The sequence below is a fragment of the Triturus cristatus genome, chromosome 1_2, assembly GCF_964204655.1.
Source record: "Triturus cristatus chromosome 1_2, aTriCri1.1, whole genome shotgun sequence".
Taxonomy (NCBI): Eukaryota; Metazoa; Chordata; class Amphibia; order Caudata; family Salamandridae; genus Triturus; species Triturus cristatus.
In genome coordinates this window covers 103,855,554-103,999,732 of record NC_140580.1, presented here as the reverse complement: position 1 = coordinate 103,999,732, position 144,179 = coordinate 103,855,554, and the positions used below count along the sequence as shown (strand labels likewise).

Here is a 144,179-nt window from a genome sequence, read left to right as displayed (position 1 = left end):
ACATAGGGCTGATGTTGCCCATCACTCCTGCCACCCCCACCCATATAGCTGATGTTGCCCATCACTCCTGGCACCCCCACTCACAGGGGACCTGTTGCCCATCACTACTGCCACCCCCCACACATAGGGCTGATTTGCCCATCACTCCTGACACCCCCACTCACAGGGGACCTGTTGCCCATCACCCCTGCCACCCCCACCCATAGGGCTGATGTTGCCCATCACCCCTGCCCCCCCACTCACAGGGGACCTATTGCCCATCACCTCTGCCACCCCCACCCATAGGGCTTATGTTGTCCATCACTATTGCCACCCCCACCCATATGGCTGATGTTGGCCATCACCCCTGCCACCCCCACTCACAGGGGACCTATTGCCCATCACTACAGCCACCCCCACACATAGGGATAATGTTGCCCATCACTCCTGCCACCCCCACCCATATGGCTGATGTTGGCCATCACCCCTGCCACCCCCACTCACAGGGGACCTGTTGCCCATCACCTCTGCCACCCCCACCCATAGGGCTTATGTTGCCCATCACGACTGCCACCCCCACACATAGGGCTGATGTTGCCCATCACGCCTAACACCCCCACCCATAGGGACTATGTTGCCCATCATCCCTGCCACCCACACCCATAGGGCTTATGTTGCCCATCACTACAGCCACCCCCAGGCATGGGGCTTATGTTGCCCATCACTACAGCCACCCCCACCCATAGGGCTGATGTTGCCCATCACTCCTGACACCCCCACTCATAGGGACTATGTTGCCCATCACTCCTGCTACCCCCACCCATAGGGCTGATGTTGCCCATCACTCCTGACACCCCCACCCATGGGGCTTATGTTGCCCATCACTACTGCCACCCCCCCCCAGGCATGGGGCATATGTTGCCCATCACTACAGCCATCCCCACCCATAAGGCTGATGTTGACCATCACTCCTGACACCCCCACCCATAGAGACTATGTTGCCTATCACCCCTGCCACCCACACCCATAGGGCTTATGTTGCCCATCACTACTGCCACCCCCACCCATATGGCTGATGTTGGCCATCACCCCTGCCACCCCCACTCACAGGGGACCTGTTGCCCATCACTCCTGCCACCCCCACCCATAGGATGATGCGCAACACATCCAGCATACTCCAACATCAGGTATGTCTGAAAATGTATCCCCCCTAACATCATGTCAACAGTGTGTAGTCTGTGACAAATGCCCACAACAGTGATTATGGCTACGAGCATACAATGTAAGTAACAGCACATGTATGACCAACACATGAGTGTGACATACACAAGGCAAGCATCACCACAGCACTGTGGCAATGTAAAAAGAACACTCCCTCACTGTGTAGAACAGAAGTTAAGTGGGGGCTTCTAAAATGCAGCAGATGTTGAGCATTGTGGTGATGGGGACTAAACCCCCCTCATCACAGTGACCAAAAGGTAAGTGTCATCATGGTCAAAGCTGCAAATAACAAACAGCATGTATGATCCCTGCTCCCAACACATCAAACACTTCTGGGGCAAACTAGTGTTTGTGTCCCATACACACAGAGCTGTGGTGAGGCTAACAGTGCTGTGAAAACATAACACACTCTCGGCCATGTGCAGACAAGCACCACCCACGGGGGCTGACAATACATACAGCGTACAATGACACAACAGCAGAAGTGACCATCACCAAGCATGCACACATCTCGAAAATAGACACACCAATCAAAACAACATGTGTAGACTGTAGGTGTCAGATCCCAAACTATCATTCCGTGCCAGCAATGGCACCTAACAACCAGGATGAATGTGCACAATGATGTGATATGACTCACAGGGACAGCATGCAAAATCACAGAAACAGCATCCAGACAAAGGCCCACAACAGCAATACCAATGCACTGGTGCAGATGCACAAACACAAACAGGCAAACTCACATTGCACATCTGACACAGCACGTGTGTGTGTGTGTCACAGTATCCCCAGGCAACTACACAACACATGAGGGGGGGCTGAACCACAGTGACACAGATGTGGACACAGTGCCATACAAAAGTAAACCATCATTGGGACACCCTCAGTGGGCAATCAGGCATCGGCAGATGAGAGGGAGCACAACAGACACATGTGACACAAGCTGGAATGAACACCAACTAAAACAGCAAGAGACTGACACACAACACCACTACCCCAGGGAACAGACATTGGGGTGAAACAAGCATGCATGACACCTCCACTGTGATGACAAAGGCAGATATCGTACAAACTGGGAAACCCAGACATGTGTCCTGTGCCACAAACGTACATCATCCATGGACAAACGGGAGCTAGGGGACCACCCATGCAAACATTCACATCAGTCCACCCTCAACACCACACACCCTGAACTGCAACAATGTGTATCTGTGAAGCTCACATGGACAGGTGACATTGCACATGCACCAATGACAAACACAGGAATGTTGTGAGGAACTAAGGTGCACAAACACATCACACAAGGACAGTTCACAACCCTGGGGAATGACAGACATCCTGCATAGTATGCGGTACATGGCCATGACCTCAAAGCTCACGTAACCTTCAGAATATCTGCCACAGTCCCAGGACAATGCAGATTCCAAGGAGAACCACAAGGCACACATGCTGACACATGCCAGCATCGCAGCCATGAACCCGACAAGTGGGAGCAGTCATACACACATACAAATGTCTCAATCACTGAAAACTACCACCTAGGGACAACTACATGATTTAGCAAATAAACAGGTGCCTTGAGGAACCCTGACCGTGTCCCATCTGTGTCTGACAACATCATCACCACTCAGAACTGACAAATCCCAATGATGATACACCAATTAACAGTAGTGTGTCATGCACCCACACATCTGGTAGCCCATTGGAAAAGTAGTGGGATGAACCCAGTACCACTCAGCGAGCATAAACTACAGGAACATATCAAGGGAACACTGTCTGTGTATGAACAGGGATGTGGACACACACACATGCCCATACAACACACACCATGGGACCAGGCCATGTCACTGGACAATACACTTTCTTGAGGGGACCCAACTCCTGTGGAAGCCTAGCTGTGCCAAACATATTCACCGCAAGTCCCACTCATGTTTGCAGAACACTTGGTCAGTCAGCCATCAGTTACAACACAATGAAGGCTCTGGTCACAACAGCCTGGGTACGTGAGTCTCCCCTAAGTCATCTGCACATACCCAAAACATATGTCTAGCAAGTTGCAGAGAGGACCCAGTTGCTCCTATGACAATGATGCCCACACCTGTAGGTCCAGTGTTGATGAGCACAAAGTATGTGGAAGTGACAAATTGGACAATGGGAAGCAGATCATATGTGCAGGGGTGCCAGCCACAGATGTGACCCTGCAAATGAAATGCTCACAGAGAGATGTCCACAAATAGTTGATCCTGACACACCCAGGTAGCTGCAAAGGATGACATGGATACCCACCAGAATAGGATACATATCTCATGGACCACAGGGAGTACCACACAGCAACACAATCAGAATTCAACATTGTAAAAAAAGCATCACAGGTGCAAGGGCATGTTAAACATCAGCAACATAATGTACAGCGAAATCTAGTTCCCAGGGAGAAAGAAAAAACCTTTATTCAGCATTTTAAAAGTTAAACGTCTGTGCAAACAAAAGGCCAATGGCCAGTCCATGTCCAAATGCCAAGGAGTGAAGTAGAGTGACAACTGTCACACCTTGCTTGCCTGCACTGCTATAGACCGGGGTCATCCCCTCGGAGGGGCATGCATGGGGGCAGGCCAGGCACCGCAGGGACAGAATCAGGGCGCAGCAGAAGGAGGCAGTGAAGAGGTGGGGGATGCAGGCGAGACACTTGCAACTGCAGTGGAGCTGACTGAAGTGGTGGGTGCTGTCACAACTGTGGGGCACAAGTCAGATGGTGGTGGTGCCGGCACAACTCCAGTGGGCAGGTCAGATGGAGTGGAGTGGCTCACCACGGCAGTGCCCAAGTCAGACGGGGTGGTCGTGGACTCCAAAGCAGTGCCTACATCCATGGGAGCGAAATGGGGAACAGGTGAGGTCGGCAGGGGGGGGGACACGGTCCCCACATCAGTGGCACTAACTGTCTGACCAGGTGTGGAGGAGCAAGTGCTGGGGGTGATGGCCTTAGCATTTTGGGGATGGTGGATCTGTGGGTGGGGGAACCCGGGGCAGGGAGTGGCGGGGGAACCTCTGGAGTGGTGGCCTGGGGGATGGAGGATGGAGACTTTGCCTTGGAGCTGCGTGGTGACGGGGGTCTTGCTCTTCTGGTGCCAGGGGGACTTGCGGGTGGGGGTCTCTGTCTGACTGCACCTGGGAGAGGGTGTCCGGGTGTGAGGGGCACTCCCTTCTGTGTGTGGGGACTTCCTCTTCCCCTTGTAATCAGGATCGGTGGGGAAGATGCCAAGGTCACAGAGGAAGAGTTTCTGGGGGGATGGGGTTGCAGGTGATTCAAGGGAAGGGGGCTGGAAGGGAGAGGTCTCGGAGGACTGCGGAGTGGTTGTGGATGACTGTGTGTGTGTCTGCAAACCAGCCCCTGTGAGTGTGGAATCAGTCCCCTGCGCTTGCTTGTGTGCACATCTAGACCTTGGTTTGGGGGTTTCTGTGCTTGGGACAGGTAGGGTGCTAGGAATCGTGGGTGATGCAGGGGTAGGAGGGGTGCGGGACTGTTGGAGGAGGGACACTGCTGCCGTCAGGGAGGAGGCCACGGACTGATTGGTCCTCTGTAGGGCAGACATGCCTGAGGAAATGCCCTCCGTGAATGACACCAGTTGCGTCAACAGACCTGTGTGTGCATGGAGGACCTTCAGCATCGACGTCTGCCCTACATGGATCTGTCTAAGTAAGTCCACAGACGCCTCACTCAGGGCAGCAGGGGACACAGGGGCAGGGGGTGCGGTGCCTGGTACATGGAGACATGCTCACGAACATGGAGCCCACAGGGACCTCTGGGATGGGAGCCGATGGGAGGGGGGGGGTGGTGGTGGTGGTGGCGGTGGCGGGGCGGGGACAGCCTCACTAGCTGGAGTTTGGTTTGCTGCTGACACTCGCCTCCACAAGGGAGTCATCCTCAGAGCTGTTGTGGCCCTCTGCTGGGGGTGATGGTGCTGATGATTCCTTTGTGTGGCTCCACTCGCCCTCTGTGCCACTGGGTCTACCCGACTCCTCTCCTTCTGTCCCTCTAAGGCTCTGTGGCTCCTCCTGGTCCATGGGGCTGTCCCCTCCTGTGGCCGTGGATGTATCTGGATAGGAATAGGAAGTAAGAGAACAACATCAGTCACCTGCACCGACTGCACGCACCACAATGAGTACATCACATCACAGGGCAAGCCCTGGCATCATCAGCTGAACACAGCTCAAAGTGCCAACACTGTTTAGGATAAGACAATTGTCATTCTCAACATCAACCATGGCACACATATCCCTCCTTGACTTTCACACATATGTCTGTTGCATGTTTGATGCCAACACCCCAATGTGCCAACATGCACCACCCACACATTAGTTGTACATGCAAGTGAACATGTAGGAGTATGTCACTATACACACAGCACATCTCTTGCTACTGACTCAGTACAGGTGTCCGGATGAAGGGATGGGCAGAGACTCATTTCTCATGCTTTTGATGCATGCCAGCAACACACACTATGATGTACTCATGTCCTGATGGGCAATGCCACAATGGGGTGCATGGTGCACACTTGAACACAATGCAGGCTCACTCATAGCAAGTTAAATGCCATGGCACTAGGATGCCCTGAAAGTCAGTCAACACTGTCTCCTGTCACAGGGACAGGGCATCCAGACAACAACAATATGCACTGACTCACAATCCTAGCTCAGGGGTAAAGCGAACCCTGCAGATGACCGGCACACTTGACTTACGTAACAACAAGCCACACCCTAATGACACAGAGGCAGACACCTGAGGGCACATGTCACTAAGCACAACCTGCAATTTCATACACAGGAGTGGGATTACAGAGTGTTTCTAAATCCCCATGGTGAAACAGTGTTTGGCCATGGACAGTAGTCAGGGGGCTAAGCAAGTGTGACATACTTGATATACATACTCCTGAGGCCCGAAAATTGGAGTCCCCTGCTGCATGGATTTGTTTGGAATACCCCAGCCACATGTTGTGAGTCAGACCAACAATTGGTACACATCTCAAGGGCACACACAGATCACATGTCAGATCTCAGGCATTGTGTAAACAATTGACCCACCCATGAAACTCTCAACAGATTCACGGGAACTGATGCTGACCGGTACCTGAAGCATAGCTGACTGCAGGGACACAGTGCCCTAGTGACACAAGCAACAAACTGGAGGGGCCACACCTGTGGAACAGATGAGGGGGGTGCATCACACAATTGAGGTACCTTAGTTTTGGACTACAAGACCTACGTAATGTGGAAGTGTGACCAGGACAAAAGACTGCTATTTGCATGTCAGACATAGTACACAGATCAGACATGGACTCACCCCCTTCCTGCTGCTATCTGGTCTTCAGCTGCCTATCCAGGTCCGGGAAGACCACCGCCAGGATACGGAGCATGTGGGGAGTCAGGGTCCAGTGTCCACCCCTCCTGCGTGGAGGTGACAGCTTCAGCTGTACTCTAGCTATCCTCCGGGTCAAGCCCCGAAGGTCCTGCCACCTCTTCTGGCAGTTGCGGATCTGGCGCTTGTAGACCCCCACAGAACGAACAGCCCGGGTGATGGTAAGCCAGATCTCCTGCTTCTGGTGGGCCTCAACCTGTGAGGAGGACAAAGTGAAAAGTACATTAACACACATACCCCAGATTTGTGCAGCACACACATTTGGATATACATGTCATCATCACAAAGGGAAAACAATTACACAGGTAGTGCAACCATGGAGGGAAGGAAAAATCACCTGCATGTCTGACATATTAACAATGCCTGGAAAGTTTAAGCTTGCAATAATGCACTTTAGCAGCAGGAAAACTATTCATTACATGTACCTACACACTTTGGGGGATGAAAGTAGTCAGTGAGAATGCTTGCCACTGGTGTACACACTGCTAGTCAGACAACATGCATAATTAGGAAGTCAGTGGACTGCACACTCACCTGCTCCCCTGATTTCCCATAGAGCTTTCTGTACTCTGGAAGGACCCCGTCCAGCAGGGCCTGGTTCTCCTCCTCGGTGAAGGCTAGGGCCCTCTCCAGAGGATGCATAGACAGCAGCAGTGGTAGCAGGGATGTGGTACAGTAGCATGTAGTGCAGGTAAGTGAGCTCCCTGGGGGCCAGCCAGCCTTATATCTGTGCTGCAGAGGCAGACTTTGTGCCATGTGTCCCAAGTGATAGGTCCAACACGGTTGCATTCTATGAATCTGGCCAATCCATTTAAAAGTACGACTCGTACACGCCTTCCGCATCGTTCAAATCTTCACCTTCATGGAACACTTGAAATTGCAACATTGTTGTAGGCATCCAACTGAATTTTCAGTGCACAACTTGTACAAGTTTTGAATCCGCATCCGTCTCCATGTCAGTCCTGAGCCAATGGGTGCGGCCGGCTCGTTCAACTGACTGTACAACGCGTATTTTGAATATACACATGCACCCGTCTCCATACGATTCAATGGCCAAGGCATACGCCTGTCTCGGACCATGCCTGTCCGATGCGTATGCATGATAGTCACCCACGTTGGACCTCAATGCATTCAATGACAAAGCGTACGCACGGCTCGGACATGACTTGTGCAATGCGTACGCAGTGTCACCCGCGTCGGACCTCATTAGTGTGACTATTATATGGATGCAACACACATGTACTGGCCAGGGACACCTGTGCACACCTGCCACACTACAGCATTGGCCACACAGTGTCCCATGGCATGTAAGGCTGCATTCCCTGGGTGTTTGGGGGGGGCCACATCTGTTTTTTTGGCTGGCACTTTGTGCAGCCACTCCCAGGCTGTGCACGTGTACATGGGGGCAGAATCCTTTGTGTGTTGTGAACATTACCACTGTGATGTGCAATTGGACAGTAATGGGCATGAGTCACGGCCACAGTGTCAGGTTGGATATGTGTAGGACAGGTCACATACTCCCTGAGTCCTGGGGGTGATGGCATTTACGTCACAGTGAGACCTGTAGCCACAATACTGATGTGCACCCACAGTCTGTGTGCATGTTGTGTCTCAGATGTGTCTGATCAAATGTTCCTAATGGGTGACAGTCTCCATATCCATGTGGTATATGCATCAACCTTGATGGGGTGTGTGTCTAAGAGACGTACATGTAGGGCCGGCAGGAACAACAGTGGCCACCACCTGTGGGACTTACGCTTGCCTTGTGGTGTGTACGTGCTATGCCATGTCCATTGCTGTGTTGATGTGGCAATACAGGGAGCCTGGGTTTCTGCATGGCAAAGATCTGTGATGCCTGGGAGACATGAGGCCTTAATTGTCACTGTGGTGTGTTCTTGGAACGTTGCAGCAGCACATAGGTTGGGTGACACAGCCAGATGATTGACCATTGCACTACATGGGACATGTGGAATTGAGATGTGAGGTGGTGGTCTTGTAGGTGACATATGTGTCCATGACCAACAGCACACACCTCAGTACATTGTGTAAAGTCATAAACTAGCATGTGATAGTGATCGTGGTCATGGCCACATGGGTGGATGAAATGTCAATCTTCCTTTGTGCATCTCTGTACTGCAGGGCACCAGCTGTCCATCGTCCGTTCCCAGACCTTGCAACCATGCAGGAACGCGACTGCATCAGACGGTACCGCTTCACGAGGCCACTGATTGCGGAATTGGTGGAGCAGTTGCCTTCACATCTGCTACCTGGCCGGACATACCCTACAGCACTGACCACAGAGGTAAAGGTGATGGCAGCCCTGCACTTCTTTGCTACTGGTACCTTCCAGTACACTGTGGCTACTGCTGGTGGGATGTCGCAAACGATGTTTAGTCGTGTGCTACGCGATGCCTTGGAGGGGATGTTGCAATTCCTCGACCTGTATATCAAGTTCCCGAGCCCAGCTGAACTCCCTGAAATAAAGGATGCCTCTTATACACTGGGGAGGATGCCGAACGTCATCGGATCTATTGATGGGACACATGTTGCCCTGATACCACCACAGGCACATGAGCAGGCATACCGGAACAGGAAGCACTACCATTCGATCAATGCTCTGGTGGTCTGTCTTGCTGACATGTTGATCACACATGTGTGTGCACGGTTCCCTGGTTCTGTGCACGATGCCTACATTATGAGGAGTAGTTGCATTGCTACGCTGATGTCACAGATGCCAGCTCAGCATGCCTGGCTTGTCGGTGTGTACTGACTGTTTCTCATTGTGTGTGTTTGTCAATGTTGTATTCCGCACTCCTACAAAACTCAGCTACTTGTTCATTTTTGTGTGTGTAGGTGACTCCGGATACCCCAACATGCCGTGGTTGCTGACACCCCTCAGGAACCCTGTGACACCAGCCGTGCTGCGCTACAATAAGGCACATGGTCGGAGCAGGAGGGTGATTGAGCGGACATTCGGCCTCCTGAAAAGCCGCTTTCGCTGCCTGGACAAGACAGGAGGGGCCCTTTCATATGAGCCTGCAAAGATGTGCAAAATAATCCTTGTCTGCTGCATGCTACACAACATGGCGGTGCGGAAGGAGGTGCCTCTCATCCAGGATGACGATGACGACGATCAACGTCCGGCACCTGTGGAGGATCCCGGCCTGGGCCAAGATGCCAGTGATGATGAAGATGATGGTGACGTCCGCTCCCAGCTCATCAACAACTTCTTCACCTGAATGTGAGTTTCCAGGGTTGTTATGTGAATGTATGGAGGTAGCCTGGAATGTGTTGTGCCAGCTCTGTTGCTGTCTGAGTGTGTCTGTGTGCCACTTGACTGGATGCGTGCTGTGATGTGTCCATTTAGGTGGTGTGTACTCCACAATAGGGTAGTACTGCTAACTAGTGTTTGTTTAGGTGTCTTGCAACATGTTTTGTGCATGTGTATTGTATTTCTCTCCTGTTCTTCTGTGCTTTTGACTGTATCTTGTCTGTCCTTCCCAGGGTACTTTGCCTGTTGTGTGGTCAACACTGACCCCCAACACCCAAAAGCCAACACAAGTGTGGAAGTTGACAATTCCCATCAACTGATGTACCACACATCCCTGGACTTCCATTCTCCAACACATTGGGAGCGTGTGTCCACTGTTACGTAGAATTACCGTGCAACTAGTGTGGAATAAACGTGTTGTCTGTCTTCCCACATCTGAGTGACATCTGCTTACCTCACCTGTGGACTTGTTACCACTGACTGGGCTTGGTGTTGTGTCTGTGCATGCCAATGTGTTTCAGTTCAACATCATTGTGTGGGATGAGTAACATGGCCATGGTGAGTATGTTTTGTGTTGCCATAGTGGTGTGTCTCCCTCACATGTGTCACATCCCCATGACTCACCTTACGTTGGTCACATTGTTGCAGTATTTGGCATGCACTGTGTTGTGTAGCAGATCGACATCTCCCTGAACATGACAAGTAGGAATCACAACAGAGGCAAGTATGGTGTACTGGTGAGTTTATTTACAAACATGTACGAGGGAAGTGCACAGGATGGTGGGTGCTGTACAGTGGTTTGGGAATCCAAAGTTCACATTGGAGTTGGAAGTGCTGGAAGATGAAATGTCCAGAGTAAAATCCACAGTCATCTGATAGATACATTGGCCCAACATGAACCCTCCATGTCATGTGGGCGAGTTGTGTGCGATTGGACAAGGTGAAAGGGTTGCGCACAGAAGAACATTGTCCAGAACAGGTTTAGAGGCCCTGGGGGATGTGCTGGGACATCTGCCTCCCACATGTCCTTCTTCGGACGACCCCTCTTCTTCCGGGGGGGGATCCTCATGTGCAGGCCTCTGCGGTGCAGGGGACTCTCCGCCAGAGTCCTCCTCCCTCCCTGTGGCGATGGCAGATGGTGTTGCGACAGATGTTGTGGGCACACAGGGGGGTGTGGACAGGTTGGTGTTGATCTGGCGGAGGCATTGTAGTATGTCCCGATGCACTGCAGTGATGTCATCCCACTTGGCCTCCATGCGGGCATGGTGGGCGACCTGCTCGTGTTGCATGTCCTTGAGGATCCCCACTACCTGGCCAAATCCTCCGGTGCTATCCTGGTACGCATCTAAGATGCGTGCCAGGTGGGGTCATCATGCAGTCCAGACCCCTCTGCAAGGCGCGCCCTGTACCTCCTACCCCTCCCAGCACCCCTCTCCACACGGGCAGGACCAGTGGCGGCTCACACAGGTGACACTGGGACCCCTTGGTGGTGTTGCTGGTGGTGTTGGCTGTAGCTTCCGGGGGGGTCCTGTGTCCCTGTGCTGTGGGTGTTGATTGTCCTTGGTCTGTCCGTGTTGGCGGGGGTTCCCTGTCGCTGTCCAGATGCTGGAGGCGTGGGTACAGGGGGGGCAGATGTTGATGCTGCTGGTGCTGCATGATGGCTCACACCGGAGGGGCCAGGTTGGTCGTCGTCATCCGAAGAGGACACTGAGAGAGTCAGACCAGAGAGCTCAGTGTCCACCAGAGTCTGGGACTGGGTTTCCTCATCATTTGGTGCTGGGTGCCCAGCACCACCTGTGTTTGGAAGAGACACACAATGTGATCTATTGCTCTACATGCATCGTTGGTTCACAAACATGACATTTTCTACTTTTCAAACAGATGCCTGCCTGTACACTGCTTTTTCCCAGCTTGTCACGGACAGAGTTTGATATTGTTGTTGGCCATTTCCCAGCATGGCCTTGTGCTCCCCACAACAGAGCCCAGTGTCAGACATCTTGTCAGTCCCTTCTCACTCCCTGTGAGGCGAGTATGGTTCAGTTTGGTCTTTCTGGGCCATGTGGGTGGGTGTAGGTTGTCTGTGACTGCGACTCCCATCATACTCTTGGCTACACCACCCTTCCCAGCATGCCCAGACTTCCTCCCTCTTGACTCTGCTTCCCTGTGAGGGGGTGTGACAGCAATGGCAAGATGACTGACTGTGAAGTCCTGATGTTTGTTGTTTGCCATTTCCCAGCATGGCCTTGTGCTCCCCACAACAGTGCCCAGTGTCAGACATCTTGTCAGTCCCTTCCCACTCCCTGTGAGGCAAGTATGGTTCAGTTTGGTCTTTCTGGGCCATGTGGGTGGGTGTAGGTTGTCTGTGACTGTGACTCCCATCATACTCTTGGCTACACCCCCCTTCCCAGCATGCCCATACTTCCTCACTCTTGACTCTGCTTCCCTGTGAGGGGGTGTGACGGCAATGGCTAGATGGCTGACTGTGAAGTCCTGATGTTTGTTGTTTGCCATTTCCCAGCATGGCCTTGTGCTCCCCACAACAGAGCCCAGTGTCAGACATCTTGTCAGTCCCTTCCCACTCCCTGTGAGGCGAGTATGGTTCAGTTTGGTCTTTCTGGGCCATGTGGGTGGGTGTAGGTTGTCTGTGACTGCGACTCCCATCATACTCTTGGCTACATCCCCCTTCCCAGCATGCCATACTTCCTCCCTCTTGACTCTGCTTCCCTGTGAGGGGGTGTGACAGCAATGGCAAGATGGCTGACTGTGAAATCCTGGTGTTTGTTTGGCTACAAGTCCCAAGTGAGCCCCTGGGCTTCACAAAGCTACACCCAGTACGGGGTATCTTTTGATGATATTTCAATGAGGTGTGTGTCAATGCATTGTACCCGGTGAGTTGTGTGGAGTTTGTGTTGAGGGGGGGGGTGTCTCCCCATGCTGATAAGTATGGTCAGGGCTGTCAGTCCTCCTTCCCATCATGAAACGTGCTTCCATTGCAGGGCGTGCAAGTTGTCTTTCAGGATGTCAGCCAGTGGTGTCCTGCTTCTGATTTGCACACAACCCCGAGCAGGGCCTTGTGCTCCCCACAGCAGGACCCAGTGTCAGCCATCTTGTCAGTCATTTTCCAATCCCTGTGATGTGGGCATGTTTCTGAGAGGTCTTGATGGGCCAATGAGGAGGAGGAGCATTATCTGTGACTACAGGCCCCATCATGCTTTTGGCTACACTCACTTCACCTGCATCCCACTATTCCTTCCTGACAGTCAGCTGCACTGTGAGGTGGTGTGTTTGTGGTGTCAAACTGTCTGGCAGTGTGTATTTGGCTTAGTGCCACTGGCTTGCTCTATTTGTTTGTAGGTTGGTGCATGTCATGACACAGTTCCCAGTCACCCTGAGATGGCAGGTATTGTGTTTGTGTGACTGGCATACACATCTTGGGCTGATTATCTATTGGTTAGTGTAGCTTTGCTTGCGGTGCATGGTTTCACTGTCCCCTTGCCACACAATCTTGGGTATGTTGTTTGTGTACTCACCAGGCTCTGGGATGTCTGTTAGGCCATGGACACTCTCTGGTGGTAGGATGTCCCGCACCTTCTCCTCCCAGGTCCTGAAGTAGACTGGTTTGGCAGGGGGCCACCACTGGTGCACTGACTCAGGCCATGATCTTTTTCTATGAGTTTCTTGACCCTCCTGCGCACGTCATACCACCTGTTCTGGATGTCGTCCTTTGCGCGCCTTGCTGGTGCTTGGGCGTTCACCTTGTCCACAATCCTCGCCCACATCTTGGTTATCTGTGAGATGGGCGTCCTTTGGACCAATGTACCAAACAAATGTGGCTCTACTCTGATGATCTCGTCTACCAGCACTTCTAACTCACTATCTGTGAACTTTGGATTCTTCTTTGGAGGCATGGTGATGGGTGGTTGTGGTGTGGGATGTGTGTGTGAGGGTGCAAGTGATGGTGGGTTGGTGTTGGTTTTGCTGGGTGTGTGTGTGTGTGCTTTAGTATGAGGTGCTGATGGTGTGTGAGTTGTGTGATGGGTGAGTTGTGAGTGTGTCTGTGATTGCTGTGTACTGGTGTTTGCTGCTGGCTGTGTCTCCTGTTTGCAGTGGTGGGTGTGTCTTTGTCACATGTTTTTTAGTTGGTATTTATTGGCTTTGTCGTTGCTTGTTTGCTCCTTTCTTTGTCTTTTTTCCTTTGTGTTTTTTGGGCATGAAGGAGACGTTCATGTGACGGAAACGGATGCTGCTGTTGTCTCGTGCGGGCTTCTCCACCTCATTCACGCTGCCTGTCTTCTGTGTTTGGTACACGTCGTTTGCGGCGGTCTCTATTAAGGGTGGGCGTAGTGGGGCTACGTGAAGCAGCGCGTAGTGTGCCCAAATCTACGCACACTCGCGCGCTACGCGTAGCCCCACTATGCGCCACCCGCCTCCCACCCGCCCTCCTTTTAAATCAAACCCCGCATTTAAAATAAATAAAAAGTAAAGAAACTTACCTGAAGCGCTGCATCTCCGGGGCTCCCTCTTCCATTTCCAACTTCTTCTGACAAATGCACATGCGCGGACGCCCGCGCATGCGCATTTCTTGCAAGAAATGCGCATGTGCGGGCATCCGCGCATGCGCATTTGTTAGAAGAAGTTGGAAATGAGGAAGAGGGAGCCCGGAGACGCCGCGCTTCAGGTAAGTTTCTTTACTTGTTATTTATTTTAAATGCGGGGTTTGATTTAAAAGGAGGGCAGGCGGGAGGCGGGTGGCGGCGGCAGGCAGCTACGCTTCGCCCTGGGTGTGCGTAGTGCTAGCCTGCTTCGCCTACTTCGAAAACTGCGAAGCAGGCAGCGCTACGTACACTACGTGGGCGAAGCGTAGTGTCACGCCCAGGGTTAGTCTCTATTGCTTGTGTGCCGGGTTGTCTGTGCGTGTCAGTCGTGCGGCTTGTTCTCCGTGCGAGTCGGTCTGGTTTTGCACGCATTGCATCGTACTGCGCAAATCATACGTCGCAGGTACGGGTCAGTCGGCTTCATTCCGGGTTCGTGTCGGTCGGTGATATTTGCTTCAGTTTTTCGGCCGGATCACTATTTTCCCTACCGCTCGGTCGTACGGCTTGTATTCCGTACCTGTCGGTTGTAATTCACACGCGTTGCATCGTACTGCACAGGTCGTACGGCGCTGGTCCGTGTCGGTCGGTGTTCGGTCCGGATCCGTGTCGGTCGGTTCGTTTTGCGGCTGGAATCGGAATCGGCCCCTTTGTTGTTCCTTCCCATTTACTCACTACATTGACTAACTCCAAATGTATAGCTTCAATTTGTTGCATCTCCCTGATGCATCAGTCTGCTTCCTCTTCAATTTTTGCAATTCCAATGGCTTCTTGGAAAGTTGGGTTTCTCGCAGCCCACAACCTCTCCTGCATCTTTTATTTTTGCACTGCACAATCAACTGGTCTCTGACCATCTGATCAGTTATTTTACCAAAATCACATTTTAAGGCCAACTCCCTCAATCTTGTTACAAATTGATCTACCGATTATGACATTTCTGAAGTTGAGTATAACACTTATGCATTTGCATGACTATGTTGACTTGTTTTTTAAAGTAAATCTCTTGTCTTTTTTCAGCTAAAACATAAGGATCTTCAATGTTTTCACTTTCTGATCCTGTTACTGCAGGCAAAAACTTAAAAACATGTTGACCCTCCTTTCCTAACGCATTGGAAATCCATTGTTGCTGCTGTAGTATACAAACAAAGCAATACTCAGACACTCACGCTAGTCCTCTTTATATTGCCTGGAAAAGAAGTGGTTGAAATCAGCGTAGTGCTTTTTCAATGTCTTTGAAATATTGTAGTCCTTTTTGGCTGCTTACTACTGCCTGAAACGTGAATACCCATTAAGACATTTTTTTTGTTTGTTTTCTGACTGAAACGGAGGAACACCAATGATATGAGACCTCAAACCGCCCTCTCTGCTATGAGTTTTGCTGCGCACCTGTGAGCGCCGGCATGCGCCAGTTGCTGCGAGCTGCTCACAATCACTGCTGAATTGCGTGCACTGACAATCGTGTGTCTCTGCTCTCACTCTTCCTGGTGTGTTTGCGTTGGCAGTTGGGCACCGATCTTCTCGCCGACATTTAGGGCTGACACGCGCCGACAGCTGCGCACTGCTCTTTCCTGTCCCTGTTGGCCTGTCTGCGCTGGTATTCAAGCACCTCTTGATGGCTCGCTTTGACGGGGCAACACTGCTTACTGCCACAAAGGCTCTCTCTGTCACCTTTGAAGAGTAGGTTAGAGTGTGTATACCCTTCTTAAATACCCCCGAGTAAATTATCAACAGTACTTACAGCTCAGTTCAGCTATTCAGTGTGTTACATGTGGTGAGTCTCTCTTAGCTACTATACAACTCACCATCACTGTTTAATATCCAACTTCCTTGCTCGGTTCGACTTCATATTAGCTGGTCTTCAGGTGGAACAGGCGCTCCTGGCCAGACTGAAATAAACTCCAGAGACAGCATTCAAAGAGAGATCCAATTAATTTCCGAACCCGCTACATAGATGAATCTCCCACACTTGTTTAACTGTAAGTGTCAGCAGAGCTGATCCTAGGATCCCAATACCTGATCAGAAACCTGGACACCATGACAACAATCATTAAGTAGCATAATAGCTCACATTATAACAATTACTATTACCCAGTGTAGCGGTATTCAACTTACCAACTTTGAAAAGATGGAATATTGAGTCTTTGTTGCATTGATTTCAACGCATGACCTGACAATCATTGCATGTTTCAATGGCATCCTGTATGGTTGAGCATGTACTTCACTGTGACTTCAAGTGGATACAGAGGACCATTAAGGTTAGGTGCAGGCCTCCAGTGGACATCTCTGAAGTGGTCCTTTATGCAGAGGCACATTTGTTCCTACAAGCAGCTACAGGGATCATTATAATGCTCAAGACACTGCAGGCAAGAATTAGAAGAAAATCCTCGATAGAATAACATTCATGTAAGTAAGATAAGGAGGAGGGGAAAGTGGTGCCTTAAGACAGTAACGAAGGGTCCAAGCACAGACCAGCCATGTTCAACAGCTTCATCAAAAACCTTGCAGCACTGGTAGAGCAAAGCCAAGTCTGATGCTGAATGTCTCAGGATTAAAATGGCTGCTCAACGCAGATGGCTTGGCCATATTAGCACCCTCTCATATTGTTTCCAGTATAGTCGAAGAGTGCTGCAGGGACTGGACCCAGGAGCTGAATTAAAACAAGCACTGACAATGCCAGTAGTTTGGCTTGATGTTTAAAGCTTCAGGATTTTAATTGAATGTTAAATCCAGGGAATGGCATTTGTCAACTGCTTTTCTGAAGCCTTTGAGGCAAGCAATTATTTTCCCTTTGATTGTTGTTTACATATTTGCTGACCAGTGCCTGTGATGTGAAGATATGGTCTGAGGTTTATTGACTGGGAACAAATCCTATTTTAGCTGTTGTACATATTGTTGCCAAGGGAAAAATTTATTATAAAAACTGCAAAATGTATAATATGATTCAGATTCAGAAAATGCTTTATTCGATTTTAAGTACTAGATAAAATCATAAAAGCTGAAAATACCAGAAACAATTCATATGTACATTATATCTTTTAAAAGTGCATTACAAAACCAGCTGCCCCCATGAATCACAAATTGTTACAATTATTAAAACAGTTACAAATGTATACTTTTCCTTTTTCTTAATATACATTTTAAAGAACCAGTCATGATTCCAATAACATACACATTTTCCAGTATTTGTAAGAATAAAAAGGCCGAACGGCACTGCCGCCATGCTCCTTGCTTTAAAAAAGGGATAATCCATCTTGCACGTTCATTAGTATAAAATTTACAAAAAATAATCACATGCATTGTATTTTGAGGAGATAGGTTATCACACGGACATGGGCAGAGCTGCCTAGACCAATCATTTGTGGCTGGGAAAGATACTAGACGATGAAAACAGTCAAACCTGAACCTGGTCAGGACATATCTATCGTAACCACCTAGGCACCATACTAAGTATGGTTGAATAGAGCTACAAGCCAGTGTCATTTGATGCCGAAGCACTGTGCATGTATTAATTTCCTGCTCAATTCTTAGAGACTCAAAGTGATTTAAACAAAAAGCTTTGAGCTCTTTTCTAGATATTGTGCACATTGAATCCGGGTTAGTATAAAAATCTGATCGCCCTAGATGATTAGACAACTTTCTTATATAATTCAACCAGGGAATTTTTCCAGATTGTTCTAATCCCAAGGAGTCTTTTATGATGTCTCTATTTAACACTCAGGTGCCGATTCCGATCCTGGAAAACCCGGGTACGAATGGTCGTACGGAGTGTATTCCCCGTACGACTCGTACCCGGGAAATCCACCTTACAAAGCCGCAAGTACGAATCGTACAGAAATACCATTTCCGTACGATTCGTACAAAAGTACGTGCGGCGAAAAAATACCCACAATTCCGATCCGGGACATCGCGTACGTGATGTCCGGACGGAGTCAGGCAGCGTTTTACAGACCAGCAAGTACGATTCGTGCCTACGTCACTCCGCACGGACCATTTTTTACGGCAGCCAAAAACTGCCGGGAAATTGAGGACGAAGCGAACAAGGAGCACCGGTACGCGACGGACAGCCATGGACCCTATCCTACGTGTCATCCCGGCCCTCCTAGCCTACGACCTGGTACACAGAAACCGACGCAGACGCCGCAGAAGGTTAGAACAACACCCAGGGGCAAAGGGGGGGGGCGAGGGGCAGGAAACATAACCCCCACCCAAGTTAAATTGTAAATATGTCCTGTACATACATGACCTCCTGGCTCTGGTCACTTCGGGGGGCATGTCCACCACTCCCTACGTACCGTCACAACGGAAGTGGATGTGGACGCGTAGCCGTCACCACTCCAATGGTGGTACGGGGCGTACCCACGCTGTGGGGGCGTGGGTACGGCCCGTACCACCATTGTTGTGGTGATGGAGGGGTACGCGCCGTACCCACGCCCTCAGAGCATGGGTACGGCGCGTACCCCTCCATCACCATTCCAATGGTGGTACGGCCCGTACCCACGCTGTGGGGGCGTGGGTACGGCCCGTACCACCATTGTTGTGGTGATGGAGGGGTATGCGCCGTACCCTCACTCTGAGGGCGTGGGTACGGCGCGTACCACCATTGTTGTGGTGATGGAGGTGTACGCGCTGTACCCACGCCCTCAGAGCGTGGGTACGGCCCTTACCACCATTGTGGTGGTGATGGAGGGGTACACGCCGTACCCACGCCCTCAGAGCGTGGGTACGGCCCGTACACCCTATGAATGCGGGGTTAGGGTCCGTCCCACCCGTACCCCTACGGCACCAGTACAGAATGGATACAAGGCGTACACACGCCACGAATGTTAGCATAGGGCCTGGTGCAGCATATAAGCAGTATAATGGTGTGTGTGTATGCACAGGACAGCAGTGTACTGCACCAAGGGTGCGGGTGGGTGGGTGGGTGGGTGGCTGCAGTGGTCTCCCAGCAGTGGACAGAGACATGGGGGTGGGTGCCCAGGACCCCCAGCAGTGGACAGAGACATGGGGGAGGGTGCAGAGGCCTCCCAGCAATGCTCAGACATATGAGGGGTGGGTGTATATCACTCCCAGCAGTGCCCAGACATATGAGGGGTGGGTGCATATCACTCCCAGCAGTGCCCAGACACATGAGGGGTGGGTGCAGAGGCCTCCCAGCAGTGCCCAGACATATGAGGGGTGGGTGCATATCACTCCCAGCAGTGCCCAGACATATGAGGGGTGGGTGCAGAGGCCTCCCAGCAGTGCCCAGACATATGAGGGGTGGGTGCATATCACTCCCAGCAGTGCCCAGACATATGAGGGGTGGGTGCAGAGGCCTCCCAGCAGTGCCCAGACATATGAGGGGTGGGTGCAGAGGCCTCCCAGCAGTGCCCAGACATATGAGGGGTGGGTGCATATCACTCCCAGCAGTGCCCAGACCTATGAGGGGCGGGTGCAAAGGCCTCCCAGCAGTGCCCAGACATATGAGGGGTGGGTTCAGAGGCCTCCCAGCAGTGCTCAGACATATGAGGGGTGGGTGAAGAGGCCTCCCAGCAGTGCCCAGACATATGAGGAGTGGGTGCAGAGGACTCCCAGCAGTGCCCAGACATATGAGGGGTGGGTGCAGAGGCCTCCCAGCAGTGCCCAGATATATGAGGGGTGGGTGCATATCACTCCCAGCAGTGCCCAGACATATGAGGGGTGGGTGCATATCACTCCCAGCAGTGCCCAGACATATGAGGGGTGGGCGCAGAGGACTCCCAGCAGTGGACAGAGACATGGGGGAGGGTGCAGAGGATTCCCAGCAGTGGCCTGACATATGAGGGGTGGGTGCATCATCCTCAGATGACCACAACTTCATGGGTCCATGAACGCATCCCCAATGTGCGACTATGTTGAGAGTGCCATGTCAACACATCACTGACAGCAGTGTCCCACTCCCATGAGGATGGATGTCATTCCCCCACTGCATAACACACCACATGTGGGTGCGATGACAAATGACACATGCATACCCACCCCTGGCGGATGCAGCACAATACACACACTGAGATCATGTCACAAGACTGTATAGTTATGTGAAAGCCTACTAAACTAAGAGAGCCAAAGGGAACACACACTGTCACGCACATTCAAGGACTGATAGGAATGTACAGGTGCTGGCACAGCCACCAAGTTGTTGTCTCTCATGGAAGGAATAGGGTGGACTTCCCACAGATACAATGCCCACAATTGTCAGTCAGGTGACCAAATACCCTGCAGAACAAGTACCATATGTGTGCTAGGCTGGGAGTACACACATGCATAGTGCGGAAAAGGGACCATTTACCCATGGAGGCATGGCAACATACTCTATACACAAGTACAGTGACTACCAAGGATGGCACAGACGATGCAGCCGGACACATTACTGAGCAGGCATGGACATAGTTGAAGGGATCCATCAGCCACCAAGGGAATGTAGACACAGGTCAGCACAACAATGGTGCAACTCCCTGCAGGGAAGTTGTCAGGTGCCACAGAGGAAGGAACATTCCTTGGGACAATGTCTCCAAACACAAAGAGCATACACGACCAAAGAATCATTGCAGAGACCTTGTGATGCCACGCAGATACCAGGGTCCACCCCATGAGCAGCAGACTACTACATTTCCCAGATACCCAACACATGATCACCACCCCAAACCCATGGAGCATCAGCACCAACATCAATACCTGAAAAGCAATCGTGTGCAAAGGAAAAACAAAATGCTTTATTCAGCATGAAAACAAAAAGTAGAAAAGGACACTATTTACAAAGGCCATAGGCCAATCCAGATACGAAGTCCTGGGGGGGACACATGGCCACGCGTCTCCCCTAGCTTGCCTGCACATTTGATACCTCTGGTTGATCGACTGGGATGGGGGCATCATGTGGGGAAGGACCAGGCACCGCAGGGACAGGAGGGGGTAGGGCAGGTGTTGGGGTGCAGGGACGGACGACTCCACCACAGGGGGTGGGGCAGCGCCAAAGGTGGAGGTCAGTATTGCGCTGCACACGTCCGCAAGGTCTTCCAGCGTGTCCCCTGCACCCGAAGGAACCACAGGCCCCAAGGAGGGGGGGGGGTCAGAGGGATGGGTTGCAGCGCTACTGGGGGAGGTGGTGGACGGGGGGGGACTCAACTCCCCTACCCGTGGAGTGCTTTGCCCGTTTGCGCGCAGGTGAAACAGTGGGGCTGAGGCCCAGCACAGCCAAGTAGATCTCCTTCTCAGACTGTGGGGCAGGGGAGCCGAGGGGAGTGACATTGGAGGGACTGGGGAGTGAGGCATGCGGACTCCGACTGTGGCTGCGTGTCTGCCTGTGTGCCCTAGACCCAGTGGGTGTGCCTTCTTCCCCCTGAGTGTGCGTGACAGGAGGTGTGTGCTTGCCCTTCCCTGTTGGTGTGCTGCCTGTGTCTGGTGTGGTGCCTGCCTGGGAAGGTGTGGGTGTGCTTGGGACAGGAATGGGAGTGGGAAGTGTGGATGGCGCAGGGGTAGGTGGGGGGAGTAAGCGCTGCAGGACACTCACTGCTGCCGTCAGTGACGAGTCCATGGACCTCAGCAACATCCGTTGGTCAGACATCACTGATGACATGCCCTCCATGTACGACACCATCTGTGTCAGCAGTCTGGTGTGGCCATGGAGGACAGTCAGGATCGATGTCTACCCAACCTGCAACTGCCGCTGAATGTCCACAGACTCGGCAGTGAGGGCAGCAGGGGAGACAGGGGCAGGGGGTGTGGTGCCTGGCACGAAGGAGACACCTTGTTGCCCTACACGGACAGAAGGGACAACTGGGAGGGCGGTGATGGAAATGAAGGGGGCGGTGACAGTTGTAGTGCTGCTGCCAGCTGTTGGAGCAGCCTCCGCCCCCTCAGGGAGTTCAGCCTCGGACCCGTCTGCGTCGTAGTCGGTGGTGGTACTACCCAGGTCCTCCGCCGCACTCCCCTCGCCCTCCGTGCCACTTGATGCTGCCGACTCGCCAGGAGTGGTGGCACTGGTGCTGGATCCCTCCTCCACGTCCGTGCAGGTATCTCCCTCGGTGACCCCGATGATGCTGTGGGCAAGGTGAAGAGACAGAAAATAATCAGTCACCTGTGTACATCTGACACATGAGTCCAAACTAAATAGGTCACAGTGCATATCATGAAAAGCATCATGAGGAACATCTAGAATACCCAGCACATATGTAAGCCCTGCACTCCCCAGTTGGTTCACCCAACATGCTCCCTGAAATAATGAAAATCAGGACACCACAGCAAATAACTGGAGATCCAATTATACTGAGAAGCTAGTGTCTGTGAACAGTGGAGCACAGGCAGACCATGACGGCATGCCACCTCCTGGTCACTGTGAACGAAATAGTATTGGTGCACCCAATGCCAAATAACAGACGCCAATGCTGAAGGGGTCCCCACACTCATAGACCTGTGAGTACTGTAGAAAAGCAAAAGTAATACTATCTGATCCATTGGGAAGCACAAAACTTTACACAATTGACATATTTGGAATGTGTGAATGTCCCACTTGTGGAACAGAACACACATGTGCATGAATATCAGAAGTCACACAAGGAAGTGCACACAAAACTACATTCACACAGTCATTGTATGACCTGCCTGCCTAATGTCAAGAAGCCAATGTTAAGAAGAAATGTGGTATCAGGAAGTACATATACATGGCACCACGGTGGTAGGGATGACTTGACACCGGTAAGTTGGCATCAGCAACAACCAAGGACTAACCCAAATGCTAACACACTGTGGGAACATGGATATGTATAATTCCTAAACAAAATTTGGACAGAAATGTGCCCATGTTCTAATTGTGCCAGCGTGTTCCCCAAAAGTGTAAAAGTGGTACTTGTGCACTCCCTTGGGAGACCTCTGTCATGCAGGCACATCATTGTCCTTCACAAAAATCAAAGTGAAGCATATAAACTATTGGGACATGTTGACCAGTGTAGTGAGTGCCAGGGCACATAACTTCTTGAATAACAACTTAAAACATGCCACCTGTAACATGGCCATCCATGCCATGATGACACAGTTGGCAACTCATCTGACACACTACCTGTTATGTGGATTGGCACACATGCCCAGACACAGGACAATGCATTAGCAAATGGCCCTGAAATTGTGTTGAATAAGGAGCACCTGCACTGAGGAGACACCCTGATGTGAACGAAGAATGTCCACACAAATGTCAGCACACACAGACCAAACCACATAGCATCTGGAGCACACTGGAGCCAATAATGGATGAGCAGGAAACATGTTTTTTAACTTGTGACACATGCTGCAAAGCACAAACATTACCCCCTGCACAACATGCCTGGGTCACTGCACGTTGAGTGCCTGTCCAGACAATCATCACACACTGGTCAGACCTGGCAAGGAGACATAAGGTTTGGACATGTAGTCCTTGCCCGCATAAACACCCCATACCTGAGACAATGTGATTGAGACAGTTCAAGAAGTGACACCTCTCAATCTGGGTTTACTAAAAAGTGCATCAGGAAATCCTAAATGTACTCCACATCACCTCGTGAGGCTGCCAACACATATTTGTGACAAAAAACCTCAACAGATTGTTGTACATAGACACACAGGCACTAGCCAGTGTGAGGATGCACAGGCAAAATGGGGTCAGCCTGTACAATGGGCACATGTAGCACACTTTAGATAAATACAAATGAGGCCAGGGAACAATGCCACAGAGGCAAAACTATGTTGACCACATTGAGAATGGGCACAGTGTTGGATGACACACATGATACCGAGGCAAGGGTGTCTTAGGGTACTGTAGTGGGCACACTGCTCCATGGTCCTGGAATTATCTGACTGTAACATGTGCTACCGTCCCGGCACTATGCATATCTCCCACTCATGCACATCATGTCTGAGGCCACAACATCGGTCATGCATGCAGCAAGTCTGTTCATTTGAAAACTCACACTCCTATGTTGAGACACAGCATCAGTGCCAACTGATATGGACCCCCAAATGACTGAACAGGACAGGGCACAGGCAAGGTAACAACACATGTCTCCGACCCCACCCCCACATGATGCAGACAGCAATGTGCACTTGGATTAACTGCCAGCCTAGATGACCATGTGCAATAGTGATTACACACAGACCAGGGAACACATGTCAAGGAGGGGAAAGGAGGAAGAACAGCAGCGGATGACTTTGGGGAACAGAAAATGCAATGCACATATTAACCCTGGCAGTGTATCCATGCGACTGAGCACTTCCCAAAGCTGGTGACACACAACAAACACGCATGTACCTACCCCCTTGCTGCTGCTGCTTCGCCTGTTACCACCTATCCATGTCGGGGAAGACCACTGCCAGGACACGCTTCATTTGGTGGGTCAGGCGCCGGCGCCCGCGGTTCTTGCCTTCTGGTGAGTCCCCCAGCAGGACCCAGGCGATCCTCCTTGTCCAGCACCGGATGTCCTGCCAGCGTTTCCTCACCTGTGACAGGCGCCGACTGCGACCCTCCACGGAGATCACGGCCATGACGGCCCGCTTCCATATCTTCCCCTTCTCGTAGGCGGTTACCTGTGAGGATGCCAAAGTGAGAATAGATCACTACACCTGCTCCATGTCACAGAGACACACATTAGAACATCTTTGATTTGTTGAACAGGGCATAGTATGCAGCAAAATAATAGCAACTTTGTCATAGGGACTTTGACCTCTGTGTAAGGCCCAATGCACTACATGGCATTGGAAGTACACAGGTGGCATGAGGGGTGCGACACACTCCTTGATCATGGCACACACTGTACATCACAAGCAACACAAAGCTGATGGCCAGCACCTCCAAGCAGTCACATGCCCCAGGCCACTGACCCAACATCAGCAGACTACACAGACACACACAGGCACAGATCATTCACCTGCCAGTGGCAACAGCCGATACAAACCTCACTCTGCACATGTGCCACTTGCCTGGGGGGTGTCACAGGCGTGGGGCTAGCCCAGCAAATCAGACACACAGCACGTATCACTTCTCACATCAGATGGGTAGAGCTGTTGCCTCCTCCATGCAGCTGTGGTGCAACACTCCACATAGACACTCACCCACATGACAAGGAACATTCACACACATCAATGTCCAGTTCATTTGGACACTCTCACCACAGCTCCACTCGACTCATACACATCTATGGGTACAGTCACCTGTCACACGGGGAGAACACTGAATCACCTCAGGACTATAGAACAAGAAGGGCCAAGAGGATTAGCTATGCTGAATGTGCCATGCAGCATGCAGTGAATGTCACAGTAAGCACAATGCAAGTGAGGAGTGCACACATGAACCACATCATGCTCTGCATGACAGACATGAGCCATTCCCCCCCCCCGGGACCCACTCTAAACAACATTTCATGTCTGTCACACCTGGACACAATGCCAGAAGTGCCAGTCACAAAAAGAAGGGGCACAGTCAAAAGTAGCGGAGTCAGCACTCACCTGCACCCCTGGTCTATCATACAGGCTGGGGAACTGTGGGAGGATGACGTCCAGCAACGCCTCATTCTCTTCCTGTGTGAATGGCTGGGACCTCTCCACAGTCCGTGACATGGTGCCAGAGGAATCACAAGCAGCAGCAGTGTAGTCGAATCAAAGGTTGTGCAGGCAAGTGCCCTCTCATGGGTTCTGGCTGACTTATATATGCCTTGCTGGGCTATTTCATTAACAGGAGTACAGAGTGATTGGTCAGACTCATTTGCATCCTACGTTTCCTCCAATCCCTTTAAACATACACCAGTGACAGCATGAGCATTTTTTCAAATTTGCAGCATCATGTCAAGTCAACAACCACTTTGCAACAATGTATAATGTGGCCAACTGCTTTTTCCAGGCCACATGATGGAAACATTTGATCTTTAAACTGGGTATCCATGACAACCAGCATGCATGTAGGCCCTAATACTTGTCCCTTATGTGTCCCCATTGTAATTTTCAAATCCCCACACAGTTATGGTGCGTTTCACACGTACCCCTAGGGCACCACTACTCTAGTGATACGGCCCGTACCCGCGTGTGTACGGCCCGTAGCACTATGGCGTACGCCTACGGCAACACTACCATAGTGCTACAGGCCGTACCCGCGTGTGTACGGCCCGTAGCACTATGATAGTGTTGCCGTAGGCGTACGCCATAGTGCTACGGGCTGTACCCGCGTGTGTACGGCCCGTAGTACTATAGTAGTGTTGCCGTAGGCGTACGCCATAGTTCTACGGGCCGTACACACGCGGGTACGGCCCGTAGCACTATGGTAGTGTGGAAATATGGATTTTTCTGATCAGTTATGTCCCCTATCTTGGACCCCAACGGTTTCATGTATGAATCATAAGTACATGTATGTTCCCTCCAGTTCCAGTTATGAAGACGCAAACACATGTGCGTCCACCGTCAACCTGTCCTCTTTCAGATCCGCCATGAATAGGCCGGATATTCCATTCCTAAGTATGAAAGGCCACCGGCTTTATATGGTTCACTTTTGCCATTTTACAGTCCAGGCAAGTAGGCCCTGATTCTGTCATCAAACTCTTCTTGCCTTCTGCCTCTGAAAGCTCCAGTCTGAGCCTGCATCTGCGACCATGAACTTTGTCTCATTCTCTGCGCGGCTCACGAAGCCTGACATCAGCCTGCTGTCTGCCAAAAACTGTATTTCACCTTCGAAGTTATCTGCTCCGTTCCCTGCCCGATGCATTCCTGTCTAGCAGTTTAAGTAAACATTCTTCCAGCTACCGAGCAAAGGCTCGGCTTCTCTGTCTTTACGCAAGTAATTCATAGCCCTATTACTATGGAAGATTTCCGCCCTCGCATCTAGTGTAGACACTTAGACGCTTGTACACGCACTAACAGTCAGTATAGTCAGTATAGAATAAGATTCTACTCTAAGAAACCTCTCTTTTGGATAACATGGTTCTTTAAACATAGGATGTTAGATATGATTTGGGATTAGGTTGACTTGACCCTCCAGACTTCTGTCGCCACATGTAGAGCTAAATGTCAAGTCCTCTTCACCCCCTAGTTGCACGTCAATTACACGTCATGCTGCTGCGCGCGCATTTCTGCCAAGTATTTCTGCTGACATTGCGAAATTCTTTCATGTAACCACCCTCTTATGACATCACATCTGATGACGTTCTTTCATCACTCCCAGTTACGCCTATTTTTGCTACGTACGAATATATTATCACCACTATCAATTGTTACGCCTCTTGTATTTGCTTCACTGTAATGCCTATTGTATAAAAGTAATTGATTGTCAATAATGTATGTACTTCACTTCCTGAACCTTCGTGGTGATGGAACCTGGAGCAACCGATTATAATCGACCATTGGAATAAAGCCCATTCCGAACCTCTAATACCACGGATTCTGCCTCTTATTTACTGAGCTATTTTATTATGTTTCTGTATCAAATTAAGTCCCGGTAATTAAATTATTTACCACATGAATGGCGCCCGAATAGGGACACTTTCTCATCTCACGCGCCGGCGGTGCGTTGCAGGCCCGGTCTCCTGCCACAGCTGGACGGACAATAACGCGTACCAGCAGGATTTCCTGTATCTCCCTCCGGTCAAGCGGGGGCGACTGAGGCTGCGATCAACACCCAGACGAGGCGGTGAGAAGTGCGAAGTATCCCGACCAGAGCCTAGCTGAGAGAGCAAGATCCGAGGTATACAGAGGCCCACCAGTTTCCGAAGTCCCAAGTCGAGTCCAGTGTCCGAAGTGTTCGAGTCGAGTCCAGTCCGGTTCAAGTTCAGTTCAGTTTCCGAGGCCTTCCGTTTCCGAGCTACCCGGTGAGTACCATTACTGGGGAGGCGTTCTGACGTGCACATAGGTTGTGCCGGTCAAGACGGGTTTGGGTACACAAATCCGGTCTGCACTGTTTCAGCAGTGTATCTGTACTGTTTAGCAGTATATCTAGTATATCAAGTATATAAATTCAGAATAATCCAGTTAAAGTCGAGTATTATGTTTAGTGATTAAGTTTTCCTTAGATCGTCATTATCATCGTTGCTCAGTTAAATGTTAAATGTTAAATGTTTTAATAACGTTCTGCATATTGTGGTGTGAATGACTGTTCATTATTGTGTTTAATGTATTAAGTTTGTTCAAAATCAAGTATCAGATCAGTTTTCAATATGCCGCTCTTTTCGAAATTAAGACAGATCACAACAAGAAAAGGGGTACTCGAAGAAGCCGTTCCTATTCCTCCTAGGGACACTCCAGGGTACTTCATGTATCATAAACATGGCTTAGACGCTATATTATTTCTTGATTTATGGGTAGACTACACCAAGGAATTACCAGAAAGTCAGAGGTGGCCCGCAGCGGGGACCTGGGATGCAGAGTGCATCATGAAAGTAGAAGAAGAGTTATGGAAAAGGAAAGTCAGACAGTCACAGAAGGACGCCATTGAGTTATGGCGTAAAGAATCTCATAGACGTACAGAAAAAGCACTCCGACAGGAAGAGAGAAATAGAGAGAATTCAAATAAAATCCGAGAGAATATATTGATTGAAGAAGGTACACGAGTGAAATCAGAACAAGTAGACAGACAAAGAAATGCCCTTATGAATGGTATGTATCCCCTTCTGGCAGAAGGATTACCTAAGGCTACTCCAGAGATACCAAAAGACTTGCCAACCCCATTATTTCCAATAAAGGTACATCCTAAGGGGCATCCTAGAACCGCAGAAGATGTTTTTCTTTCCTCATATTTAGATGACGCAGCTCCCGAGTATGCTAATCCCGCCCCACATAGACCGCCTGCCAGGGAGGTTCAACGCCAAGATCCAGTACCCGTATCCCTACAGCAACAAGTTCTGACACAAGTTCCGGCAAGCACATCTGTTTCTGCATCTGTTCCTACAGCTACTTCTATAGCCGTATCCACACCTATAGTTGCTGTATCACGTTCAACGAATCCTTTCACACCCGATACCCCAGACGGGGCTACCGGAGGTGCTACCAATATTTTTTCTACGCCACCCAGAATAAATAAACTTACTTTTCAAGAATCTGCACATTCACGTACCCCCAAACTCATAAATGCCCGTACGCTTAAGGAACTTCTTATAGATTGTAGATATGACCCTGTGCCCGGAAAAGAGGACGAAATGACCCTGGCATCATTACGTATCAGACGAGCCGCGGTGTATTTAGGGAAGTTACCAGGAATGACTATGCATCTAGATAATATATACCATTTTGTCCAAACAGGGCGAGATTCTGAATGTATTAACAGAGCTATGGAATACCAGAAAGTGGAAATACAGGGGGAACTGTTACGTTTCCTCATAAATTGTGTGATCAGAAATCAAGACCGACCGGGGGTAGACCCGGAAGCAATGCAAATTCTTACCAGATGGAGCCAGAATATATCAGAAGGGAGACATGATAAGCAAAATTGTATAATAGCCATGTGCCGAAAGATCCGTAAAGAAATAGAACGCCTACACGAAGAAAGATTAGCGGTAGACCAGTTCGAACAAAGCGAGGAAGAAGGATTAGGACTGCCCACAGGACAGTCAGACACCATAGCATATGTAGGTAGAGGAAGATCTTGTAATAGTACTAGATGTCTTATTGACCAGATACGTCCGATATGTCCAGATAATAACAGGAATTTCCAAACACCAATAATAAATATAAGGTCTAACGAGCATTCATTCCAAGCAGCTGACAAATTACTCCGAGAACTAAGGGGTTATCATTTTCTCGATTCTATGGATGAACAAGAATTAGCCAGGTCAGCTGTCCATTGGGTTGACAGTCCCGGGAAGTATAGTGATGATACAGTAGCACGCACATTTTTGAATCTCACCCCAGATGAACAGCGTTTAGCTGGGATTTATATGATTCAACAACTCCTTATACTATATCAGAGTCAGCATTCGGATCCTGGTCCCTTACCTGACATATTGACTGAATTACTCATGAATAGATGGAGAGGTTCAGGTACTAAATTAATTAAAGAAATACTAGAATCAAGAAAGCAGTACATTCTTTTTATATGCCCAGAACATGTCTCACTGCCCATTAAGGAAAGAACCGCGTATTACATGGACAGACAGAATCCCTTACGAGAAGTACACCCAATAAAAGGCGAGGACAATGAGTTTAAACGCGTATTTGTATATACGCCCATATCAAAAATAGAATTATTGGAAATGAAGAAAGTGGTACCCAGTCATGACAAAGACCCAGCGGGTTTCCACCGAGAAATTAAAGACATGTTACTCATGGGAGAGTATACCTATCCCGACATTATGACAATATTAAAGGTATTAATGCCCGCTGGCATTTATGAAAAACTCAGGGAAAAAGAGTGGGAGGTAGGCGACCAAAAGATAGAATGGTCAGCATTAGAAGCAGAAGAAAAGGCCCGAACTGCAGGAGCAGGACTTGGGGATAAAACTAAAGCACTACCAGGTTTACTAGTACAGGTACTGCCACGTTTATTGACTACGAAAAAGGAAGATTGGGGTACAATTTCAGCCTGTAAACAGAAGCAAGATGAAGACACTAGTGATTTCTATGCACGATTTGAAAAATGTTTTGGTATAAATAGTGGCATAAAAGCAAGTAGTGAATCATACCCACATCTGTTTGTGACAAAATTAGTAGAAAATGCCTTGCCTCAAGTAAAGAACAGAGTATTAAAATTCGAGAGTACCTGGCAAGGTAACACTCCATCACAAATGTTACAAATGTTACAGTACCATCACAATAGAATTAGAGAGGAACAAGAACATGAACAAAGACGCATGAAAGACACGAAAATGAAAATGCTAGTCTCCCAGACAGTTCCAGCTGAAGGACATAAAAAGGGTACGACACATTCCAGTGATTCAACAGGACCTATAAAAGGGATATGCAACTATTGTAAAAAGCCAGGTCATTATGTACACGATTGTCCAGTCCTGAAACATAATATCGCCATAGGTAATACAAAAGAAAGACCACGGCCACCTAGACAGGATCAGAATGAACAAGGAGCCCCACAGCATGCACAGTCCATGCCAGCTCCACCACAGTCTATACAGTTTGTGCCTGCTGCACCAGCGCTGCCTGTTGCTGCCACACAAACGACGACAAGACAACTGTACCAGACCGCACAGTATGACTATCCTGATTATCAACGATACGCATGAACAAGCCTAGAGAGGGAAGTTGACTTACCCCTTATCGAGGTCCCTGTAGATCAAGAAGGACCTTATGTACATAGTGAATTATTAGGCCAAGACAGAAAATTTTTACTCGATACAGGGGCAAGTCGAACAACTATAAAACGTAGTGAAGTTCCAGGGGCACCCCTCTCAGGCTCACAGAATATTTCCCTTGGTTTTTCAGGAAAACCTATTGTTAATGAAGTGTCACAGCCTCTTCCACTTACGATAGGACCTTTGACCCGAACTACAGATTTATTGCTCACTAAATCCTGTCCAGAAAACTTGTTAGGTATAAAAACACTGAAAGCTCTAGGAGCTATAATATGTTGTTCTCCGGAAGGAGTAAGATTGTTTTTACGTGATTTCAAAGGTCACTATGTGTCTAGAGACATGGATCCCCGACTGCAGACTTTACCTACACATCTATGGGCACAAGGCCCTACTGATGTTGGTTGCATGAATATTACACCATATCGAGTCACACTAAAGGCAGGAGTGGTACTACCACGAATGCGACAATACAAGTTACCACCAGATGCTGTAGTGGCTTTACTGCAAATCATTGACGAACTCATTGCCCAAGGAGTGGTTGTGGAAACAGACTCCAATGTATGTAATTCACCGATAATTCCGATTCTCAAACGAACAGATCCGAAGGCCCCGCCAGTATATCGATTGGTTATTGATCTGCGCGAATTAAACAAGTGCATTGTGCCACAATTCCCTGTGGTCCCAGATATCTCGTCATTACTGACAGCTATTGATTCCGAAGCAACATTCTTTACTGTAATTGATCTCAAAAATGCCTTTTTCAGCGTCCCAATAGATCCGGAAAGCCAATATTTGTTCGGATTTAGTTTAAATGGACGTAGCTTCAAATTCTCACGCGCACCTCAAGGATTTACAGAAAGCCCCAGCATCTATAGCCAAGCACTGAAACGAGAACTCGACAGTATCCACATGCCAGTTAACACTGCCTTGCTTCAGTATGTCGATGATCTGCTGATCACCGCTAGAAGCGAACCCGAATGTGAGAAAGCATCACTGACAGTTTTACGATTTCTAGCCGAAAAGGGGCACAAGGTGTCCCCTTCTAAGCTGCAATTCTGTGTCCAGCGAGTTGTTTATCTTGGACACTCGCTGTCCAAGGAGGGAAGGCAGCTTACACCCGACCGCATTCAGTTAATAGCTAACATGCCAATACCCAAGACACAAAAGGAGGTACGGGCTTTCATAGGCCTCACTTCATATTGTAGGCAGTGGATCCCTCAGTATGCATTTCTAGCAAAACCACTCATTCAGTTGACAACACAGGAGGCAGCCACATCGACTGTTCTCCCTTGGACTCAGGAACATACACAAGCTTTTGAAAGCTTAAAGAAAGCTTTATGTCAAGCACCTGTCTTAGCAACGCCATGTTACAGTAAACAGTTTACACTCTTTGTTACAGAACGCGAAGGTACTGCCTTGTCAGTACTCACACAGGAACAAGCAGGAGCACACAAACCATGTGCTTATTTTTCTAGTACATTAGATCCCGTAGCTCAGGCTCTGCCTGCGTGCCTGAAATCAGTGGCAGCGACAGCTTTAGCAATCAGACAAAGCGATGCCATAGTGTTAGGACATCCATTGACAGTACAAGTACCACATGCAGTGGAGGTTCTTGTGAATCGAACGCAAACACAACATTTGACTATAGCAAGACTTACAGGGTACGAGTTAACCTTGTTTCAGCCACATATAGAAATAAGACGCTGTAACACATTGAATCCTGCCACACTTTTACCTGTAATCGGAACAGACCCACTAGCTCATGACTGTATTGATGTTATTACAATCACGACGAAACCCAGACAAGACTTGACAGATGTCCCATTGTCAGACCCAGACCTGACGTTGTATGTAGATGGTTCATGTATGAGAAAAGGTACAGGAGAACTAGTGGCCGCTTACGCAGTCACAACAGACACTGAAATCATTGAAACAAATTGCATAAATACCTTGTCCGCTCAAGCAGCAGAGCTCATCGCTCTGACACAAGCCTGTATTCAAGCCACAAATAAAAAAGTCAACATATACACTGATTCACGTTATGCATTCGGAGTCGTACATGACTTCGGCGTGCTGTGGCGAGAGAGAGGTTATTTAACTTCTCACGGTACCCACATTCAGCACGGACCCCTCATTCATGCCTTATTAGAGGCAATACATCTACCCACTGCAATATCAATTATGAAATGTAAAGCTCATACGAAAGTTACTGATATCATTTCTCAAGGTAATGATCTAGCCGACAGAACAGCTAAACAGACTGCTCAAACTCAAACATCCGACATAACAAAGACAATAGTCCCGACGCCAACACATTGTATGACGGTTAAAGATCCTACTCTTGACGTAATTGATATACAGACACATGCTACACCAGAAGAAATAAAGAAATGGACTGAATTAGGAGGGATCCAAACGGATCAAGGATGGTTGATGAAGGAAAAGTCTGTGTGGTTCCTTCCTGATTCAATGGTCCAGGTTATAATTAACACTGTACATAGTCCAGCACATCTAGGAGAAAAAGCTATGCTAGACAGCATTCAACACATTTGGTTCAATAAACATTTACGAGCTGCAGCCAAACAAAAAGTTCGTACCTGTATGATCTGTTGTCAGTTCAACCCAGGAAAAAGCGTTCCCGTAGAACAGGGTGGATTTCAGCCTCCTGATCACCCTTTTGAAGTCCTCCAGATGGATTATATCCAGATGGAACGATGTAGAGGATTCAAATATGTTCTCGTAGTTGTTTGCGCTCTTTCCCGTTGGACGGAGGCATACCCGGTTTCAGATTACACTGCCCCGACTACTGCCAAACAGTTGGTTCGAGAATTCTTCCCACGATACGGTTTACCACGTGTTGTTCACTCAGATAACGGCCAGCCGTTCTCATCCGAATTAATGAAACACGTTTCACTTTTGTTAGGCTATCAGTGGAAATTCCACTGTGTCCGACACCCCGAGGCAGCAGGTCTCGTAGAAAGACATAATCAGATCCTGAAAATAAGATTGTCCAAAATATGCAGAGAGAAAGGTGTCGACTGGGTAGTAGCATTACCAGTTGCACTCTTTTACATGAGAATGGTAGCACACTCTCGAACAGGGCTATCCCCGTATGAAGTGATCTTCGGCAGACCACCAAATATGTGGGGGACGCCCATACCACGCAAAATAACTGATATTGACTGTAATATGCTGACAGATTACTTGGCTTCCTTGATGTCTGCACTACAATCTTGTCGTTCACAGGTAGCTGCAGCTTTTCCTGACAACACTGAGGTGAAACCCCATGACGTAGTTCCGGGAGACTTGGTCCTCGTGAGGAACTTTGATCGAAAGACTCAGCTGGAACCTAGGTGGAAGTTGCCTCAGCTGGTGTTGCTCACCACAAGGACAGCCGTGAAGATCGAGGGCAGAAAAGGCTGGATTCATTCAAGTCATATCAAGAAATTTCATGGACTACCAGCAGATGTGAATACCACACCTCGTGTGTCTTCACCCATTGACTCAAAACTCCCTCTTGTTGAAAAGAGTAATTCTGAACATTATAAACTGAAACTCAGGTCCAATCAGTCGAGCAATTTGATTGTTTAAGTCCTCTCCAAGGTGAAGCGGTTGAATTGTCTCTGACATGTATCCCTTGGACCTGAATAGAGAAAACACCCGAAAAATGTTGAAACGACAGGCGTACTGTAAATCACTGCGCAGTCATTGCATAGTGACATTAATAATTTTGTTTTTCTTAAATCTTTTAATAATTACTGCAAGTATATTGTTGCACATATATTATCCTATTTCTAGACATGTTTACAATGTTACTGCCGAACATTCTTTTAGTGAATTACCTCCGCTTGAGTTGTCTTATAGATTTGCGCTGCGCAATAACACGTTTATTAATATGTTACATCATTCCCATCAGGTTAGCAATGCTACAAATTGTTGGATATGTGGCCGACTCCCTCCCTATCAGAATTATAAAGGAATTCTACCTCTCTTTCCATACCCGTTCACACACAACGGCTCCTGTGGAGCATGGTTTAGCTTAATCAATTCCCTAGATTCGAATTCTGCAGTTTATCAAGATAACTGGGTATGGGGAAATTTGAACTTAGTTTTGCTTAAAGTCTGCCACCCTAACAAGGAGGGACTTCCCCAGAGAACAGGAACTGATCTAGAAAATGAAGTGTATGGATTAGGTAATTTTACGCTTAATCTTATGATCCTAAATGTCGAATCAGAAGCTACTCCAATTTTGCTCGCTATGTCAATATTTCCAGTAAAGGGTGAACTATGTGTAAGAAAAAATGGTTCCATACATATGGGCCATAGTAGATGCACCACTGTAGTAGAATTTAGTGATCAAGGCAAGTCTACATTTAGAGCTTCCCGCCATTCCTATTTCATATGTGGTCAGACGGCATATGTACGTTTGCCTCTAGATTGGGATGGTACCTGCTACATTGGATTTCTTTTGCCGCCTGTTTTTCTAGCTCCTCCTGATTATCACAGAAATACTCATTTAGTATATAATAGAGTAAGGAGAGATCTCCCGATAGTCGATTACACTGAAACAGCATGGGAAAAATACACAGATTTCAATAAAGGTCTCTTTCCCTATATAGGTACCGTTACTAATAGTAAGCTGATACGTAGATTAACTAGAACCCTTGAAGCAGTAGTGAACGAAACTATTTCCGCCTTAGGCAATTTAACAGAAGAACAGTCTGCTATGCGGATTGTTGTGCTTCAAAATCGTCTTGTCCTTGACGTCATCCTGGCCGATAGGGGCGGAGCTTGTAGGGTCATCGGATCAAGTTGTTGCATTTTCATACCAGAAAATTCGCCATCTGTATATAAAGCCATAACTCGCCTTCATAAGATTGTAAGCCAGATACACCAGAATCCAGGCACCTGGACTTGGTCCGGTTGGTTTTGGAGTGTATTATCTACCTTTGGATGGAAGGTCCTATCTTTCCTAGGTATTGGCCTTCTCATACTATTCAGTTGCTGTCTATGTCTACAATGTGGACCAGCGATCTGTGGTCTGTGTGCCACATCGTGTATTCCACCGCCAGGATTTCATCCATCACGGAAGAAGAAAGGAGAACAAATGATGCTATATGAACAGATCAATGGATTGATGAAGATTGATATCTCTTAACGGGCAAGTAGGGGACAAGGAGGGAATGTGGAAATATGGATTTTTCTGATCAGTTATGTCCCCTATCTTGGACCCCAACGGTTTCATGTATGAATCATAAGTACATGTATGTTCCCTCCAGTTCCAGTTATGAAGACGCAAACACATGTGCGTCCACCGTCAACCTGTCCTCTTTCAGATCCGCCATGAATAGGCCGGATATTCCATTCCTAAGTATGAAAGGCCACCGGCTTTATATGGTTCACTTATGCCATTTTACAGTCCAGGCAAGTAGGCCCTGATTCTGTCATCAAACTCTTCTTGCCTTCTGCCTCTGAAAGCTCCAGTCTGAGCCTGCATCTGCGACCATGAACTTTGTCTCATTCTCTGCGCGGCTCACGAAGCCTGACATCAGCCTGCTGTCTGCCAAAAACTGTATTTCACCTTCGAAGTTATCTGCTCCGTTCCCTGCCCGATGCATTCCTGTCTAGCAGTTTAAGTAAACATTCTTCCAGCTACCGAGCAAAGGCTCGGCTTCTCTGTCTTTACGCAAGTAATTCATAGCCCTATTACTATGGAAGATTTCCGCCCTCGCATCTAGTGTAGACACTTAGACGCTTGTACACGCACTATCAGTCAGTATAGTCAGTATAGAATAAGATTCTACTCTAAGAAACCTCTCTTTTGGATAACATGGTTCTTTAAACATAGGATGTTAGATATGATTTGGGATTAGGTTGACTTGACCCTCCAGACTTCTGTCGCCACATGTAGAGCTAAATGTCAAGTCCTCTTCACCCCCTAGTTGCACGTCAATTACACGTCATGCTGCTGCGCGCGCATTTCTGCCAAGTATTTCTGCTGACATTGCGAAATTCTTTCATGTAACCACCCTCTTATGACATCACATCTGATGACGTTCTTTCATCACTCCCAGTTACGCCTATTTTTGCTACGTACGAATATATTATCACCACTATCAATTGTTACGCCTCTTGTATTTGCTTCACTGTAATGCCTATTGTATAAAAGTAATTGATTGTCAATAATGTATGTACTTCACTTCCTGAACCTTCGTGGTGATGGAACCTGGAGCAACCGATTATAATCGACCATTGGAATAAAGCCCATTCCGAACCTCTAATACCACGGATTCTGCCTCTTATTTACTGAGCTATTTTATTATGTTTCTGTATCAAATTAAGTCCCGGTAATTAAATTATTTACCACAGTAGTGTTGCCGTAGGCGTACGCCATAGTACTACGGGCTGTACCCGCGTGTGTATGGCCCGTAGCACTATGGCGTACGCCTACGCCAACACTACCATAGTGCTACGGGCCGTACACACGCGGGTACAGCTCGTAGCACTATGGCGTACGCCTACGGCAACACTACCATAGTGCTACAGGCCCTACACATGCGTGTACGGGCCGTATCTCTATGGCGTACGCCTACGGCAACACTCCCATAGGGATAGGACCAGTGTGTACACGTACGTGTGTACGGTCCGTACACACACGCGTACTCCTACCCAAACCCCATATAGTGATACGACCGTACACACGCCCTCAGAGCGTGTGTACGGTGCGTTTCACAGCTTACACTGGTGATAGGAGGCGCACAGGAAAGGAATGGAGGTGTCTGACTCGCAGAAGGATGGACATCAAGTCATTGTCAGTGCAGTCCTTCATGTGTAGGGCCTAGGTGTGTCAGGCAGTGATGTGGCACATGTCTCCTCATGTTTTAACCCAATAGTTGTGTGATGACCTGTGTACACATGTCATGTGTGATGGGGCACTATGTGGCACCTTGCCCTTCACACCTTTTACATGTGTGCATGTAGTTCTAACTTGTCAAGCACTGCATCACTGGCATGGCACAGTCACCAACACCCGCAACTGTCCCCTGATACCAGGTACACGGATGATGACACCTGACATCTCACTACCAGCGTGCCCCGATGTGACTATGTCATGTGTGTGTCATGTGTTCCCATGATCTTGCTGTTGGTGTTCTGTCAACGGCATCTGCTGTAGCTGCATCCAACATGTGTCTGTGTGTAGATGCCCATGTTACACTATTACGCACACCAGGACACGTGTGGAATAACACGTAACGTGTGACTGTATGCATCGAACAGGGACTTGCGAGCTTAGGACATATCTGCGTAGTCTCAATGTCTGTGTGATCATTTTTGACATATACCTCTTCATGGCAAGGTGTGTGGTCTGTCCTTTTTCCATTACATGTGACCTGTGCGTCTAGCTTGCCGGCAGCTGTCTGTATGAGATGACATCCTTCAAATGCACATATGTGGATGTATGTCACTCCTGTAATTTGTCTGGCTGTTCACTCACACTGGCCCACAGCTACTTTCATGGCATGTCATGTAGACCTTGACAATCCACGTTTGTAGCTGGCTCTTGGTAGGAGTATCACCTTGCTGGCATACGTGTGCAGGTTGTATTGCACAGTACAGACTCTGTATGTAGCATATATGTATTAGCTGTTGAACATGTGCTCAGTGCATTGACATTGGTGTAGTAATGTACTCAATCTTTGTTATTCCTTCCAAATTTCTGCAGGACACCGCCTCTCCCCCGACCAATGCCAGACTTGGGTGCCATGAGGGAACGTGACTGCATACGCCGCTACAGATTCCCCCAACAGTTAATTGAGGACCTGACAAACAGGCTGGCACCACACCTCCAACCGCGACACAGTTATCCGACTGCGCTGACTCCCAAGATGAAGGTGATGGCAGCCCTACATTTCTTTGCCACCGGTACGTTTCAATTCACCATAGCTGATGTGGGTGGCATGTCCCAGACCATGTTCAGCCGTGTCCTGCATGATGTTTTAGAAGCCATGTTGGAGCACCTGGATGAATTCATCCATTTTCCAACTCTTGAGCAGTTGACAGGTATCAAGGGTGAGTTCTATGCCCTGGGAGGGATGCCCCATGTAATTGCGTCCATTGATGGGACACATGTGGCTTTGGTAGCAGCACAGGCACAGGAGGTAGCCTATCGAAACCGTAAACATTATCACTCCATTAATGCCCTTGTGGTGTGTCTTGCTAACATGCTGATTTCCCATGTCTATGCACGTTTTCCAGGGTCAGCACACGATGCCTACATCATGAGGCGTAGCAGGGTGCCAGAAATGATGCTGCAGCTGCACAACGAACAAGCATGTCTTGTTGGTGGGTGGACTCTGTTTGTCCAGTATTTAGAGGTGTCTTAGTATGTGACGGCATCTCCTGACCCACTTCTTTACATGATGATTCCATGCAGGGGACTCTGGCTATCCCAACATGCCATGGCTGGTGACGCCTCTCCGCAACCCCAGAACAGCTGCAGATCACCATTACAACAACGCCCATGGGCAGACCAGGCGAGTGATTGAGAGGACGTTTGGCCTCCTGAAGAGCCGCTTCCGTTGTCTCCACAAGACAGGCGGGTCCCTCCCATATGCACCGGTGAAGGTCTGCAAAATCTTCCTCGTGTGCTGCATGCTGCACAACATGGCAGTGGAGAAAGCTGTGCCACTCATCCTGGATCCCGATGAGCAGGAACATCCACCCGTGGAGGATGACGGCCTTGGTCACGAGGTAAGTGAGGAGGAGGAGGAGGAGGACATCCAGAGTCAGCTCATACGCAACTTCTTCTCATAATGGTGATTCCCTGTGTCTGAGTGTGCATGCTTGGAGCCTTGTGTGGCATGTGTTGCAATGTGTGTGTCCAGCTGACTATATGCTAAGTGACTTTGAGGTGTGTTCTGATGTGTCACTCGAGTGCTGATGTCATTCCACACATTTCAGCTGACACACTCATTTGACAACTAGCATGGTGTCAACCTTAGTCATGTAGAGTACATGACCATGCATGCGGATGACTATGTTTTTCCTGACTTCTTGTGTGTCTCTCATCCCCAGGTAGTTGCGCATGCTGTCTGCTTGTGGCATCGTTGTGCTCCTGCTATTCCTCATGAGTATTGCAACGTGTGCTGAATCAGCGTTACATGCACGGACATGGTGAAAAGTCTCCTTTGGGTAAAGAATGCAGCAAGGCATTTTGGGTGTGGTAGTTGTTTGGAATGTGTGGGCACTACTCCTGTGCAGGTTTTGTTACTATGCATGCATGTGGACTCAACATGGAGCACATGACATGTAGCATGACTCACATGAATTGATAGTCACACTTCGTGACAGTCATCTGTAATGGGATTGTGGATTTTGATGAAGGCATCAATGTGTGTACAACTTCCCTCGGAAAACATACGGGAGGCTACGGGTGGACATATTGCGGGACATCCCCATAAGAGGCTCAATGGGAAATTGCAGCCTCTCCGTGTGCAGCAGGGGATGTTTGGCTCACCCCCTTCACTTGTGTGCCAGTACAATGGATTTACAGCATCTGTGGTGCCAAGGGGGTGTCCAGTGTAGGTCCCACATGTTAATCCAATAGACCTGTGAGTCTGTTAATACTGATGCTTTTGCATAGGTGTGAGCCGGAGTAATAAAGGTGTTCCTCAGCCTCCAAGGTGCCTCATCTCTGTCAATGCAGGTCTCTTGCCACTGTGCATGCGGCATCTCTGGCATGGTTGTCAAGGATTGTGCATATGAGTCTATGTGTAGATTAGCAACCTGCATGCTGTTCTTCATGTATTTGATTCTCTATTGTGCATGATGTCCATGGCTGTGTATGTGTTTTGGCATGTTGGTCCCCACAACGGGCCGTCAACACCTTCTGGGGTGTGTTTCCTGTGCGCAGCTCGGCCTTCAGTTTCATGATCCGGTGTCAGTGATCTTTGGTGATTGTGCATCCTTTGTCTCTGGGTGTGCCATTGAAAACCGGTAACTCCTTCCTTGACATACACCTGTTGCAGAAATCCTTTCTGACATCCTAGACTTTGTGTGGATATTGTGGCATAGTTCCCAGGACATGCCGCCTGCTGTTGCAGCCACTGCAGCAAGAGCACACATAGTTTCCAGATTTGGCAACACACACACATCAAAGATGCTCCTCCCTTCCTCCCTCAACCCATTCATTTGGCTGTCATCAGCTTGTCTGTGCCACAGTTGCGGCCACGCGGTGCCAAAGGCTGGACTGTCTGCACATGCAACGTGCACATTGCACGACACTCAGGTCCTTGCATGACCCACATCACACTACAGTCTGATGTTGCAGCCACTCTCCAAGCAAGGTCCATCCACACATCTCCCGCTGCTCTCAGGCATACACTAAGCGCACACACAACACCTTTGCATGATGAGTGTGCAACTCCGACTGCCTACACAGCGCTGCCACCACTTCCAGGCCCTGTCACACCCACCAGGTCATGTCCCTCCTACTCCCCACCGGCTCTGTACCCCTGCAAGGCCATGGGAGTGGGACTCAAGGCTTCTGCATGTAGTATGCTGTCGTTGTGAGGCACATGGCACAGGTATCATCTCTCAGCGTGTCAATCTACAATGTGTCCAGGACCCCCCTCTCCACCATCACATGCACACACAACCTCATCATCAACTCGTATGCCATTGACAGCCAGGCGCTCCTCACCCTCACCAAGGATGCAGACATTTCCTGTTCCAATATTCAAGATTGCATGGGACCCATAGATGAATTGCAGAACAGCAGCCACCTGAGGCTGGACTTGTACAGGACTGAGGTCAACATATGAGGATTGTCCCCTTACAGCTGGGTCAACTGCTTGTGTCCCACCCGCAGAAGCCCCGCACAAGCCCCCAGTGTCCACGCACACAAGATGTTGTGCATCATGGATTGCTTGTTCACATTTGCCATGGTAATCACCAGCATCTGTTCCTCACACTGCAACACCCTCTGCATTATGCACATGATCCCCAGATAGATCCACTCCAAGGAAAGACGGACCATCCCCCAGGTCCACAACAACATCCGTGTCAAATACTGCCCTGCCCTCTACGGAGCAGCCACGTCCAAACTCCAGGGACACTTGTCCACATCCAGGCTGCATCTGCACACCTCAGCTGCAACATCCCGCGCCCCAGCCACATCACCGTTCAGCAGAGATAGCTGCAATGGATCACTGTGTGCTGCAGGATGACCTTCAGACTCCCCACCCACACTCAGGGGGCAGGCCACAACCCTGACCCTAAACCAACCTTGTACCACTGTCATCCGAGACCCCGTAGTGCCATCTCCCTGCATCCAACCTTGACCTGGTCACCATTCTTCAGATCCACCATACTCCAGAATGCAGGACATAGTTCTCCCACCTGGAAACACATACCTGGGACTCCCTCCCCGGGAACCTCCAAATGAGGCATGACCTCTACGCCTTAATGTTACTCTTCCAAATAGGTGTGACCGCACAGTTTAGCAAGCACCCCCTCAGCAGCTTGAGGCCATCACAGGTGAGTATTGTGCTCCATGTCTGCATTGAATGATAACTTGTGACCCATGTGTGTCCTGTACCAGACTCAGATGCCAGGGTATGGATGGGTGGAGTTAGATCAACACTCAGGCATAGTTAGACATTTACACACACATATGTTGTGGACTAATGCCAAATGACAGCAACATCTCATGACAAGAAAAATAATTAATTTTTGGTGGGTAAGTCTTTTGGTAGATGTACTAAGGTGCTCTACCGGGTGCATAGAATCCAAAGTGCACAGGGGGAGATGGCATCCTTGTCAGTTGGAGTCATCAGAGTCCAGACCACAGTGTTGGTCATCATTGGTCAGACTGTGACCAGCATGTCCATGTGGCAGAGAATGTCATTGGATGAGGTGCTGCTATTGCGCCAGAGGGCCAGGTGCCAAGCCAGGTGACCTGGGAGATGTGGATGGTCCGCTGACTCTCACGGTTTTTTCCGTGGACGACCCACCTTCCTGGGGGGACCCTCAGATGCAGGCCTTGACGATGTCTGTGATGCTCCATCAGACGAATCCTCCTCCTCCTCCCTCCCTGTGGCTGGTGGTGGTCTTCGCCTGGTGGCACAGGGAGGGTTGCCCATGTTGTCAGCGATCCGACGGAGTGAACAGCTCACGTCCGTTTGCACCGCCAGGAGTTCAGCCAGTCTTGCCTCCATCCGTCCTTGGTGTTGTTGTTGACTGGCATGTTGCTCGGCCTGCAGGTTCTTCATCTCGTCGAGGGTCCCCTTGATGTCTGTGAGGCTCAACACTACCTGGCTGATGCCCCTGGTGTCACGCCGGTATGTGTCCAGGATGTGGCGTATGTGTGACATACCGGTTCCCTCAGCTGGCTGGTCAGGTTCTCACCTCCGCCTGCCTCCACTCCCACCACCCCTGCCCACACGAGCCTGGCCTGCCGTTGTGGGCACATCAGGTCTACGGGACCCCTGAGGGATGGCATTAGCAGGGTCGTCTGCCTCCTCCTGGGTGCCCGGAGAACCTTGTCCCTCCTGGTCAGACTGGCTGTGTTGTTCAGTGCGAGCAGGGCTCCTGGGTGTCTCCTGGGATGTGGCAGGAATGGGGGTGGTGGTTGGCACAGATGTACCTGACGCAGGTGCTGCAGGGGCTTGGGCACCAGAGGGGCCAGGTTGGTCGGGGTCATCCACGGAGTGGTGAGATTCGTCGCTGCTGGTGGGATCATCTTCACGCTGAGCCTGGGACTGTGATTGTTCCCCCCATTGTTGGGGGGAGGGCGATGACGTTGCCCTGTGTGTGAGAGAGAGAGACAATGTTAATGCTGTTTCATGCCACATCCATGTTTCATACATATTCAAGTAGTCACAGTTCCTCCAGGTGGTTGGACGTGCCTAGCATTCCTCTCAATGTTCACTTGTGGATGGGTATGTTGCGGGGGACAGATTGATATGTTCTCATGAGTGTTTGACCAGTAGATTTTTGGCTCGGATGCTTATTTGGCTATGGATTGGTCTTGTTGTGTCACATGTCCATTGTGAGAGTGGGTAAATCCGTTGCCTGCCCCGGGGTGTGTGCTTGTGTGAGGGGGGTGTGTGACCGGGCCTGCTGTTGGGTGTAGTGTGATTTGTCATTGGGTCTCCCAGGTAATGTGTCTGTCCCCTCATGGTGCATGCTGGCATGACAGTGTGTGTGAGTTCCTGTGCTAGGTACGTGATCTTGTGGAGTTGTTGTTTGAGTGTACAGTGGTCACAGGAGGGCCTTGTGCTGCCTATAGCAGGGCCAAGTGTCAGCTACCTTGTCAGTACTTTGCCAGTCCCTGTGCATTGTGCATGGTGCATGGGTATGTACCTAGGCCATATGGGCTGTGGGCATTGGTGTCTGCTTCTGAGTTGCACAATGTGTTGTGTGAGCCCCACCCTCCCAGCATCCCAGACATCCAGTCTTGGGTTTGTGGTTGGTGTGGCCTGGGACATGGCATTGCCTTTATTTGTGAATGGGGCATGGAGACGTTAGTGGCATGTGCGTGGTTTTTGAGTGTGGTTGTGTGCGGTGAGGGCTTGGGGTAAGTTGCGTGCATTTGGTGTATTTGTGGTGTGGATGCCATTCCCCCCATGTTACGTGAGTTGTTTGTGTACTCACCAGGCTCTGCGACTCCTTCGACTCCGTGTACTCCCACCGGCGGAAGCGTGGCCATCACCTTCTCCTCCCAGGGATGGTAATGTACGGGTCTGCGGGGCAGCCCACCTCCAGTGATGTTACTCTGGGCGCATTCCTCGTTCATTTTCCTCTTGACTGCCCTGCGCAGATCGTACCACCTGGCTTGGCATTCATGCCTGGTCCTTCGGATGGGCGCAACTGCATTCACCCTATCGACAATCCTCTGCCACAGGCTGGTTTTTTGGGCTATGCTGGTCTGTCTGACCAATGTTCCAAACAGCTGTGGTTCGACTCTGATGACTTCGTTGACAAGGAGGTCCAGCTCCGCCGTTGTGAACTTTGGATTCTGGTCTGTGGGCATGGTGTGGGGTGTGGGTGTGGATGGTTGTGGGTGTGTGGGTGTGAATGTGACGGTGTGTGTGTGAATGTGAAGAGGGGGTGCTTGTGAAGGAGGTTGTGTGAAGGTGTGTGAGTTAAGGTGTAGTTGAGGTGTAAGTAAGGTGCAGTTGTTTGTCTGTGGGGTCTGTCATCAGTGGGTCTGTTGCAAAGGCTCATGGGTTGTGTGTGTGGGCCCTTTTTATTGGTCCTTTTGTGGGTGTTGGGGTACGGTGCGTACAGGTGCGGGGCTGAGCTACGGTGTTGGGGCACGGTGCGTACAGGTGCGGGGCTGGGCTACGGTGTTGGGGTACGGTGCGTGCAGGTGCGGGGCTGGGGTACGGTGTGGAGGGGGGGGTACGGTGCTGACATACGGGGGTACGGTGCTGACATATGCGGGGTGAGGGGGGGCTGTACGACTCGTTTCCGGGCACAAGTTTACCCGTGTACATGTGTGCTACAGCGTTCGCTCCGTACGGGGCCTTTTACATGCGGTTGTGTATTCGGACGGGCGGTACGGATCGTACTTGCGTGCTCGGACTTGTGTTTTACGATTTGCACGTAAAAATTTCCGCCTCCCTATCGTACACTTTTCCCAACGCTATTCGGACGTAAAAATTTCCAGCTCCCTCTCGTACCCTTTCCCCGACGCTATTCGTACGTATTTTTCAAGTACGAATCGTGCTTCGCTGTTTGTAAGGTACTTGTACGATTCGTACGTGAAAATATACGGATACGAGTCGTACGCAATTTTTTTTACCGGATCGGAATCGGCACCTAAATAGGGCGACGTCCAGACTCTGTGCCAAAGTAACATGGGCTGCATTTTAATCACATCGGCAATATGGGATATCCCCAGTTCACTGTGACAGTTAAAAACCGACGAACTTTGATGGACAGCTAATATAAATCTTAAAAAAGCATTTTCTATTACCTGAATAGAGGAAACATCATAAAACCCCCAGATTCCTGCCCCATACGTAGCTATACTTAAACATTTAGCTTGATATATTTTTAATAGGATCCTCGGGGGCCTTCTACCCATTTTATTCGCGAAAAGTATCACAGCCGCAGTTGCTCTTTTAAAAAAAAGGAGGGTCCTATTCTTAATCGCAGATCTCCAAGATCCTGTATCCTCTAACAGGATACCTAGATAAGAAAACTTTTTAGTAGATTCAATTTTACCATTTTCAACTATTAGGCTACACTGTTTATTCCTTCCCTTACCACAAGACATTACAAAGGTTTTCTTAGCATTAAGTTTCAATCCCCTGTTAGCCATAAAGTTAAAGGAGGTGGTAAGGGCCCTTTGTAAGCCAAGTTGGGTTCTGGACATCAAGACCGCGTCGTCCGCGTAGAGAAGGGAGACAATCTGTTTGTTATTAACCTGTGGAGAATTTCTCACCCTAGCCACCAGTTGCTCTTCCACGGCGTTAGTATATAATGAGAAGAGAAACGGGGCCAGTACACAACCTTGTCTGACACCCCTCTCCTCGCGGAACGGCTTAGTACATTCACCCTTTAGGCCGTACCTCACCCTGGCTGTGGCTCCTGTGTATAATTGCCTCAAAAATAACACCAGGGAGGACTCGACCTTCAGGCCCTCCAAAATTTGCCATAGCCTGCTATGGACAATACAGTCGAAAGCTGCGGTAAGATCAACAAATACCACAAACAATTTCCCCTCTTTTGCATGAGTATATTTGCCCTGTAATATAGAAAAATGTAAAACTTGTTCAACGGTTCCCCTACCCTCCCTAAATCCACATTGGACTGAACTTAAGATATTATTGTCCTCGGCCCACTGTTGGAGTCTATTAAGAATGACCCTTCCAGCAACTTTCATAAATGAGTCTAGGAGGGATCTAGGCCAGTAACAAGCGGGGTTTTACCTATCCCCCTTTTTAAAAATTGGTATAATAACGGACTCCGACCACGTTTTAATGAAGCACTCGGCACAACAGGCTGCAAGCTCTTGGGTTAGCAATGGAGACCAAACTTCCGCTGTAAATTTATACAGATCAATCGGAGTCCCATCAGGGCCCGGGGCCTTTCTACCTTTGCTCTCATTTATGACCATCAAAACTTCACAGTGAGTGAAGTAAATATTAAGGGTGGGCGTAGTTCGCGAAGTAGCACTTCGCGAAGCTACGCAAAGTGAAGTTCGCACTACGCGAGCTACGCGTAGCACTTCGCGAACTGCGAAGTAACATGTTCGCACTGTGCAAGATGTTGTTTTCAATGATTGCACAGTGCGGACAAGCAACCGGCACTGTGCAATCATTGAAAATGGCATCTTGCACAGTGCGAGCTGTAGTTTTCTGCTGCTCGAGTAGATTTTTACTCGAGCTGCAGCTTTCTCAACGCGAACTGGTAGTTTCTCATCGCGAGCGGTCGCGAGCATACGCGACCCCTCGCAATGAGAAACCTGACCTTCCCGCGTTGGGAATCTCGCCGGGGGGTTTATTTTCCATGCTCGCGATCGCGAACAAGGAAAAAGTCTCGCCAGGATGTCATTTTGCTTGCTCGCGGTCGCCAACTTGACGTTGAGGACCGCGAGCAAGCAAAAAATGACCGCAGCACTACGCAACACTACGCTACGCGTGTTCGCACTGTGCTACGTGCAGTTCGCGTAGTGCGAAGTAGCGCGAACTTCGCAAACTACGCGAGCGTAGCGTAGTGCTTCGCCCAGGCCTAGTAAATATCAATCGGTAGAAAGGGGGTAACAATATCCGATGTTAATGGGTCTTGTGAAATTATAGCGTTTTTACCCTCTTTACCGTAAACCTGGGAGAAAAAGTCTACCCAGGAGTTCTCACTAATTGCAACCTCTACTCTAGCTCCCTCATTGTTAGCAAAGAACGGTGCCTTTACTGCCTGCCAAAAATAAGAGCAATCCCTGCGAAGAGGAGCTTCATAGAGATTCTGCCGAGCCTGATCTTTAATTTCCTTCTTTCGTTTGTTCCTGGCACAATTATATGCCTTCCTATACTCCCTGATTTCCTCATAATCCCTGTCTGTTTTATTTAAAGCAGCCTTTAGTGCAGAATAAGCCTTGGTACATGCTGTATCAAACCAGCCATTCTTATTATTGGGTAATGCCTTATAGGGACGACTCAGCGTTTCTGGAATCACCAATACAATGTGCGAATGCGCAGTCAGTATATCCTTGTACGCGATCCTTTCGCGTAGGCACTCAAAAATTTGGTCTCTAGCCTTGGACATAATCTTTAGATTCAGGACCTCGGGATCTTTTCCACCCCATCTCAGAGAGTATCCGTTTTGGCGATCCACTACAGTATCTTGTGTCCATGTCAAACTTTCAACCACCGAAACAGTGCTCTTAATAGGGAGCATGATCTTAATGCTTAGCGGGAGGTGATCGCTCAACCCGTTAGGGTGAATAATAAATTCATTAATCCAAGTTGCATACCGATTTGGAATAATGATGAAATCTATCGCCTCTGCCAATAAACGTGGGACCAAACTCTGCTGGGGGGATCAAAACTTATTGGCAAAACCAAGGTCATGAGCGGCCATTACCTCATTATAACTTTCACCCCTATCGGAATGAACAAAGTGGGGTGTATAGGTGACATAATCTACATCATTGTCCCATAACCCACAATGCGCCTGGGAACAAATACCAGTATTAAAGTCCCCTCCTCAGATTGTAATTAAATCCTTCCCTATAGGTGCAGATAGATTACACATGTCGTCATTAGGATTTTTTAGGACATTAGTAAAATTTCCTTTGTCTATATTATTGTAGAAATTAATAACCACTACCACAATTTGTTTAGAGAAATGAATATTAACAATTTGGTAATAGGTAGATGACTTAAATATTTTAATCTTAATGACCCTTAACATATTTGAAATACAGACACAAATCCCCCCTTTATTCCTGCCATGAGCTGATCGCAGCGCTGGTGTATGGAAGGTCTTAAAGCCATCTATATGTAGTTCATTCAACAGCCACGTTTCCTGCAGGCAAAGAATGTCGAAGTTCCTTATAAAGTCTACCCATATCTGGTTACTAACCTTGGATAGGAGCCCAGATATGTTCCAGGAAATTACTCTCACCATCCTTTGAGATGAATCTGTTTGTGGTTTTAGTGCCTGTTCCCACTCTGCCTGTCTTAAGCTCATCCCTAACTGTGTTTCTGCAACAGGGGAACCTTCAACGGTTACAGCCATCGGTGCAACAAAGGGTACTACCTCTCTTAACACAGCATTAAAAACTTCATTTTCAGTTTCAATGGGGGGGTAGTTCCGTTCTTGGTAAGCCCTTGCAGACGTCGTGATTTACATAATTACAAAGTGTTGGGGACAGAGCCACAATTTCCCCACCCCCCCACAAGTATCGGTGTACACGTTAACAGCTAATTCTTCCAACAATCCCAAAGAATTTCCCATCCCAGAAAGTATGGAAGCCCGGTCAACTACAGTAGCTTGATGTCCATCACTATCCTGGAGTCAATCGAACTCCTCCAGTGAATGTAGAGGCCCATACCTGTTTGTTACTTCTAAATTGTAACTCCAGTTGTTATTCGGGTGGGGGCTCCTATGAAAACCAGTGTTTCTCGCCAACATACTCGGTCGATAGAAATATCCCAGGGGAAAAACTTTTATGCCCTCAGCCGTAAATTCATTTGCGCCTGCTCGAGTTAATATTTCTTGAACTAATGCAGGTGATCCTAGGGACAAAACAACACAATCCCCTTTGAAAGTTTTTCTATGGGGGCCCACCCACGAAACGCGTCTCACCATTTTAAACGCTACAAACATCTCCCTTGTCAATCCTTTTTTAACACCTAAACAGTGAATAGTTCTATTCCTCAAGGAGACCCAGGATTCCTTAACGCCCCCAGGGGACGAGGGAACATTCGTCAAGACTAGGGTGTAAGGAACCGCGGCTGGTGGAAGATTCAGACTAGAGAGGTTGGACGAAGTTTCCTGGACATGAGCCACGATGTTTCTTAACTTAGGACCATTATCCGATGGAGGTAAACCACCCTTTTTTCATATCACTCGCCACCTTTACTCCCCCATTCACCTGGATGCCCTTAAAAGAGGCTGCAGTAGAGGCGGTTGGTGTCATTGACATGGGATCTTGCAGTCTTATTAGGGAAAACGTGAAGGACTGCGAAAGCGCCCTATTTAAAATTACGCTGAACACTAACCTCACCATTTCAGGCATTCTTATCTATCGCCCGCCTGGGCCATCTGGAGCTTTCAGGGAAGACCTAGTGAACAAAGCCTTGCTGTTCGCTAGTCAAGCTGCGAATTTCAGCATTATAGGAGATTTGAATCTCCATTGCGAAAACATCGGGAAGACAGAGATTGCAAGCTTCTTGGCTGACCTAGAGGCTCTTCAATTGATCCAGTGGGTACGTGAGCACACGCATGCCGCTGGGCATCTACTAGATCCTTTATTCGCAAATCTTGCCCTGCTGAAGGTCTATCCTCCAGTCCCACAATGTTGGACAGATCATTTTCTGGTGATCTTTACACTACGGTGGCGGGGTCAGCCGAGAGAGTATTGCTCGACCTCTGCTCTAAAACGACCGTGGCATAAGTTAGACAGTAGTGGTTTGTCTGCATATTGGTCTAGCCATAGGCCACAACTGCCACAGGATATAGAGGCGGCCGATACGCGAGTCCACGATTGGGTAATATCAGGCCTGGATAGTTGCATCCCGGCTAAGCTGACTAGGATAAATCGTGGCCAGTCTAAACCTTGGTTTAACGAGTCTCTATCTAAAGCTAAAAGACACTGCAAACAGCTTGAGAGAGTGTGGAGGCGCACGTATGATGTAGCAGAGAAAACCAACTATCGGATGGCTATTAAACACTATCATAAGTTAACTCGGAGAGCAAGGGCTGAGTATGTCGGTAATAATATCTTAGTTAGTTCTAATCCATCCAAGACAATCTTCTCCCTGCTCAAGAATATGAAGAATGGTGGTGTGTCCGAGATCTCTCCTATTTCATCCAATAGTCAGTGCAATGACCTGGCCAAGTATTTTGTCAACAAGGTTGAAAAAATATATCAAAGTCTTCCCCCGGTGGCTAGTTCTAGCAGGAAGATCGGGTTTGATGGCCCGGTCTCCCAAAGAACAAACAGCCTGCTATCGTATCTCTCACAGATCTGGAGTTCTTTTGCAGGAAAATTAAATCAGGCTCACCAATTGACCCATTGACACCGAACCTTTTTTGTCAATTTCTTTCTACGATCATGCCAGTATGCTTGGAACTGGTTAACCTTTCCCTGGCCTCAGCTACAGTACCAGCATCATGGAAACATGCGAAAGTTACTCCCCTGCTGAAGAAACTGTCTCTGGATTCGGGTGAGCCAGGAAATTATCGCCCTATCTCACAACTTCCTTTTTTGGCAAAGTGGCTGGAATTGCATGTGTATATTACTCTTACTGAGTTTATTGAGCAGAATGCAATTCTTGACCCTTCACAGAATGGTTTTAGAGCCCGCCACGCCAGAGAGTCTGCTCTCTTGGCTGTGACGGAGGAAATCCGAGGGATTCTGGATGTAGGTGACTCTGCGGCCTTGGTTCTCTTAGATCTAAGTGCCGCTTTTGACACTGTCTCCCACGAAATTCTGTTGAAGCGTTTGCATGACATTGGAGTGAGGGATCGGGCTTTGGATTGGTGTCGAGCCTTTCTGACGGGAAGATCTTTCCAGATTTGGGTGCCACCATTTCAATCTCAGAGGTGTGCTCTGCAACAGGGGGTGCCCCCTTCTTTTTAATATCTATATGCAACCTCTCGCACAGGTGGCTAGGGAGAGAGGGCTGTCATTGGTGTCATACGCCGATGACACCAAATTGGTGATTGCTTTTTCTAAGAAAAATAACACCAACTTAGGAAGGTTTAAGGAGGACTTGGTAGAGGTTGCAGGCTGGATGGCAAATAATTGCCTACAGCTGAATGCCAGTAAATCCGAGGTGCTGTTATTTGGGAAAGACCGAGACCTGTGGTCCGAGCAGTGTTGGCCAGACAGCCTTAAACCGACCCCTGTGCCTAAAGAGTTACAACAAACAAATGATGGACGGAATGCTGACAATGCAGACATTCTCCCCCAGTCAAGAGATCTGGGTTAAATCCATCGTTCTTTTGCCCACTACGCCACCCCAGTTCAGACATGGCCATATGCAAATCAGTCTTGACCCTGTGCCTCATGGGAATAGTCCAGCCCGAACTGCCAAGCCATGTCTTCCCTGGACCGGAATCAAGCATCCTAGGACCGGTTTCTGGCTATCAGCCGTCATCAGCCAGGATAGCTTGACTCCAGTGGCGTAGTGAGCACGGGTCAGTTCGGGCTGGACTGTTCCCATGGGGCACAGGGTCAAGACTGATTTGCATATGGCTGGGTTCAAACTGGAATGGCATGGTGAGCAAAAAAACGATGGATTTGGGCCCAGATCTCTGTACTGGGGTGAATGTATGACATTGTTCTGCATTCTGTCCATCAATTGTTGTTTTTGCATTTGTCACCCCGAGTGGGAAGGGTATGCTCAGACGTGAGTCCCTTGCTCTCCATGCCACTGGAATCAAGCTATCCTGGCTGACGAGGGCTGAAAGCCCGAAACCGGTCCTAGGATGCTTGTTTCCAGTCCAGGGAGGACCTGGCTTGGCAGTTCGGGCTGGACTGTTCCCATGGGGCACAGGGTCAAGACTGATTTGCATATGGCTGGGTTCAAACTGGAATGGCATGGTGAGCAAAAAAACGATGGATTTGGGCCCAGATCTCTGTACTGGGGTGAATGTATGACATTGTTCTGCATTCTGTCCATCAATTGTTGTTTTTGCCTGTGCCTAAAGAGGCAGTTAAGAACTTGGGGGTCTGGATCGACAGCAGACTTACGTTTGATACACAAGCTAAAGCCGTGGCAGGAACATGTTTTGGCCTACTGCGAAGCCTGAAGCCTATACTCGTTTTATTTCCCCCTAGGGTACGCCAGACCATTATCCAGGTGACAATTTTGTCCAGACTGGATTATGGCAACTCATTGTATCTTGGGGCCAATAAGTCTTGTGTTCAGCGCTTGCAGAGGATCCAGAATGCTGCGGCACGCATTCTGGTGGCACTACCAAGATCTGCTTCTGTCTCCCATGTCCTGCCCAAATTACATTGGCTGCCTGTTGAGAAACGAATCCAATTTAAAAGTCTTTGTGTTTCTCATAAGATCCTTACTCAACAGGCTCCCCTGGGTTTGTCTAAGTTGCTTCAGCTTTATGTGCCTCGGCGGTCTCTTATATCGGCCAATCAGGCGTTAGTGAGTGTCCCCCGTGTTGTGAGAGCGAGAGCTGGGGGCCGCTCATTCCGTTGTCTTGCGGCGCAACTCTGGAATCTGCTTCCTGTTTCGATCAGAGAGATCCAGAGTCATTTGGTTTTCCGAAAAGCTATCAAGACCTGGCTTTTCCCGACTCTCGCATAACTGCCTTCCTGCCAGCCACCCTCATTGTCTTTGGTCGCGCTGGGACGCCCCATCGCTGGGGCAGCTATGCGCTATACAAATCCGACAAATAAATAAATGAGCTGACTCTCTCTCTGTCAGTAATCTGCACTCTGCGTGAAGTGATACCTGTGCACGTTTTCTGACTATAGTTATTATCTAAACCCTACATAAGGGACTTCGAGATTGATGCCAAATCTGACTCAATTTTTTCTAGTCTCGAAACCAGGGAGCCAATGGACTCTTTAACAAAAGAAGTTAACTGGGTAAGCATAATATGATAATAATGTTACTGTGTACATAACTTAATCTGTGGTTTGGTTCAGAGAGTCTTCATTTCTGCATTGGGATGATTGGTATAGTTGTTATGCAAACTTCTTTAAGTTGCATATTCGTCAAATTAACCTAAGGGTGAAATTTCATTGAGAAAATCATTTTCTGGGGTTTCTTTTCCTGGAGATTTCTCTCGCAAAAAAGTTGCGTTTCGAAGTAATTTTCGGTCAAAGTCTAATGGCCTGTTTTTTTTAAATTAAAACAGCATTAGCAACTTCTTCATTGTCAAAGTTTGCAAACTGTTTGTCAAAAAACTGAAAGGTCTACTTCACACTCACCTAGTGCTAGTTGGGCTTTTAGACAGGCTTTGAACTATGTTTTGGCGCCTCATCCAAACTATTACATCACTGAGATTTCTTTGTTTTGAGGTTTTACTGACAGATTTTAGCTGTTTGTCATTGAAGATCTGTTGTGACAATACCACTACTTAGACCAGCATTACGAGTTGGTGTAATTCACCCGCAGCAATATCACTGGAAGAAATACTACAGTGCAAAGACTAATAAACAACCTCTCCAAGTGCACTTCAGACAACCTCTTTGAAACCAATCTTTACAAGACGAAAGTGATGTCGCTCTGGAAGCGTATCATTAGACAGGGCAAGTGGTGGCTTAATGGACAGCCCATAGAAGAAGAAACCTCCTGTAAATATCTGGGAGTCAAACTAGACTCACAGGCTTCCTTTGCCCAGCAGAAAGAAGTGATCAAGGAAAAAGCCAATGATGCCGTGAACTTTGCATTTATAGCCCTTACTAGAAATCTATGGGTCTACTCTTTGAAGCAATTTTTAGCAATGATTAAAGCAAAACTTTGCCAACAATAGTATATGGCATTGAGTTGATGCTTGGGTGTCATGCAAAACTCCTGGAGAAACTCATGATCAAAATGCACAAGTTTGTTTTACACCTGCAGAGAGCAGGCACTGAGGCACAAATAAGTCTCGAGTTTGCCCTGGAAAAACAAACCTAGGTCAGGAGACTCGCCTTCCTAAAATTCTGCCACAAAGCTCGGACAGCCACAAATGAATCCTTGGATCACTACATTTGGGTGGAAATAACTATGCAGACAGGAAAGGCAAGTTTTATGAGCTATCTAGATAAATCTATTGAAATCCTGGGGCTTGGGGCGCTATGGCGAATGTCAACAACCAAGGCTGTATTTAAAAAAAACTGTGAACAAATGTATTCAGAAGTTAAGTCGACTTGAGGACAAAAGCAATCTTGCAAAACGGTTGCATGGGTGGTTGGTGCTGAATTCTTACACAAATATACTGGAGAAACCGTATATGGGTGCCTGTTATTCAACTCACATCAAAAGAAAGCTCACAGGTTTGTGGCTAGGGTCACTCCCGACCCTGGACTACACTTCCATGTGGATGGAAGCAGGGAATACTCTGAGCAATAATTGGCCACTGTTCAAGCTTGCTGATGGAACCTTGATACACATACATTGCATTTGCCTGTGCCTGTTGATCCATTGAAGGCCCTGCTACACAAAGAACTGATGGCTTTGGGAATTTGGCGCTGCATTCAAGCTTTCATTGAATCGCTATGCCTGCGTAACTTCATGTTGAACATTCGAACAGTGCAATTCCTCAACATCATTAGGAAGGAGATAGCAGTCACTTCAGAGGACCACAAGGAGAGGTTTCAGGGAGTGTTGCAAGCTTGATTTTGCATGCATGTGTTCCACCACCACTTCCATTCTTTATTCTTTACTCCCTGTACTGTGTACACCACTGATATTATTTATGCTCCTCTGTTCAAATATTACAGGTAATCTTATAACGGGCACCTCCCTTATGCCATTTGGTTATGTCCGCACTTTTATAATTTGGATTCCTATTTATCATTACGATTAGGACCTGTTGCCAGGGGTTTGTCTTTTAGTCAGGTCAATACTGTTGTCTTTCCTGGCTCAATAATGCTTTTGTTACTCTTGTGTGTTGTTTTACTTTCCCAGTGGTCATGCGAGGTAACTCGTCTCTTGGGCGAAAAGGGCAGTTGTCCACCATTTTATATTTTTACTCAGTTCCTTTAGTACTTTGCTCTATTTCCCCCAATGCGACTCTCTATGCTATGCAGTTCAAGTCAAGATTTGTATTTTAAGCTCAAATTCCATATACATTGACCCCCCGGATTGTTTTTTATGCATTTTTATAAGGCAGCACTCAAAGTTTTGTTTATGCTATGTCACCCATGTCTAGACCTGCACCCTGGGTTTGATTTTTATATGCACTGATTCCCCTGATTGTTACTTTTATGGATTTTCATAAAACAGCTCTTGAACTTGTACAGTGCCCCCTCCCACTGGAAAAAGTAGGGTGCAGTCTCGCTGTGTAGTTTGGTACAAGTTGCTAGGGGGCTGTCTTTATGCCAGGTTAATGCCACCCCCTACTCGCCCCACCTAGGGTCGGTTCACTGATAAAATAATTATGTAAAATATATCGATGACAAAAATATCAAAGTAAAAATATTGAATGCATAAATATCGACTCCCTATACTTAAACAAGTAATTACAAAAATATCGATGTAAAAACTATAGATGTAAAAAATATCGATTTTTAAATATGTATAAAATAAAATACAATGTATTAAATATATTAAATATTATTTTTACCAAAACAAATTAAATTTAATATACATTTTAACAAAATATTACAAATAAGCTTAATTTAAAAAAATATAAACACACAAACATAATAAATTATACATATACCTATATTTACTTAAAAATAATGTATTAACATTTATCTTTATTTAAAAATAACCATTTTATAAGTAATTCAAACATTTAACTATTATAAAAAAAATTACAACGTTCATTTCACAGTACAATAAATACAACAGTAGGGAAAATGTTGGATAGCGGAGGGGTAAAAATCACTATTCCCACTCCAGTGAGTGCAACAGTAGGGAAAGTATTGGATAGCGGAGGGGTAAAAATTACTATTCCCACTCCAGTGAGTGCAACAGTAGGGAAAGAATTGGATAGCGGAGGGGTAAAAATTGCTATTCCTACTCCAGTGAGTGCAACAGTAGAGAAAGTATTGGAGTGCGGAGGGGTAAAAATTACTATTCCAACTCCAAAGAGTGCAACAGTAGGGAAAGTGTTGGATAGCCGAGGGGTAAAAGTTACTATTCCCACTCCAGTCTGTGAAACAGTAGAGAAAGTGCTGGATAGCGAAAGGGTAAAAATTACTATTCCCACTCCAGTAAGTGCAACAGTAGGGAAAATTTTGGATAGCGGATGGGTAAAAATTACTATTCCCACTCCAGTGAGTGCAACAGTAGGTAAAATAATGGATGGTGGAGGGGTAAAAATTAAGATTCCCACTCCAGTGAGAGCAACAGTAAGGAAAGTGTTGGATAGCGGAGGGGTAAAAATTATTATTCCCATTCCAGTGAGTGCAACCGTAGGGAAAGTGCTGGATAGAGAGGGGTAAAAATTACTATTCCCACTCCAGTGAGTGCAACAGTGAGGAAGGTATTGGATAGCAGAGGGGTCAAAATTACTATTCCCATTCCAGTGAGTGCAACAGTAGGGAAAGTGCTGGATAGCGGAGGGGTAAAAATGACTATTCCCATTCCAGTGAGCGCAACAGTAGAAAGTGTGTTGGATAGCGGATTATTAAAAATTGATAATAACATTTAAACAATTGAACATTTGTAATTAATATTAAAAATAAATAAACAATATTTTAAAAATATAAGATTAAATACATTAAATATCAACATTAAATATATTAATTACATATAACAAAAAGGTACAACTATTATGTAAAATAAATTATTATATACATTTATAAACAATATATATTTGAAATATGCAAATATTAACAAACAAAAATACATTCAAAACATAAATGTATTTATTTTAATTCCTACCCTATAACACCACACCATCAAAAAAAAGCAACATTTTTATTTACATTTATTTCCGTAATTAACATAATTATTAATGATGAGTTGCTAATTAATATTATAAATAAAGATTAATAAACATTCATTGAATATGCATTCTTTAACACTATAATATGCACAACACACACCTAAAATAAACTACACAATTACCATAATTAATTACTAATTAATTATTTTTTATTAATTAACAACTAATTAATAATTCATCAATTAAAAATAAATTACTTCCCACCCTTCCTACCATTTTCATCTATAAACACCACAACACACACCTAAAAATAATTACACAATTAACATACTTAATTGTCAATTAATTAACAACTCATTATTAAATAATTAATAAAAAACTTAATTTACACAGTTAACCCATCTCAATTCAACAAATATTATTAAATTACTTCCCACCCTATTCCCCTATAAACCCACAACCCGCTACAGTACTAAAAATGCAAAATTCAAATAAAAAAAAAATATTAACTTCTAAAAATAATCAATAAATCTTATATAATTAAATTACTTCCTACTCTATTCCCCTATAAACCCACAAACCCACAACCCGCTAAGGAACTAAAAATGCAAAATTCAAACAAAAATAATTAAATAACTACTAAAATGTTAACACATATCATAAAAATACAAACAATTCTTATACAACCTGTACATGTATCACACACATATAAAATATATACTAAAATACATGACATTAATAAAAAAATCGATATTTTTAACATCCATATTTTTGCAAACGATATTAAACACTTCGATATTTTTTACATCGATATTAAACACTTCGATATTTTTTACTTCGATATTACTTACCCAAAATCGATATTCTACACCACGATATTTTTCTTTCGATATTCGTGAACAACGATATTTTTACCACGATATTTGTGCACATCGATATTTTTACATCGATATTCCAGCTCTACACCCTAGGGTTATCGCTATTCTTTGCATGAATTGACTGTATTTCTGCCATGTTTTATTCTGGATTTTGTAACATCGGGAGGGGTTACATGAGGGAGTGAATTTTCTTCCTCCTGAGTGAAATAGGCAGAATACAATAGTGTGCTTAATTCTATTGCATAATCTCTTGTTATGGTTGTTTATGATTTTAATTAACTAATAACCAATGTTTTGACTGAACTCACAATTACAAATATGTCTAGGCCCAGAATTGTCAGGTGAGATAATCCTACCCAATAATGATGGGTCCGGAGACACCAGGCCTGTAAAAGTTGCTGCAGAATGGAACTTGCACGCAACAGCATTACCTAACTCCCTCCCATCTCCTGCAGCAGCCAATGCTTCCCCTGCACCTATGCCCCATCATCTTGTCCCACTCCCAACTGACACTTCCGATTACACTTTCCGCCTGCTGTAGGAAAATCATTACAAACGAATGGGGTAACCCAAAATGCCGTAGGACCTGGGTACAATTTGGTACAAAAAACTAAAATGTCCAAACGGGAATCACAGAAATTGTTTGAAAATGAAAAACACATTTTTCAAACCCGACAATACAGTACCTCTTGAATTGAAAACTGTGAAGTAATCAAAAAGAAGAAAGCAGAAAAAAATCTAACACCTCTTAGAAATTGGGTCTCTAGTTGGCAAAAGTAGGGACCACATTCCTAGTCAGGGTAAGTCAGATACACAAACTAAATTAACCAGTGCTAACCCTCTGGTAGCTTGGCACAAAGCTGTCAGGTTTATCTTAAGAGATGTGTAAAATATTTGTGCAACACAGTAACAATGTTAAAAAAGACTTATCTTAGTAAAACAAGACTAAAATAACAAAAATCCAAAAAGTAAAAGTTGAGATATTAATTTTTAAAGATTAAATCCAAAAACAGTGCTTAGAAGTCAATAGCGCTAAGAGGTTGCTTGAAGTCACAATAGACTGGGGTAAATCTAAAGTTCCGGCCAACCACGATGTAGGGCATGCCAGCTACAGGACCCACACAGGGCCCACTAAAAAAGTACCTTGGACGGAGCAAGCGTCGGCGTCATAGATTCGATGCATCGGTTCCGATTCCATAGCCGGAGCGATGTGACGAAGTCGAGCCTCTCAGCCTCGAAGGATCGGCACTTCATCAAAGTCAAGCCTTGCAGTGGCATCTCCGGATTAGAGCTGTGTCATGGTCAACCCTCGTAGTCAGGACCCGCGTCGTCATCGAATCGGCACTGCGTTGGTTCTGATTGGCACAAAGGCAATATTACATCTATTTTTGCAGAAAACAGCTGCAGAACCCACTTCTGAGGCCCAGGACGGGAAGGGGCACCTCAGGCAAGGGTAGGACTCACAGATGGCAGAGTCCAGCAGCACAAGCAGAATTGCAAGAAATCTTTTATGACCCTGAGACTTCAGAAAACAGGAGGCAAGCCAGCAAGCCCGTGGAGAAACTTAGGTTCAAGGATGTAGAGAACAGGTCCAGTCCTTCTCACTCCCAGGCATGAAGCAGCAGGCAGTAGGCCAACACAACAGAGCAGGTAGCAAAGTGGCAGTCCCTCCTACGACCTTGCAATCAGAAGGCAGCAGGCCAACACAGCAATGCAGTTAGCAAAGTGTCAGTCCCTCCATCTTCCAGGCAGAATGTCCTTGGTTCAAGCAAAGTTCTACTTTGGTGGTGTCAGGGGTCCTGTACTTATACCCAAATGTGCCTTTGACGTGGGGGAGACATCAAAGAGGCCTTTGAAGATCACAAGGTTCCTGCCTTTCCTGCACTGGGTCCAGTGGCGGCTCTTCCGCTAAGGCGGAGGAGCATCGCCCCACTGCTTTTCAGCAGTGTAAAAAAAGAAAAAGAAAATTATAATAACACAATTTTATTATCATTTTATTTTTCCCTGCTGAGGCAGTTTTGCAGGGCGGGGCTGCGCTGCCCTCCACACAGAGCAGGAGGAGGAATGGTAGGAACTCTGTAAGTGCACATGAAAGTTTGGTTGGCCGTCTTGGGCCGGCCAAACAATCATGCATAATTAGCATGTTCTCCACCAGGTTGTTTTACAGCCTGGTTGGAGAACATGCACAGGCTCATAGTCCCCGTCTGAGCACCGAACCACGGCGCTCAGACCAATCACTATCGTGATTGGCTTAGGGCATTGTGTGTGCTTCCTGCTTCCGGTTCACCGGACACAGAGAGACAACGGAGGAGAGATGAGGTAAGTTTATTTTTATTTTTCCACACTCCCCATCCCCTGGTCTGTGCCAGCCGCCACTGCCTGACTCCAGACTCACTACATGGGGGTATGCAGCTCTATGTGTGGGAAGAAGCACAGCCCAATTCATAGGCAAGTGTCAGCTCCTCCCTCCCAATCTACCTCATGTAGGCCCATCAGCCTGGTGATGGGCCAACAGAATACAAATGTCACACCCAGGCTTCCTTTGTGTGTGACTGTCTAGATGGAATGCATAAAGCGCAACTGTCACCTAATTCAGACATGTATTCAGAGACAGTCAGAGACATAGAATGGAGCCAATGGTGCTAACTTTCTAAAAGTGACATTTTCATATTTACAATTTAAAATCCAACTTAACCATAAGCTGTGATTTTAAATTGTGAGTCCATAACCAAGCACAATCTCTATCTTATCCCACTTGGAATTACACTTAAAAGATGTTTTAAGGCAATCCCAATGTAAACCTATAGGAGAGATAGACCTTGCAGTAGTGAAAACGAATTTAGCAGTTTTTCACTACCAGGACATGTAAAACTCAAAAGTACATGTCCTTCCTTTTAATTACATTGCACTCTGTCCATAGGGCTGCCATAGAACTACCTTAGGGGTGACTTATAAGTAATCAAAACTAAGTTTTGGGCCTGGCATGTAGGTTAACTTGCCAAGTTGATATGACAGTTTAAAACTGCACCCACAGGCTCTGCAGTGGCCGGCCTGAGCTGTGTTTAAAGGGCTACTAAGTGGGCGGCACAATCAGTGCTGCGGGCCCTCCAGTAGCATTTAATTTGTTGCAGGGATTCTGCTCAGGAACAGAACTACGCTTGGGACCACAGAACTTTAGTAGATAGGGATTGAGTCACCATACCACCTCAGTACCATGAGCCTGAGTCTGACTAGCTATAGTGTCTCACTTGCTCTCCTACCCATATCCAGGGAGACAAGTGAATAGACACCCCAGAACACAATGCTCCCAACCCTCTCAGGGATCACGGTAACAGAACACCCCCTTCGCTCACACACTCATACTCGTCCACAATAAGATTTGACAGAGGCACGAAGGAAGTTTGAAATGTTTATTTAAACTATTGTGCTCAAGAATGCAGTATACGTGCCACGATAAAAAAAAAACTGCCTAGCAAAAATACCATCAGTATAGTCAATTAACCATATATTATGAAAAGTTCTATCATATTATAAGAATAGATTAGCCCAATCCCCCTCCCCTTCTGCAGAAGCAAACTGATTACAAGCAAAGATCTCTGGGATTTGTAATGGGATCCGTACCTTAGCATACACAAATGGATGTTCTACATCTCAGACACAGCCGTGATCTTCTCTCAGAAAAATCTTTCTATCTCTCTGTTATATTGCTGTGCATACCTATATGACAAGGTTTACATGTTCATAAAGAACAGCTGCATTTCTGTGTTGTGTCTAGGTGTGAGTGCCAGACCAGAACAAAATAACAAGGGACATTGTTTTTTGACCTTGTCTGCTGTTCAGACTAAATCCCAGGAAAGAACAGAACTAGAAAACAACTGCAGGATCTGTGTGAAAATAGAATGTGGCACAGAAGCAAACGGGTTTATAATGCTGCCTGTGCCATGCACAGTTAGGCTAATATAGGGAAAACTATAATGGGCCCTGTACAGAACACATGACAATTTTACCGGCCCTGGGTACATATAGTACACTCTTCTAGGCACTTATAATTAAATTAAATATGCCAATTGTTGGTAAGCCAATGTTACCACATTTTGAGTTCAGAGCATATGCACTTTAGCACTGGTTAGCAGTGGTAAAGTGCCCTGAATACTAAAGCAAACATAAACGAGGTCAGAAAAAGGGAGGAGGAAGGCAAAACGTTTGTGGGCGACCCTTAGAAAGGGCCATTTCCAACAACATCAGAGCCACAGGTTCTACAAACATCACATAGTTTGAAGTTAAGTGTTAAATACAGAATTCACAATGTTGCTCCATCATGTGAAAAAGGTGATTGAAAATGTGCTCATGCAAAATGGCAAGTGGTTATACATATACACTCAATATACTGAAAATATGCACACAGGCTGTCTGTAATTGAGATCAGTGACCTATTCTATTTCCTTATAGTAGAAGTGGTGAGCTTTAATCAATTAGTTTCCTCCTCAAGGATATTGATTCAGTCCTGGCATATATTAAAAGGTGTTTAACGTTTCGACCCAGAGAATACACACGCTTGTTCAAGACCTTACAAAGTGGTCTTCATATGGACAGAAATAAGGGGGACCCTAAGGCAGCAATATTAATCTCCCCTTTAATGGGTGAACAATAATATTCGGAGAAGGCACAGAGCCTCGTCTCCTGAGGGTCTTGCTTCTCATAGTTTCCAAAATGTCATCACTAATTAAATGGGTGCAGCAGCCAAACAATGAAAATAGTGAGTTCTCTTTGCTCAAATCAAAAGATAAAGGGTGGGCGAGCCCTTCTTTGTATATCCAGAAACGGGCACTTCCAGTGCATCTGAGAGGAAGAAGAAAATACATTGTATCAGTAGCGCCCATTCTGAATATGCCAAAAAGGTCTATCCCACCCTTTCTCTTTTGAGTTGACAAAGAGAACTTTCCCTAGTGATCCCTTGCCGCCTGATTCCCTATCATAGTTAGCCCCATGTGCTGTTCTTGTGTCTGTGTGACAGCAGATTCTGGAAATATTTGTCAGAGCCCTAGAGTGAAGGATGAAGTTTGGTCCTGGCCTTGTGCATTTGTGCCTCCTACTCCTTAGCAAACCAAATCTCACCTCCCTCAAATCACCCAAATTCCCTTGTTATTCGATGTCAAACCCTGAAACCTTGTAAACATTAAAGTGTATGAAATTTGGCATATAGGCTTGTTAGTTATTACAGCCTTGTCTTCATTTGTAACCTCCCATGGCTGCTGGCCACTTTACTTCGGTTGTTACACAGGACCTGTAATTTAGTCTGTAAGCACTATTTACTCTAATGACTTTCTCTTACTGCAGGCCGACCATGCACTGCTTCAGCTGAAAAAGCTTGTGTTTTTTAAGCAGCACGTCTTCCCCATAACACGGGTACCTGCTTTCAATCACTTTAACCCGGACTTGTCTCGTGTCTGTTTCTACCCCCCAAGTAAAATGGATTTAGAAATGATTAGCAAATTAAGTCATGTGAATTCCAGGTAGAACATAATCCTGTGCTAATGGGCTGAAGCTGACAACAACACATCCGTGTTACATGTCATCTGTACTAAAGCCACTTGACGGGTTGTTTTCAAAAGCATGTTTTATTAACAACAACACCACCACCACCAATACCACCACCACCAATACCACCATCAGCAATACCACCACCACCACCACTAATAACACCACCACCAATACCACCACCAACACCAATATCCCCCCACCACCAATACCACCACCACCAATACCACCACCACCTCAATACCACCACCAATACCAACACCAACACCAATACCAATACCACCACCACCATTACCACCACCAATACCACCACCACCAATACCCCCACCACCACCAATACTGCCACCACCAATACCACCACCACCAATACCATTAATTCCAATTCCACCACCACCAATACCAATACCACCAACACGGAAACCAATACCACCTCAATGCCACCACCAGCGCCAATACCACCACCACTACTAATACCACCAATACCACCACCAATACTACCTCCACCAATACCACCGCCACCACCAATACCACCACCATCACCAATACCACCACCACCACCAATACCACCACCACCTCCACCGATACCACCACCAATACCATCACCACCCATACCACCACCACAATACCACCACCAATACCAACACCACCACTAATAACAATACCACCATCATTACCACCAGCAATACCACCACCACCAATACCTCCACCACCAATACCATCACCACCAATACCAATACCACCAACACCAATACGAATACCACCTCAATGCCACCACTAATACCACCAATACCACCACCACCAATATCACCACCAATACCACCACCACCAATACCACCACCAATACCACCAATACTACCACCACCACCAATACCACCACTACCAATACCATCACCACCGCCAATACTACCTCCACCAATACCACCGCCACCAATACCACCACCAATACCACCAATACCACCTCCACCGATACCACCACCAATACCAACACCACCACTAATAACAATACCACCACCACCATTACCACCAGCAATACCACCACCACAAATACCTCCACCACCAATACCACCACCACCACCAATACTACCACCACCAATACCACCACCACCAATACCATTAATTCCAATACCACCAATACCAATACCACCTCAATGCCATCACCAGCACCAATACCACCACCACCACCAATACCACCAATACCATCACAATACCATCACCACCAAAACCACCACCAATACCACCACCAATACCACCACCACCAAGACCACCAATACTACCACCAATACCACCACCACCAATACCACCACTACCAATACCACCACCACCGCCAATACCACCTCCACCAATACCACCGCCACCCACAATACCACCACCATCACCACCAATACCGCCACCAATACCACCACCAATACCACCAATATCACTAATACCACCACCAATAAAACCACTACCAATACCACCACCAATACCAATACCACCACCACCAATACCATCACCACCAATACCACCACCACCATCCCCGCCACAAATACCAATACCACCAACACCAATACCAGTATCACCACCACTAATACTACCACCAATACCGCCACCAATACCACCACCACCAATACCCCCACCACCAATACCACCACCACCACCAATACTGCCACCACCACCAATACTGCCACCACCAATACCATTAATTCCAATTCCACCACCACCAATACCAATACCACCAACACGGAAACCAATACCACCTCAATGCCACCACCAGCGCCAATACCACCACCACTACTAATACCACCAATACCACCACCACCAATATCACCACCAATACCACCACCAATACTACCTCCACCAATACCACCGCCACCACCAATACCACCACCACCACCATCACCAATACCACCACCACCAATACCACCACCACCTCCACCGATACCACCACCAATACCATCACCACCCATACCACCACCACTAATACCACCAATACCACCACCACCAATATCACCACCAATACCACCACCAATAGCACCACCACCAATACCACCACCACCACCAATACCACCAAAACTACCACCACCACCAATACCACCACTACCAATACCATCACCACCGCCAATACTACCTCCACCAATACCACCGCCACCACCAATACCACCACCAATACCAGCACCACCAATACCACCAATACCACCTCCACCGATACCACCACCAATACCAACACCACCACTAATAACAATACCACCACCACCATTACCACCAGCAATACCACCACCACAAATACCTCCACCACCAATACCACCACCACCAATACTACCACCACCAATACCACCACCACCAATACCATTAATTCCAATACCACCAATACCACCTCAATGCCATCACCAGCACCAATACCACCACCACCACCACTAATACCACCAATACCATCACAATACCATCACCACCAATACCACCACCAATACCACCACCACCAAGACCACCAATACTACCACCAATACCACCACCACCAATACCACCACTACCAATACCACCACCACCGCCAATACCACCTCCACCAATACCACCGCCACCCACAGTACCATCACCACCAATACCGCCACCAATACCAATACCACCAATATCACTAATACCACCACCAATAAAACCACTACCAATACCACCACCAATACCAATACCACCACCACCAATACCATCACCACCAATACCACCACCACCAATACCACCAACACCAATACCACCAACACCACCACCAATACTACCACCAATACCGCCACCAATACCACTAGCACCAATACCACCACTAGCACCAATACCACCAATGCCACCACCACCAATACCAGCACCACCAATACCACCACTACCACCACCACCAATACCACCGCCAATACCACCACTACCAATACCAATACCACTACCTCAGTGCCTCATGCTCGCTGGTAATAGCAGGGGTACTGTACGAGGTCAGAGCTGCAGCCAAGACCATCCCTCCCTCCCTCCGTGCCTGCCATAAAGCACAGCCTGCCCTGCACCAGGAGGTGAGGCCTGGTCCGTACTACTGGAGTGTTTTTATTAGGCCAAAGATAGAAATTACATTACGTAATGCCACACTGCAAACTGAAATCATGGAGAGGGCAGGAAATAGCCGCCCCTCCCGCTCTTCCTCCTGAGCCGTGTAATCACAAAGCGAAAGGTGTTCGAGCACTTTGTTAGTGTTTATAGCTTGGATCATATGTAACTCTCACTTCACACTTTGTGACTGTGTAATTTGCAACACTTACACATCTTCTTCATAGCACAATTTATCACTACCTCGAAGACGACGCAGGCCGGTCTCTTCTTCTGATATTTACAATCTAACAAGCGGTCGAGAAGGCCCTTTAATGCAATGCAATAGGTCTTGCATTTGCGAGAGTTTAAGCTATTAGTATTGTAAATGACAATGCCTTTTATTTATGTTATCAAACCCAAAACATAAATAAAGGCATTGTCATTTACAATGCCAATAGCTCAAACTCACGTGAATGCGAGACCCATTGTATTGCAAATGCTTGTTTTTAGATCTCACATCTGTGAAAGAAAGAGACCATCCAGAGGTCAGCCTTCCCTTTTTTAGGTCTCGCCTATAGGCAGCATTAGCTGTCTGTTGTTGAAAACCTATTGTCCATAATGTACAATGCAGAGTGGGCTTTGGGTCTGCCTCTTGCTCGTTATCGTATGGCGTTTTTGTCTGTGTCAGTTTCCTGCTCCTTATACAAAGGCATTCCTCCCTTTTCTTGTATTGATCCAACCCCTGAAACATATATTCTTTACATCAATTCTGATTGGATGACTTGTATTTTTCTAATGCTGACATGAAGGGACTAGACTTTAATTGGGTTTTCGTACTCCATGAAGCACATCACTTTCCTATCTCTCTGCAGTCTGCTCACAACCCTCCCTTGTCTATTGATCCCCCAACACACTACAAAGCTTCATTATGTGTTAATGTTTTTTCGTGCTTTTAAGATTGTTGCTATGAGGGTCCAGCAGCTGCATCCTGCTGCTGGGTCACTCGCTTTGCTGCCCATTACTCCCTACATTCCCCTTGCCGTGGCCACCACTTCTTTTACAGTTCTTTTTTTTTTTAAATTCTGTAAGGGCCCTTGCTCCATGAGCCATCTTCTTCCCGGCCCTCTACCTCAGATCAAAGCACCACATTTTTAGTTTTCCTGTTTCGGTTGAGCCTAGAGCAGCGCATGCGCTGCTTGCTTGACTTTAGTAAGGGGCTTTTGAAAGTGCTACCCGCCGGCCACCAGCTTGCGGTAACGTGCACAAGCATGCGCGCCTCGCTCCGCCTCTCCAATCATTGCTGCGCGCGCATCCCTCGTGTGCTTAGCACGTCATCGCGATCCCTTTCGTTTTCACCGCGATCGCGATGATGTGCTAAGCACGCGAGGGATGCGCGCGCAGCAATGTCCCATGAAAAGTAACATTTTTATTATTCTGATCTCAAGTTACAGCACCAAGGTGACCACGTGTGCCCCGTTTTAGTTTTTATTTTATTGTGCATATTTATATAACGCAGGTTACTTTAAAGTAAAATTATATTAAGTATTTGTAGTTTCTGATCTGCGACATTAAGAATTCTACATTTCTGATCTGCTTTCTTGCGAAACAATGTAAAACTATAATTCCGCTACTTATATTATGAAACTGAACCTTTTGGAATTCAAATGTCCATGAAGCTTGCGCTTGCATCCCCAGCTGCAGCAGCAGTGTGTCGTAAATGTGTTTAGCGCCTGCAAAATGGGCCGTCTCTGTGGTGTGAATTGTGCCAGGGAGAGATCAGAGCACTCAGACCTCACCAGGATGTGTTTGGTGCACCCACATAAGATCGTGTTACATACATCTCATCAGACGGTGGTGAGAATACAGCGACCTTTAAGCGTGAAAGGCCTCCTTCTGGTGCACACGTGGTGGTGCAAAAGCTAGAGGTGCACAAAGGCCTCTTGTTTGCACACAGCGGCGCTATACAGAGTGCAATACAAGAGGCACCTTGTCATCTGAGGGCTCAGCGGCTGTTAAAGTGAGAGACCACTGGAGTGACATACATTAGTGACCTCTCACCTATGGAGCCTGGGGAAACATGTCCGTGTGGCAGGTTCTCCTCCTCCAACATGTGTGACCTGCCGCCAGGGACCTCTGCAAGCTGACCATGCACATAACGTGTGTCCCCTCCAAACCCATGTGTGACCTACCTCCAGGGGCCGCTGCGAGCTGACCATGCACATAACGGGTGTCCCCTCCTACCACATGTGTGACCTGCTTCTGGACCTCCTGAAAGCTGCCCATACTCTGAGGCAGGGGCACCGCCCTGATCCCCAAGTACACTCCTGCGATGTTCTTTCGTGTGCAGGTTACTGGTGTCTTCACGGTGAAGAGGCCGATCCTTTCACTGTATCCAGTGACAAGCCGAATCCAGCAGTGAACATTCACATCCGATAGGAACAGAGCCTGGCAAATCCTGCCATGTAACTGACTCAGCTGCTGCCCCGCCGGCCTCCTCAAGGAAGTGACCCTATCTGCAAATGTACAATTATAGGGACAGACCTGCAGGTTCCAAGTTTCAGATTAGTGGCATATAAGGCCAGGGTTGGCTGTTTAAGTTACACCTGACTTGCGGGGCTCGTTAGCATCTAAGAAACAGATGCACGTTCTCAACAAGAAATAGCGAGAACATGTGAACAGTGCATCCATAGAGCAGGGTTGAAGACTGTGAAACACTCTTGCCCTTGAGGTTTGAGCCCAAATGCAATTTATTTCGGAAAGTCATGCAAACAGAACTATTTACACCTCCTCTTTAATCAAACCAGGTAGGGAGTAGGGGTCTAGATCGAAGAATGTTAGACTTTGGTCTCGTCATCTTTCTTCAAGGTGTCCATGTGCTGAATTCTATGGATCTCCAAGGTAATCAAAAGATAATATGTTGCACTCTATAAAGCTGTAAATCAGTATAAAATAAATAAAAGGGTCTCTAAAAAATCCTTCAGATTGCCAGTTTCAGTTATCTGTGGAAGCCCTAGGATACATGCATTAAAAGTTTGGTCTGTAGCTTCGCTGCTTACATTCCAAGTCTAGCCAACTGGGAAAAATGTCCTCAAGGAGAATATTTTTCTTTTCTACTTCAGTTATGCAGCTAAGAACTTAATCCAGTATTGATAACAATCCATTTGGGTGAGCAAGGTACTTATTCTAAAATGTGCTACCAAATGATTAGGCCAGAGCAAATATTTTTTACATAATCATATTCCTGCATAAATCCCGATTATTGGGCTTCACGTCATTTGCGTTTACGCTTTTTCTCGAGTAGAAAATGTCACTCAGTCAACCGACCCAATACATTGAGTTGGTATCTTACATGATTTTGTACCTGAGGGCACATCTCTTATACATTTAAAAGAGGGCACATCTATTATACATTTAAATATTGTCCACGGTCGCTTCCATCGTGATGGTTTAAAATGCGTCACTTTTTACGCATGACGCACGTGAAGTTGCCTTGGGCAACTCTCCAGCTTTCATCTTTTTGGCATTCAATTGGCCCTTGTGTCTTCAAAGATTCCAAATGTGAGCAACATAAATTAAAAACTTATCGCTTCAATTCCATTTACATGCTCAGCACCACACTAATATATAATTGAAATCAGAGGTTTGAAAGCCAGTGGGCAGGAATTAGGGACGGACTGGGATAGAAACTAGAACTGGGCACCAAACAAAAGTGCCCCCCATTAGTAAATTAGATAGCTAAAAAAGTGACCCACATTTGCACACCTGGGCTGTTTTGAACTTGTAATGACATGGCGCATAGACGGTTTGCCAGGTATGGGAGACTGCATACATGTGTGCTTGCTCCAGGCATGTTTGTGATGACATCAGGGAAATGAACAGTAAACTTCGCTCTACCTGACGATACAACAGGTCAACAAACAGCTAAAAAAACAACCCACACACTGACCTTTCAAAGCAGGTTGTCCAGTAGGGCATCTTTAACCTGGCAGCAACCTTTGTAGTATGTAAAAGGCAAAGATGTGGTACATGTAAGCACTAAATCAATTCTAGGGCTTAACAACCCTATAATGTTGAATATTAGGTAGAGAGATCATATACTTTTTTAGGTTACTTAAGGAACAAGCATTGGAATAGCCAATAGGTCTCGCCTTTGGGACCTTATAAGTATTTAATTATGCAGCACAATATCCTTGGTGCAACTACATAAACTGTTGCATGGCTAAACACTTATAAGGGTCCAAAGGCGAGACCTATTGGCTATGCCAATGCTTGTTTTTTACTGCTTTTGATGAGAACCCAACAGCTGCACATTGCTACTGGGCCACTCGATTCTCCACTCGCATACTTTTTCTTTAAGTTTCCACCCTGAGATGGCCATTGGCTATCTTGGAATAGAAAACAAAAAACAAAAGATGACCACTAAGTACGCACGTACATGCAATCATTTAATGATTTTTCTTTTGATTTGAGAAAAAGCATTTAAGGATGGCAGTTATGCTTGCATGTACATGCATTGTATAGCCATTCTGAGGTGATTTTACTTCAAGCAAACGAAAAATCATTCAATGATAGAGGCCATCTTTGAAAGTGTTTTTCTTTCTCTTACGAGAGATCGTCAATGCCTAGGTGGCACACAACCATCTGGGGGAAAACAACTTTGGCAAAGCTGATAGGTTTCACAGAATAGACCTAATGGCTTTGCCAAAGCTTATTTATTTCTTGAAGCCCTGCAATGATCACAGGCCTTTATAAGGCAAGATCCAATATGCTTATTTCAAGGCACCTTGCCTGTGCATAAGGGCCTCTTGTGTAAGTGACTTGCCCGTCCCTTTTTGCCGAAATGCGTGGATTGTGTCCCACATCGTCCCATATAGTAAGAACTGATGAGAAGGGGGCTCAGCTGTATCTACTAAATCCTGAAAGACTATGAGTGTGTTATTTTCAAAGAGTTCTCCCAGTGTCACCAGTATGGCTCTCTCCTAGTACCTCAACCCCCCCCCGGCCCCCTCCCCTAAGTTGTAAGCCTGACATGGCTGCTAGTGGGAGGTCTTGGGCATAGGGGCGTGCAAAGTGTGTTCTCTGAAGGGCTCTGGGCCAGCCATGTTTGAGTGTACCAACAAGGGTTTTGGATTTGTCCAGATTTGGTGTTGGAAATAGCATGATTTGTAACCAATGTCGAGTGCGTGAGGGTGCCTGCACTCAACTCTCGCGCAGGGCCACAACGCACCTCCCTCCACTTAGTCGCTCAGACCAGTTGTGCAGCCAGGTAGTACAATTCGAAATCAGGGAGCGCCAAGCCACCTGCAGTAATCAGTAGGTAGAACTTAGCCAAGAAGATTCTGCAGCGCCTCGTGCCCCAAAGCAGCATCAAAAGTGCATTGTCTATTTCAAAAAGTATAGTACTGGGTGCTCGAATACAGAATGCGAGAAGAAATACAATAGCAGAGGTAGCATTATCATTTTTGCCAATACGGCACTCCCCATGATCGACAACAGTAGTGTGTGCCAAAAATTCATGGATTGGTGTAGCGAGGCAATCACCGCTCATAGATTTTCCTCCAGTAGTTGAGGATCCGATCGATAGACCCTCACTCCCAGGTAATGGAAGTTATGGGGTTCCCAATGTAAGTTTTTCCCTATTTGCAGTGGTCTAGTGCCTGATTCATGGTTCGGATAAAGGGGAGTCCTGTGTTAGTTCATCCGGAGGACTGATATTGTTCCATACTCAGGCCACAGCTCGATGTCCGGGCGCTCCCCTTTGAGGTAGAGCGGAATATCATCTGCGTACAGTGAGATGTACACGGGATCGTTATCTATCGGAAATCCCCACTAGGATGGAACCTCCCAGAGCGTGAGCCCCAAGGGCTCCACTGCTAGTGCGAAGAGTGCCAGAGATTGGGGACAACCTTGCCCAGTGCCTCTTTTGATGCCATAGGCGTCCAATTTGAGGTGCCCAGTTTTCACTCAAGCTACTGGGTCAGTATAGAGGAGCTTCGTCCATGTGAGGAAACCCATTCTCAAGCCCATAATTGTCGTGGCAGTGTACAAGTATTCCCATCGAAGATAATCAGAAGTGTTTTCCATGTCCACTGCCATCACCAGAGCCCTATGGCAGGTCTTGGGGGAGATTAAAGGGCACGTACCAATTGCCTTATATTTGGAGCTGTGTTACGGGTTGGGACAAATCTGGACTGATCTGGGCGCAAGAGCCTGGTGATCAATCAATCAATCAATCAATGACATTTATAGAGCGCACTACATACCCGTAGGGTCTCAAGGCGCTGGGGGTGGGGGGGTGCCGCTACTGCTCGAACAGCCAGGTCTTCAGCTTCTTCCTGAAGGAGAGGTGGTCTTGGGTCAGGCGCAGGTCGGTCGGGAGGGAGTTCCAGGTCTTGGCGGCCAGGTAGGAGAAGGACCTTCCTCCTGTAGTCGCTCTTCGGATGCGGGGGACGGCGGCGAGGGCGTGGTTGGCTGATCGGAGGTGGCGTTTGGGAGCGTAGAAGTTGATTCGGCTGTTGAGGTAGCTCGGGCCTTGGTCGTGTAGGGCTTTGTGTGCGTGGGTGAGGAGGCGGAAGGTGATTCTTTTGTTGACGGGGAGCCAGTGCAGGTTTCTCAGATGTCCGGAGATGTGACTGGTTCGTGGGATGTCGAGGATGAGTCTGGCTGAGGCGTTCTGGATCCGCTGGAGTCTCTTCTGGAGCTTGGCGGTGGTACCGGCGTAGAGGGCGTTGCCGTAGTCCAGTCGGCTGGTGACGAGGGCCTGGGTGACGGTCTTCCTGGTCTCGGTGGGGATCCACCAGAAGATCTTCCGTAGCATGCGTAGGATGTTGAAGCACGCCGAGGAGACGTTGTTGACTTGCCTGGTCATGGAGAGGGAGGAGTCCAGGATGAAGCCCAGGTTGCGTGCATGGTCTGTCGGTTTGGGTGCGGTGCCCAGGGCGGGAGGCCACCAGGAGTCGTCCCAGGCGGAGGGTGAGGATCCCAGGATGAGGACCTCCGTCTTGTCCGAGTTCAGTTTCAGGCGGCTGGTCGTCATCCACTCGGCTACCTCTTTCATCCCTTCGTGCAGGTTGGCTCTGGCGGCGGCGGGGTCGTTGGTCAGGGAGAGGATCAGCTGGGTGTCGTCGGCGTAGGAGATTATGTTGAGGTTGTGTTGGCGTGCGATGGCCGCGAGGGGGCTCATGTAGACGTTGAAGAGGGTGGGGCTCAGAGAGGATCCTTGAGGGACGCCGCAGATGACTTCGGTGGCCTCTGACTTGTACGGTGGTAGACGGACTCTCTGTGTTCTTCCGTCGAGGAAGGAGATGATCCATTTCAGCGCCTTGTCCTGGATTCCGACGTTGCTGAGGCGCTGTACTAGGGTGCGGTGGCAGACGGTGTCGAATGCTGCGGAGAGGTCTAGGAGGATGAGGGCCGCTGTTTCTCCGTTGTCCATCAGGGCTCGAATGTCGTCGGTGGCGGCGATGAGGGCGGTCTCGGTGCTGTGATTGGCTCGGAAGCCGGACTGTGAGGGGTCGAGGGATCCATTCGTCTCGAGGAAGGCGGCCATCTGCTTGTTGACGGTCTTCTCGATGACTTTGGCTGGAAACGGGAGGAGCGAGTGGCGGTAGTTCTTGAGTTCGGTGGGGTCCGCTGTGGGTTTCTTGAGTAGAGCGCTGAGTTCGGCGTGCTTCCAGCTCTCAGGGAAGATGGCGGTGTCGAAGGATGTGTTGACGATGTCTCGCAGGTGGGGTGCGATGACAGCGTCCGCCTTGTTGAAGACGTGATGAGGACAGGGGTCGGTCGGTGATCCGGAGTGGATGGAGTTCATCATGCGGATGGTGTCTTCGGTGCTGATCGGGGTCCAGGCGTGGAGGGTGGTGGTGAGGGGTGGTTGTTCGGTCTTGGTGTGCGTTGGTTGGTTGTTGAAGCTGTTGTGTATGTCCGCGATCTTGTTGTGGAAGTGTGAAGCGAGGGAGTTGCAGAGGTCTTGCGATGGGGTGATGTCGTTGTTTCCTGCGCTGGGGTTGGATAGCTCTTTCACGATGTTGAAGAGTTCCTTGTAGTTGTGTGCGTTGTTGTCCAGCCGGTCCTTGAAAGCAGTTTTCTTGGCGGCGCGGATCAGCTGGTGGTGCTTCCGGGTGGCCAGCTTGAAGGTGGTCCTGTTGTCCGGTGTGGGATCCCTTCTCCAGACTTTCTCGAGGGCTCGGCAGTTCTTCTTGGAGCTCTTGAGTTCGTCGGTGAACCACGGGGCTTTCTTGCTGCCGGGTCTGCTGGGCGGGGTCCTCATCGGGGCGAGTTCGTCCGCGCAGTTGCTGATCCACTTCGTGAGGTTGTCGGCGGCCTGGCTAGGGTTTGCTGAGCTGGCAGGAGGGTGCTGGCTCAGGGAGGTGGCGAGCTGGTCTGCTGTGATCTTGTTCCAGCTTCTGCGGGCGGCCTGTTGCTGGTGGTGGTGGGTCGTCTTTCTCTTGAAGGTGAAGTGGACGCAGCTGTGGTCCGTCCATTGTAGCTCTGTGGCGTGGCTGAAGTCGATGTCTGTGCAGGACGAGAAGACTGCGTCGAGTGTGTGTCCGGCGAGGTGGGTGGGGGTGGACACCAGCTGCTTGAGTCCAAGATTGGTGAGGTTGTCGAGCAGGGTGCTGGTGTTGCGGTCGTTGTTGTTCTCCAGGTGGAAGTTGAGGTCCCCCAGGAGGATGTAGTCGGCGGAGGGGAGGGCATGCGGGCTGACGAAGTCGGCTATGTCCTCGCTGAATTGTGTGCGTGGTCCCGGGGGTCGGTAGATCAGGGTGCCTCTGAGGGTGGTGTTCGGGTCGGTGTGGATCTGGAAATGCAGGTGTTCGGCGGTGGTCAGGGTGTCGTCGGTGCTGGTCGTGATGCGGATGGTGTTCCTGTGGATGATGGCGATGCCTCCTCCTATCTGGTTGGCGTTGCGGTCCCTCCGGACGATCTTGTAGCCCTCCGGGATGGCGATGTCAGGAGCTGAAGAGGCGTTCATCCAGGTCTCTGTGAGGAAGGCAACGTCAGGGGCTGTGGCGTCTAGGAGGTTCCAGAGTTCGACGGCGTGTCTGTGGACGGAGCGGGTGTTGAGCAGGATGCACTTGAGGTGGGTGCTGCTGGTGTTCGACTTGGCGGCTGCTGGTGCGGGGCAGGTCTGGATGCAGGTGAATTTGCAGGCGTGGCAGCTGAAAGGGCCGTGAGTGCGTCGTGGTGTGGCTTGGTAGCATCCTGGGAGTCGACCGGCTTTGAGTGCGCTGAGGTTGGCGGCGGTGTACGTCAGGCGGGTCGGTCGGGGTCTTCGAGGGCCAGGGGTCCTGGCACTGGGCGCGGTCCAGGCGCGGACGGGCGTAGACGGGCTTGCCTTTGGCGCGCCTTCGGCGCACAATCGGCGCGCCCGCTGCGCGTGACCGCTGCGCGTTCGCACGGTCGCCATATAAGGCGAAGTGCGCGGGTGGGCGGAGCAGCTGGGAGGCGGGAGCGGGGAGGGAACAGAAGGAAAAAAAGGGGCGGGGTCAGCGGTGGTGGCGGGAAGCGGGGAGCGGGGAGGGAAGACGGAGGGCGGCGAGATAGGCGGGCAACCAGGAAGGAGAAACGCTGACACTGGCACAAACACAATAAAAATACAGCAGGCACAGATGGAGATCAGTACGATAACATGGGCAAAAAGAAAATAATAACAAGCACAAATGACGGCAAAAACAAAGCAAAAACAACAACAGCGGAGTCAGCCGGCAGCGAGGCAGGCAGCGAGGCAGAGGGCAGGGCAGTGGGGGCACACGCAGCAGCTGGTGGCCGTGCGGCGCGGGGGTGTCCCACAAGTGGGTCACACTCACCTGCGTCGCACGGTCGCCATATAAGGCCAAGTGCGCGGAGCAGCTGGGAGGCGGGAGCGGGGAGGGAACAGAAGGAAAAAAAGGGGCGGGGTCAGCGGTGGTGGCGGGAAGCGGGGAGCGGGGAGGGAAGACGGAGGGCGGCGAGATAGGCGGGCAACCAGGAAGGAGAAACGCTGACACTGGCACAAACACAATAAAAATACAGCAGGCACAGATGGAGATCAGTACGATAACACGGGCAAAAAGAAAATAATAACAAGCACAAATGACGGCAAAAACAAAGCAAAAACAACAACAGCGGAGTCAGCCGGCAGCGAGGCAGGCAGCGAGGCAGAGGGCAGGGCAGTGGGGGCACACGCAGCAGCTGGTGGCCGTGCGGCGCGGGGGTGTCCCACAAGTGGGTCACACTCACCTGCGTCGCACGGTCGCCATATAAGGCCAAGTGCGCGGGTGGGCGGAGCAGCTGGGAGGCGGGAGCGGGGAGGGAACAGAAGGAAAAAAAGGGGCGGGGTCAGCGGTGGTGGCGGGGAGCGGGGAGGGAAGACGGAGGGCGGCGAGATAGGCGGGCAACCAGGAAGGAGAAACGCTGACACTGGCACAAACACAATAAAAATACAGCAGGCACAGATGGAGATCAGTACGATAACACGAGCAAAAAGAAAATAATAACAAGCACAAATGACGGCAAAAACAAAGCAAAAACAACAACAGCGGAGTCAGCCGGCAGCCGGCAGCGAGGCAGGCAGCGAGGCAGAGGGCAGGGCAGTGGGGGCACACGCAGCAGCTGGTGGCCGTGCGGCGTGGGGGTGTCCCACAAGTGGGTCACACTCACCTGCGTCGCACGGTCGCCATATAAGGCCAAGTGCGCGGGTGGGCGGAGCAGCTGGGAGGCGGGAGCGGGGAGGGAACAGAAGGAAAAAAAGGGGCGGGGTCAGCGGTGGTGGCGGGAAGCGGGGAGCGGGGAGGGAAGACGGAGGGCGGCGAGATAGGCGGGCAACCAGGAAGGAGAAACGCTGACACTGGCACAAACACAATAAAAATACAGCAGGCACAGATGGAGATCAGTACGATAACACGGGCAAAAAGAAAATATTAACAAGCACAAATGACGGCAAAAACAAAGCAAAAACAACAACAGCGGAGTCAGCCGGCAGCCGGCAGCGAGGCAGGCAGCGAGGCAGAGGGCAGGGCAGTGGGGGCACACGCAGCAGCTGGTGGCCGTGCGGCGTGGGGGTGTCCCACAAGTGGGTCACCAGGATTTTACAAAGGATTTTATAATCCACATTTAGGATTGAAAGAGGTCTGTGGGAGGAAACCCGATCCTCCGCCCTTCCTGGCTTGAGAAGAGGTACCAAGAGGGCATCTAGTATTGTGGGGGGAGGGGCCCTCGCCTCGGGTGGTCTTATAGATGTTGGTCAGCCTTGGGGCAAATATATCACTCCATGTGCAATAAAACTCGATGGGCAAACCCTCTGTGCCGGGGTTCTGCCCTTGGCTAAAGACTTTATTGTACCTGGCACCTCTTGTACTTGGATATCCCCCTCCAGTGCTGTCGCTGGCTCCTTCCACACTCTCTCTTTCCAGGCATTCAGTATGGGGTGGGGGTGGGTGATATAGTCGGTCGTGATATGCCCTGAATTCAGTATTAAAGTCACCTCGGGTGTATGCCCGAGCTCCATCGGGTCTTGTTACAGACAAGATTTGGTGCCGGCTGCGGACGGGTTGGCAAGCCAGACAAGCCGATGACCTGATTGCCCCGTTGGCTATAGCCTTTGTGAATATATTTACTTGTTCTGCCTTTCCTTATGCACATCTTGCTGCCTGCTTATCTGCCATTGAAAACTGGAGGACTTTCTCTGTTTTATTTAATCTAAAGCAAGAACGTTTTTACCTGCAACAAATTCAATTTCCGTCCCTCCTTGTCGTTCTTTTCCACCACCGTCTATTGCACTACTGAGAGTACTGTGGGTACTGTGAGTACTGTGGGTACTGTGAGTACTGTGGGTACTGAATGTACCATGGCCTGGTTATAACTTTCAGAAACAAATCTCACTGTTCTCGCAGCATGCCATATTCACCGGTGCGACATGAAAACAAACACTCCCATGTTCCGGTCTCCACTGTCAGACTGCTGTACAGTCTCGTCTTGTCTCAAATAGGTCATTGCTGTTCTCTTTATGTAGGTCTTCTGCTTTAGGGCGCACTTTAATGGAAATTGAGCATTCACTCATTTGATTCTATTCTATATGGGTTTGGAATTTCATGATACACCATATTTAGCCTGACTGTGAGGGTACCTGTTGTTTTTCATTATTTAGAGATTGTTTTCTTATGTGTTACATGACCCACTCCACCTTATTTAAATGATTTATTTCACCCGCACTAGGTCCTTATGACCCTACGAGGCACCCGTGCTAGACCACTCTCAATCTCCTAGTATGCCCTGGGCCACCAGGCACTCTCTCCTTTCCATTTTTCCGTCTAGTGCTTTGTTGGGTCCAAAATTCTGGAATCACGTGCTGGCTTCTGTGAGACTCTCCCCTGCTCTGACTGTGTTTAAAACAAGTCTGAAGCGTCATCTGTTGAGCTTGCATCTCCCTGGTAGGCACTTCTTCTGTGTAGTGGTTGCCTTGCTTATGCTACTCAACGTTTCCTCTGTTTCTCTGTTCGACTTGTGCACTGTACCTTTGCTTATATTAAACAGTTTGAATTAAAGGACCTTTATGTCATTAATCCATTGGTGGTTTCATGAATTTGAGGGATCCTGCGGGCTTCCTACTTCTGCGGCAATGGCAGGTGTGAGACAGTGGCTAGGAGTCTAGGGTGCTAGTTGCAGCAAGTTCATGGGTTTGCGCTGAGGTGGCCGAGGCTCCCAAAAAGTAATGCTACAGAAAAATCTAACCAACCCCAGTGAAGAGTGGGTCCCAGCCAAGTCAGGGGGTGATGTCTGAGGACCTGGCTGCTGGTACTCAGGGATCTGAGCACTGGGCACAGTTCAGGGTGGGACAAGGTGAGGCTCCTCAATCGACGACCGAAGACAATGTTTTTCAAAGGGTGGCCAGATTGAGACACCCTCAGGTGGCCTAACAAACCATAAAAAACATAACTTGAGGTTCAGTTTGGCATTATGTGTCAGACCAAAAGGAGAGGGGCGCTGAGGCCATAATTTAAACATGATATTTAATAAAATACAATAGTGACCAAGAAAAAAGCAGCCTGGTAAAGGCAGCAGCTCCAATGCCACAAATGAATGACTTCTTCCATTTATCTTTAACACATGCTCAATTACTTTCCCCTTACACTGGCTGAAAAAAATAATACAACTAGAAATGCCAAACTGGAATGTCTCATAAGCAGGAGAACGCGGAATCAAAATCACTTTCAGACGGCCTCTGAACTGGAATTTAAAAAAAAGCAAAAAAAACTACGTTTTGAGACATTGGTGTCTTTAAATTTAAAGAGGTGGGTCGGACGGAACCAAGCAGGCGATTATGGAAGGGGAAGTGGTGTTTGCTTGGCAGCTTTACTTGAGTCCAGACCTATTTGAAAAGCGTTAGCATTCCTTGTTTTGGTATGCAGTCCTTCCTTTAAATTTTTATGTGTATTTCTTATAGGTAACACCCTCTTCCCCCCTCTGACCTGTTGCTCTTCCAATGGAGTGAGCAGAAGTGGGAATGTGGTTGTCCAGTGATTGGTTACTTTAAGGCGCGAGCCACCTGCTGGTAGGCCAGCTCGATCTCTTTGGTGTCGGGGCACGTGCTCGCGAACTCCTCGCGCTCGTACGCGTGCTTCAGATAGCGGTGCACGCCCGTGAACTGCTCCGGGATCTTAAAGTTTCGGTACTTTTCACAGATTACCTGCACAATGTGCAGCTTCGGGAGCAGGTTGCAGTCGGCCAACGTCAAGTGATCGCCATCCAGGAACTTCCTGTGGGAGACGGTCTCATCCTCTGCGCTGTTCTCATCGATCTCGTCGGGCAGCGGCATGTTCAGGTAGTCGTCGAGGATCTTTAGGGCCTTCACCAGACCCTTCTCCAGGTTGTCATTCATGGCTGGGTTGGGGTTCTTGATGTAGGCTGAGAATTTGGCGAAGACGTCGAGGCCAGCAGTGTTCGAGTGAGGGTTCTTAGCCGCAAGTTTGGGATACTTTGGTGGGCAGAGAGTCTCCTCCAGATACTCCTCAATCTTGTTGGTGTCCGTCCGCACCTCCCCTCCGAAGTCGAGAAACGGTGGCTGTGCACCAGGAGCCAGGTCTTTAAGAATCTCTGGCTTCCTCTTCATGTCCACCGTGGTGACATTGAATGTGACGCCCTTCAGCCACAGGACCATGAAGAGCCGCTGGGAGAACGGGCAGTTGCCGATGCTCTGTCCATCACTGCCGGCCTTCACGAAGAGCTCCACTCGGCACTGCTCGTCCGACATGCTGGCCGAAGTAAGGGGAGTCAGCGCTGGGTGGGAGGGGCCGTCTAGATTGTCCTCTTCTGACCGTCCTGCCCCTCTGGGGTGCCACCGAACCTCAATGTGTGCTGCTTCCGGTCCACGGCACTCAGTCTCAAACTCTTGACAATACCACAAGTAGGAGCGGAGGGATCCTGCGCCCGGCACTCACTGCAAGACTTCACCACACGCCGAGCTCCGGGATCACAGCAAAAGCCCCAGAAAAGCAGCTGGCTTCTCCCGGCGTCGCGCCCGCAAACTGCCCAAAAGTTGGCTTGAAAGGGAGCGAGTCTGTGCTGGAAGCTCTGGCCCCACCCAGGAAAGGGCTGAGCGCAAAGGCGGGTCGCACTGCTTGCAGAAGTGAGTCACAGTCTGAGGCGAGCTCGCCCCTCCCACGGAGGTCCGGTGCGGTTTGTAATTTAAACATTCTTCTGGTGATAACACAGAGAAACTGTAGAACAACCTTACTCTTCGAAATCCTACCTTTTCTGCCTTAAATGACTCTATTTTATGTTCTACTCAAGTGGATGTATGAGACAATGACTTCTGTATGTAAAGTGTCTGCTTTTCGATCAAAATCCATACATCCTATTTTCACAAACAGGCTAGCGTGGGAGTAATCTGTGCAGACTGGTGCACGGCAGAGCCATGCATTGAATGTATTCTATTTTTGTGCTCCTACACCTGCAATTTATGCAAGAACAATGGCGAAGTGGCTTGCCAGCTGCACATAATAGCAGACTATGTGAAGGAGATATTCACCTGCGTGCCTGGGTAGAAGGCACAAAAGGAAAGTCCTGAATACAGCAGGTGAAGAGAAGCCAAATGTACCCGACCACTTCACATTAAACTCCGCTTTCCACTGTATGCTTGTGGTCATTCTGCCTGTCCTAGGGATCTGTGTGACCTGCTCTTGAAGCCAAGAGTATGAATCCAGGCATGGTTCACCTTCGCTTTTTTAGGTCTCGCCTGAGCCAGTGTGCATGCACTGCTCTGCGAGGCTTTTAGTAAGGGCTTTAAACTCTAAACACACGCTTGTGTGTGTGCTTTTTTAAAAATCTCCTGCGATTGGCCTTTGCATGCGTCTTTCTAAGAAAAACAGCACGCAATTGGCTCAAGGCGGGTGCATGTCCCACCTTCTCTGTCTCCTGGCATAGGGTGCTCGGGAGCGAGCAGAGGACCCGCACTGTGCCAGCTGCATTCCTGATATTCCTTTCGCGGCCGCGTGGCTTCGCTTGTCTATACTCTCCTACCGTGCCTCCTATCTTTATCATTTCCACTTTCTCTTTACGCTCAATTCACACACTGTGCACTTTCCCTGACTTTTAAGAATAGTTCCTTACCGGCCGCTCTTCTCTACTTGTTTTTTTATGCAGAGAGCCTAACAGCTGCAGTTTACTGGCATGTCGCTCCTTGTAAGGCGCTTGCACGTGCTTTTTTTTTCTTAACCATTTCACGATGAATGTCCTCTATTCTGGAACCCAGAATTTTTAAAAAATGCAACTGTTCATTCAGTATGTGCATGCATGTGTTGACAAGCATATAGATCGTCATGCTGGTCCGCCATAGTGTTCTGATACCTATGAATGCATGCGCCATGATACATGCGCATCATTTCATTTTGTTTTGCCAGTGTTCTTCAGCATGGGCATTTTATTTTAACTTATGGCTGAAGAAGAACAGCATAGGCAAAAAAAAAATATGGCAAACCCAATAGATTTGCATTGGCTAAGCCAAATGACAAAACCTATTGGTTTTTCAAATGTTTGTTATAACCTTTTACCCAACAGATACAACCACAAATTCTCAAATAAACTGGAAGGCTCTTTTCCCATCCGAGGCTGGCTACAGCGGTTTTGAATCCTAGTAGGGAGGATTCCAGCGTTCGGCGGATACTGCACGAGGGTCACCGGGAAAGCCTGCCCCTGCTTTGTTTTTAAATCTTTAGAGGTCCTCCTTAAGTATCGTCCCTGTAAAGGCCAGAGGGCGCCCACTGGGGGGCAGGGATAGTTGGAGGTGGCAAGGACTGGAGGGACCATCAGAAAGTGGCCACGCTGCCCCTCTCTGTTTACCCTGCCCTGTCTCTGAGGCGTTGTCTTGGGTTCACACGACCCCCTCGGCGGTTTGTCTTTCGCGTTCGGTTGTTTGGTTACAGCAGGCCTCCGTTATCGGAACTCTGCGTCCACCTTTGGCCACGAGCTGTGTTTGTGCTACGTCAGTGCTAGCAATGGTCGAGGTGCTCTGTACAGGCCCATTCCTCCCTCTCCTAGGCACTACAAGCTAATCCCTGCCTGTTCTAACTGCGGAGTGGCGTTGTGCGGATCATGGCGTGGAAGCATTGCTTCGTTTTATCTATTCACGCCTGCAAACCACGACGGACCTGCTATGCTTTCTTCACCTGCTAGTTTCAAGTCAGTTAGAAGTTGTGTAAACCTAAAAGTCAATTAGGAATCTCGGCAGGACTGACACAGCCGTTCACACTTATGAGATCGATACGACGAGTGCCGTGATAATAGCAGCGCTCGTCTTCACTTTCAGTGCACTACATACGTGTACTAATTGCCTAACTTAAAGAATGTCACTTTTTTTTATTTGGCCATATCTGCCAATGTCCTCATGCGTTTAATGAGGGCATTGCCATGCGGAAATTACCGCTTTGGATGTTTTTCTTGACGAGAATCTACGGTTTCAAAGACCATTTTTTTGCAGCATGTCTGACACCCGTTTCTCTCTTGTCCTGAATGCTGAGGTCTCCAAACGTGGAACTCGTCTTTTACTTATATAATGACGCTGTGGGCTGTAATGACATTAAAAGCATTTGGTTCTTAGTGTTCAGCTGGGGTCCAGCGTGTCTTTTCTGTTGAACCAGTGGGAACTGTGCAGATGTTTTTCACTTTTTCAAGTTTTGACAACAGCTACTCAAATACTTTGGAGAAAGTCACTTTTGATTTTACTTTCATGTTCAAACAGATTCTGGTGGCATGGACCAACACCCGACCCACTTGAAACCACTTGTAACTGGTCAGCTGGTATTTCCAGCAGGTCGTTCACCGGCTAACAGTTTAAATCACATAGATTTCCTACTGTGTTCTGCAGGTGCCCTGCAATCTCTGAGTTAAAATCTCCTAGCCCGGTATGTGCCGCAGCAAGACATTTTCTTTCCAAGCACTCGCTGCCTGTCCACAGCCCCTGCTCACCCCTTGGGAGCAGGCCTGGCCAGGAATATAATATAGAAAATAATAGTGCACAATCCACAGCGTTCTTCTTTAATGATAAATACCTGAATCCAGAGAGTACAGTTTTATTAATATATATTTGCTCCTACAGCCGACACGGGTTTCGCAGAAGAGCGCTTCCTCAAGGCTTGAGACAAGTAACATGTGTATATCTCCCTTCCTACCACAAAGGTTTTATCATGCGAGTTTTAGGTCATCCCTTTAAAGGCTTCGCAGTTCAGCCCCGCGGCACGTGGACACCATAATCTTATCAAAAGGTACGACTGTGGTTTACAGGTTCAATGTTCTTAGTGGATGCCCCGGTAATGGGGCCAGCACTCCAGTGGACGGCAGCGCAGCCCTTCGTGTGTGGGTACTTTATCGATAACAGCTTGCTGATGCCATTATTGGGGTGTCCATCGAGATCATCGTACCTATAAACACTAGTCTTACCTTTCCATAGACATTAGGGCTTCCACAGGCTGCCGCCATAGGGTCATATGTAGTAACCATCCGTAGTGCGTTAATCGTGAGCTCCCTGTACGAATTTCTTTCAGTATTTGCAAATCACTCATGCGAGCCGCATGAACAAGCATTGGCATAGCCAATAGGTCTCACCTTTGGGACCTTATAAGTATTTAGTTATGCAACAGGTCCCAAAGGCGAGACCTATTGGCTATGCCAAAGCTTGTTCTTTTTTAGGTCCATGAAATGAGTATCAATAACTTGGATAACATCTGGTATTTAAATGCTTGGGATTTAAGGCCTGCAAACAACACGGGTTATTGAATGAGGGGAGGGAACGGCACACAAACAGACTTAAATAAAGGATCCCAAATAACACAAAACTGTACAGCATCTCAGATCATCAGAATACTTCTCATTGCCTATGGGTGGCTTATCTTTATACAATTATATATCGTGATGGAGAACCTTGACGAGGGAGCTCTTTATATTACCATGTATGTAAAGCAACATTTAAATACAAAAATAAAATGGTATTTCTGATATGTAAGAGAACAGTGATAGTGTGGCAAAATGTTTTGCAATGTTATTTTGTAAATAGAGAATTCATTATTAAAAAAGGATTTGCTTGAACACTGAAATGGTTAAGTGGTACTATTTAGTCCTATATGAAGCAATGTATTAAGTTTCATAATTGTTTTACATTGCCACTGCTATATGGCAGTGATTTACAAAAATTGCCACTTGCTCTGAGCAGGAGTTGTTTTTAGGCGGTATTTTCTCCCTTCCTTGAGCATATCAAGCATGTTACTGTGGCAAATGGATTTTCCGCATATGATTTAACACACAGTAAATGTGTCCTTCACACACGAAGTTTCCTAATACAATTTTACCGATCAGTATTTCAATGGCATGGAGTGAACTTAACGCATAAAAATAATAAGGTAGTTTAATTCCGCATAATTGGTGCCTAAGAGGGCTAGTGCTTCTGAAAGGCCAGGAGGATTGCTGCAGTCAGACACATTTCAGTCTCTGTCTAACATGTGACTGACTTCTTCCATTGCTACCTGTTTTTGTGTAGTTCCATGTCAAGAGCAGTCTGATGTGTGACTAACTGTCCTACCTATATTCAATTCTCCTAAAAATCTCAACCAACAACATTCTGTAACTGGAAGCCTGCCTTGAGCGAATCAGAATTGGTTGTCAATTGCAAACCTAAAGCTAGGCCCAACAGAGATTCGGTTCCTCTTGTTCGCCAACCACTCTGAACAACCACAGATTCAAAGTGGATCTCCAGCTAGAACACGAAAAGTTTCACCCCCTGTTCACCGACAATTCAAAATAACATAATAATTACATATGACCAGGACAATCAAGACAGCATGGTACAAGCTTCGCCACGCTGAAGAGAGTAAAACCATTTCTCCAAGAAGTCAATTTCAGAACAGTAGTGCACGCTGTGGACATGTAACACCTGGATGGAATTAACACTCGTGAACAGCCTTCCAGGCATTCACTTGCCATTCTTCAAACCATGGCACATCTCACTAAGGGCGTGAAGAATTTCAGCCTCTTCATCCACTGCTCAAAGAACTACACGGTGTTACACCACAAGCTCCATCATCTTCAAGACCAGCAGCTCCACCTACAAGGCCTTTAACAAATGTAATTATCCAAACTATATGGCACGTTTGTGCCAAATAGTTTTATATTTTTTGACGTGAGGAGCACTACACAAGGAGCCAGGATGTCATCAAATTGCAGATAAATGGATGCAAGAAGGTGAAAACCAGAAGCCAGACTTTTTCCTTCCACAGATATCCGATCTGGAAAAACATGCCCATCAACCTCGAAATTGCTCAAACCCCCTCATAATTCAGAAAAAAGCTGAAGGCAAATCTCATCAAGAAGCATCACCTCTCCACGCGGTACAACTTACCTGCTACCTGCATCATTGGAAATGGTTGATTATTACTTTTGAGCTTTCACCCGATGTCCAGCACTCAGTTGCTTCCCAGTAGGGTTCACAAATACAGCTACATAAACATAAGAACTAGTAGAGGCACATTTGGGAGATCCCAAAGAGGAGCAGACAGCTTCATCACCTTTGTACAGAGTCAGTAAACCTCTCAGCAGTCTTTCCACTGAGTCTAGGCCCTAGTTTCTCTGAAGCCCTGACCCAAATCAACACCTTAATGAAGGGACTGCCTCACAGTCTCAAGGAATTATCACTCTCTCGCTACACCAAGCCCACAAGACATTCCAGTTGTGGCTGTAAATCTTCACAGTTTGGGTGCACTTTTTGCCAAACAATCCTAAGGGCTACAACCATAACTTCTAAACTCATTACAGGCAGGGAATTGGGTGGAATCCACTCTCATACGATCATCAGTTGTCAGAGAAGAAGGGATCATGCCATGGGTGCCAGAAAGGAACCACTAAAATTATTGTTGCCATCTTCCAATCAAGGCTGTGCTGTCACATTATCCAACCCCAGCTTTCTTATACGACTGTTGGTAGCGGCACCAGGTATCCCTCAATGGACCAATCCAGAAAACCAAAGACAAGACAGTTCTGGATACTGGGCCTGACTTCGTGTTTACCTAAGATTTGGAGGGTAAAGGAAATGAATATCATTGCATAAATATTGCCTAAAAAGAATTCCATGTCCAAAATATCATTTACACAAGTATCACCCTCTTGGAGTTACTAATAGTAAATCTACATCCAGGGGAGCAGTAGTTTTGTAAATGATATTTAGGTATCTATAGTTATGTTAAATAATATTTTTATTAACAATATTTGGACATACACCCTGTTGGAAGTCCTGGAGAGCAATGGTCAGCCCTTCTGCAAGGAATTGAAGGTGAATAGCTGCTCAGCAATTGATGGTAATTCCTTTTAGTTTGAGGAGTGGGCCAGGTTCCGTGGAAGCAACCTGCTCTCAGTTAAGGTGTGCCAGTTGCCCCACATTTCTGACCACTGGGATCTTTTGTGACAACCATCAGGCACTCTTGTAGTCAGGTTTTGAGGCAGGAGCAGCAACTGCATCTCATTGTGAATACACTCTCTGACACTGGGATCTCTGCCTTCTAATCTCTGAAGTGGGATTTCCGTGTTGGAACAGATGATGTGCCAGGTGACCAAAGTGCAGGAGAGACGAGGGGGGAAGAAGGATAACAGAGGGCTATAAAAAGACAGAGCATACACATTTGTATAAACAGCTCTTTGCATGCAACAGAGTACTCGCAGGAAACCCCTATAGTTCTCGTTACAATGTAACCCTGCACCTGTAGCCTCTCACTAACAGGATCTGCCATCTTTTGCTTTAACCTGGAGAAACAGTCTCTGGGAATTCTCAGATTGAGAAGAAATACAACACACACCTGAAAAGGTGAAAAGAACTGAAAAGTGCCCGAGTGAAAGTCCAATTCTCTTTTGGCCTGAGGGACAATTTCGGTAGGTTCATTTCAAGATCATAAATCCAAAAATCCAATTGGTCGCACACTGCTTTACCTACCAGCGTGTTGCCCCAAAGAATTGTGGTCCCTGAAGTCAGCGTCGGCGGGTACGCCTATGCCCGAGTCATGAGTGCAAGTAAGTGTAGCGTTAGCCATCCCTGGACACGTGTTTCGAGGTAGTTGCCTCTCGTCAGCAGGGAGTAGGTGAGTGTGTAGGGTTGCTGTGTAGGCTGCTAAAATAAGTGTTCTCAGGTAAAGTACCTCTCGTAGCGCGCAGGTGCGTACCCATGAGCTCGTCAGCTCCACCGGCTCAAGGAGCCTGAATATTAACAAAAATCCAATTGGTCGCACACTGCTCTACCTACCAGCGTGTTGCCCCAAAGAATTGTGGTCCCTGAAGTCAGCGTCGGCGGGTACGCCTATGCCCGAGTCATGAGTGCAAGTAAGTGTAGCGTTAGCCATCCCTGGACACGTGTTTCGAGGTAGTTGCCTCTCGTCAGCAGGGAGTAGGTGAGTGTGTAGGGTCGCTGTGTAGGCTGCTAAAATAAGTGTTCTCAGATAAAGTACCTCTCGTAATGCGCAGGTGCGTAACCATGAGCTCGTCAGCTCCACCGGCTCAAGGAGCCTGAATATTAACAAAAAGTCAATTGGTCGCACACTGCTCTACCTACCAGCGTGTTGCCCCAAAGAATTGTGGTCCCTGAAGTCAGCGTCGGCGGGTACGCCTATGCCCGAGTCATGAGTGCAAGCAAGTGTAGCGTTAGCCATCCCTGGACACGTATTTCGAGGTAGTTGCCTCTCGTCAGCAGGGAGTAGGTGAGTGTGTAGGGTTGCTGTGTAGGCTGCTAAAATAAGTGTTCTCAGATAAAGTACCTCTCGTAGTGCGCAGGTGCGTAACCATAGCTCGTCAGCTCCACCGGCTCAAGGAGCCTGAATATTAACAAAAATCCAATTGGTCACACACTGCTCTACCTACCAGCGTGTTGCCCCAAGGAATTGTGGTCCCTGAAGTCAGCGTCGGCGGGTACGCCTATGCCCGAGTCATGAGTGCAAGTAAGTGTAGCGTTAGCCATCCCTGGACACGTGTTTCGAGGTAGTTGCCTCTCGTCAGCAGGGAGTAGGTGAGTGTGTAGGGTTGCTGTGTATGCTGCTAAAATAAGTGTTCTCAGGTAAAGTACCTCTCGTAGCGCGCAGGTGCGTAACCATGAGCTCGTCCGCTCCACCGGCTCAAGGAGCCTGAATATTAACAAAAATCCAATTGGTCGCACACTGCTCTACCTACCAGCGTGTTGCCCCAAAGAATTGTGGTCCCTGAAGTCAGCGTCAGCGGGTTCGCCTATGCCCGAGTCATGAGTGCAAGTAAGTGTAGCGTTAGCCATCCCTGGACACGTGTTTCGAGGTAGTTGCCTCTCGTCAGCAGGGAGTAGGTGAGTGTGTAGGGTTGCTGTGTAGGCTGCTAAAATAAGTGTTCTCAGATAAAGTACCTCTCGTAATGCGCAGGTGCGTAACCATGAGCTCGTCAGCTCCACCGGCTGAAGGAGCCTGAATATTAACAAAAATCCAATTGGTCGCACACTGCTCTACCTACCAGCGTGTTGCCCCAAAGAATTGTGGTCCCTGAAGTCAGCGTCGGCGGGTACGCCTATGCCCGAGTCATGAGTGCAAGCAAGTGTAGCGTTAGCCATCCCTGGACACGTATTTCGAGGTAGTTGCCTCTCGTCAGCAGGGAGTAGGTGAGTGTGTAGGGTTGCTGTGTAGGCTGCTAAAATAAGTGTTCTCAGATAAAGTACCTCTCGTAGTGCGCAGGTGCGTAACCATAGCTCGTCAGCTCCACCGGCTCAAGGAGCCTGAATATTAACAAAAATCCAATTGGTTGCACACTGCTCTACCTACCAGCGTGTTGCCCCAAAGAATTGTGGTCCCTGAAGTCAGCGTCGGCGGGTACGCCTATGCCCGAGTCATGAGTGCAAGTAAGTGTAGCGTTAGCCATCCCTGGACACGTGTTTCGAGGTAGTTGCCTCTCGTCAGCAGGGAGTAGGTGAGTGTGTAGGGTTGCTGTGTAGGCTGCTAAAATAAGTGTTCTCAGGTAAAGTACCTCTCGTAGCGCGCAGGTGCGTAACCATGAGCTCGTCAGCTCCACCGGCTCAAGGAGCCTGAATATTTCAAGATCATGTGTCTGTTGGACCGGTGATACAGTCTCCTACAGTTTTGATCAATCTCTTACTATGAAAGAGCAGGTACATTCAATTACAGTCTCCTGTCTTCAAATGATGCAACTCTCAAAGAAAGTGTTCCCACTTCTTCCTCTCACAGCGACAAACACTCTGGTATAGGCACTTGTTATGAGCCTGTAATGAATATGGCAACACTTTGTTGGCCTCAACTAATGAGAGGTTGCTATCAGAACTACAGGTCATTCAGAATACGGCGGCCCGCCTCATTTGTAACATTCCATCTGGGACTCCTTCGGCTCCCCTTCTTTGCTCCTTGCACTGGATACCTGTCCGGAAGAGAGCTATTTTTAAAACCTGCTGCCTCACTCATAAGGCTCTGACAGGAAAAGGTCCCAGCTATCTAACTTTGAACTTTGAATCTTTCACCCCTCCAGACTTTTTAGATCCAGTGATAAATCCTTGTTACCTGTTCTGCCTGGCAAAAAGTCACGTTTTGGGGGCAGGTCATTTTGTTGCCTAGCCCTTCACTATTGGAACAAATTACCCCTGCACATTTGAACATGTTCAGACTATTCTTTTTTCAGGAAAAGACTGAAAACAATGCTGTTTTAATGAGCTGTTTCCCCTTGCCTATAACCTACTGTTGCACCGGGATACCCCTGCCAGGGTGATTCTTGCACATTAAAATTGCTATAACAAATAACAGTGTCCATGGCAAAAAAATGATGAATTTCTGAGTAAATCATAGAGGATGGATGCGAGAAAACTCCTCCATTGTGCGGGATTTGACCACTGGAAGAAAAACGTTATGAATGTAAGACCTTTTGGGCTGCCTGAAGGATCTAAACTGCTGGTGCATATCCTGTACACAAAACCTTGGGATCCTGTGATGGAACTGTCTCTCTGGTATTTGCATGTATGCATCCTATAGGTTTACAGCTCCTACAAATTCACTGGAAATATCAGTGATAGGGTTCTCTAGATGTATTCCATCTTGAAGTGTACTGTATGGACCAAGTTGTTAACATATTTTAATCTTCTACGTCTATGCTTAGTCTAATCAAAAGTCCCCTGAAGACTTTTGCAGAAGGTTGATCCTGAAGTATAATCCTTCTCTCCTCTTTTCCTTTGTAACTCAAGTGATGATAACCTTTTTGAGCAATCTCCCCAACCCCTTGCAAAAGTACAAAGTATTTGTTGGACTACAGAAACCACTGAGAGAGTATCACACTGGAACCGGCAGGTGATCTGACAAAATCAAATGGATAACATGCCTAGAAGATATCAAGGACCCACGGATCCAGAATTAGATTTTCCCATGTAAAATAGAAGAGGTAAGACCCGACCCCACTGCAATCTCTAGTAGTGGGTGGCTTACATAGTCGGGACTTCTTCTTTCTTTCTTCTCGGAAAGCGAATGAGTGTGAGTCCCTCACTACATATTATAGCTCCCAGCCCCAAACCCCAGGTTGAGGGCCACTTATGTGATGTGTTTAAGAAGTATTCAACCCTCCTGTACACTGGATTAAGTCACTGCTTCTTCCTCTAAAAGAATATTTAAGTGCGACAGGCTTTTTCCCTTGAAGTCTGAGAGAAGGCAGAGAGCCATCATTTACTCCCACAAATTTAGGCTTGGAATTATTTCAGCTTCCAAAAAGTGGAATGAATTACAAAATGTTTGGCAAAGAATTTGATGTCCTCCATTCCCAATAAGTTATATGAAGCTCTGCAGACCTGTTTGGGTTATCAATTGTGACATTGAGCCTTCCCTAGATAGCACATAGATCCACCAAGGTCCAGGGAGATGGGATACATTTGATAGAAACTTGATCATGGTCTGGTGCTGTCCAGGCTTAATGTGTATTCATTCCTCCGAGGGATTGACTCTGGTATTACAAATCCTCTGTATCAATCAAGTTAATCTCAGAATCAAACGTTCTCAATTGTTCTAGAAAGGATTTGGTGCTGAAGCTCTTGCTTCAGATGGTTGAGGGGTGTATTTTTGTTCTTTCGTAGGAGAAAATTGTTTATTGCAGTTCTTCAAGACCTCTAACTGTTTTGACTCTTTGGACAGATTCAGCTTGTAGCCCAAACTCCTTTCCTTATCTAGCTTCAGTAACAATTTAATTTTGACATGTATTTAAGATTATATATAGCACCTTATTATACCATGGCCAGCACGATCACTTATAGGTTAAGGACTCTTGGGTAACCAGTTGTTAGTTCACATTGCTAATGAATCAGCAAAGCAAATACCTGTTTGAGACCTAGAGCAATGAAAATCTGGGTTTTATCACCCTGGTTGTCTAGTCCCCAGCCTCCTGTGTGGGTTGGTTCTCCTCGTCATAAGTAGGGAATGAATCGAGGAAGAGTGTGTGTAGTAATGCAAAAAATGAAACTGTGGCCTTCTCAAACTACATCCAGCATTGACTAATCTTACTTTCCCTGTGCAGAGCTCTTATGTCAAGCTACAGTTTTGTGCATTCTAATTGGCTGACTATACTCAGTTTAAACACATATTCGGTCATCTCTGTTTCTTTTGTTCTACTGATATGGGTTTCTGACTAAAAAAATATTGTAAGCATTGTCCTATGGCCAGGTGTTACTTTAATGTCAGTTTGTTAGTGTCTTCATCTTTTTGTTTTAACAAACTCACAGCACATGCAAAAACCTATTTTTTCAAGGGAAAGACAGCAACACCCATCAAGGTGGTAAAAATGTAGTCTCTTCTTTTTGGAACTGTCACTTATACACTGGTGGACATTCAGCTGACACTTCTCATGTAAAATGTGGGTAAATGTCTCTCATTATGTATAAGCCATTTACCGCTCAAAATATTTCAAAAAATCAAAACAAAATATGTCTCTGTCTCAATTGTTTGGACGCTAATCTGGAATCCTGTAAGAGTATGTGAAGGACATCTTCAATTTTTGTTTGTAAATCTTTTTATTATGAAACAAATCGACATTACATACCATTTTACGACATGACCAAGATACCAAACATCCCCCAATTTTCCAACCTGGGTTATAGTGAGTCAATCCCCAATATACAAAACATGACAATTAAGGGGTTTCAAGAGTCTTGTCGTCATTCAAGTTGCTGGCGGTATACAGATATTTCCTCTATACAAGTTCCAGGGCCCCCATACTTTGCTCCACTTCCTGGAACACCCTCTGGCCACATATACTGATTATTCCCGGAACATGCACCAGTCCAGATCTTCCTTACATTTGTCTAGCGTTGGCGGTTGGTGGGCCCCCCAATTTTGTACTATGTTTCTTTTAGCCACCATTACTGCCAGGGTCACCCATTGCTTAGTATAAAAGGTAAGGTCTGTCGGCTCCCAAATATTGAGGAGGCACCTGCGGGCTTCGAGTTGCAAGTTGACTGTGAGTACCTCTCGGAGCCTGTGATGTAAGACTCGCCAGTACGATTGTATGTGCACACATTCCCATATTATGTAGATAAACATACCCACCTCCCCACAACCACGTCTGCACTCTCCACTGTCCGTTCTGCCCATCCGGACCAAGCCTGGCCCAGTGATGTAAATTCTGTGCAGAACCTTTAGCTGCACTAAACGTAGCCTTGCTTGGACCGCTACTTCCCTCGGGGAGGAGACCGCTGCTTGCCAGTCTTCGTCATCCAGTTCCAAGCCATCTTTAACCCATTTTTCCTTAAGGGACTGGAGTGGGTCTTCCATATTGTTTATTAGCTTTTTATAAATCAAAGAGATAGACCTCTCGGGAAGATGGTCGTCTAATATCCTATCCTCGAGGGGGGATGCGTCAGGAGGAGAGGGTCTACGAGCAAGGTGAGTCTGAAGTGCGTGTCGGACCTGCAGATATCTATAATACTCAGTGCCAGCCATGTTATACTGCTGTTGAAGAGAGGCAAACGGCAGGATTGCGCCCTTGACCCAGAGGTCCTTGATCTGGGAGATACCAATAAGATCTCACTTATCGAATCCTTTGGTTTGCCAAAGGCTCCCCAGCTTTTCGGAATTCCAGAGGGGAGTTGCCAGAGTGAGCCTACGGTCCCATCCCAGGTGTTTGGTCACTTCATGCCAAACGTGAACTGAGTGCGCGGTTGCACCCGTGAGGGGGTATTTACGGTGTTTAGAATAGAGTGCTCTACTAAAGTCCCCACCTGGGAGAAGCCATCTATTCATGGCATATCCTGGGTTGCCCGGACGACCCTACATCCCCTGATTTATCGCGGTCAGATGGGCTGCCCAATAATATTTCCTAATGTCCGGGAGACTGATGCCGCCATCATACCAGTTGAGACTGAGTTTAGCTAGGGTAATCCGAGGTTTGCCATCCCACAAGAGAGTTCTAAGCAGAGTTTCTATGTCTTCAAAATATGACTTGGGAACTGGGTCCATTGAGTTCTGGAGGGCGTAGGGAAAGCGGGGAAGTGCCATCATTTTAAAAAGGATGGCCCTACCCAATAAAGAGAGAGGCAAGGACTTCCAGTGGTTGATATCACCCTTCAACCCCTGAATGGGTGGTAGGAACCTTCAAATTATTTTGGAGTCTGTTTCGAAAGCAATCTTACATTCGATTTAGTTAATATGGTGCACACTATTTCACTAACTGCCACACTATCTTGGTACGTTAAAACCAACATTTTGCCTTTGGTTAACTTAATATTTTTTTTAATCTTTTAAACACCTTGAGGTTTATCACTACTTCAGAAGTGAACCTGGTCTTATATAACAATCTTAATGTGTGTTTGTTAAAAAAAAAAATAGTATGCCAATCTATCAAGACATATTTGTTATATTTGTTTTACATTTTAGAAGGTATGTTCAAACAGCAAGAGACAGGCTACCTGTGTGACACTATGCATTGCTTTTGCTTAGTGCGCTGCATTTTATGACACAATTAGTGTTACAGGACAGTATTGCAAAATAGCTACAGAGCCATGTGTCAATGCATTTATCAGATTATGGATTTACAGGTAAATACTATATGTAACTCTAGAAACGTTCACTTACAGGCCGATGCAAATAGTTCCCATCTAGCAGCACATGCATGTTTGAAGTGCACATTTTACTACATTGTGCCTGTGCTCAACAAATGTGATTATTCATAAACATAACTCACTACACTGAAATGATCAATGAGTGTTTCTTCTGCATTTACATTTGCTGAAGTGGTAACAGGTACAGGAATTTATTTTTTAATTGCTTGTGTTACATTCTGTAAGAAGACCTCGGACAGCGCACCTCACTTCTGGAGGAAGTCAACAGCCAGTACCCAAGGTCAAAGAACAAATGGACAGTCCCACTGAGAACATCCAGCCCTGTGTCCCTATTCCACCTGCAAGTGTGGCTACCCCTGTCCTGGCACCATCTTCTAATGTTTCATCTGCATCTGTTGGTCAGCCAGGGCAGGCTTCATCTGTAGCTACAAACAGAAGGCTACATGGCCAGGGACAGACAGTTTGTGCTGGTTCTCCAGCGGAGAGGGTGTCTGATGGAGTTGGCCCATCATCTCAAAGTGTGGGTCAACATCAGTTAGGTGTGGTAAGTGCCCACAAATATCCGTTGTAGGCCCAAAACGAGATCAGTCAGCCCAACTTGACATGAGTTGTACACAGAATGACTTGCTGGAGCGGCATCTGAGTATCCAGACTTTGCAAACAGGGGTGGTGCGGAATGGCTTCAAGAGTCTTGTTGCAGCGTTGTCTTTTCCAGAGGACTCAGTCCCGTAGCTGTGAGTGCTGTTCCACCTATTTCTACAGCATCCTCTTCTACAGGAAGGGAGATGCTGTTGCCTGTGGAGACATCTTTCACCATTTCCTCAGGACCAACTCAGGCTGTCAGGTCTTATGTTTTCTCATTCATTCTGGTCCAACAACCTACAAAGCTCAATTTTATTTGTGGTGCTTTACATTTTTTCAAAGACAATGTTTAAACTGTCTATTCAAGTTACCAGCCTTTCTGGACCATTGCAGTTTTTAGTGTTTTGTCTGATACCTGTAGCCTATACATTTATTCAGTTACCTTTTGATTTCTAATTTACAAGATAAAAGTTACTAAGACATCCAACTCCATGCATACAGGGCCTGGAAGTCAGATGTGACTTTTGCTATAACCTCACTTTATGGCACTCACCGCAGTGAGACAACACACCTTTCTCTATGCCAAGCATTAATGCTTGGCATTGCTCTTCAATAATGAAATTACACAATGTACAAATATCAACATAACACATATAAATTCACATTTTAATATTATATTTAAGGCAGTCATCAATGTGTCATCATTATTTAGATAATTACATGCATAGTTGTAGCTGAGGTTATAATACAAACTATCAAAGCCTGCTGTGTGTTACCTGTGAAGGGTGCGCAATAAGGTGACCTCAGGAGTCATTCCACTTTCATCCAGTTCTATTCAACTGGCTTTAGTAATGTTATGCATTAACATAAGTGATGATTCTAAATGATGGTTTATTGATCACATTATTGTAGTTAAAGTGGTACAGCATGACAACTTTATTTTATTTCAAAAGGTTTATTCTTTGCATCCTGAATGAATATTCACAATTTAAAAAAAATAAGTTTTACCCTTGAAACATGTGTTTACAACACTATATAGAGGATATAACATTTTTATAAGTTTCTCACCGGGATGGTATACCCACCATAAAGCCAATTATGATCTCATCAAAAGAAATTCCTTCTTCATCTGCACCCATTAAATACCATTAATACATCCCATGTGTTAGGTAAAGAAAAAACTAAAATAGATCATGCTAACAAGATGAAAATATTCCACATTGCCTTTTCCATACTTTCTATCATACAAAGATGTTGTCAATGAGTTTGCGTTGGATTGCATTGCCATTATCATCACTGTCATTCTGTCTATACATGTCTACAACATTACCCTGGGTTTCCCCGTGATAGTCATCATATTATATGAATACATACAAAATAATATCATAATTTGACAGACTTTATCTAGAGAGTAGAGGAGGGCTCCATCTGACTTTTAAAGTCATCGGAACTGCCTCTTTAGGAGCCCAAACATCTACTCCACTGATCCCCTAGTTCTGGCATGTGCCTCATTGAAGCGGACTTTCCCTGAACTTATTGGGTTAACAGGAGGTGTTAATACCCTTGTATGAATAAGATATTCAGAATCATGTGTAAAAAAGTGTCCTCAGCTGTGCCCAGTCTGCCATTTTCTGTGGTTGGTGCTGTTACATAGCACTTTTAAGTCATGGGTGGATCCAGGAAATCTTCTTCACAAATTTGAGATGTATCAATCCAAGAAGCCAACAACATGAGCGTTGATGGAGTGGAAGTTCTTGCTCTCGCTCTTGAGCTGGAATCATTGCTATGTGGGTTCCATCAATGGTATCAACCACATGTGGGATGCCTCCCAAAGCATAGAGGCCTGCCTTGATGTTGTTTGATGGTGCATTATCTTTTGGTAACTGTATGTAGTCATTCATACGTTGCAGCACAACCCTCAAAACTTGGCTGAGCGCTGCTGAAAAAGTTGACTGTGACACTCCATTTCAGCCACTCACAGTATACTAAAATAAGCCAGTTGCACAGAACTGTGGGACAGGTATCCTGCTGACAATCGGAGTGATGATTGTTGGATTTCTGCGTCCTAAATTCAATTCTCCTTCTAATTATTGGCTTAATTCTTTAATCGTTCTCAATTTAATCTATATTTGTTCATGATGTGTCATTCTTGCATGGTCTTCAGGTCAGGACAAGTGTTGTACACTCTTTCTTGCCTTGCTCGACACTTTCCTTGCTGTGCTCTATGGACATATTGTAAGAATGTAATATTATTGGTATATTTAATAATATTATGAGAACCCTAGTTGTATAAACGTGACATTTATAAACACACATTCCTCAAATATTTTGCTTAGTGTAAAAAAGAATTTGAAAATTTGATGTGGCTGATCAACCTTATCAATTCATAATGTAACAATTCTGGAAAAGGTCCAGTTAGGTTTAATTAATTCAAACATCAGCTCAATCCTTGGTAAATGTATAAAGGAGCAGGTAGGCTTTACTTAGGTCATGCATGTGTAAAACATTTAACAGTAGAAAAAGAGTCAATAAGTAGGAAACCGTTTATAAGAAAAATCATTAAGAAAATTCAATAAACAAAAAGTCACCACATCTATCTAAATTGTTTAAATGTGACCAGAGATCTGGTTTTATGAAGATTGAGATACCCATATAAAACGTAACTCGAGAAATTTCAAGAAATATAACTAATTAGAAAAAAAGTTAGTTGAAATCCCTCAGATAAGGTGGACCATCACTTAAAAGGCACTGTCATCTACGCTACTTACCCGCTCTTTTTATTCTGTAAAAAGGAGATCATCTATCTTTACTCTCCCAGAGCCTGCAGCTGGGCCATTAATCTAGGTAACTGTATTGTTTCTTGGAAAATGGACCCTGTCAGATTACCCCAATATGGCTGTAGTTTACATTGGTACAGCAGGTGCAGTGGGACTGGGCAAACACAACAAGATGATGGACAGAGTGCAGAAACCTTTTAACCACTCACCCCCAGTCAAGAGATCTGGGTTTAATCTATTATTCTTTGGCTCCCTATGCCATCCCAGTTTGAACCCAGCCATATGCAAATCAGTCTTCACCCTGCTCCTCATGGGAACATCCAACCCAAATTGCCAGGTCCTCTCTGGACCGAAATCAAGCCTCTTGGGGTATCACTCGTCATCAGTCAGGCTAGCTTGAATCCAGTGGCACAGTGAGCAAGGGCCCCACGTCTGGGCATATCCATGGCCACTTACAGCGAACATAGCAAACACAACAAGATGATGGACAGAGTGCTGAACATTTCAACCACTCACCCCCCAGTCAAAAGATCTGGGTTTAATCCATCGTTTTTGGCTCACTGTGCCACCCCAGTTTGAACCCAGCCATATGCAAATCAGTATTGACCCTCCTCCTCATGGGAACAGTCCAGCCCAAAAAGCCAGGCCAGGTTTACCTGGATTGGAAAATAAGCAAAACACACAAGATGATAGACAGAATGTTGCACATTGGCAAAACATTCACCCCCAGTCACAGATCTGGGTTTAATCCATCGTTATTTTGCTCACCACGGCACCCCAGTTCAGACATGGCCATATGCAAATCAGTCTTGACCCTGTGCCTCATGGGAACATCCAACCCAAATTGCCAGGTCCTCTCTGGACCGAAATCAAGCCTCTTGGGGTATCAGTCCAGCCCGAACTGCAAAGGGAGGACCTGACTTGGCAGTTTGGGCTGGACTGTTCCCATGAGGCACAGGGTCAAGACTGATTTGCATATGGCTGGGTTGAAACTGGAACGGCATGGTGAGCAAAAAAACGATGGATTTAGGCCCAGATCTTTGAACTGGGGTGAATGTACGACATTGTTCTGCATTCTGTCCATCAACTGTTGTTTTTGCTGGAAAATAAGCATCCTGGGACCGGTTTTGAGGTATCATCCCTCATCAGTCAAGTTAGCTTGAATCCAGTGGCGCAGAGGCCTAAGGAGTCTATTGAACCCAAATCATAGATGTATTCTATAATCCAAACAGCAGCCTGGACGCAATGTCCTCCATTGTACCAAGGTCAATAATGCCCTGGCTAAGTTACTTTCCCTCATGTGGAGCAAAACAAGAGAATGTGAAATGTAGCAATGCCTTGGCACCATAGAGATAGCACTTTGATGCCTCATCATGGGTAGTACTTGCTATATAAATGCAATTACAATACAATACAATACAAAAGGGTCAAGAAGCTAGTCAAAATGCGGCCTAAAGTACATAGAAGAGAATCAGGGGATGAGTGATTACCTCTTACCTGTGGGTGGGCAAGACTGCCAAAGCTGTTGTGCTTCCCTCCTTCAAGCTCAGACACTGATTCCATTGGGATCCAAAACCAGAGCCAATAACTCCTGCATAAAGTAGCAGGAAGGAACCAAATAAAAGTCAAAGTTGCATAAAAAAATACACACTTTATCTATAATCGCAGAGTAAACACAAATGAGGTAAATATCAGCAACATATACACTGCGGAATTAGCTGATGCATTCGCCATAACAGAATATACACATACATGGAGTAAGCACAGAACTGCCTTGCAACATGTCTTACTGAGATTATAGCACCACATGCCTAAAGGTCCGCCGCTGGGGCCATACATGTATATATAATATGTACCTGAATGCCTACAGATCCTACAGCATGGTGTTACAAGGAAACACTATAAATAAATGCACAACTTAAGATTCAACTCCCTCCTTGATTGGGAAGCTATCTTACTGGACCACATTTTATCAAATCGCTCTGTAACACACACAATCAGCCCTTATCTCTTTATAAACTTGTACAACAGGAATAAGAGCGACGTTCTAGAAATAGTGCCATATGAAAGACACGTTTAAGTTTATTTGAATAAACGTGTACCTTATTAGGGGCCTGGCCCTGATGTATGCACAATAGGTGGGCCTGTTTACTATGCAAGTGTCAAAGGCCTGCCACATATGCACTGCATACACTAGATCCATGCAGACTGTGCTCACAGTAGAGGCTGTGCACTTCAGATATATCTGAGGGGAAAAAGCCTTTACAACGCAAGCGTGACAACGCATTCCATTACTACGCATGTCGTTACAACGCGAAAGGCTTGTTGCAGGGGGTAGAAGGCATTGGAGTTAACTCCAACACCTTCCCTACTGTTGCACACACTGGAGTGGGAATAGTAGATTATACTATTTCAACTTCTAGCGCACCCCCGACAACAAGTCGGGGTAAAGGTATGCGTTGTAACGGCATGCAATGTAACGTCATAGATTCATATCTGAGGAATGCATTCAGTTTATATATGAAAGGATGTCTGCACAATGTGCGTACATCAGATGCCTGCCTGCCTGCTCACTGAGCACGTGGGAAAGTGTACCCTGTGCTGTTTGATAGAGTTGCTACTCCGGATCGATCCTGTGATGGCAATGCTACTGTGCACAGAGAGCGCGAGGGGTGGCTCCCCTGGTCTCTGACCCAACGTTTAACAGGGAGGGTGCATGCCACCTTTCTGGAAACCCCAAGAGCAACATGTTGAGCGAGAAAGAGGGAATATGGTATTTTACACTGATGCGTTTTGATGTGTGTTATTATAAGAAGGCGATAGATACAAAACTTGATTTTGAATAATTGATATTGCATAGGTCGAGCTACAAGCAGCAGAATATTTCCATGGGATTAGGCGCCTCTCTAGCATGAGATGCTGCACAGTGAACAGGACTGTGGGGTTTTGATGACACCAGATTAACGAAACCGTCCTTATTTGACGAAGAGGACTTTGAGTACAATTGCGTATTTTTCACATTTTTGCATTAACCAATTGCAGATATTTACAATTTAAATAACCGTGAATAAGTTAGTCTCCCCGAATCACACAGCCTTTTTGGTGAAGTGGCACTTTACAGATGCCTCGCATGCAACCTCGTGGATTTGTTTTTAAATGACAATTTGATTTGACAAATGTGGCGTGAAATTAAATATTGTCCAAATAAGAAAATCTTTAAGCGAGTATAATGCCATAATCTAAGAATGTAATAGAAAACGGATCATTGGCACTAAAATCCAAACACTTATGAACGTTTATGTTGTCAGAAATGTTAGTCATGTACCTCAAAATATGAATTCTTGGCTAACATTCTGCACGAATATTTAAAATATGAGGTTCCGGAAATAGAATACTATGGTGCAAAATGAGCACAGGAGGGATTCCAGAAAACTGAATGGGATGAAGGCTGATAGGCACAGGGAAATAAAGCAGTTTCCTCGAAATCAAATGATTTGTCAGGTATCAAAAATCAATTCCCTTGTCCAACATCATCAATTTAATATTACTTTAGAACATAATAAAAAGCAGAAAAAGTGCAAAGTAATTTTGCTTTATTTTTGTACCACTGTGCGGGCTATGATGCAGTTTTTTGTTGGTAAACGTTCTATTCAACACTTAGGCCCCTATATACAAACACATTTTCCCATAGACACAGAATGGGTAAAAACCTTTGATACATCTGGCCCTTAGGTCTTTATTACAAGTGGCAGTATCCCACCCAGAGTGGTAGCTCGGAATTCTGTCACTCACCTCAATAAGTGGCCCCATGTCTCTGGATCTGTACTCACAGGTCAACAAACACCAAACTCATTTTTTCTAGTCCTAGTTTCACCTGGTGCGGATGCAAACCAGTGAAACCGCTGCTGGGCCATTGGCAGGTGCTGAGGGCTGGAGTCCAAACCAGCACCCGCCCTACTCAAGCAGTGTAACAGGGAAGCAGACCACACTCCCCCAAGCAGGCCCAGAACCCCTCACACATCTCCTTCTGCATGGGCCAGTGTTGTCTTAAGGATTTTTGGGGCCCCGGGCAAGACATATTTTGGGGCCCCCTGTTTGTAATTTTACTGGCCATTTTCTGCTAATTGATACCAATCAAGCGTTCAGAAACTGTGTTCACGCACAAGTTGAAATATGTTTGTCAATGGCCACAAAATTCCATAGGAAGTCAAAGGACCAAAGCCAGAGAGACTCAGAGGTAGGCAAAGAGGAAAGAGGTTGACATATTGAAATAGACAGAGTCGAACTAAAAAGAGGGGAAGGTTACTTTCCCAGGGGGTTCCTTGGAAGGTGGCACCTCTGGGCAATTGCCCACTATGCCCATGCCTTAAAACATCTCTGGCCCGGGCCTGACTTACCTTTCTCCCGGCCCAGAACATAGGGAAGCAAGCAATGCTCCCCTTGGACTGTCCTTACACTGCCCAGAGCCACGACCTACCTCGCCATCCGCCCCCCCCCCCACCGGTGTTTTCTGCCTGCTTTTAGAAGACAGAAATTATCAACAGATTTGTATCCCAGAATCAGGAAGAGCACATGGAAAAGGGCCTGGTATTCTGGGGTCCATGCAGGTAGATTAAGAATTAAGACCCCCCACAAACCTGATATGACTGGACCAAAGACAGGCAAACTCATAATAAGGGCCATAAACTTATTTTTAAGCAATAGCTGCATTATGTATTTTGTAAACGATATCTCAGCGTCCACTTTTTGCCATGCTTCCCCACATGCTGCATGTAAAACAGACGAGCACAGGTGTTCTTTCAATGACAAAGCTTGTTAATTAAGAATCATCAAGTTCACGGTTGCTGGTCGCTAGCACATGCTCCGAAGGTGTCAGTGCCCTTGGGATGGGGGCCCTGTCTCCCCACTCCGTGCCCTCCCTCTGACCCCTGTGTGAGGTGAGGCTGGCCAGCCGTCCGTGCTGGGGACCGTTCTGCACTCGGCGGTGTTTCTTCCCTGTGATCACAGGCACCGAGGATTGTTCCAGAAGACATCGAGGGCTCTCGACAGGAGGCGGTAATTGACTTATTACAATCACCGCGCAAGGAGTATGGATTTTCAAAACTGCAAATGGAAATGTATGGCAGTTTATACATTATTTAGAGGTCTGAGGCCGCCTTTAATTTCATTTCGGTGACTGGCAATGGAGTTTGATGACATCCATGATGTGAAATGCTCAAAAAGCGGTCTGTGGACCCTAAAACGTCACAGGCCTCTCTGCGTGGCTCCTCTCTCTGAGGACAACCTACCCTAAGTCACGTGCATGTTTGCCGTAATCATTGTACTTGAGCAAATTGCCCTGACCTCATTTCAAAGGTCACAACCTATCCTTCAAAAAGTCATATCCCTGAAAACTAAAAGTAACTCATCTCCTGTTGCTCTTCCATTGATGTGACCAACCATGGGCACGAATTGACACTAAAGAGCCACGCCTAACTCCTATTAACTTAATCTACCACATAGAAACTGGACTAAATGCATGGAATGGTTTCTTTAAGAACATAAGGCCGATCCCAAAAACCAACAATAGCCGCATGGGGACAAAACACATCTTTTGTTTTGTGGAGCAACACGCTGCCCAGAGTAAAGCTCTTCATTGCCACATGAAGGGCAGCAAGCACTCTATACATGCAACTATTATACAATATGTAACATTCCTATAACACTCAGTGCTTATACTGTTTGACAGTCTTACTTCCCCATTAAACACAATTGCTACAGGTCCTGTCCGTTCCCCAGTAGTGTTCAAGTCCACAGCAATAAACCACCCATCACCTACTGAGCAGGCATGAAATAACTGAAGAGATCTACCAGAAGCCGCTGGCCAATGAAGAACTTTCATTTAATCCACCACTGCAGGTCCCAACAAGCTGCACACTCTGAACACTTCTTGACACCTACAATGACAGTCAGATGTGGGATGATATTAGCAAAATCTATCCCAGCAGGTCTCGCTAGCATCTCTCCAGCTAGCCTATGCCTGCTGAAGAATATAAACTTAAAATAAAATATCCCAGAATGGACACTCCAGTGAAGTAACCAATTAAGTGAACTGTGGTCATAAGAAATACCTTAAAGAAACCTGCAGAGCTGCTAAGAGCTGCCAGGTTACTGAAAACTATAAAATGCACATCTCTCTCTCTCACACCTCTTCATTAATTACTCTGCTAAGCTCTGCATCCTATAACATGATAACCACACCTCAGTGGTAATCATGCACCACATGGAGACACTTCCCACATAGGATAAAGACAAAAACTTCCAACTACACACCATGTAGGCAGGCGCTCAGCGTCCCTCATATGGGTAGGGAGTGCTATAAAAAGGTTGCAATACAATACAGTCATTGTAATAGGCAATTACCTGAAAACAGAGCAATCCCAACTGCAGGTCAGAGACTGTATCATGGACATTTGCGGGAGTTGAGAGCAGAGCTGAAAGCCTGTTTAATCGCCTTGCACAGTCTAAAGTGTATTCATTCTAACCAATATTTCTCCAAGTTAATGCATGATTTTAGGCAGCGCTGCTCAGAAACACACCTAATTTTCCACTGTGTGCCGTCTGCAAATCAAGCTCAAACCCAGAGAGATATGGGGTTAAATGCATCAGTCTTAGGCAGTCCAAGCCAGGGGCCTAACGCAGGTCCCTGCATCCCCTATAGCCCCTGCAACGCAGGGAAGCCAAAACCCTTCACGGGACCCAGCCCTTCTGGAGGGCCCCCATGCAGTCCAGGGCCAATGAATATATGTGAGATATGCAGGGCCCCCTCATCAAATTCTGCAGGGGGGGGGCACTTCATTTACCATTATGCCACAGGCGCAATCGCATAAAAACGGCGCTGTGCGCTGAGCCAGCTGATCATGAGATCATAATTCAGCCTGAGCAGGTTTACATTTTTGGGGACGTTTTAACTTTTTGCAGTTAGACTTAACTTGAACAGAACAGAGAACAGGTATAGGCGCATACAGATTCATCATATAAAGGGATCTAACATCATAATATATCAACCCACAAAAGAGAAAAAGAGGCTCTAGGATTCTGGGAGGACAGCAGCTACTCAAAGCCAAAAATCAATGTTCCTAGAAACTGTACAGCTAAGTTCTGCATTACTTGACAGTACAATACGAATGCTGAGCTGGGGTTCAGATCGTTTGGCAACCAGGGCACAAACATCCCCCAAGGCAAAACATTCTAAATTAAAATTCTATAATCAATGGATAAAGCCCAATTTCTTGAAACTAGCCAGAACAAGCTTGTTTTCAAAAGGAAGAATGTCAAAAGCTGAGATGCAGCCCAGTGGCCAGCATACAATAGGGTTCCCCTGACCTACCATTGCATGTTAAATCTTCAAGGAATAAGCCCCCACAATCCCTTGTAGACTTAACTGTTATAAGAGTCAATATGTGGGCTTATTCTGCTATTTGTTGAAAACTGTTCACCGTGTAAAAAATGTTGCAGTAAGGATCGTCAAAATCTATGAAAATTTGGCCAAGTTTTAGATACATACTAGGATCTTCACTGGCTGCTTACTACACAAAGGGTAGAGTTTAAATACAGCTCCTTGACCCATAAATTCTTTTGCAGACAAAGTGTTCCAATCGTCTATACTCGTGTCAGTGCTTGGCACTCTCCACAGGTTTGTGTCTGAGGGTAAGAGAGAGCGCTCTGGTCAAAAATCCGTTTGCTATTCAGCCCACAATTTGTGGAACATGTTGCTCACAAATGTGGAAGATTGTCGCCATACACAAGGAGGGGAAACCACCAGACGACTGTGCCTCAAACAGGACAAGCTCTCTCCTGAATGCTGAAGTTAAAATATTGGCTAAACTCTTGGCATCCCGGTTAATACAGGTCATTACTAAACTAGTCTATCCCGACCAATCTGCATTCATACCGGGGCACAGCACCGTGCTCAATTTGAGGAGACTTCACAGCATACTGAGCCGGGCAAGATATTTCAAGAAGATGCTATTGTCCTCTCTCTTGATGCATGCATGGCCTTTGATATGGTCGAATGGCCTTTTTTCTTTAGAGTGCTGGCATAACCAGGCTTTGGCCCTAGGTTTATTGTCTGGATCTGCCTTCTATACACCGAGCCCCCGGCCCAAGTGGTAGTCATTGGAGGAATCTCACAAGTCTTTCCCCTACAGAGCGGCACCCAGCAGGGATGCCGACTCTCCCCCCTCCTTTTTGCCCTAATGTCGGAGCCCCTAGATGCATGGATCTGAATGGATCCCTTAATTTGGGAGCTCCGCTGTTCAGATCAAAAGGAGGACAGAGTCTCACTTTATGCTGATGACATTCTGTAGTATGTGGCAGATTCCAAATTCTCCTTGAACAGGAAAATACATATACTTCCCATATTTGGCCTCTATTCTAGATACACAATCAATTAGGCGAAATCATTGATTTATGTGCTACCTGGCCAACTGCCAGAACTGCCTTGAGACTGTGAGGTCTAGGTGACCACGGAGGGTTTCACATACCTAGGAATCTTCGCCACTACTGACCCAGACTTTTTTACAAGAAAAACCTACTAACTCCCTTAGATAGGCTAAAGAAAGACGTTCATCATTGGAGATCCCTACCTCTGTCCCTACTTGGTAGGACAGCACTTTTCAAGATGCTGGCACTGCCCCGTTTTTTATATGCCCTTCATAATACTCCATACCCCATCAGAGCGCAATACATTAAATGAATAAACTCCACACTTCAATCACTACTATGGAATAGGGGGTCAGCATGAATTGTTCTTTGAAAACTCACAAGGGGATGGTACAATGGTGGAATAGCATTACCTGATATACAGAAGTATTACTGGGCAGCCCAGCTAGCCACTATCAACCCATGTGTGCACTTACCAGAAGATAAGCCGTCACTCCATATTGATCGCCTAACTATGCACCCCAGGGGGTATTTGCGCGCCCTATATTCTGCTCCCATGCGTCCATCACTGCGAGACCCAGTGGCTGTAAAGGTTAGTCTTTGGCACACAGCTCAGACGGCATTGGGATGGAAAGATAGATTAACACGATCCACGCCCCTTAGTAGGATTCAGCAGCATTGGGCACCTTGGGTGTGCTGCGGGGCTTTGACAATTGGTACCTGATAGGACTGTCCAGGATTGGGAATCTCTGGGCACAGGGAACAGTCATTCCCTTTACTGACTTACAGAAAGACTACAGTTTAGCTCCCACAGAGATGTACCGCTATTTGCAAGTTAGACATGCTCTCCAAACAACATTGCCCAGAGGCGAAGAACTGCCTGAAACCTCCCCTTTAGAAGATCAACTACTTGATGATCATATGACACGCAAAGCGATCTTCCTCACATATCACAAACTCATCAATAACATCCCTGACACCCTCATTCATCTGCAGGAGAAATGGGCTTTAGACTTGGGTGGCATAGAGGATGATAAATGGCTTGAGGCCTTGGCCTCTCCAAGGGAAATAGCAATAAGGGATGGATTCTGCCTGGTACAGCTTAAACTATTGTATAGAGCCTTTTTAGTTTGTACAATGTTAATGAAAATAGGTAGAGCACCATATGACTCCTGTCGCAAAAAAGTGGGAGAAAATATGGGGCAAGTGAAATGAATATCACGGGGTACTGTGTGTGTACTCCCCTCTTGAAAATAGATGTCGGCCCCTCTAATTTATTCTATTCCCCCTATTTTAACAGTTGCAGGTGGGTGGGAGAAGGATGTGTATTTGCCTAATGTACGAGTCAATTTGACTCTATTGTGTTGTTTTTACTTTTCTTCGATTCAAAATAAGAGATAATTTTTTTTTATGTGGAAGACAAAGAGTCTATTACAATGTTTTCCTTCTGTTAATGGTTGGATGGGGGCATGGGTCTTGCTATATTGTGCCCATATATCGCCTCATCAAATGAGTTCAAATGGTAATCAAGCACTTATCATGTAATAAATTAAATAAACTACCCATGCTTGCTTAAGAAGCCCTGAAAAACTAATTTTCTGAGCTCCGTTAAGTAGGACCTGGGTGAAGTCACACATTGACATCCTCAAAGGTCCTACCAGCTGGGGTTTGCCCTCTGCTTCACTCCTTGTAGAGTTTTTCAGTAGGGGTAAAACCCTCTAATCACAACGTTTTGCGCAGAGTACATGGTTTTCTAGTATGTGCAGGTGGAGAACCTCTGCTGCAACAGCTTGAAGCTAAAGAAAAAATTAAAGGGCATATTTACAAGCCCTTATCGCCTCCATAAATTCACTTTTAGTGATGTCATGATGGCGATAGGAGCTGTGCCTTACTTAAAGCAGAGTTAAGACACTTAATGTGGCTTAACGCTGCCTTGTAAAGAAGGCCCCCTTTCACGCTATACTCAGCGTGAAAGGGGCGGGCAATGGGTGCTGTGGTGGGCGTTCCAACTCAACACATTGATTTTGACGCTACCTCCTACTTACAAGGGTAGTGTATATAGGAGGCAGAGCCAGAATTAAAACCAGAGAAAACCTGGTCTTAAACAGGCAAAACGAGGAGAATTGCTTTATTTCTCCTCCTTTTTGCAGCTTCCATGTGTGCTGTCTTGGGCAGCTCACACAGAAACAGAAAAACTCCAATGATTGTTTATGTGCAGGAAGGTCCACCTTCCTGCACGTAATCATTTTTTCAAAATGATTTTTTGCATCTTCTATGTGTGCTGCATTGAGCAGCACACATTGAAGTTACAAAACTGTACTTTAAGATTTTTTATGTGCAGTAAGGGACACCTTCCAGCACATAAACAATCTTACCGCGAAGAGGTGTGGTGCAGCGGCCAGGGCGACTGACGCAGGATGCTGGGGATCACAGTTCGATCCCCTGCACCGGTGGCATGTCAGCCGAGCACCATGTGACTCTGGACAATAGCTCGCTTAATCTTCCCGACGGACCCCAGCGCCGGGATGCCTACAGGTAGCTGTGCTCTTTACAAATACTGGATTTACATTTCCCCTCAACACAGGCAACCTTGCACTATGGTGTAAGGGTGCTGCCATTGGCGCTAGGCAGCTAAATTTAGTGCCCGTAGGCAGCTAAATTTAGCGCCAGCGCAGGGGGAAACGCAGGGCTGCACTATATTCTAGTAAATATGGTGCAGCCCTGCATTTCTAAAGTTTGGAAGTGTGTCGTTAGACTTCTTGGCTTAATGACATGCTTCGCCAGTTTCTTTTAAATATGCCCTTAAGTATGGGGTAACACTTCTGACCAGGCTTGACCTCCTACTTACCACTACCTCCGTCCTTTCACAACTCAGCGTCACATGAGGTCCCCGGCCTTGTATGTCTTCACTGAATTGGTCGATAAATGGCCAAAACTTATAAGGCTGAGACTGTACAAAAGTGAGCAGTAGCAGGAATTTCTGAAGTAGATAAAAGATTGTGCTTCTGGGTACTTGATTGACTACTGAACGCTTAAAGAATCAATTATTAGATTGATCCAATAGAATTGATCATACTGCTGTTTAAAGGGGCCATCCAGTGAATGATGTCACAATGTGTCTCAAAGACCCACCAGACAACATCGAACAGAACAACGTTCTCGAATGCTTACTGATGGGGATCGCTTGTGGCACAGGACTCGATGGAGAGAATTGTGTTTTTTCACAATCCTGGATGGCTCTTTAAGAAATATAACTAAGACTTGGACATGGCTGCGAGATTTAAAAGCATTGCCTTTAGAGATGTAAAGTTAGTCTGCTGTATTAACTCAGCGTGTGTATAGATAATATTTGAAATAATGAGCCCTGCTGAAAAATTAGGCAATGAAGATGCAAGAAAATAATTCCATAATTGTACCGCGCAATCAGTGGCACTCTAACCAGGTGTGTCAGAGGTGACCAGATCAACATGGAGTAGGAATAAAAAAGAGTTTTTTGCTTGCAGCATGTACTGAGGGTCTGATTCACAAAAGGCCTCCGCACTCGAAGCAGAGTCTTTCCACTCGGGCGGAATCTCCACCATGAGAACTCTTATGGAGGAGATTCCGCCACGAGCACGGAGAGTCCCCCACAACTGCGTGTCCTCCGTCACGAGTGTGGACACTCCCCCATGACTGCAGGGCCTCCGCCACGAGTGCGGACACTCCCCCACAACTGCGGGGCCTCTGCTACCAGCATGGAGGCCCTTTGTGAATCGGGTCCTGAGTGTTCACAAAGCAACACTGTCAAATGCCAGGCAGCGTCTTTTGACAAACTGCATACAGTCCCTTCCCCTTGGAGATGTGTTTCATTTAACTGCAGAGCAGTTTGTAACATGAACCTAGTCACACGCTTGCTGGCTACGGTCGAGTGATAAAAGGCTACAGTGTGCAAACATTTTGTAACATGTTAGTAAAAATATTCACTAGCTTTAAAAGGAAACTTTACTAGCATTTGAAAACATATCAGAAACATGGAAAGTAACAATAATATGCATTGTCCTGGATCAAACCAAAGGAATGCTTTATCATATCATATCACAAGTGATAAAACTATGCTTTTTAAACTTCTCTGATCTACACAACCTATTTATTTTTAAATTTGTCAAGATTGTCAACCCAAAAATCAATGTATTTTGTGACATAGTAGGCAAACAAAATGCATTATATGCATACTGTGCATATCTTCAATTTTGCCTATTGCCCCTCGTTTTGAGTGTCATTTAGATGGTAAATCTGTGCACATTCTCAATGCCACACAATAGAGTTTGCCCACATTATAATTTGAAAACGTGATTTATTCTCTTGGACTCTAAGCCTGATTTTTCCTTTCTTTTTATACAGCACTACTTTGAATAAAGTAACTCTGCCCTGATGATGACCTGGAATTGAACAGGTCGAAACGCCGTCGACTATTCAGCCTATACTTGGCATCATTATGGTCTACTTAAACAGCCTTAATGAAGAAACCCTCATTGTATATAATCTTTATTGTTTCGTTGACCGTTATTTCTGTATACAATCCCTATGCCGTTCACGCTGTTTTTTCACCCCTGTGTGTCACTGCGCCGTTCACTGTCACTTACACATTCAGTGCACAATTGTGTGTTTTGGTTACATTCCCATAAACTAAATTGCAGTACTGATATATCTACGTACAACAAAGAATTTATTTCCAAATGAAACATTCTGTGGTATCCCTTCTTTTCCTTCCCTGAGTGATTGGTACTCTCCTAGTTCTTGCCCCCCTAAATGATTACCGGTTGAGACGTTGTTCTTTAGTTACAAACTGCACCCGGGTCTCAGCTGGGTTAACTGGTCTTTTCCTGTTCTTCGACTCCATATTATACGTTTAGCAGTAAAGCTGGCTGAACAGTGAAGTTTTACATTAGCAACCTGGACAAAAACACACAAGGGCACACAAAAGCCGTTCCTTCATTACCACCAAAAAATGTTAGCAACTTAGGAATTGCTGGCCTACTTATTACACCTCCATTTTTAATTAAATTCAGCTCACTTTGACAAAATATCTGTGCCATCTTATATGGCGATGACATTTGCAGCCATTGACATTGGTGACAGTGCAGTCGGGCATTGAAGTTGGAAATGTACTCTGCATGGGTTCAATAATGAATGTGCTCTGTCCTGCGATGGCTTCACCCATCTTAGCCAGATGTAGGGTGGATTTGCCAAATAACACAATTTTCTATTCCTGGGCTCTCATTTACTCAATTGTGAGTCATATTCTTTGTTTGCTTTCAGTGGAGCCAACTGAATTCACACCGGACAATTATTTGTAAAAGGAAGGGACTCGAACATAGGGTCTGATTTAGAAGTCAGCGGAGGGGAACACTCCATCACAAACGCGACAGATATCCCGTCTGCCATATTACGGTCACATTATATCCTATGGGGATGCAATATGGCGGGCGGGATATCCCGCATGTTTGTGACGTAGTATTACCTCTGCCGACTTCTAAATCAGGCCCGTAGGCAGTGATGACCTGTCCAGAGCACAACAAAGATTTGTGCAGGTACACCCACCACAAACTCGGATGTGCACCTAATTAGCAAAAAAAAAATCCTCGTGTGCATGGAGATAGTGTATACACTGGATAGAACACACATAAAAAATATGGACTAGCAGCTCAAAACACCCACTTTGGGCCTGATATGCAAACTGCACTTTGCAGACACGTTTTGTAGTAATACAGCAGTACTGCAAAACATACTCTGTTATTCACTTTTTTAGTAACTTACACTTTTGAGTAAGTTTATTACTTTTCAGTATTCACAATTTGCACTTTTGTGGTGACTTACACTTTTGTAGTAATTTACACTTTGAGTAAGTTTATTATTTTTCAGTATTAACAAATTGCATGTTTGTGGTGACTTACTACAAAAGTGTAAATGACTACAAAAGTGTAAGTCCCAACCTCCATTATTTTCTGCGGGAGTGGGCTGAAGACAGTACCAGTGGGTGGCCATGTGCAGTTCTGAGCACACTGCAAAAGTGTAAGTTACTACAAAAGTGAATACCTAAAAGTTCTAAACTTACTCAAAAATGTCAACTTATTCAAAATTGTGAGTTAGCTTTGTGAGTCAGGCCCACTGTGTTTCTCTGCAGGAAGCCATTTGACCCTTGTGCACAGCCTTGAAGACTCACAGAAGGATAGTGGGGGACAGTTTCTGACAGTCACTGATATCCTTAGATCATAAAATACTAACTCCGGATGCAATTATGTGAAGTTTGACTCACAGACAGCACAACTCCTCTGCATGGTCAATGTCTTTTTAGGTGCGCCCCAGACATGTCTTGGAAGGGGGCCAGGACTTCCCCTCCAACAGCCTGACACTGCATAACTTTAGGGGGTTAGCATGTTTCTTGAGGACTCCCGAAAATCTGGTGGGGGGTCCTTACAATTGGGATAAGCATCTTGCACAATATTATGTGTGCTGTCTCTTGGCCACTGTTGCAGTGTGGTGATTGGAGATGTCCCTTGTGTGCCGGGACTTACGTGTGATGATAATGCATGTTACTTTCAAGACAGGCCTGATTGCATGTAAAGATGACTGTATTCAATATTATCGAATGTGTGTAATAGATACAGGGCCCAGAAGAATGGACTGATTGAATCGTGAGGCTAACTTATGTGTGCTTGACTGCTGTCTTTTCAGCTTAAAAACTCAGGGGCAGATTTATGTTTGACTTGCGCCTCATTTACGCCGCCGTTGCGTCACTTTTGTGACGCAGCAGCAGCGCAAATCCTGCGCCATGGTGCGGGGTATTCACAACGTAACGCATCTGGGAGATGCATCACGTTGTAAAGCTCTGCGCCACATGTAGGCGTTCCAGGGCAGGTGGGGGCGTTCCGGCGCAGGAACGCCTCCTAAAAGTGGCTGAGTGAAATCTACATGATCTCACTCAGTCACTTTTGAGCCCATGCTGCGTCAAAACCCTGCCCTGCTTGAAGCAGGCGTAAGAATTGACGCAGCATTGTGAAGATAGGGCCCTCCAGAGCATTGCTGGAGCTGCGTCGCGCTTGCGACGCAACTCCAGCAATGCGTCACTTTTACGGCACAGATGCGTGACGCATCTGTGCCGTTTTTGCCCCATGGTGCGCCGCATTATAAATGCGGCGCATCCATAGTGGCTGAGCTGGTGCGCACAATAACTGGCGCATCCCTGCTGATATGCAGGGGTGCGTCAGTTATTATAAATATGCCCCTCAATGTTTTCTGACATCATTCAAACTAACGGGACAGACAAGAAGAAAAGCTTTCAACTTCTTCTGCATACAGTGTAGCTTTATTAGCTTATTTGGTTCCAGTATGCTTCTGCAAAGTCCATTATTTGTACATTTGTGTAATAAAGCAGGAGTCAAGTATGATTTAACCCTCTTTGCTTTATAAGACATTAGTAATAAAGGGGTGGGATTAGACACATGGATCGGTGGATGAGGAGAGATGCTGAAGGGCTCAATTCCAACTGCGGATCCAATAACAGCATAAGTCATGTGGAGAAATTATACATGGCTTGGCTTAATTTAGGCTTAGTAAGCTAATATAGACAAAAAAAGTAACATGGCTGATCGACACCATGAAATATGATTGGCCTATCTAACATTTGCTTTGATCTGCATATTATCTGCTAAGTTGTTTATAATTATTATTTGTATTATGATATACATGATTTGCAAACAAATGCTACAAAATAAATAATCATATGCTAGTAAAATACCAATCATTGTGTGGAAGTACTTATCTAGGGGTTTAAGGCGGATTTCACTTAGTATCACCTGTAGTAGGCATAACTTGTTAGAGAGTGAGTGGGAGACACCTTCCAATTCTTCTTTCCCCCCAAAATGGTACATTTCCTTTTAGGTCTTAGAGGGTCTTCTAGGTGTGACCTTCAGAATAATGGGGTGCTAATAACAGCCAATTACAGTGTGGCTCCATCACTCTTCAGCCTGAAGCTAAGAAGCCATTTGCTACATATAGGCTCTGAAATAATGTCATGAGCTCAGGTCAGCCTCTGCTATGTTTAGTGGCTTAGATGTATTGCTATGTCCACGTGCAGGGTACTTATTAAAAAATAGCACACAACTTTACCTCCACAAAAAGCAGTGCAGCTATTGGGCTATTTGCATGGTGGTGTATATTATAAAGTTGCTGTAGACATTCTTGGCACAATTGTAGCTACCCATTGCACAAGGTGGCTAGGCATAATGGTTCCTGTCAGTGATTTATTTAGGGCATTCTTCATATAACTGTGGCACTTTCTGGCACTGTAGTGGATAAAATACCTGCCTTTTGGAGGTCATCCCATGTATTAGATTATAAATATGCATGGAAAGGCAGAATCTACCCCTGTTTTACATTAGTACATTTGAGTGTGTCATGGAAGTGGAGAAACTTGGATTCCAAACAAGCACCAAGCAATGAAAATCCAGCAGTTCAGGTATATTTAGAATTTCATTCAAAATGGTTGAGGGAAATGAATCTACTTATCAAAACTAGATATTTTGCAATAAACAGTGAGATTTCTGCATTTGCAGAATGGCATGTTGATGCTTTGAACATAAATTACTGCATTCCAGAAATATATAATTGAATCTGGTATTTGAATGATAATTGATTCTACCTTTGGAGGGGCCTTATTGCTGATCTTGATTACTTGGTACCACAGGGCATTTGCTGCTAAATGTTTTGTTCCTTGACTTCTATGGTGGCATTTCTACATCTGTATTGATAACGCTTTCATGATATTATCACTACTGCTGTATAGCGCTTCAGAAAGCAATACTTGTGTTACCTGACTGCTGTTTAATCCTGTAAGATCAAGGTAATTAATCAGTAGTATTCTTATATGAGCCTGTAAGATTTATATATCTGTTGCCTACCGCATATGACTGTGAGACTTTGTATAATTTAGATTTTTCCATGTCCCTTCAAGACAATTTTCTGTCATAACAAACGACTGAGAATCTTCTTGGAAGGGACAGGAAGGTAAAAATAGAACTGAAGAAAGATGGTTTATAAATTTGGGAAAGTGGAAGATCATATAAAATTACATAAACTAACAGTTTGAACTGTATATAATACCTATATCTTTTAACTAATTTATAGTGAAATTGTGCTGAAAACTACATTGGTTTTCCTCCATTTTAAAATGTTTGATAGGGGAGGGTGAATTCCAAATGTCCTGGGAAGGCCAGGACTTGCCTCACATCCCAGAAAAGTGTTGGATTTGTTTGCATTATTATCTCTTCAAAGCCTAGGCATTGTTTAGCAATTCACATGAGTATTCTGCTATAAAATGCGCCATTGTCCTCTCAAAAAGGACACTACATCCTTAATTGGTCCAATGCAAGTATTTAAAGTATGTAAGTGTCCGCCCCTCCTCCCCCCATTACAAAATTCTCCAGACACCAGCCATCACTGCTTTAAGGGTATTATTCCTTTGAAATGCAACACTATCAGAAATATTTATTTATTTGAACAGTACTTCTGATGGGAGTATTTCAGGCACAAGAGGTCTTCTTTTGGCTCTCATTTTCGAAAAAGATTATATCTTTGATGGCTACTTCTCTTGTCCCAGTATTTAATCAGGGCATTGCTTCTGTTGTGGTTCCGTGTTTCAGAGTGAATCAGTTTCTAAAATTAGACAGACTGACACAAACCGTTTCTAATGAGAAGTTACCATTTCTGAACCTGCAGAGAACTGATGGTCCCTGCAGAGCACGGTGTGAGATTGTGAAGTTTAATACTTTCTTGTCAGACCACAAATTTTCCTGTTTTTTAAAGGTTCGTGAGGTGGGTGTGCATTATAGAGGGGAAAGAGGGCGAGGACAGGATCTGGTTTTCGCAGGTGGGTGAACTAATACCCAAAGAGGCAAAACACATCAATGAGGACTCGGCTGAGAGCAGCTGACTCACTTCCCATATTTACGCGGATCGTCACAGTTGAAGATTGGGACACAATAGGTTTGCCTGGAGGTGGAAGGCACATAGCAAAGTGTCAATTTGTGTTGCTGCAGATCGTCTTCTGGTCTCTTTTTGGATCCCTCTTAATATCTGGAGTAACAGAATCCAACTTTTCTCTTTCTCTGACTTGCCAGTGAATTCCCTACCAACATCCAGGTAATAATAGCTTTCAACCACCTCTGTATTTTTCTACAACGTTCAGTTCCCATAATCCTTTTCTTATCTTGAGTTAATCTTGGAGCTTTCTTGTCTATTGCATGACAAACCTCTTTACTAATTTATGAAGACCACTTTCTGCTCATGTTTGCAATACTACCTCATCCCCGAATGATAAGAGTGGCACAGAAGCCAATGCAATCATGGGCGCATCTGCTTTGCAGGGAATCATTTGTTCTGACAGGGCTGGTTATAGCAGTTCTCTGTCACCGAACTTGAAGGCCACTTTGAAATCCGTGAACTCCAAATAAGCAGCTTCCATCTCGAGCATGACATTTTTCATGATAAATAATTTAGCAGGAATACCTTTTCTACAGGGCATACATTACATCCACGCCTGGGCAGATTGCATTCTTTTTTTTTATCCAGTCCATTTACAGGGGCATCAGTGGGAAATTGGATTGCTAGTTTGATAGACAACTTGTATCCCCTTTTATAAACAAAGGGGAAGAGTCTGTGCAGATGTCTAAGGAACAGGGATCATCTCAGCAGTAATTACGGTGCAGATGAACACTGGTCGGAGAAGGTTTACTCGTACGGAAGGAATTAGGGCGCACATACGTCAATCTACTAGCATTGGATAGTTTATTTTATTTATGGTCTACGTGGCAGTTATACTTGGAGGTCCCCAATCTGGGCAGAGCCCATTAAGTGTGAACTCAATTACTTTAAACATTCGAGGTTTAGGATCCACCTCTACCAGATACATACCCATCTCTCAAGATCCGTATCATCGCATCTGAGAGGAATGTTCACGGAGTACTTCATACAAAGTTGCCTTATCTTTAGTCCTTTCCTGATGAGGCGAGGCTTTGGTTGTACCCCTGGTACTTTTTATCCCTCTGGCACTAATATGTTTTTAGCGCCCTGAGGAAGGTGCGACCAGGACTGTGGGTCTTCACCAAAATGCGCATCGGTGCAGAATCAGCAGACAAGACTCAAGGACCAATCTATTCAGTCTATGTTGTTATTATTGGAATATACTAAGAAGATAGAATGCTAATATTAGTTGGCAATTAATGTTCCCTTAACAAAAGAGCAAAGCTTCTCTGTTCTTGATGTCCTTGCCTTATTAAGCATGTCATATTGTTGTGATTATGTTATTTTTATTGCTTTTTGGTAGAAGAATAAATGAGGTATGAATGGTGGTGAGTAGGGATAGTGTGGTCAGGGATCAAGACTTGTTTTTTGACGATCAGAGTGATATAATGTATTAGCTTAGGGGTATGTATTTTTAATATATATTGTTAAGATATCTTTTGACACACTCGTTGTGTTTTTGAATTACATGAATCCAATACTTTATTAGAAATACCAATATAACAAAAAATAAATAAATATATATTATGTGAAATTTAGAAGTTTATGCTGGTTGGTTGGATGTATTTCTTTCTCCATCTATTTTTATGTACTTGTATATTTTGGCTCCAATATGACTTTGTAGCAAGTTATAGGTACGATGAGATACTCCGCCTGATAAATATGAGGTAGGATGTTTGTTTTGTTGGAACACTGGATACAAATCCACCTAACTAAATGTATGTAGTTATGTAAGAATGTACGGGTGCGTTATTTCTGTAACAAGAACCTAGCCAAAGGGCAGCGGAGCATTGCCCATGGTCAAAGTCCATCATTAAGTCAACAAGCGATAGGAGTGATGGCTGATTTTTGGACAGTAAATGCATTTTGATGTAGAGTTCTTTAAAGGGGTGCGTCTTCAACTCTTTCCTAAATCAGAGCATCGCTGAGGCGATCCTTATGGCCATGGGAATGTTGTTCCTGATCTTGGGGGCATAGGTTGTTTTTTTGATTTTTGACACTTTTTAGTCTGCAGTTTGACGGTGTCTTGGCTTCAGGTGTGCCGATAACCATCAGAAATGGTGAGCGTGTCTGCAGGACAGGCAGAGGTGCTGGTCATGATGGCTTTGTAAATTATGCAGCTCGTTTTGAAGATACTGTGGGCTGGAAAGGAGAGCCAATGAAGTTCCATCAGGATGGGGTGATATGATCATATTTCTTCAGGCAATCTATATTATCTAGATTCTCATGGCTAACCTATTTGGCTATATCCTGTCCATCATGAATTCTTGCTCCTACTCCTTACAGTCAGGGGTCAAGTCCCATTTTGCTTTGTTGTGCTTGCACTTGGACTTTGACTTACTTGACGACCTAGATCAAGCATAAAGTTGAATGTTCATGGGAATGACTTAGGACTGGGACCGAGACTGTGCCTGCGACTTGGCATGGAAGCTGGACTTACACAAAAGCTGAGACTTCTTCTTGTGTTTAGTGACATGCAACTTCACGTCCTGGTCTTGGGTCACCTTGGGTTGTGTCACAAGCTCAGACATCAAATACACACCTTGTGAGGGTCCATGACCGATATCTGCTTACTGCTTTTGCAGAATGGCTTGAAACATATAGTTTTGGGAACAGGCATTGCTCCCTAGCACATTGTGAAATTTTTCAGGAAACTGATAAAGTAAGGAGTAGAGTGCTGGATCCACATTAGATGGTGGCAAAAAAAGGAACCGATAAAAGTGCACAGGGTGAGCGCTTCTATGCTTCTCCCTTCCATCACCATCACTTCTGGGACAGTATGAAGTCTGGTGTGGAGTTGCACAATGCCACCTAGAGGAGTATGGGAACAATGCTATGAAAAAGTATGGTGCCTAGGAATTAATCTCAGGTGAATAGTTCATATTTAAAAGTATCAATCCGAAATATACATTCTCTGCATTTTAGGTAAAGGGAGATCCCAGAAATAATTTGTATTCTCATCCTTTTTAAATGCACAAATGCATATTGTCTTCCTTTATATCTATGTTTTCAGACGCACAAAGACGCCTAAGTCGCACTCCCATTTCAAGTTGCAGGCAAGGACTCTAGCCCGGTTCCCAACAAATGTGGTGTGCCACTGTATCCTTAAGGAACACTTCTCCATATAACTTTTAGATAAAAGATGCATTGCGTATGAAAAAATGGATGCAGAGTCAGCAAAAGTGTGTGACACAGAAGCAATGCCTATCTAATATATGTAACCTTTTGGAAAATGTCTCTCACATATCCTACACCCAGAGCTTTATTTGAGGTGGTGGTTTCTGGTGCTCCATACCGGCACTTAATTATCAACACCAGCACTTACGACAGTCTGCTATATGGTGGCGCTCTTTGACTAATTTAAGGATTAGCACAACAACAGTTGTTTATTATATCAATGACCATTAAAAATTACTAATACCTGCCGCCAAGCCCTTCTTATAGCTCTGGGGCCCTGAAATAGTCTGAATTGTCACACTTGGAGGAGTGTGATGGTTATCAGTTGAGTTTGTATGTCCAGTAGCAGCACTGGCAGGGGCATTGGGTTGTGTAAGCTACAGCGGCCCACTGATGAAGGTCCTGGCACTTTTTCTGTTACAAATTAAGCCCAACCTATACCAGGAGAAATAACGTCAATACAAACATTGTACCAGTCGGAACCCCATCACCATTTCTGTGGCAGAAAATAAAACAGGATCAAAATGTATCGCAGTATTTGCCAGGGTGATGTCATGTGGCAGGGTACATCAAACATATTTTATGGCCTTGTTTATTATATCTGAGTGCTGCTAATAGGCGAGATCAGCACAAGCGCCTCTAAGGATTGACCCTTCAGGCTCAGATAGGCCAAGGTAGCTCATTGTGCCAGAGATCCTCTCCTGTGACAGTTTAGATGTTACCCTCTCCGCGTTGCTGCTAGAGTTTCTACGGCTGGCGCGGGCTACTTATTACGTATGTGTTTTTGGTTCTGCATGATACAATCACAAACAGAAGTGATCCAATAGGTTACAACAGAGTAAAAACATACATGCGTCCAGTGGCGTCACTAGGGTTGGAGTCAACCGGTGCGGGTAACTCATGATGTCACCCCCTCACGACTTACCGCATGGACCTCCTCCGCTCCGAGTCCACCAGTGGACACAGTTGGCAAATAACGGGACCATACAGAATCCTTAGTAACGTTTGTAAATGTAGGTCCTATATTTACAAAATGTGCCTGTTAACAACAGTGTGATAATGACTCATTAATCAGGTTGTACAGTGGGCTACCTGCTAGTCAACAGTTTATTGGAATCTATAATATCACAGGTATGGTACTTTGTACTGGTGTGGTGTTCCCACTATCCAGCAACACGATATATCAGTGATCGAAGTGGGGGGGGGGAAAGTAGGGGAACTGTGGGCGGAGAATCAGAGGGCGGGAATAACCCAAGGATTGGATCAGTGGGCGGAGCCAGAGGTGTGGCCAGAATGTGCAAACATCCCAATTTTTTGTATTTGTTTGGTTTCACTGCCCAGTTTTATCAACCAATGGATATACATGATTATTTAAGGTTATAAGGAGTTATTGACAGTAAAATGTATTCGCAAAGTGGGATATGCTTCTAATCACAGAATGTCCCCAAATACGATAAAATGTGGAAGCACAAGCCATTTGTCTCTGAGCCATGGAGTTTCTGTCATCAGCACTTCTCCTCTTTCCAAAACAGCAGTTCAAACATGAATTGCAAATGTTTTCTAAATAATAATGGCTCTGCCTTATTTGCTTCATAATGCAAGATCTGCAGCATGATCTGACCATTTAAACTAATAAATTGTTTGTAGCTCAAACGTATCAAAAGTTAATAAAAAATGTGACTTGTGTTGCTGCGGAGTAGATGACAGTTATTAGCTCACTGTTCTATGTTCGGATTTTAACTTATAAACTGCAAGTAACAAAAGGATCTCTCTGACAAAAGCAGTAGCCCACTGGCCTATTTACATTATGTGCACTTTGTGATCTGCATGGTACATGTTCTTTGCAGCAGGTACATTAACCCTCTGAGCTACCTTTCCATGAGTCAAATCTTCCATAAGACAAAATTCCGATCCCTCTCTAGGAAGAACATTAATCACCAGAGTCATCATGACATTTTTATTGTTACCGAAAATTTCTGGAGGCCAGGAAGGAGGCAGCAAGCGCTATTAAAACCATAATATACTTGCAAAAATGATGCCTCCACCTAAAGTCAGCACCTGGTGCGGTCACACCAGTTGCACCGCCCAAGAGCTAGCCCTTCTCAAGGGCCCTGTGATCGCAGGGACAGGGTCACTGTTGTTCTAGGGTGTGATGCTTCATAGGCCTGCCTGCAATACTGGAGGTGAACTTCACTATGAATAGTGGTGGACAAGCCTTGAAGGTTAACCTACACTTGTCATGCTAGGGTCTACCTGCTGGTGCTACGACACCGGGGCTTCTAATGACTTGCGAAGCGTTCTAAGGTCTAGCATGAGATAGTCCTCTCTCAGGAGAGTGGTCTGGCGGTTATTAAGGCTGAACCTGGTTCCCCAGTTCCAAATTCAGCAGCTCTGGCCATAGTGCCATATCCTCTCCCCCACTGAACACCATACCGCCCCACTGAGAGAAACTCAGACTGCCTTCAACTACAACCCAATTGTTGCCAGCTATAAACACCTGGATGCGGCTCAATTTAAATTACGCACTGGGCAAGAGCAATATGTGGCCTACAAGAAAAAAGTGACAGCCCCCTGGAAAAAGCAAACAATCATAGGCAATGCAAAATTTTGCAAACCATGTGAAATGTAAGCAGGAACAACATGCTTACCTTAACGCTTTTACACTCACTGTTCAGAAATCAGTGAGTGCTTTTGCCTGAAAAGTTAAGGACATGACAACAGGGCCCTGAATGGACCCATTCCAATGGCCATTTCTTATATCCTTACAAAACGTAAGCAGTATGGTAAAAAAACGACAACATCCCTAGATGCAGAGCAGCAGTACAAGTTCCAAGCCCAGGGAAAACAAAGCCAAGACAACAAAAATAGCGCTTCACTGGCAAACTCTGTAAAAGTGGCGATAATGTGTTTGGGTGTGAATAAAATCAATCTGGCCAGTTTGCTACCACTCTGTCTTACTTTATTATTTCTTTTTCATATTTTTAAACTTTTATTCCCGATGCTGCACTTTGGAATTAAATGTCAGAAAAATACGTCATTGATTTTCCAGCAAAAGTGATTTTCTTTTTTGGATCCTTTTCACAGGGGAGCAACTAAAAGAAAGGAGAGGAAAGAGAGTGAGAACCCCGTCTTGCAGCCACTGTTTTCAGTAAGAGAAGAACTGCCGGGCTAGCAGGCGAGAGGCCTCAGCATGTACAGAGAGCTGCTGTGCCTGAAAGTCATCTTCGCAGGCCTCCCGACAGCTCAAAAGATGGGCCCACAACTTGGTGATCAGTGATCAGAGGCAGGCAACCTCGCTCTGCACGGGAAACAGCCTTTACCACGAAGCATTTTCTACGCATTACGTTTACAACGGTACACTTACCTCGTAAACGTCTTCACAACGCGTAATGCTTCAACTACCATCTTTACCACGCAAGCAACGTCATCACGGAACAACGTCTTCCTAATCCAAAAAAATGCGTCGTCCGTTTTCAGTGTCGGCGGAGACCTGCGAAAAAGGCAAAAAAAAGAAGAAAGGGGGTTTGGGGGGGTCGCCCCCCCCCAAAAAAAGAAAAAGCGGGGTAAAGGAAAAATCGAGGTAAAGGCAAAGGGTAGAAAAACATTCCGTTGTAACGCATGCGTGGTAAAGGCATGCGTTGCAACGGAATGCGTAGTAACGACATATATTCGCACCGCACTGCCTCCGCCCTGCACAAGAAGTCACTCACTCATAACTCGCACCCCCCGCATCCCCATAGTGACGCCGCTGCATGCGTCCATGACTTTTAAGATTGTCCCAGTCCGAAATGAACACAAAGCTATGACAATGAATTCATTGTTCAAGTACCAAACGTCCCACTGTCAAACTAGTTTCCACATTATTCGAATATGTACAACAATATTGCCTGGCCGGTTTCTATATTACCTTCCAGAATGGAAATGTCAACATCCACTGCAAACCCCCCAGGAAAAGCACAAATGGTAACTCTTCTAATGCATCTGTCGATCCCTGATGGAACTGCTCTTATAGTTGGCTAGAAACCCCAGGAGGGTAGGGATTGTGGGAGGACAGAAAAGCCATGAACTGGGGAGGGCTAGAACATAGACGAGCGCAACCCCATTACACAGCACTTGTTTCCATGAATACTGTTACACACTGACAGCACTGGTCACTTACCTCTATACCTTCAGGTTTGAGTTTCAATATAGCGACTCACTAACTCCAAATCTATGATTTCCAGGTCTGCCATCGCTGCATGGGACCACTCGTTATGGAATCTGGCTGCGAATGTTGGATGGTGGCACGTTATAGATGGAGACCCTACAATAACGTGCCAGCTAACTAAACCTCCATAGCTCTTTCAACCTGCACCTTCCTAGATATTCTATATTCTGACGGTACTAACTCAGCAAGACACATTCATGTGCCCATATGTTGTAGCTGCTTCAAGCAATGCAGGGTGTACGTCCACATGACAGAATGCAACTGCCCCACAGTGGTTGGTGATGAAGTAAGGGCCTCATTTATGAAGGCTTGCAACACTTTTACGCCGCCATTGAGTAACTTTTTGTGATACAGCGACAGCATAAATAATGCACCACGTTGCGTCCTATTTACAAAGCGACGCATCTAGGCAGATGCCTGTGCTACATTATACCTGTATCATGTATAATGTATGCAGGGTGGGCTTTCCCACGTGGAAAAGCCTCGTAGAAGTGGCACAGTGAAATCTATCCAATTTCAGTGTGCCACTTCTAGGACACTACTACTTATAAACCTTATGCCTGCTTCATAGCAGGCGTAAGGGTGATGCAGTGCATTGGGAATAGTCCTACCCCATGCATTGCAGGAGTTGTGTCATGCTTGGGACACAACTCCAGCAATGCATGACTTTTGCGTCGACAGATCAATCAGATTCCTGACGTATCTGTCATGTCTCACGACATGGAGCGCCGTACATTAAATACAGCGCAGACATCGTGACACAAGGAGCCAAACGAGGTACCCTTGCATTAGGACAAAGCATACCAACCAAAACTCAGCCCAAAATAGAATTACAACACCCTCTTCTTACCAGCGACTCTGAATACTCTTCTGCTTGGCCAGACCTGTAAGCAAGCAAGCAACACTTCTCCTCCACAACCTCCACAACCGCTCAGAACAATCAGCAATGTGCTCCTTCCCAAATGCTGAGCCTCAGAGTAGCAAGTGTCAGGAATAGACTCCCTTGGGGTTGGAGCTTATTGGACTGTGTAACAAGTAACTCCAAGTGCTTGCGCAGGTTTCAGTAACCAGTGACGCCCAAGGCCATGCATTATGCCACAAATCACCCCAAAGACACACTGGCTCCTGCCACGGTGGCAGGGAAACATTTTCAGACCAGCACTAGCAACATAGGTGGCGAGGGAGCCATCAAAGGAGCTATTGAGCCTGACAACAAAACCTCGTCGCCAAAGCATAGTCCCTCCAATATGTAAACTACATTGAAATGACAGTCTCTGTATGTTCCCCACTGTGTCAGTATATGAAGCACCGCTTTATTCTTGCTAGTTTCACCACTTTCACTTAGAAGGTAGAGCAGGCCAGCCAGATCCTCAGCTTTCACCCTCATAAAGAGCATCTCTCGCTGCCATGGGAGTTTACACATTCTTCCAGGAAGTAATGCACTCATGCTCGCTTACCGTTTGTACAGATTCATTCCAGTATGTACAACTCAGTTGCATGGTTGTTTCTACATTCCACTGAGCACGGAAACAGCATTCTCATTCTAATTTGCACATTTCTCCCAGCAGGCAAAGCGCCACAGCCAAGCCAATTTGCACATTAGTGTGTCAAGTCCAGAGTGCCTCATTCGCACTCTCCGACGTACTCCCGCTGGGTGAGGTCTGTAGTGGGCGGCGACTGCTAGATTGGAGTTGCTGACAGGAAGCCGCAGGAGCCATCTCCTAAACACCTTGGCATTGATTGTGTGCTGCACAGCCCACAGCACTCATCAGGGCAGTGCTGCAGACAGAGAGGTGCTGGGCTCAGCTGGGGCCCACACTGGCTCGTGCTCACCTCTCTCTTCCTGCAGAGGCGGCAGGCCCAGGCCTGCTCCTGTGTCCAGAGGCCTGTGGAGTACAGCTGTCACATCAGGTGTCCGCACATGCGCGTTAGCAGGCAGCCACGTTTCACAGATATCCTAATATTCTGGCCTGAAATAACAAGCTACCCGTGTAATGGGGTGGCCTACTGTTGGCAGGGGTGGGAGTGAGTGGGCTGATTGGCTGGGTGGCAGGAACTGTTATTGAAACTGGCATTTTTAGGGCTCTATGGGTAGACGACCATAATAATTAAGCTCTTAAAGCGAAATCCTGATTGCTGGCTCCATGTGGGATTGCCCTGTATCCTGCGGAGGTCAATTCAGCCAGGGTCGGACTGGCCTATAGTGCAATCGGGCAGTGTGAGCTATGTTTAGGAGAGGTCTTGCTCTACTACAAACATTGATCTCACACTATTCACCTCGTCGTCACCTCAGGTCAGGAGCCAATTTTCTGATGAACGCAACCAGAATTAAGAGATCTAGATGGGGGGGAAGATCATTCACTCACCTGGTACCCAAACTCTGGAACAGTAAGGATCCAGAGCTCCGAATGGTTTGAAACAAACTCTCTTTTAAAAAGAGGCTCAAGACCTGGTTGTTCCCCTAAATGTGCGCGTTAATATCTCTCTGTACTGTTTCACCTCATTGCTGGGATGCCCGAGGGTAGCTATGTGCTTTACAAATCCCTAAACCTAAACCTAAACCTGGTCTGACAGGTCAGTGTGCTTGCCGGTCTGCGTTCTGATGTTTGTGGACCTGCTATATGGTCTGCTGGGCAGGTGTTACTGTTGATTTCCCTGATATTAAAACAGACATTGCCTGCAGCAAGATCAAATCTGTGCAGAATTTCAGATCTTGCAAAACACCTACACAGCATCTTTACAATTTTAACATTGCCCCAATTTGCAAGCATGGGCCACTTTTTAGCTATTTATTTAAATAAAGGGGCTACTTTTTTTTGTGCTCGGGCCAATTTTCTATCCCAGTCCGACCCTGAATTCAGTCCTGATTGTAGGGTTTATTATATTTGCCAAATATAACAACAGAACTTCTTACTGAGCTCATGAGATTATTTTTTTGTAAAGCACTAATTTTCAATGGTGTTAGTCACAGAGCACTGTGAGTGGTCAGCAATAAAGAAAAGTGAGCTGTCATCCTCATATTGGTATGAGGTCCAGAAGAAAAGCCTTGTTAGGTGGGCAAACCCACATTATCCTAGAATGGGTTAAAGCAGACAGCTCGTAAATGGTCACTATGTGACGTCTGAATGGCTGGACTAATCAGGGCATTGATTAAGAGTGCTTACTTAATTCCAATGGGGCTACTAACAGGGGTTACCGGACCTTCAGAATAACGAGGACTTTGGGAACACGGCAGACCTGTCTATTTCACCTGGAGACTTCGGTTGTTGAAAGCAGCTGTACTTTCTGGGTGAAATGCGGGGTGTAAAATAAGGAACAACCAAGGGAATCAGTGTTCCAAGTACGGATTCCCCAGGTAATTCTTTATCACTTAGGGGAGCCTCAGGGTTTCACTTGTAATTGCTGTTAACTCCCCCTGCCACCAGAGTTACTGGACTCCTTGGTATTGTTAAATTAGGAGGTGCTGGAGTTAACGGGTGGGTTCCCCAGAAACTCGTAAGGGAGACCTAGGAGTGGTAATGCATGCGGCTCAAGCACAGGCTCAAGATCCTTCAGGTGGATAGAGCATGGCATTCTGCAAAATCAAACCATTTGTTCCAGACTTGGGTGAGATACTCCGTTGAGAACCCACCTACAACAGATGTGAATAAGGACCCCCTTGGTCTTGGTGTTATTCCTGGTTTAAGATGATATCCAGCTAAGCGGAAGGGTATTGCGTGAGCCATAGTTCCTACTGTGCTTTGGAGGTGGTCCCCTTGGGTCAGAGTTATTCCGGCTGTCCATGAACCCATAAATGTGTCCATGAATCCATAAATGTGGGGTGGAGTTGTCAATGCCCCGCCAAGCTCTATAGCTGTAGCAGTGGGTGAAGTCAGTTGCAGCGGTTTAGCAGAACAGACCTTAGAACAGCCACCATTTTTATTCCTTAAGTGCGTACCACACTCGGCATGCATCCGCTTTTAATGGTTGGGCTGGTGTCCACCCACAAGGCAGGGCATCTACGTCACTTGGTGCTCAACATTTCATGATCGCTACTTCCTGCTGGGATTATTATGGGAAAGTCATTCAAGATGCCAACACGTGGTTTGGACAATCTGATTGGCCACTGAGTTTGGCTCAAACAGGGTCATTTCAGCCAATCTGCCTGGGCTCCAAGCGACCAATCTGAATTGACTTCTGCATGCGGTCAATCGGAACAGTCACAGAATCTCTTATTGCTCATTGCGTTTTCTTTACCGGTTTTATTATTTTAAGCGTATTTCGCAACAATCTGACTATTGTAGCCAACTGAGAGCTATATCTCAAATCAGACGGTGAGCACTGCTAGCGCTTGCAGAAGCTGTACTCTCAGCAAGTAGACCGCCTGCCTCAAGGAGCTTAGAAACAGAGAAAGACAGAGAGATAGAAGCTCTGGAAGGAATCGCCACCTACCACCACCAATCCCACAATCTGAAACGGAGTTAACATTTGAAAAGAAAATCAAGTAAAGGCAAAGAACGTGCTATACGAAACAGAGGTGTGGGCTGAGGAGTAGGGTTGCGCCTGGGGTCTTAATTAGTGATTGGAACAAACAATCCTCTCATTTGTAAAAGAAATGCTACATCCACCACTGGAGGGTTTTCCTATGGCAGAGAATCCACCATCCTAAAGACGCCGCGTGTGACACTATCTCTATGGCAAAGGTAGTTCTGTAGGTGGATTCTCGGCATGAGCTCTGCTTGGCTCTTCCTTGCAGCTGTTCTCTTAGGCTGCCCTTCGAGCAAAGGTACAGGTCATAGGGACCTTGGTGAGCTCCCAAATGGCAATCACACCCACTCTCGATCTGCTTACAGTGATTCATTCCCCTCTGCACTGTGTCGGGGTTTTCTTGCTACATTGAACAGTTTCCAACCTGAGCCTGTCCCAGGGATACCAGCCTCGCAGCGGTCCATCAGTGGCCGTCTCTGCACTGTTTCCAGGGCACTCTGTATCTGCTGGGCAGATCATGTCTTCACTCTCCCTTTCTGTGCCAGTGTGTGCGTTTGCAGCATTTCTGTAACTCCTCTGAGGCAATCCAGTGCACACAGAGGAACTTAAATTACTAAAAAGAACAATAATTTCCGTACAAATATTCCTGAAGTCTGAAATGTCCATTCAACTATTCCCAACCCTGAACAAACCTTCAGAATTTCATGTGCTGAGCCTACAAAGTTGGAGCATCGGCTACAAAATACTACAGCTGCGCTTCCTGCAAGTCGAAGCCACTGTGCTTACAACCGCTGCCAACTGTTTGTATGACACATGTATGTGGTATTTCAATTGGCAGGGGAGAGGTGTAAAGAATCAGAGACAAGTATTAAGCCAACGAGTAATCCAAGAGGTAACTGGTGTGTGGACTGTTAATGCATTGTGATGTAGTGTTCTTTAAAGAGGTGAGTCTCTCTCCTAAATTTGAGCAATGTGTCCCTTTAGGGTGAGGTTAGTGTCCAGGATGAATCTATGTGACTTGCTATTCAGTGAAAGTTGGGGTTTGAAGCAGTCCAGTCAAGACACATCGGGTCTGATCCAACAATGTGAAACCACAAACATGTCTCTTAACTCCCACCAACCACCTTCATCCCCAGTGTCATCTGGAGAGCTTACATTTCTAATTCTGAAGTTATGTTTTTCACGAAAGACTGGGCCCAAACAGTTCATTTGGGCATTTCCATCGATACTGGTCTAGAGACCCTTGTTCTTCTGATGACCCAAGATGATGCCCGGTCAGCCCTCTGGGGGAAGGGTTCCATTACGGATCATTGCAAGGGCTTAGCATTGTTTCATCAATAGATGTCATGGTGTAATGAGGGTCACACTGCCATATAAATCAGCATTAAAAGATGAATGCCCAGAGTAGGGTAGCTTTTATCTCTAAGTATCTTCCATGTCCTCTTGCAGGCTGGGTCTAGATTACCGGGCTGCTGAGAATGAGTCTCCTGGTTGCCCCATTAACTGGAGATTGAGTAAGTGTATTGAATTGGCGTTGGGACCAGGAATACATGTTTTTGGAATTGGGCGGAGTCCATGTTCCAGTTTGGGTGGTGAGGTTTATGTCTTTGCTGTTTTTAGGTCTCGCCTGACCCAGCGCATGCGCTGGTCTGGCGAGACTTTTTGTGAGGGCTCGAAAAAGAGCTACCATGACAAGCTTAGAGGTACAGTGGATGTGCGCGGGCGAGCGCTTAGGAGCAGAGGCACCATATGGCAAACCTCGTCATGCTCATTAAGTGCCCGCGATCACTTTCACTTTTGCCCGCGATCACTTTTGCGGCGCCCCTTTGATGTTCTCGTTCAAAGAACATCAAACATCAAAGAACATGTTGTTGTGTTAATGCTTTGCTGCGCCCGTTTGACTTACAATGTGCTTTCTCTTTCCACAAACTCGATGTTTGTGTTCCTTTATTTTGAGATGCTTTTAGTATTACTGTTTTGTGACTTAAAGAACATTAAGGAAATGTTACTGTGAAACTGGACAACGTTCACAGTGTTTATTTCTGATCGCAGCAGCTGCTTCATGTCCGTTGCAACATTTAGGGAGTCCTTTCGTTGGTGCTTTCATGAGGACATGATGAGGAAGCTGGAAACCTTTGGCACATTCTCTTTAAAAGCACAGCATGTTGGCGACTGGTTAATCGATTAGACCTATGTAGCGCTTTAGATCTCAAAGCGCTATGGTGGGTGCAGCATTTGCAACTCATGAAATATGGGGTGGCAGGTTTGAGTGCACATTGGCTGCAATCGAACTCTTAAGATGATGGGCTGTGTGTATCCATTATCAGCACTCAGTTTTCGCTAAGTGATCTTGTTTGTTTTGTTGTTGTGTTAATGGTTTGCAGCGCCCGTTTGACTTACAACGTGCTTTCTCTATCCACAAAATCAATGTTTGTGTTCCTTTATTTTGAGATGCTTTTAGTATTACTGTTTTGTGACTTGACTTAAGGAACATTAAGGAAATGTTACCGTGAAACTGGACAACAAGTTCACAGTGTTTATTTCTGATCGCAGTGGCTGCTTCATGTCGGTTGCACCATTCAGGGAGTCCTTTCGTTGGTGCTTTCATGAGGACATGATGAGGAGGCTGGAAACTTTTGGCACATTCTCTTTAAAAGCACAGCATGTTGGCAACTGGTTAGTCGATTAAACCTATGTAGCGCTTTAGATCTCAAAGCACTATGGTGGGTGCAGCAGTTATAACTCATGAAATATGGGGTGCAACTCACAAGGAGGGGGCAGGTTTGAGTGCACATTGGCTGCAATCGAACTCTTAAGATGATGGGCTGTGTGTATCCATTATCAGCACTCAATCTTCGCTAAGTGATCTTGTTTTGTTGTTGTGTCAATGCTTTGCTGCGCCCGTTTGACTTACAACGTGCTTTCTCTTTCCGCAAACTCGATGTTTGTGTTCCTTTATTTTGAGACGCTTTTAGTATTACTGTCACACACACAATCACAACCACACACAACCACACACAACCACAACCACACACACAACCACACGCACAACCACACACACAAGCACACACACACACACAAACACACACACAACCACACACACACACAACCACACATACAACCACACACACACACACACACACAACCACACACACAACCACACACATCCACACACACAACCACACCCACACACACAACCACACCCACAAGCACACACACAACAACCACACAACCACACACACAACTACACACACACAACCACACACAACCCCACACACAACCACACACACACAACCCCACACACAACCACACACACAACCACAACTACAAACACAACTACATGCACAACCACACCCACACCCACATGCACAACCACACACACAACCACACCCACAGCCACACACAACCACACCCACAACCACAACACCCACCACGACCACACACACACACAACCGCAACCACACACAACCACACACACACACAACCACCCACACACAACCACACACACACAACCACAACCACACCCACAACCACACACACACACAACCACACACAACCACACACACACAACCACACACACAACCACACACACACATAACCACACAAAACCACACACACACATAACCACACACACACAACCACACACAACCACACATTCACACACACCCACAACTGCACCCGCTCCCACAACCGCACCCACACCCACAACCACACACACAACCACAAACACACAACCACACACACACACAACCACACACACACACACACACACACAACCACACACAACACCACACCAAGCATTGGCATAGCCAATAGGTCGCGAACTTATAAGTGTTTAGCCACGCAACAGTTGATGTGGTTGCACCAAGGATATTGTGCTGCATAACGAAATACTTAGAAGGTCCCAAAAGCGAGACCTATTGGCTATGCCAATGCTTGTTTCACTGCTTTTGAAACTCACCCACACAGGTTCAGATTCCTCTTTCATCGAGGGCTGCCTGTTTCATAACTTACTGGATATCTTGTACATCTCTTTCTTGCACCTCTGCCACAGTATGAACCTTTGGTTGGGGACTGTAAAGTTTTGGCATGATTTAATGGCGCACCAATTGACTAGCATTGTTTACGGGGGCAACATAGCATATGTGTTATAGTACCCAGCTCTTCAACATTACAATTGACTTTGAGGCCGTGTCTCGGGCCCAGAACTTACTAACACGTGACAGATTTGAATGCCCATCTTTTTTCAATGTAAATAAGGGGCCTACGACTTTCAAAGATATACCTTTGAATGGACATTGATTGTATTGAGAGTAATTACTTGTGTCTTGCAGTATTCCAGCCTGAAAACCTCTTTACCACATCCTGGAGTAAGGCTTACTCCCTTACATAGTCGAGTGTCCACAATTAGTAGCATCTTTAACCAACTGCGGTGCATTAGTACCTAGATCCCTGGGACATCAGTGATGAATGGCACAGCCCATCACAAATCATACTATTACCTTCTGATTGCCTTGGGGCCAAAGTAAAGCCTTACTGACTATTCAGCTTTATGTTAAGTCATCCAGCCATTCCTCTGTCTTGGCATTCTCTTGTGTCTGTTGCTGTTTAATCACCATCTGTAAATTCTGTGGTAAATCACTTTTTCTTAACTTCTTATATAACTATTTTTTTGTTTCGAAACAATTTATGATTGGTAACTAGCGCATTTTAAATGTGCTAGTTAGTAATCATAAATTGCACATTAAATTGGCAGCAGAGAGAGAAATGCAAGCAGATCAGAAACATCAATAATTTGTTGAAAAATGTGATGAAAGAAATGTTTTAGTCCTATTAGCCAAACGAAATGCATCATCTCTAATTTAGGAGCAAAACATGTATGTCATTAATATTAATGGCCACTCTTAGAAATTGGGTTACTGCTTGACTGGGGTGTGAACCTGATTCAAGCAGCAACCACAATCCTTGTCAGGGTAAGGCACCAGCAATCCCCAAATTAACTGTGCTCAACCCCCCTAGTAGCTTATCACAGAGCAGTCAGGCTTAACTTAGAAGCAATGTGTAAAGTATTTGTGCAACACGGCAAACAGTAACACAGTGAAAACACACCAAAAAAGGAACCCACAACAGAGTTAGAAACATAGAGTCGTTTTTAATAAATAAAACAAGACTAAAACAACGAAAGACCAATTAGTAGAATCAAAGATATTGATTTTTAAAGTTTTTTAGAGAAAATAGCGCCAAAAGGCGCAAAGTGGCAACTGTGGATATCTGGTTGTGCTGGACTGAAAAAAGTCACAAATTCAGGTCGACCTCAATGAAGTGTAGGCCAGCTACAGGAACCCAGTGAGGAACAGAGTACCTTAAATCCTGGCTTGTGGATCGTTGCGTGGATCCACTGCGGAGATACGTTGCGCAGTTGAAGGGATGTGTCGGTTCCAAGTTGCAGTGAGGCTGTGGTGCGAGGTCCTGTTGCGTCAAGTATCCTGTAGACAGGTTTTGCGATACGAAGACCAGCGTCAAGGATGCGGTTCCGCATTTAGGGCAATGCGCAGCTTTCAAAGAGGTGTGAGGCTGCGATGCAGAGTACGGTGTCATCATCTAGGCTGCCGTCGATGAGGGATGTGAGTACCTGCACTGAGGATGCGTCATGAGGTCGGAGTGATGCGGCAGTTCCGAAGAGCTGCGATGCGATACAGGTCTTTGCGATGGGCCCAATCCATGCAGCAGCAGCAATGCGTCAGTTCTGCTTGTGCTTGTGATGTACAGCCGAGGAGGTGCATCAGTTCTGCTGGATCCACAGAAGCTGGTAAGCACCTTAAGCCCACTTCCAAGGGTCCAGGACTATGGTGTCACCACTTGGCAGGACAGGGTAGACTCACAGTTGGCAGATTTCAGGTGCAAATGCATGATTGTGGGTTCTGGGTTCAAGAGATGCAGGTCAAGCCCATCTCACTCAGGCAAGAGGGCAGCAGGCAGCAGGTCGGCATGACAAAGCAGGAGTCTAGCAAGGTACAGTTCAGCAGAGTGGCAGTCTTCCTGGCAGAGTCTCACGGGTCCAGAAGTGCACTGAAGTGATGGTGTCTGAGGTTCAGTTTTTATACCCAGTTGTGCCTTTGAAGTGGGGAAGAAGCTTCTAGAGGCTTTCCTTTGAAGTTCCCAGTCATCCTGCCTAACCTGCCCTGGCTCCAGACTAACTACAGGCAGTATGCAGCTCTTTGTGTGAAGGAATAACTCAGCTTATTCAGTGTAAGTGGGGCTGTGCCCAGCTTCTCCCTCCCATCTTGCCAGCGATGGCCCATCGAGGCACACCTACGCTCCCTATTGTGTGTGGCTGTCTGGGAGGAATACACAAAGCTCAACTGTCAGCTACACCCAGTCATGTGACCAGAGACAGGCTGCAGGCACTAAATTGCTAAGGTAGAAAAATGCCAACTTTCTAAAAGTGGCATTTTCAGAATGCTATTTAAAATACTACTTCACAATAAGTTAGGATTTTTAATTGTGATTCCAGAGACACCAAACATGAACAGGGCTTCCCTTCCCATTTGGAAATGTTACTTATAAAATGTAATAAGGCAACTACTATGTTATCCTATGGGCGAGATATGCCTTGTAGTAGTGAAAAACCAATCATAGAGATTTTTCACTACCAGGACATGTAAAACTTAAAAGTGCATGTCCTACTTTTTGAATACATTGCTCCCTGCCCTCTGGGCTGTCCAGGGCCCACACTAGGAGTGACTTACATGTAATTAAATAGGAGGTTTGGCCCTGGCAAAATGTTTATTTTGCCAGGTCGGAATGGCAGTCTAAGACTCCACACATAGTCTCTGCATTGGCAGGCCTCAAACATGATTAAAGGGCTACTTAAGTGGGTGGCTCAATCAGTGCTGCATGCCCAATAGTAGCATTTCATTTACAAGCCCTGGGTAAATGTAGTGCCACTTTAATAAGGACTCATAAGTACATTAAATATGAAAATTGGATTAAGTCAATGTTACCATGTTCTAGAGGAGAGAGCACAAGCACTTTAGAACTGGTTATCAGTGGTAAAGTGTGCAGAATCCTAAACGCAGCAAAAACAAGATCATGGAAAATGGAGGAGGAAGGCAAACAGTTGAGGGGGAAACCACCAATAGGCTGACAGGTCTAACAAGCACGAAAGATAAACCCTTATTATGCACATTGATTTCAGCTTCAGAAAAATTATAGCAAGTCTGGCTGAAAATGAGGATAGTAATTAAGGTAGCAGGCTCCATGTTTGTTTAAGGGTGTTAGACAGTGCTTTAAATGGACAGGTACTGTCCGGCATGAGTACCTGCATTTCTTTAACCCCTTCAATGCGCATGACGGAGCGGTTCCGTCATGCGCATCGGTTGCGCTGTGCGTATGACGGAACCGCTCCGTCATGGCCCCGCCCGCGCAATAGAACCTTCAGCACAGCGCGGTAATCGGCGCCGCGCTGAAGGGGTTAAGTTGAAAGAGAGAGAGTGCCTGCACTTCTCAGCACTTTGGCAAAACATTTAATAGTAGTACCAGAACTCTAAGGAACTGTTAGTCTAAATAGCAAATACCTGCATTTCTATGTTTCCATAGAAAACATGGGTTTAGGTGTCTGTCAAAACAAAGTTTAGGGTGCCCTGTTCGGAAAAACTTTGAGTTTATTTTCCATTTTCAACTAATTCAAGCCCTCATGATGTCACACACTATTGAATTATATGTTAAACTTTCAGAAATGGGAGCAAGCAAAAAACAGCTGAAATCCCAAACTATCTAGCATTCGCCAAATAGAACCAAAAAGAATGCTCTGAACAAGCATTGAGAAAGTAATTTCCTCTTGTGTTTGTCTTCTATCAACATATGTAAAATTTAGTGTCTAATAAGCCTGTTCCTCCGATGTAGGTAACATATGGTAGTTGGATGGCATAGTGATATTTTGATGTTTAGTGGACTGTTGCGTAATGTTAAATGTTAAATGTTAAAAAAAAGAACGCACATTGTGCTGAAATTGTAGCTTTACTTGCCGGATAATCTAACTCAATAAATTAATTTGCCTTCACAACATGCTTTCTTACTACAACAAGGAAAAATAAGAGAGCGCTCAAATATCTTACCATTCCATTGGGTCAAACTAATAATTTTCTCCTTAATTCTCTTCCTGGGTCTTGTCTCTTCTCTTTCTATGTTTACACGTTGCTGCCTACGAAGTGACCACCAGCTCTGCTGAATGAGACAAACATAACATGTGTATTTGTAAAGCGCTCTTTTACCCAGAAGGGTATCTTGGAGCTCACTTTAAGATGTTTATTGTTACCCCACTCAATGGTACTGGTTTTATCAACCTCAGACGGGTGAAAGGCTGAGTGTACCCACCAGGATTTGAACCTGTGACCATGAGGTCAAAGACAGGCCCCTCCAGTGGATGCATTAGCCACCAGACCTGACAAGAGTGGTGGGAGACAGGAGAGGGACAGAGACTTAATGAGAACAGCATAGTGAAAGAAGTGAAGTAGAGGGAGAATGTAGGTAGAGAACTACATATGAGGTGGTGTTACAAGTGAGGTAGTGAGAGATGTAAGGTAAGGAGCTAAAGGTGAGTATCAAGAAAGAAACAGGTAGAAAGAGGGATCCCTAGAAGAGAGAGGTAGAAATAAGTAAGATTTTAGAGTGAGTTCAACAGATCAAGAGATAGGGAGAGAATAAATGTAGAGAGAGCGGTGATATACACCGAGCGGTGAGGTAGAGAGAGTTAAGGTATAAAGAGAGGTGATCTAGAGGGAGATAATGGCGGGAAGAAGAAGAGGTAGATTTTTAGAGGCACAGGGTAGATGGGTAAAGAGATAGACAGATGGGCAAAATGAGAAGTAAAGTACAGAAAGACAAGTCCCGATAAAATATTAGGGTGACAGAGAGAAAAGTCCAGTGTGTAGTGAAGGATAGAAAGAGTTGGATTTTCTTGAAAAAAAGGGTGAAATAGGAGGACAGAGGTGTATTAGAGAATGAAGTAAGGTTGATACAATGGAAGACAATGAGAATATGAGAGTGAGTTGAAGTAGAGACCGAGAAGTGAGGTACAGAAAGTGAGCTGAAATGGAGGAGGTAAAGAGTGATGAGAGAATGAGGTAATCATAGATTGAAAAGATGTAAAGCTAAAGGTAGAGAAAGAGGTAGCATGAACAAATTAAGATATTGCGATAGATAGTGTAGAGGGAACCCTGCGGCTAGCATAACTTGTGGGTCGCGGGTCACGGCGGGGGGTCGCTCATACTTAAAAAAAGAAGCATTAAAATACATAAATAAACTTACCGTTGAGCTGGGTCCCGCATCTCCGCTCCTGCTCTTCTCCGTCTCGGACAGAAGTACAGCCAGCCCCACTGACCAATCGCAATGCAGCATTGTGATTGGTAGGCACCCAGGCTCCCCTGACAAATCACAATGCTGCAATCCAGCGTAGTGATTGGTTTTGACCCTCAACCAGGGAATGGGAGCCTGGGCTTGTTCTCCATGCAGGCTGTAATGTAGCCTGCATGGAGAACGGGGAAAGTGTACATGACTGGTTTGGGCGGTCCGAGAGGGCCGACCAAACAGTCATTGCGCACTTAGGAGTGGGCAAACCACTCCTTCCCCTGTCCTGCTGCAAAAGCAGGGCAGCCTCGACACCCGCCCGCCCCCAAAGCAGAAGGAAGCATAAAATGATAATAACTTAAAGTTATTATCATTGTCTGCTTCTTCTTCACATTGCTTTAAAGCAGTGGGGCGATGCTTCTCCGCTACAGTGGAGGAGCTGCGGCCAGAGGGAACAGAGGCAGAAAGAAAGAGGAGTTGGAGGGGTGAGCTAGTCAATAACTTGTGAGGTAAAATGAGAGAATGGGGAGTGACAGAGGTGGAGTTAATGGATGATGTAGTAAGGGAGATATGAGATAGACAAATGTGGTAGAGATTGAGGTGCAGAGAATGGGTGAGCTAGAGAGAGGGAAGAAAGGTAGAGAGGTGAAGTAGACAGAGAGAGATAGTGGTGAGGTGATGAAATAAATGAGGTTGAGAGAGGTGAAGTAAATGGAGGAGAGAGAGTGGGAGGTGCGAGGTAGAGATGGGTGAGGTGGAGAGAGAGGCAAGTTGGAAAGAGGGTAGAGTGCTAGAAGTGTGAATTTAGGGACAGGGAGTGGGTAGAGAGAGGTGAGGTTGTGAAATAAGTATAGAGAGGTTGGCTAAAGAAAGGTGTATCTGAGAAAGAAATGTGAAGTAGAGAGACATGAGGTAGAGAGTTGGTACCTAATAGAGATGCAGAGATATATAGAGAGAGAAATGGAGAAATGGGTAAGGTGAAAGATGTGAGGTGATACAACGAGAGAGCTAGGAGACAGAAAAGAGAGGCAAAAAAGGTGACAATGAGGGAGTTAGAGAAAGGATTAGAGAACTGAAGTAGAGAGAAGGATGGGAATTACGTTATTTATTGAAATTGAGAGGGATGAAGTACAACAAGAAAGAGCATGAAGGACAGAGAGAGAGAAATAGAGAGACAGAGTTGAGATGAAGAAAGAAAAGGTTGAATGTGCGTGGAGAGGTAGTGATATGGGAAAGGCAGAAAGAGGGAGGCAAGGTGAAGAATATCTTAGACAGAGGTAAAGATGTGGGAGGTCCATAAGGGAAAGAGATGACAGATCAGGAGAAAGGGGAGGAGAAAAGAGGGCTAGACAGGTAGAGAGTGATGGGGTAGGGATACAGAGAGTCAGAGGTAAAAGTCGGCAGAGATAGGTAGACAGATTGATAGAGAAGAAGCCAGAGGTGAGGTCAGTTTATCAGGGGTCCCCTTAGAAGGTAGAGGTCATGGGCAAGAGTCCACCCTCTTAGAGCCAAAATACTCTAATTTAGCTGTCAGTTGTAGTTATCCAAAGACCGTTTTTGGACCGTACCAATACTTACAGTGGGAGTTTAGTCAGCCCATTCATTATCATTGGTTGGCTTTCTTGTCAGACTCATTTGCTTGCTTCTTATTCATTGGATTTCCTTCATCTTCTTGGACTCTCCTGTCCTCTGGAGCATAGCTTCTTTACAGCCCTTTTAAATAGATACCTTGTATCTTTCAATTTCTTACATTCAGGGAATTATATTTTTCTTTTGATTTTAGCACTCTATAGGAGCATGTTTGTTTTTATTGCTCCACCCCACCATGTGCTGCCTCTACCTTCAAAACCCCACCCTCTTGAGGATGCTCTCCCCTCATCTCATCCGTTCTACCATCCCTTCCTACCTGACTCAGCTTTTTTATAACCTGTTGTTCCATCCCTCTCTGCTTGCAGCTGCAGCATGTCAACAATGTTTACTGGCTCCCACACTTTTCCCCACCCCTCCCTATCAGTTTATTTATTTGCATTTTATTTTTCAACTTTTAAGGAGTTTGCATCTCTGTGCTGGGGCTCAACCTACTGGTGCCCTAGTCAAGGGGTGTGTGTGTGTGTGTGTGTAGGTGTTTGTGTGTGTGTGTACGCGTGCGTGTGTGTGTGTGTTAGAAATTGGATTTTAGTAGGCTAGGGCGTGGGCCACAGCCAGGCAAAAACCACCACTCTAGTCAGGATAAGGGAGTTACACTTCTAAAATAACCTCTGCTCACCCCCTTGGTAGCTTGGCACGAGCAGCCAGGCTTATCTTAGAGGAAGTGTGTAAAGCATTTGCACATAACCAACAGTAATACAGTGTACGCACTACAAAAGGACACCACACCAGTTTAGAAAAATAGCCAATATTTTTATATACTCTGAGAGAAGACCAAATACGATACAAATCCACAATACTATACTTAAAAGTTCACAGTTCCCAGAAATACGCTGACTAAAATGTGATCCTTGTGTGGATAGCTCCGTCCGGGCTACCACGGCGTCGTGAACAACAAATCCAACAGTTCTGGCTTATCGCGGGGTCGTGGGCCAGCTATGGTTTCGGGAAGACCTGCAAACAGTACCTGTGAGAAATACAGGGCGCTGAGATCATTGAAGTCACTCGCGTTGCAGGTCGAGCTCCTCTCTGGTGGAATCAGGAGCGCTGGCGCCGGTAGGCGTCGGGTGCTGCAGTGTGAAGTGCAGTGGTGTGGTGCCCCCAGGTCGCAGTGCGAGCAGCAGCTCAGTGGCGGCATCAGATGGTGTCGTCGGTGAGACCAGGGTCGCCGTGTGAGATGAAGGCGGTGCTCGCCACGGTGCTAGCAGGTCACGGTGCAAGAGGCGACGTCGTCGTTGCTGAAGCGCTGCCGTTGGCTGATGAACTGGAGTCGATGGCGCCGGTGTCGGTAGGCCAAGGCTGCGGTGCGGAATGAGGGCGGTGCGTCGTGTGACTTACGAGCGGTGCCCTCGAACCATGGTGCAACAGTGGCGTTGATTTCGGCAGAAAGTGACGGCATCAGACAGACCAAGGCGTCCTCGTGAAGCAAGGCGGTGCAGAGTGCGGTGCCCACAGGTCGCGGTGCAAGCAGCGGCTCGGTGGTGGCATCAACAGGCGTCGTCGGTGAGACCAGGGTTGCGGTGCAGCGTTGCGGTGGTGCTCTCTGCGGTGCCAAAGCTTTGGCGTGAAGTGAGGCGGTGCAGAGTGCGGTGCCCACAGGCCGCGGTGCAAGCAGCGGCTTGGTGGCGGCATCAATAGGCGTCGTCGGTGAGACCAGGGTTGCAGTGCGGCGTTGCGGCGGTGCCCTCTGCGGTGCCTTCAGGACACGGAGTCGGCAGTGATGTCGTAGACATCGTCGAGTTGGTGTTCTTCGGGTTGCAGCACAAAACACACAGTCCCCAGTGCTGGGGGTCGAAGAACTTGAAGTCTTTGCTGTTCCTGAGACTTCGTGAATAGGGGGCAAGCTCTACCTCAAGCCCTTGGAGAGACTCACAAGTTAGGTTGCAGAAAGTCCAGTCCAGACCTTTCACTACCCAAGAAAGAAGCAGCCACTGCAGGTCAGCCCAGCAAAGCACCCAGCAAAGCAGTCGTTCCTTTTCACCGCTTCTCCGGCTCTTCTTCTTGGCAGTCTTCTTGATCTAGATGAGTTCTAAAGTTCAGGGGTCTGGGACCCAGTATTTGTATCTAAAAATCCTTTGATCCTTCAGGCAGAGGGTGTCTGTGCCCGGCCAGAACCAGTTGGGCCTTCTCTGGTGTGAATTCCTGGCAGGAGGTGGAGACGGCATTTGTCAGAGGCAGACCAGGCCCTTTGAGGTGCAAGGAAATCTCCTCCCCCGTCCCCCATCGTAGCCCAGGTCTATTCAGCTCTTTCCTGACCTACCTAAACTATCTGGAGCCCCTCCGGCCCCCCAGCCATCTGTCATCCAAAACCCAGACAGGCAATCCACATTCCAGCAGAGGCACACGGGATGACTGAGCAAGAAAATACCCACTTTCTAAAAGTGGTATTTTCAAACGCAGAATGTAAAAAGCACCTTCACTAAAAGATGCATCTTTAGATTCTGAGTTCAGGCATACTAAATTTTATTTTCTTACCGAATTCCCTGGGCCAGTAATGTTTATAAGATGTTATAAACAAACCTCCCATTCTGTCTTATGGGGAACTGGTAGCCTTGCAATAGTGAACAACAAAATTGGCTGTGATCCACTATTAGGACATGCCACACACACCAGGACATGTCCTACCTTTCACATGCACTGCACACTGCCCACAGGGGTACCTTGGGCCTACCTTAGGGGTGCCTGACATGTAAGAAAAGGGAAGGTTGGGGACTGGCAAGTGTGTGCACTGGCCAAGTCGACATGGCAGTTACAAACTGCGCGTAGACTCTGCAATGGCAGGTCTGAGGTACTTTTTCAGGGCTACTCACGTGGGTGGCATAATCAGTGCTGCAGACCCACGAGTAGCATTTAATTCACAGGCCCTGGCACACTCAGTGCACTTTACTAGGGACTAACAAGTAAATAAAATATCCAATCATGAAAACATCAATCCATAGCACAATTTACACAGAGCACCTGCACTTCACCACTAATCAGCAGTGCGAAAAGTGCGCAGAAATGTTACG

The 144,179-nt window shown here is 46.5% G+C and overlaps 1 protein-coding gene and 1 long non-coding RNA gene across 2 annotated transcripts; both read right to left on the bottom strand.

The window, feature by feature from the left end:
- Nucleotides 1-80,901: 80,901 nt before the first annotated feature.
- Nucleotides 80,902-82,586, bottom strand: CLIC1 (CLIC family member 1). Its single transcript, XM_085603007.1, has one exon. The coding sequence runs from the start codon at nt 82,159-82,161 to the stop codon at nt 81,436-81,438; it is 726 nt and encodes a 241-aa protein (XP_085459133.1). The 5' UTR covers nt 82,162-82,586; the 3' UTR covers nt 80,902-81,435.
- Nucleotides 82,587-97,805: 15,219 nt separating this feature from the next.
- Nucleotides 97,806-138,519, bottom strand: LOC146866900 (uncharacterized). Its single transcript, XR_014965989.1, has 3 exons — nt 138,294-138,519; nt 101,340-101,433; nt 97,806-99,287 (listed from the first exon to the last, which is right to left on the bottom strand). It is a non-coding gene; the product is annotated as an uncharacterized LOC146866900 (long non-coding RNA).
- Between the last annotated feature and the right edge of the window lie 5,660 nt (nt 138,520-144,179).

Bases quoted from the DNA above. Each gene is read 5' to 3' on its own strand.
- CLIC1 (XM_085603007.1), bottom strand. From the start codon at position 82,161: ATGTCGGACGAGCAGTGCCGAGTGGAGCTCTTCGTGAAGGCCGGCAGT.